Source organism: Corvus cornix, chromosome 3 (assembly GCF_000738735.6).
Source record: "Corvus cornix cornix isolate S_Up_H32 chromosome 3, ASM73873v5, whole genome shotgun sequence".
NCBI classification, from domain to species: domain Eukaryota; kingdom Metazoa; phylum Chordata; class Aves; order Passeriformes; family Corvidae; genus Corvus; species Corvus cornix.
Genome location: NC_047056.1, coordinates 6326258 through 6470436, shown reverse-complemented (window position 1 = coordinate 6470436; position 144179 = coordinate 6326258). Strand labels below are relative to the sequence as shown.

The 144179-nt window shown below is 44.4% G+C and overlaps 1 protein-coding gene and 2 long non-coding RNA genes across 7 annotated transcripts; all 3 read right to left on the bottom strand.

Moving 5' to 3' along the window:
* Window positions 1–47157: 47157 nt before the first annotated feature.
* On the bottom strand, window positions 47158–50191 carry LOC109145100. Its single transcript, XR_002046303.2, has 3 exons — window positions 50013–50191; window positions 48538–48748; window positions 47158–47666 (listed from the first exon to the last, which is right to left on the bottom strand). It is a non-coding gene; the product is annotated as an uncharacterized LOC109145100 (long non-coding RNA).
* Window positions 50192–89871: 39680 nt separating this feature from the next.
* On the bottom strand, window positions 89872–114320 carry LOC104691531. 4 transcript variants are annotated; one of them, XR_752206.4, is made up of 7 exons: window positions 108322–108461; window positions 105629–105708; window positions 105398–105473; window positions 102192–102284; window positions 101324–101487; window positions 96243–96365; window positions 89872–96076 (listed from the first exon to the last, which is right to left on the bottom strand). It is a non-coding gene; the product is annotated as an uncharacterized LOC104691531 (long non-coding RNA). The 4 variants fall into 4 exon arrangements; XR_752205.4 differs by lacking the exon at window positions 105398–105473 and having other exon boundaries at window positions 89872–94799; window positions 95924–96076; XR_752207.4 differs by lacking the exons at window positions 105398–105473; window positions 108322–108461 and adding an exon at window positions 114138–114320.
* Window positions 114321–120034: 5714 nt separating this feature from the next.
* On the bottom strand, window positions 120035–141410 carry BTBD3 (BTB domain containing 3). Of its 2 annotated transcripts, XM_039568944.1 has the most exons (5): window positions 141367–141410; window positions 129543–129807; window positions 128900–128990; window positions 128282–128400; window positions 120035–124389 (listed from the first exon to the last, which is right to left on the bottom strand). In XM_039568944.1, the coding sequence occupies exons 2-5, from the start codon at window positions 129683–129685 to the stop codon at window positions 123357–123359; spliced, it is 1386 nt and encodes a 461-aa protein (XP_039424878.1). In that variant the 5' UTR covers window positions 129686–129807; window positions 141367–141410; the 3' UTR covers window positions 120035–123356. The 2 variants fall into 2 exon arrangements, with proteins under 2 accessions (XP_039424878.1, XP_010401354.1); XM_010403052.4 differs by lacking the exon at window positions 141367–141410 and having other exon boundaries at window positions 129543–130244.
* Between the last annotated feature and the right edge of the window lie 2769 nt (window positions 141411–144179).

Genomic DNA, 144179 nt, shown 5'->3' with positions numbered 1-144179 from the left:
CAAGTTCCACGTAATGCTACATCTCACGGAGAAACTTCAGTTCTGACCCCACCACATCAGTTTGCTCATCTGATACATCCCTGCATCTCTGTGTTCTCTGCAGCAATTTTAAGGCCACGGCAGACTTGTTCATCGAATAAATACATTTGACTGCACAGGTCTCTCCAACTTCAGAGAGGATCAATGAAATTCTTTCCTTAGAGGAAGGAGTTTGATGAAATTCTTGGTTTAATCCCCCTAATATCATTTAGTCGAGTAAATTTGTGTGACTAAAAGGATTTGGTCAGTTGAAGGCATTTCATCAGGCGCATACACATAATTCTAGTGACAAAGTGATTTTTTTGTCAACAAAATACTTCCTGGCACACGTACAGAAGTTTGTTTAGCAGTGAGCGAGTACACAGTAAAGGCAGGAATCAGATCATGAAGATTATGCTGTTATAAAGAGACAAGAAGGAGAGAGAAATTATCTGTTTGGTGCCAGACTGTGGGAAGTAGTTTACATGAGAGGAGAAGGAGTTTACAAGGCAGCATCAGCTTCCTGTGGGCCTTTACTGTTGGCATAAATCAAATCACCGACACAAAGCCATGGTCACATTGCACAGGGGTTTCACTTCCTACTCTGCTTTTGATCCTGCAGTCAGTAGATCTGTTTAATGTCTTAATTGCAAACTCCTCTGGTCTTTATCCAATATTTCTTCTGGTTATTAGTGTCTGGCATCAGAAACACGCGAATAAGGCAATGGAATTCTTTCGCCTTTTGCGTAGCATCATGCTTTCATCTAGGCAGCTTTGAAAAAGCACCAGCAGTCGAACCTTAGCCTCAACACTGAAAACCTGAGGATATTGCAAGAAAAATCCCTCTGGGCAGAGTGTCTGGGGCCCAGGAGCCATAGAATCATAGAATGGTTTGGATTGGTAGGGACCTTTAAAGGTCCTCCAGTCCAACCCCCTTCCACTAGACCAGGCTGGTCAGAGCCTTGTGCAGCCTGGCATTGAATGTTTCCAGGGATGGGCCATCTTGCAGAAAACAGGCTGACGTCTATGGCCAGGACAGGTCAGGGCAGAGAGCTGGGTGCTGTATCAAGCAATTCAAAAGTACAGGGAAAAGAAGAAAAAGCAGGGAGGGAGAACACAGCTGCCCAGTTCCAAGGAAGTGGAGATGCAAGGGGCAATATGCAGGAGCAATGAAAGGAGTTTCCTACAGCGAAAATGGAGTGCACAAGAATAAAAACAAACAAAAGAAGCAGTGAAGTTAACAGCAGAGAATAGAGCTATTAAACATCACCTGTCCTCAGAGATGCTGGCAGGCAGAGGAAGGAGGAAATCTCAGAGCAGATTTATTTATTTATTTGGTGGAAGTGCTTTTGATTTCCCAGCCATGCAAGAGCACCAGCAGGAACCTCCAACCAGGGAGAGGCCAGGCAGCGCATGTCAGTGTTTGTCACATGCGTTAGGGTTGAGCAGCTTCTCCTGAGCCTTCAGGGTGCTACGGAAACTTTTTCCTTTCCTGATCCTGAAGTCAACAGAGAAGCAAGGGAGAGATCCAGAGTGCTGTGGTCAAGAAAGCGCCTTTCATAGATCAGAAACCTTATTTGTGACGTGAAAGGACATGAGGTTCCTACAGGACTTAGGAGCTGAGTTTTGCCTGCCTCCTGCTGAGGCCTGCTGTGTCCCCAGCACTTGCCATTTCCTCCTATACCTCACAGTGCCACACAGCAGCTGTCACTCACTGACCCATCTCTTCCAGCACACCCTCTCTTCAAGATACCGCATAAAGTTATGCGCCCCTACATTAATTCTGAAGCCTTTGAGCTGTACTTGGGAGTTTGCAAGGGGAGCTGAAGTCTTCTGATAGGAGGAGCTTAACCAAGAAACCCTGGTTTTCACATCTGGCAAGCAGGGTTTACATATCTGGGTAAGTATCGTCCAGGAGAGAAATTAAATTAGTCACATCCCTCTTCCTCCAGAGCAGCACTTCAGCTGAAGCTGTAATGAAGAAAAATCTCACAACCTAGCCACTGGCAACCAGAATCATTTGTCTGCTATCGATCCAGAGTGTGATTTAATGGGGTGGAAAAGCAGGCACAAGTCCCTCTCTAGGTTAGGGAAACTTCACCTTGTCCTTATGGGTTCCGCTGGCCCTATCCTGCTTCCATGCCACCCTGTGCATCCCCAGCTCAAGCCCTGCGTTTCACCTTCAGGTGCCCTGAGAGGGTGTCTATACCCCTAGAGCCAGCACTACTCACAAGAGAGGAAAGTCCTCAGGACTTGTGAGAAGGGGAGATTGTTCAGTTCTGCGCTCAGTTGCTGAACCCAAAAGCCCACAGGTTTAGTCTCAGTCTGCCACAAAATGCGAAGAGATTCAGAATTCATCAGGCAATTTTTGCCAACTCTCACACCCAAACATTTGCTTTGGAAAAGGGTTTGCCCTCACTCTGCTTGCTGACATTTGCATCTCTACACCAATAATTGAAAGCTGCAGCCTCACCACAAAACACCTTGAAATTTATGACTATTGTCATCAACAGGAACTGCAAAATTAAAACCCAAGACCCTTCCTCCCATCAGTTTTTCCATCCACAAGCCCAGCTCTGCCTAAATCATGCAAAAGCCATAAAAAAGAGCTGCATCTACCAACCCATAAATCCCAGCTGTCCTGTCTCCCCAGCCTAATGCCAAGTGATAAAGATGCCCCAGAGTTTATGTGGCTGCCACAGCCCCCCTCCTCCCCCCTTTGTTGATTGTATACATAAATAAAACCACAATGATCTCATTTGAGTCCCTTAACCAGCAAAAGCAGGAGCTGGGAGCCCCAGCCAGTCTAGCTGGAGCGACTCACAGTGATTTTTGATTGAGGCTGACTATTAGCGGATACAATTAAGATGCCGCTTCAGTTTAAAGATGAATTGGCCATGCAGCGACAAATTGTGAATGCTTATTGCTGCCATGCTGAGGCAGGTAATCAGGGAATGAAGTTGTAATTGTGGCACCTCTTGTTTTCCTCCTGCTGGAGCACAGAACGCGAGATTCAATTTAACAAACAATTTGCCACACGGCTCATCCCTGCTGGGTGGGAAAGCAAGGCTTGCTGGTGAGGCTTCCTTTGAGTTCTGCTCCTTTTTAAACCTGTTATAAGCAAAACTGGCACTTGCCTTAACCTTTGCACCAAAGCAGAAAGGAAGAGGAGAAGCCCAGGAGTATTGCTGATGGTGTATTTGAGAATGTATCTTGGGCTTCTTCCAGAGATGATAAAAAAAGAAACCCCAAAACCATACTGGAAACATACTGGAAAACCCCAGAAACATACTGGAAAGTATCATCGTTCTTTTGTTGCTTTTTAGGTTGCTTTTTCTGAGCTTCTCTGGAGAAACCAGAGGGCAGCTGGGCCAACATGTTGGAGCAGCAAATGCCAATGTGGGCAAGTGGGGAGGGATTTATAGATGCTGAGAGCTGTTCTGTTGCTGTAGAAGATTCAAGTTACAGCCCCTGGATGATCTTTAAGCCAATTATTCTCCTTTTTACCCCCAAGGGAGGGAAGGGCCAATTGAAGCAGCAGCTCCTCAGCAGCTGGCTTTCATCCTGCTGCAAGGGAAAGAGTGCAGACATGCTCTGCAGGGCTCAAGGGGTTGGCGTTCAAGGGACTCCAAAAAGACTTCCAATTAGAACAAGAGGTCTCCTGGACCAGACTCACAGAGCAGAGCTTTCTTAGCTTTGTTTACCTCTCTTTGGAATCTATTCTTGCATACAACCACTGTCTCCAAGATTCTAGTTCAAACCTGGCTTCTCCAATACGGCCAGTTCCATAGAGGAGTTACAGCCAGCCCTTACAAACTCTTCCTGCTTCACTGTTGTTAGTGATTCATAACCAAGCAACTTATTTAAACCCCCAAATCGCAGCAATTTTATTAGGTTTCTTTAAGGCTAAAGATGTATTTACATGTTTTGAAATCTCAGAGCCAACCAGGACCAGCTGCTCTTGTTACTTTAGGATGTACACATTAGCATCACCTTTTTCATCAAAGGGAAGACAAAGAAAATTGTCTTCCAATTGCTAGTCTGACCTAGGAAATGAGGGCATCAGCTGTCACAGAGAGGCCCCTCTTTTTATCAGTTTGTAAGTGGCTCAGGTTTTCGTCCTCACAAACCTACAGGAATCATAGAAATCAGAGAGCACACGGGAATGTTTAGTCATTGGTAACTGCAGAGGCTCTGATGGAAACCTTATCGAAAAGAAAAATAACAGAAAAGAGCATCTTCTATTTTCCTTATTTTTTTTTTCCCTCTAAGTACTGCTGGTCATGGTCTGCAGAGAAGATATTTTCTTGCCTACAAGCAAGAAACATGGATCCAGCATCAGCTGGATCCTGCTCTTCACCCCTTATCAGCCTTGGAAAAGCCCCAAGGCAGTCAACAGCACAATTTGATGGTACTTCAGGCAGGTGGAAATCAAAGGAGTGAAAAACTCATCTAATTAAAGTTTAGTGTTTGGACAGAGGCATGAGCTGTGTGCTCTAACAAAGCAGGAAGCAGAGAAGCACAAATGTTTTGCAATTTGTATGTGAGCAGTGCTGGGTACTTGGGGGAGGATGAGGGTGATTTTCTTTTAAGGGAATGATCTGCACTTCGGGAATGCTCCTCTCCAACATCTCCCAGGCAGCAGCCAGCCTGGCCTTATTGCAGAGCTTTCCCTTGCCCAAATGTCTTGCAAGAGACCAAGCACTGGCCCAGATGTGGTATCCATTACAGGGCAAGCATTCTGAGACAAGATGATGCCTCCTTATCAATTCTTATTAAATAGCCACCATTGCACTATGAGGTTTCGTTTGTTGCCCTGCTGTTACAAAAAACCAAGACTAAACTTACTCTTAAGCAGCTATCTCGCCTCTCCCAGCTGATAATTAACACATCTGACTCTTCTAGAAAAGTTATCCATAGGTTTCCATTTAAAGGAGCACAGAACAAAGAGCAAGACAGTGTTTGGACCCACCCCAGTGCATATATTGAATGTAAAGCTTTTGGGCTGTTCAAATGAGTGTTTCAGGTGTGCTGATTTTGGTGTGAAGGCTGCACCTTGAGGCGGCCCCACAGCTGAAGCCCCGAACAGAGAGGGTACTGCAGAAAAGGTTTCTGGAGTTATTTAGCAGCTGGATAAGGAAAGGAATAGCAGGTGCTTGGTTTGTAACCCCTGCCTGCCCCTTGACAGCAGGAGCTGCTCCCTGGGAAAAGCTTGAGAGCTGTAGGTTTAGATCAGCAGGAAGGGTACAGACACGGAATTCATAATGTCTCCTTCAGGCTGCCCCAGGCACCTAATTCAGGTGCAGATTACAAGAAAAAGAGGCCTCTGTGTCCCAGAAGGCACCCCTCTTTGATACCCCGAGTTAGCTAGAGAGAGACACGGCAAATATCCTTCCTTTCTGACACAGGCAGGTCATGTTCAGTGCTCTGCTGTACAGCTGGGCAGGGAAATCAGGCAGAGCAAGGTCGAATGGCTCACCTTGCAAATGCTGGCATGAATACTTAATCTCTCTCCTGTGAGCAGTCTCACCAGCTTCAATACAGCTGTAGATATTTAATCAAGAAGAGAAAAGATCTTTAACCCACTGCCTGCCTCCAAAGGGACTTGGGGGTGGGAGACAGAGAGCACAGTCCCTCACCTGAGCCACCCCCACCTGCAGCAGCCTCCTGCAGCACAACTCCAGCACCAACCTGAGCATCACCACCACAATGTTTTCAGTTACACAAAGCCCTGGCAGAGCCGAATCTTTCTGCTTTTAACACACAGAAGGTTGCAATCACATTTCCTGGCAAACCACTCCTATTATCCCAAGCCCCAGACACTGCAGTTAATGTTCTCCAATTCAATAAACCATCAATTCTACCACCACACAGGGAAAAATGCTAAAAAAACCCCTCAAAACAACCTCACACAATAAAAAGACAAAAAAACTCCCTTACCCCTTTGGGCTTGCTCCTTACAACATGGGTGAGTTTCCTAGCCCTGAAGAGATGCCACACTTCTCCCAGCCAAGGAAAAACTCACAGGCACCCCAACCTGAGGCCACAGTAGATTGGGCAGCCCTAAATCCATTCCCACCTCCAGTTCCCCCCAGCCTCAGCCAGCTGCTGAGTGATTTAGGAACCCCTCCTCTTCTCCCTCCTCCTCATTCTTCTCCTCCTCCTCATCATCAGTGAGTGGGAGCAGACACTCGTGCAGCCTTCAGAGGTACCACCCCAAACCAGCCCTTGTTTCTGAAAGCAGCAGCTGTCCTCTTTAAGGACACCCACCTGTGCTGCCCCTTCAAGACACGGAGAGGGCCCCAGGGCTGAGCTTCCAAAAGTCTGTTGAGAACCACTAAAAATGGTATTTGTGCCTTAGTTAGAGCTGAGGAAAAGCAATTCCTAAGTCAAGCTGCTCAAGTTTGTCATATCATAGAAACACAAGCCTTGCTGAATCATAATCCACTGGTTTTATCTTCTTGGGGCAGGAGACAAAGTTATACAGAAAATGTTGTCTACAGACATCTCTATTTGGAAACAAATGCATATGTTACTGCACTAAATTGTCTCAGCTAAAGGAGATGGAAATTAGATCATTTAAAAGCAGAGAGCTCTCCCATATTGTTTCAGCAGAATCATCTCTTTCACATAGCCAGGCAAGGGGCTCATTTTGGGGGAAAACAAACACATCTTTTATGATTATGGCCATTCAAAGCTGTTTCTTGCACTCTAAATTGTTGCACATGAAGGATCAATGGCGGTCCCAGAAGATGATTTAATTAAAAACTCCTCCTTTTTCAAGTTGAGATCTGCAAAACCTCTCGCAATGGCTGATGGATGATTTGCTATTACCTTGCCTGCTTTCTTTTTAATATTTTTTTTTCAGAATTTTAATTGCTGTCATTTGAGGATTATTGATTACCTGTAATTGCTCCTTTTCTCAGGCATCTCCCTAGTCATCTCCAGCTAAGTGATCTCTGCAAAAGACAAAAGCAGAGTGCTTCAGAACCTAATGGTTTTCCGTGGCTGTTAAGGAACACTGATAGCTTGATACCTGGACGCTGCATTGGCCTGAACTTTGAAAGCGGTTCAGCCTGAAAATTCCTTTTCCTCAAGAAAAGACACTAAAAGCACTGAAAAACCTTTTTATACACCAGTCACATTAAACAGAAACTAGACCAATGAAGTCTTTACAGCACAGGACACAGCAAAGAAAAATCCCCCCCTGCCTTCCAGAGCAGGCAATCACTTCACATTGATGCCATTCCCACAGCTCACAGGCATTGAGGGATCCAAGGCACAGCCCCAGATCCAGAGGAACTGGACCAAAGGGGATTTTATTTTTTAAGCTCCTAATTCTGTCTGCACCGAACAGCCCATTAAACAAAGAAGTTTGCTCAATTTACCAGTGCTCAGCTCACAAGCTGCTGAGAGCTTGGACTTGGTTCTGGATTCTGCAGGAGCTGGAGACACACAGCTGTTTCCCACCCCCTTGTCTTATTTACAATCCAAATTCCATGGAAATGTTTAAAACATGCAGCAGAATCATCCAGTGCAAAGCTCATTTTCCTCCTTAGGTCTTTTTATTTGCATTTCAGGTACATTTAAAAGCTCACATTTCAAAACACAGGGTCAAATGTGCTGTTACACAAGGGAGCATCAAGTGCAACAAGCATGAAGCTGGCCTTTGCTGCAGGTTTAAGGTAATGCTTTCAGTTTAGTCTGAGAATTACGATCTCAGATTACAGCAGAGGATCCTGTTAGAGTTGATCTGACAATTCTGGTGTACCTTGGTATAAAGATAGCCTGATTAAACAAAAAACCCACCCTGCATCGTTAATTTCACAGCAATTATTTTTAGAAACTGATCATCAGCTAAGTGGGAGTTCATTACCAGATTTTGTCTAGAAATAAGTTTCAGATAGTGAGTGCCTGCCCACAAGACTTAAATAACAAAAACTATGAAACGTGTTGGTAGAAATTTGAGAAATTATTTCCTTTAATTTTTTTCCCAGCACGCCCTGACACTGAGCTCCAGCCCAGCGGGAAGAAAACACCATGCTCAGCTCTGCCCTGGCCCCGCCACTGCAACCAGGTACCACTGTGCCATGGGACATCCCTCTTGCCTCTGCCCTGGGAAAATTGGAGACAAGAAGCTGGAGCAGTCAGGGGCTGCAGAAGCTTTGGCCCCAGCGCCCTGCAATGAGCTCACAGACCCAGCAAACCTTCCCGTGGCATAACCGTGGCAGACCACTTGTAAAGGATACTGCTGGAAATGTAAAGGAAAGTGTAGCAGGCAGCAGGGAGACATATGAAGGGAATCTTGGATATCTAATCTGGTTGGAAAAGACAGCTTGGGTAGGCAACTAATTGGGAGCCATGGGAAAAGCTTTCCCGGCTGCACACAGCAAGCAGCTCAGGGAGGAAGGAGCTACAGGTTTTCTGCAAGAAAAAGCTGACTGTTAAACTGAGTACAGTACTGATGGTAAATGCATTTCATCACCAAATTATATATCTATAAAAAAAAGTACAACAGAGAAAAAGAAAAAGAAAATATGTGTGAAGCTTTCTTGGCCTTTTTTCACTTTTCTAGGGAAAATTTTCTTCCAGTACACCAGCAGATACAGCACAGGTGGGAATGTTTTCACCTAAATAATTGCCAGTAGGCTGAAGCAATTCATTTTCTTATATTTTTTTCGATAAAAAAGAAATTAAGTACTGACACTTATTTAGTGAAAGTGATGGCCTGGACAATGGTTTTGTTTTGTAACAGTGTGTTGTTTTTTTTTCTTAATACACATGAAAACAATTCTTACAGTTCTACATCCTGAAAAAGAGTTGTTTATTCTGTATAAAAAGATAAAGATTAACCATTAAATTTCTGGGGTGACCTTCATTAATAAATCTCTGCTCTGCATTGAGCAGCAGACACTCTTAAGGCACGTGCTAGCAACTTCAGCTGCCTTTACTCTTGAGTGCTTTAGTCCCACAAAGGAAGACTGACATCAAAACCAGGGAAAAAAGATCATGAAAGAAATGAAGAGCTTCTTCTGGGTACAGAAGTCAACTTAAAAAGCTGGACCATCCAGTCAGTGCCAGTCATGCATTTAACAACTGCAGGGACTTAAAGAATTAAGTGGGGACAGATTCCACTTATTTTCACAATAAAGCAACATTTGGAAAGTTGTAACAGAGCAAAATGTGGCATAGAAATAGAGGGGCAAAGAGCAGGGTTGGAAGAAAGCAACAGAGGATTTCACGGTGGACTCCATCTCGAAGGCTTACTGTAAATATTATCCCTGTCCAGGTGGGGGAAGTTTCTTGCAGTGCTTTGACAAATCATCTTTTTTCCCTTGTTGTCATCAAAATATGTTTCAAAGGATTTTTTTTCACGTGATTCCAACTCAAAAGTCTGGCTTGAATTCTGATTCTTTGGAAGGCAATCAAATTTTTCTTTTGCCTTCAGTCAGACCACTGTTGGGCTGAAGGGGAAGTGGATGGACAGTGAGTAGGTGTATCGACAGCAGAGAAGATAAAAGTCACTCCTGTGACTGCCATTAGGGACTTAGGGAAGCTTCAGATGGTCCCACAAGCAGGGACAGGGAGGGCCTTCTTCACATTATCTCATGTGCCCATATTAAGAGGCAGACACAGAGTCGTTGGTGTCTTCTCCCAAGTAACAAGTGATAGGACAAAGGGAAATGGCTAGAAGTTGCACCAGGAGATCTTTAGATTGGATATTAGGAAAGATTTCTTCCCTGAAATGGTTAAGCATTGACACAGGCTGCCCAGAGAAGGGGTGGAGTCAACAGCCCTGGAGGTATTTAAAAGCCATGTAGATGCGGTGCCTGGCGTATGAGTTCATGGTGAGCCTGGCAGTGCTGGGTAATGGTTGGATTCAGTGAGCTTAGGTTTCCAACCTAAATGATTCTGTGACTGTGTAAGTAAGAAGAGTGATGCAGAGCACTCTCACTGGAAAGCTGGCTGTACTAGACAGGCATCTGCATTTGATGCATTAATTCAGATGATGTGAATGTGAAACCTGTCCCTGGTGTAACGCAGTTAAAGCAAGGGCACGTGTTGGACCACCTGACTAAGCAATGTGAAAGCACATTCACTGCTAACTGAAGTAATACATCAAACCTGGACTTATTTCACCAACATCCTGGAAAAAAAACACCTTGTGGGATGGGAGAGCAGCCACTAGGTGGGATAGCAGCCTAGCAGGCAATGTGCCTGGGCGATGCCTGCACCCAGCCTTGGGCCAACGTGGCTCACGGGGTCCCACAAATGAAGCCCTGCGCTCTGTGTCAAACCTGCCTTGGCCAGGGAGCAGGTTTAGGAGACCACGGCATGTCTTGAAATATTCATGTATGTCCTCTGTAATTGCTCAGTTCACATTCTAGCGTTTTTATAGCTGTACTATTGCATAGTTCCATAACTGAACTTGCCACATTTTCGAACATCCTAACAGGGCTGTTTCAGAGCTCGAGCAAAAACTGTAATACCACAGTAAAAGAAATGGACAAAACACTTGGAATCAAAGAATCTGGCTTAATTTGGATCAGAAGGAATTTGACCTGTAGATTTTTCTTCTATGCTTTATGGAGTAAGGGAAAAAAAAAGTGATAGTCCTGCTTTAATATTTACGACACATCTTTCATGCATCTTTAATGGCCTTGTTTATAAAAAATGCATTAACTGTTCTGTTTTGCTTCAGGCTGGGGGGATCCCTTACAGGATAGGCAGCTTAATTTGGATCTTAACAATGACAATGTTCCACGAATTAATGTATCTGGGAGACAAACTCCAGGGCAAAGATGTAAGAGCGGGAGCTTGGCCTTTGCTCATGAATATTCTTAAGGAGAAAGGAAAAGGTTTTTTCCCTCCTTACAGTTTAAAGTAGATCAGAAAGCTCCCCAAAAGAGCAAGAGGGAAGACAACTGCTAAGTAGGGCATGTAGTGACAGGACAAGGGGGAATGGCTTCAACTGTCAAAGGGCAGGGTCAGATTAAATATTAGGAAGAAGTTCTTCCCTCTGAGGGTGGTGGGGCCCTGGCACAGGTTGTCCAGAGAAGCTGTGGATGCCCCATCCCTGGAAGTGTCCAAGGCCAGGCTGGATGGGGCTTGGAGCACCCTGGACTAGTGAAAAGTTTCCCTGCTCATGGCAGGGGTTTGGAACTGGATGGCCCTTAAGGCCCATTCCAAAACAAACCATTCCATGATTCCATGGCATAGATAAAATAAGGCTTAATAAATAACACCACCTTACACAAACACACACACACAGAATTTTTGTACGTTTTGGGTTTTCCTTTCTCAGATTTTTATATATGGAATTGTTGAATTCCCCTTGTTTCTCTTTGCACAAGAAGGCTTTGTACTAGAGGGTAGGGATTGGGCTGTCCCAAACCCACCTGCAGGCCAAATGATCGATTACCCTCACATCTACTCCCTCCCAGGAGCCTCTGTGGCGCTGCAAACCTTGCTTCCATTGACAGGTTGCCATAAAAAAAATCCATATAGGCAATTAGAGTTCATATAAGAAAAGGCTTTACACCGAGGCTTCCACTTGACTGTGCCAGGTAACAGAAATTGATTTCTGCAGGTTAACACTTAGTGATAAGTTGGGCACATACATATGTAATAAATGGTAAGGTATCCATAGTACTTTGGTAACAGTGAAGATGCTCATTTGGCAGGAGAGGCTGAAAATGCCTCTTACATGAGTTAAGGATCAAGAATCTGTAATCCTAAAGAAAATGCAGGAGTGAAATATTATTAAATCCCAGGCAAATCCCCAACAAGCTGTACAATACCAAGGCAAGCACATTTCTTTCAACCATAATCCTATTCTGCAAAAGCAGTCTGAGGATATAGGGGTTGTTTAAGAAGTCAGGAGGGTGTGAATAGATCACTCTGACAACTAAATTAAGGATGAAAAATATTTTTGGGCATCATAGCATTGATTTCCCTTCCAATGAGAGCCTCACCTGCCTCTGAATCTCTAATAGTAAAGATTATGGATCAACATGGAAAGACTATTCCAGAGGATCCAATGTACCTTTCAGTGTGCAGAAGAATGAATTTGATTTCATAGCATTTTCAAAAGGATTTAGAATTACAAAACTAAATCAGAATTATTTTTGTGTATGAAGCGATAAAGATGAGAGATACCCTGCTGAGCCTGGATTGCCGAAGTCGTCACTAGAAAACAACCATATATTAACAATTTTCAAATACAGAGCCACAACAAGCTAAAGTGTAGCAGGAAGGAATCATCATAACATTTCAGAAACTGCTGCTGGCACTGGCTGCTGTAATTTCTCACTTGTAACAATCAGGCATTATAAGGGAACTTGTACTTTGGAAAGAACCAGCTCTGTCTCTTACACTGTGACAAGTCAGGCTCAGCTAAAAATAGCAACCATCAAGGAAAAGAAAATAAATGCATTCCATGCCACCCTTTAAAAAGTCCTTTGTCCCCCCACTAATTTTGGCTGAAAATCCCCACAGAGCCCTGCACACTGCAGGACACCACAAAGGGTCTCTGTGTCTCCAGACTCACATGGGCTTGTACTTAAAAGAAATGCTGCAGTTGTTGAGCAACGGGCACAAACTCAGCCTCTCTGTGCCCCCTCCTCAGCACCACTTCTGCTCCTCCTTCCCCCTTGCACCTCATTTTCTTACAAGATCAGTTTGGGATGTGCAGGTTAAGAGCTCAGGATTTCCTTGGGCTTAGGAGATGTAAGAGCAAAGCGTGGCAGTGAGAGCCTTTGACAGGCTGAGAAGTGATGTGTTGGTCTCACAGGAAATCTGACATGAGACCTGAGCCCCTGTGTGCTCATGCCATGGGTGCATCATTATTCTTTCTCAGCACCAAGAGAGATGTCAGTCACACGGCTAAAGGACACAGGAGAGCCATGGGAACGAGAACCCTCTACAGTGGCAAGGTTTCATGCTGTTTCTTTTATTTTTTGTCTGGCAAGTGTAATATATTTCACCAGAAGGTGGGAAAGGACTTGGAACAAAACTGATCTTGGCTGAGCAAACATTTGACAACGTTCTGTGGGAAACAACCATCTGTCTTGGGAGATATCAACTCCAGGAGATATTGATGGCACTAAAAATATCTGCCTTAGTCCACAGTCCCACGGCATTCAGTTTTCAAGCGTGGAAAGCTTCAATCCTTCAGCAGTAAACCTTTTTATTTATTTTTATTTTTGGAGTGTTGACTTACCAGGTGGGGACTGAAAGGCTCTGATTTGTTCAAGATGCAGCCACACAAGTTTTTGGTGCCTGAGCTGTGTGGAAACTACAGAGGAGCTGTAGAGAGATAATTAATATGGATTAAATAGAAAAAGGGCTTTATGCTCTGCTTCACAAGTACAGACCGTACACAGAGATGGATGTCTCTATCTCAGAAGAGCTTCCTAGAGCAGTTTGGCAGGCTGGTTTCTTCTAAGAAACATGAGAGGAGAGAAAAAAAAAAAGTACTCTTTGAAAGAAACTTTAAAAACATACCATGAATTCAAAACAGCTCTTCTCTCCTCACTGACAAAGAGGCTAATGGATTTATTGAAGCTGAGAAACAGTCCCCATCCCATGAATCATCAAGATTTAGACCATTTCACCTTCCATGTGTCACTAAAAATTAAGATAATCCAAAGTTTTACAAGGGAAAAGTGAAGATGGGGCAGGTTAACTCCACCAGTGGATGTTCTGCACAGAAGTTGGCACATCCATTTTTGTATCTGTGATTTGCCGGTCTCCTGCTGCCCAGGCAGGTGCTTTTCCATGGGCCTGTGAAGTAAATAATAGCTATTTTTACCACAAACTGGAGATCTTACTCCAGGACATATTCCTTTTTGGAAAAGGCAGTCTCTTGGCCATCAGGGGTCTCTGTGGGGAATATCAGAGATGAGAGGATTACAGGCAAAAGCCTTGAGTTGTTCCATATCTGCTCCAGTGTGTCCTGCTCACTGTACCTGTGGTTTGTGCAAACTGCCCACCACAGCCACACCAACATCCACATCTCCTCACAAAGAGTTCCAGCTGCAGCAAGAACAAGATACTCGGTCCATGGGAACAACCTGCATTTTGCTCCATAAAGCCCTACCCCATCATATATCCTGGGATAATTTTTAGGGCTGGTTATTTTGTTTTTTGTCGTTTTCTGGTGGTTTTCTCCTTTTGGGAAGGTTTTATTAGCAGTGTCTGAATTGGGTTGTTTTAGGTTACAATGTAAGATGTAACCAAAAGTATGTCTTCTATCACCATCTGTTAAAACCAGGTGGGGCAGTGTTCTTTGTCTCTTCCATGACACATCCCTGATGACTCCCACTGGAGATATATTTTTCTGTTAATGGGCCATCCAGCCTCACTGCATGACTCACAAAATTACATCATCCCATTGTGAGATGCTCCGCCCAGGGGGAGGAACCAAGCATTCCATCCTGGATATAATCTGAGGTTTGGAACACCACAGTCAGCCCTTACCTACTGGATTCCCAGAGGACAAGAGCTACATAACCACTGCTGGACCTTCAGAGGAAGACCAAACCCTTTACAGGATCACTGTTTCAACAGAACCACACCTGTCACTTCAGGATGACTGCAGCCACCATCTAATTGGACTGCTACCATCACCCTGACTGACAGGGTGTCAGGTTGTATTCTGTCTCTGTTAGATTAAGCCAGTGTTTTCTGCCTTTTTTTTAAATTTTCCTATTAAATTGTAGTTCTCACTTGGAGTCTCCCACTGGTTTGTTTTCAGACTAGTACATGGGCTTGTCGTTGTTGCCCAGGAGAGCCAATAACCAGTGCCATGCACTTGTACCAAGAGCAAGGACAAATGATTCTTCCTGCTGACAACCCCCTGCGTCCAGCAACTGCCCACCACGAACCCTGCAGCCAGATCCGCCTTCTCCATCTTTAGTGCCTGCCAAAGAGGACTGCTGTTCTGTGGCCATCCAACGGGATCCATGCAGAATGCCTTGCAGAAGGATGACTGTTCAGTACAGTCAAAGGAGCAAAAGGAATAATACTAAACTCAGTCAGATACTGCAGTAATGGAGGTGGAAAATGCAATGACTGCTTCATCCAGATACACTCAGGTGGATAAAGAAAAGGGGGTGTCCCAGAAGTACAGGGACAGATTTTACAGAAAAGGAGAATTTCCACTTCTGGAGTAGTTTAGGAAAAAAACCCACAATAAAACACTTCAGGAAACAGTAGCTTCATGGAATACTGAATACTACACGTCGGGTAAAGGGAGTCAGGGTTTGTTTCCTGGGCAACTGGGGAACCATAAAAATACTGGATCACAGATAGGAAAGAAGTGGAAACACCTGAAATAGGAAGGCAAGCAGGAGAAGGGATTTCTTCCTGCAGATATAGCAAGAGAAGGAGACAGGAGGCTGATAGGATGCATGCTTTTTAATGATTTTTTTTTTTTTTAAAGTTGGGTTTATTTGCATGACAGCTCTGAAATAGGACAAAGTACAGAGAAGGGCAATGCTGCATAATGTGAACGAGGAAAGGGAACTGTTTGTCTTTTTCATTTAAATGCATGAAAATTTCTGTGAGGTCTGTGTGTGTTGAGAGGAGGGGTATGAATTTAAAAAAATTATGCTGAAGTAAATGATGACTCCAGTGGGAGAACAAACTCAAGCTGAAGGCTCATAAGCACAGCTGAAATTCGGAACTGTGCTAATAGTCTCAAGCTGTGTTTCAGGTTGATGTTGAGTGGGGCACTGACTCAACAAACATATCAGCAAGACAGAATTTAACACCAGAAAACCCTCTGTAGCTCTTTAGAAATTAAATGTGAGGCTATGGTCATGGGGACCTGGCTGCAGGGATGGGATGGATGCAGTTGCTGTGGAATGGACCTGCCCATCCACAGGGATCTCCTGACTCCACTGAGGTGGGTGTCCAGGGGTGGTGAGATGCCAAACTGTCTCTAAGAGTCACATCCTGCTGATCCTCTCTGCCTCCCCCATCCCACTCTTTTTCCCGGGTACCAGCACTGCCCTGCAAGGGAAGGATGCAAACTGGCAAAGTGACTTACTGGGAAAAGAGCAGAGGAATGGAAAACTGTTGGTGACTGAGGCACGGACCCAGACTGGCAGGGAATCGGAATCGTTTATTCAAAGAAATGAGCTGTTTTTATACACTTTTCCAAGGCACAGTATTTCCTTATATGGCAATTCTCACTACGTGACCTATCCCGCATTGCCACATCAGCAGCACACTTCCTTCTATGGGGTGATCACACACTGTTCACCCATCTGTCAGCTCCCAGCAGGTTCCTCTCCATAGGGGTCTGCCGTGTGACACCTCTTTCCCCCCAGGGTCTGCTGGAGACAAGCCTCTCTGTGCTGCCATGTGCTCCTTTGTGCTGCCATGTGCCTCTGCAGGCAGGTCCCACAGCCCACAGCTCAATTCTGTGTTCTCTCCTCACAGAAAACCAGTAGATTCAGGCCTGGACATACCCATGTAGGGGACAGGCACCCCAGAGTGAAGGGACTTGGAGGTTTGGTGATGGGAGAGAAGAGCACATGCTTGGCTTCCTGCTGGTGGTGACACAGACCCCTCAATCTGTCCCCCACCACTAGGGCTGCCTGCCACCCAAGCTTGGCTGCCTTCCTCCATCCTTCATTGTGCTGGGGCCATCTGTGTGCTAAGGCAACCTTTGAGGGTGACACATAGAGAGAAAACATTTGAGAGACACTGGACTGCTGCTCAAGACCAGAAGATATCGGTGGTGCCTCACCAACAGGAATCTTGCTGGCTTTGTATCATCTTTCCCAGATGTCCAAACACAAACAGGTTTCCTTTTAGCATCTGAGGGAAGATCATCAACAAAGCACAGGCTGGTCTGAAAACAAAGGAAATTAAAATCACAGAATCACAGAATGGCCTGTGTTAGAAGGGATCTTAAAGATTATCTCGTTCCAGCCTTCTGCCATGGACAAGGACACCTTCCACTATCCCAGGTTGCTCAGAGCTCCATCCAACCTGGCCTTGAACACTTCCACAGATGAGGCATTCACAACTTCTCTGGACAACCTGTTTCAATGCCTCACCACCCTCACAGTGAATTTCTTCCTACTATCTAATCCTTAGATAACTCCTTATTCCCAAATCTCCAAAAGCCAAATCCAGATGAAGCCAATTAATGTAAGGAACCACATATGGTCACTAATAATACTTGGATTTCAGTTGTCCTGGTCAAACCAAAGCATTTTTTCCACAACATCAAATACATCCTATCTGTGCATTCTTTATTCGGTAATGATTTGTTTATACAGGGATGTGGTGCACCCTGAAACATGCAGCTTACTAATTAACTCATAGCCACCTGGGATGGCAATAAGCACAACAAAACCTGGAGCAAATCCATAAGGCTGATCATGGGATGTAGATGCTTGAATCACTGAAAACAGGGAGCCTCGCTGCATTTCAAGTTGAGCACGGGGAGGCTGTCCAGGGCTGACACATGTGAGAAACCGGGCTCTGGTTGTGCAGGGAGCTGCAGGCTCGAGGTGCCCTGCCTTCAGGTTGGTTCAGTGGCAGCACAAAGATCCGCCTTTCCATATCTCATTGAAGAGCTGGAACACTTTATCCCATGGAAGAATGGCTGCCCAGTGCTGTTCCTCAAAGTTATCCTGCCAACAGACCATGGGCTGGAGGTTTTGTGATGGAGAACTACAGATCTGCCTGGGACCATTGGACCAAAGCAAAGACAAGCTAAATTTGGGTGAAAGACTTCACACTCCATGCACATACAAAAGGGCTGCTAAATTGATACAAAGCTTTCTGATATTGTACCTGCTGGATTTGAGGCCCTTGGGGGTTTACTGCCTTCCCTCCTGTGCTTCTATGAAAAATTACAACGGCTGGGTACTGCTCGTGCAGCTCCACACTGTGCATTTGCTGCTGATGGGTGAATTTAATCCTGCTGGAAATGCAGAGGTGGGCTGCAAAGGATGAGCTGTTTCCTGTCAGCATTTAAGCTCCTTTGTGCCTGCTCAAGGGCTTTGCCTAAAATCAGTGACAAACTGCCCACTTCCATACCTAATTGTCATAAACATGTGAAAACAGACCACAGCATAGTTAGCAATTCTCCCTTCGTTATGCCAGCGTTCTTCTCATTGCATAATCACGATCAGCAGACATGTCATTGTCCTCTCACCATTTTCACTTTTCAAGTTTAGCTTCTCTTTCCACTAATAAGGATTAACAGAAGAAAAGAAAGAAACAACATAAACCACTGCCTTCCGAAGGCTGAGTCTGTCCATGCAGCACTGGTGACAAGCAGCCCCTGACCTGCAGAATCAGACTCTGCAGTAGCCAACAGCAGCAGAAACAAAAAGCACAGGGTTTGAAAGAAAACCTGGTGCCCATCACAGGCAGCTCCGAGTTTGCACTTCATCAAGGGCCAATTTTCACTAGGATTAGTTAACCAGCCATTTCCTTCCTCACTGGCTTTTAACCATTTATCGTTTATAGTGCAGCCTGGGAAGCTCTGCAATAGACACTAAAGCATTTAGGAGAAGCAGCAGGAGTCACTCTACAGGAGTTAAGTTAAAGCTCAGCATGTGCCTTTCAGCTGGAAATCATAAAGCATCCCTGAAAACATTTAGCTGAGCCCAGAGCTGGAAGACAGAAAAGAAGAGGGCACCTTTCCTGCTCCCCATGGAGAGGGCTGCCAACTGCCAACCATGACCTGTTCATTCTGGTGATGAAAGTGCAGATATTTTTTCTAATCTTATGCTAAGTTTGATTTCAAATTTTTCTTTTGCCTGCATAGCCTTTTTATTCACTCCTCTCTCTCCGCCCTGTCTTTGAGGATTGCCTGCCCTTGGGTGTCTCCTCCTCCTTTCTCTATCTGAAAACATTCACATTCTTCCTCAGAATGGTGCTGATTCAGTCTCCTGTCCCATCATCCCCAGCTTGCCAGTCATTGCATGCTTTTGAGAAACAGAAATAAATAAAATTCAAGAAAAAAAACTTAGGATCCAGAGAAAATATTTGCTTTGGATATTGTACAGAGGACTTACGAAGCTGGGATCTCCCAGCTTTAGAAACTAAAGAACTGTTTTACCTAGTACACTGCCTTTTTTGTAGAACTGATCTGAAAATTCTGTTCTGAAGTCTGGACTATTTATCCCAGGATTAGTGAGTACAGGCAGCTGTGCATGAGGTTTTGAAAAGGACAAAGGATGTTTGTAATTTGTGTCCAGTTTATTCTATAAAGCAGCTTAGGATTTAGGAATGAGTCCAGGTAAGTTTGTGCACTATGCCATTTTACAGGACAGCAAAGCCAATTTTACAGGACTGACACCTTTGGGCGCCGGAGCAGTGACTCCTGTGCCACAGAGCAGTGATGTTGCTGGTGGAGGTGAGAATAGCCAGGCTTCCAGGTCTTCCCACTGCCAATGGTTGAAGGCCTGGCCACCTCTCATGGAGAGCAAAGATGAATACCCACAGTGGTTTAACATTGACTACTAAAACTCCTCTGTCCTCTGGCAAGTTGAGTCGATTTTCAGGACAATTTAACTATTTGTGCCTCTGTCAGGTCTGTTTGATGCTGTTAAATTCCAGCTCAAAATGAGCCTGTTTTGGAACAGCAGCACTGGTAATAGCATGGCTCCTGTAATGAGATTCTCTCATGTGTGAGTTAACAGTGAGCCATCCCCACAGTTAGCAATGCAGATAAAGTTCAGCTCCTGAGACCTGAGCCAGCAGAAGGGCTGCACGTCAGAGTGGATTTCCAGGCTCCCTCAAAGCTGAAGTCCTTCCCACCTGAGGACCAGCAGTCCCAAAATAGTGTCATGTTTGCCACCTCTCAGCCGGAAAAATCTCACTTTGGACAACCTGTGAATAAGTGTGACTCCAAGACCAAAGCTCTGACACAGCAGTTTCCAGAAGTGACTCTTCTGCTCATCCCCTTCCCAGCCTGTGTTCCAAGGGGAAGGCCCTGACTCGTTGCTGGACTCCAGCCAGATGCCACTCCACTTCCTGCCATCTAGCAGTGAGCACACCTGCCCCTTGCTCTCAGGAAAGTCCAGCTCTGCCTCTCTCCCACACCAAAAAATCCCAGCATGACCAGCAATTCCTCCAGCTTAGTCTGAGGAAGGTGAGCACCACCCACCCACACTTCACAAACATTTCTGCCTGCCAATCCAAGTGCTCCGTGCCTTTCTTCCACCTTGCCTTTCCTCACTGAAATTCAGAAGAATGCATCTTGCTTAAAAAACTCAAACAAATCTCACACAGAGAAGCCTGACCAAAGTTGGCCATGTCACTGCACTTGCCTTTTCCCCAGAGGGGAAGATGCAAAAGCAAATGAAACAGGGCAGATGTTTGTCATGGTGTTTAGTGTGCTGCTGGACGGGGTTCAGATCCTGTTGTGCTGAGAGCTCAGAAAGCTACAGTGCAGAAGCCAAACACTTCAAGATGGGCTTTTTGTGCTGCTCTGTTTTGAAATACTCCCAGATGATTCGTCACAGAACTAATTTAGGCAAGAATAGATTTCCCTAAGCAAGACAATGATAGAACGTTACACTCAGCGATTACGCTGAAATTGCACTACCTGAAAAGGCAATTCCTCATCCGAAACAGAGTACCAAAATAATTTGATCTTTTTTCATCGAAGTGCAGAGAAGATGAAGAACATTACAGCAAAATGCCTTCAGATGGAGATACAGGCTGTCCAGCATATACACATCTTTGGAAATTACAAGTGGTCTTAATATTTTCCAGTAATTTTGAGTTAACTACCTACCTACCTCCCTCAGCTTGTTTCTAAACTGCAGTGATACACATAGTTAAATTCTCAGCTGTAGTAAAAATACCCTGAGTGAATGGAAAGGAAAAAAGCCAGCTCACCGTTTGTACATGTATTATATCATCATTTGACTTTAGGATGTTGGAATTTGTTTCATCAGGATTTGACACTATCTACTTGACTCAAACACAAAAAATGTAGTAAAACCACCAAAAACGTCATGCCTGTGAGCTTCAAAGCTGCACAAAGCTTGACTATTTTAATACCTTTTTTAATCTTAAAGGTACTGCTTACCCATTGATTCAGCCTGTTCACCCAGGATCATTCTGTCATTGTTGCTCAGAGTTTTAATGCATCTCTGTGAAGTAACTGAAAAAAAAATAGATATAACACAAAATTTCATGGCCTCTGGTTAAGGCTTCCTTGTGCTCCTTGTAGAGCAGCTAATTAGCAGTGCATCATGCTAATGAGGAAGCAGTAGCCTGCTGGCCAGAACAGGTCTGCAAAGGTATGGGGCAGTTCAATGAGGGAAAAATTCTCTCCTAAGGAAAGCAGGGACAGAAACTGCTTCATGCTTCTGGACTCAAGGTTTTGATCCAAGCCTGATGTCACAACCAATGCACATCCAACTGCTCCTCACAGTTGGGGCTGTTATGGCCCCAGGGAGGGAATTCTCACCCTGGGAGATGGGCAGTGGTTGTCTTGGACAGTGCCCCACTAGAAAAAACACAACACAAGAAACTTCTTGGCAAACGTGGAGCCATATCCAACCTGTGACGGGAATATCCTGAAACGGTGCCCGGGACAGCAGGGACGTGACCGGAGTGGGCACCCCCAGGGCTCGCCTCCCTGCAATAATGACAGGAGCTGTGGGAAAATTTTCCCAAAGGAGAGGGCCTCCATCATGCTGGAATCCCATTCCTGTTGTAGCAACACTCTCCATGGCAAAGTGCAATTCCAGAATAGAAACCATTCCATGTCAAAAAAATAAAATTCAACATGCTGTGAAACAAGCCCAGGATGTTACTTAGATACAGTAAGATTTTTAAAAATCTGCTCAGTATGTAACTTCTCTTACTGATGCCTTTAGGTTTTGAATGTTCCAGCTTTTCTCTGGGAGCAGGGAGGCAGGGAAACTTGCCATTTCTTCCTTTTTCTTTCACGGAAGCAGATGTGCCTTCTCTCCAGGTCACATATTGCATAAGGTGTTTTGGAAATTTTGGAAGATATCTTGGAAACCAGCAAGCAGATCTGCAGTAGCATTCAGGTTCCTTCTTCATGTTGAATTTAGAATTACAGGGATCCAGGTAGAATTTCATAAAAAAAAATTAAAGGGAGCAAAGATAAGCAGTCAAAATTAGCATTCTACTATGCAAAGTAGAAGCTGTACCTTTTTCATGGGCAAATATTAATTTTACAGAAAAGAAGCAGAAGCAATACTCTTAATAAAACAGTCTTTCCTTTTAACCAAAGACTATTAAAACAAAAGATTCTTTGAAAAAAAATCCTAACCAAATGTATCTGCCAAAATATCCAAGTCTTTCTTCTTTCCTTGCTTCTCCCCCTTCCCCTCTCCTTTTCTCCCCTTTAAGGGAATTGTTTTATTTTCTGTTCTTTTGTTGTCACATCTGGGAGGCCATTCGTGTTGTTTCCTTCAATGTATTTCAGGTAACCTGGCAGCAGATGTACTATAAAGTAAATTAAGATCCAGGCAGGCAACATGAAGGGCTAAAACAAGTTACTGCAAATCCAGGAAAATCTGGGACAGAAGCTGGAGTCGGAGCTGGTGCTTGGGGGCAGCTGTGTGGGTGCAGGGTCAGGCCTTTTCTGACCCCCTACCTTACAGGGGGGCGGGTTCATCACCCCCTATGTCATGAGGGGCTCTGCCTGCCCACCCTGTCACCCACCCAGGGCCTCCAGGCTCTGTCTGGAGCAAGAAGCAGCACATATCCCTATGCCCACTCAGCAGGAGCAGCTCCTTAATGTGAGAGTTGTTAAAATAAGCACTTCTGTTCCTTCCTTTTGACACCAAATATAGGAATACGCAGGGAGGACAGGGTATCTGCAGGTGGGTAGAGGTGTCTGCATCAGCTTCTTGGTCAGCAATGCCCAAAGGTGGCCGACAGCCTGAGCTGCTCAGCAGGCTGGAGAGGATTAACAGATCCAGGGCAAAATGTAGCAAAAATGCTTTTTTTTTCCCTCCTGTCCACGCTGCCTTCCTAAGTACCAGGAGAGTGGGAACATGTTAAAGGGACTGTATTGTACCAAGTGTCACATGGCGTCATTAAATTGCAGAGGTGCCAGCAGATAATTTAGATGAGGACTGAGAGACACGTAAGAGTTATCAGCCCTGACTCCAAGGACGACAGGTTGTTACCACAATTTCTCAAGAGGCTGCATCTGTGAACTCCAAACACCTGTTTTATTTTTTGCCCTCCCACTCAGCAACCTTCAGAAACTGGAGTTTAAGTCTCTTTTAAGTTGATGTGCTACAAAGGAACCAAAAGAAAGCCTCAAGGGGAAGATATTGGCTTTAGCTATTTGATCCAGGTTTTTACATTGCTATTCTATGCCCAATTCAGAGAAAAATAAATCCCTTTATCCTCCGATTCCCTACCTAATCAAAATGAGGCCTTTTTACCCAAATAGCCAAGCCACGTTGCTTAACACCCGCACTGATGTCAGCCCCTTGGGAGTCAGATTTGAGAGATTTTCCTTTGAAGGACTAGTCAGAAAGGAGAGTAATTTGGCTGCTGCTGCTGTTATGAAGCTTGGTTTTAGTCACGAAATGTTACTCTTCCCATAAGGAAAATGAGTGGTGCAGCAGCGTGAGGAGGGACAGGGGCAGTGAGAGGTGCAGGCAGCAGCCCTGCTCTGTCCCAACCTGTGCCACAGCACCTCCCAGCACAGCACAGCACAGCACAGCACAGCACAGCACAGCACAGCACCTCCCAGTACAGCATGGCACCACAAACGGGTGCTGGAACCCCAGCTTGGCTTCTATCGGGGCTGTGAACTCTCCCTGAGGGTCTGGACTCCTGTCCTGGGGAAGCAGAAGCTGCAGCTGCCTCTGGGGAGCCAGGGGACCTGGCTCTGACCCCATCCCTCACCTTAACCTGCCCTGACCTCATGGATGGAGGTACTGGGCAGAGGACAAGCAGAGTTTTCCATGGCTCACATGAAGAGAAAAATCTTAAAAACGTTTCAGGGTTCTACTACCTCTGCAGGGTAGATATTGACAAAGGCAGGGAGAAGGGAGGGAGGGTGGGTTATCAGCAGGAAATACAATATTAAAGAGGCCTCTCTTGAGGAAACCAGGGTTTACAAAATGCTGCAGGAAACTCCAGAACAACTATTTAGCATCTCAGTTTTCCTAGAGGTTTGCAGTAGGACCATGAACATGTGGGAACCTCTCACTTCTTACAATTTTCCTTTAAAATATAACCCATCAGACAGGCAGGAAGGTCCAAGCATCCCTTCCAGGAATCGCCACTGCACAGAGAAAACAGTTATTAAATTAATGGATAAAGCAAAAGCTCCAACTTGGTTTTGTTTTACAAGTGTCAACTCCAGAGCGGATCACAGCTGGGGAAGCTGGTTCTGGAATACAAATAAAGGGCGCTTTCTGTAGGCTTCCTACCAGTAATAAGCCATGGACAAAACAATCCCTTTGACTCCCAAAATCATGCAGATGAAACCCAGCCATCATTACCCAGCTGGGTCCCTTGCAGCAGCAGAGAGGAAAAGGGTGGATTTCAGGAGAGTTTCCAACTACAAGATGAAGTTCACAGAGCAACCGATTCAGAGAATTCACAGTGCAAATGAAAGATTGTGTCTGGGTTTTGTTTCTTTGCTTTCTAATACCTTTTAAATAAAATATATTTCTAACATTTCCTCGCATGTTGCTCTGTCTTGCCCTTTACTAAAAGGACAGCATGTTGCAGAAGCTCAACCCAACACAAATTCCAAGACTGTTCTTAACCTCATCCTCACAAACTCAGAAACTCTTAACATCTAGTGCAGCTCAATCTCTTCTACCAACACAGCTCCTGCTGCAGCCAATAAGCACTGCCAAGAGAGGCCTTGTCATGGGTTAGCAAGCATAGTCCCAGAAGTGATGTCCTTGCAAAGGGGTGCTTACAGCTTCCTCTGTGACCTGACAGGACCTATCAGATGGCCAGCTTGAATATGGACAATTCTTTAAGCCATTTAAAGTTCTAACCGTCTCCGTGATGCACGCTTAAGAATAGGAAACTCTGAGGCAGAGTCTCTCTCTCTCGTTTCCGGTGCTGGGACAGGTGGCTGCGGGCCCTGTGTAGGGGCCAGCGGGCCCGGCCCAGGCCCTGCTCAGGCCAGGCCAGGCCGGGCCACGACCATCCTGGAGCCGATGGACCTGTTCCACCCGCAGAACCCCCCACAGCTCTGCTGTGGGCAGCCGGAGCAGCTTGGCTCTCCCCCTCTCCACTGCGATAAGCCACATTCCAGCTGCAAGGCCTAGGTGAGATTAACCCTTTTATTGCTGTGAAGAGCTGAAAACCTGAGGGAAGAGAAAGAGGAGATGCTTAAAGCTGAAATTCTGTTGTGAAGCTATGATATATCCGAGTACCCATTGTAATCTCATGAAGATACAGGGGGTTGGAGTGTTCAGTTCAACTCGTAAGCAAAAGCACCTGTGCTGAGATAGGCAGATGCTGACGCAGCTGTAATTTCATGAGAAGTTTGAACAGGGAGAGATGGGCCAGATGAGGACTTTTGCTCCAAATGGAAAAGGAGAAAACCTCAGTTCCTAGGGATGCTCCCAGAGATAGTCCTAAAGATGAAGATGAGGAGGACCCTTTGCTCCCAGGGAAGGAGAAGGGCCTCTGTCCTTCGAGATGAAAATGCTCCCAGAGATGGGTGAAGAGAACTTTTGTTTCTGAACGGCTCAACCTTAAAATTATACCCCAAAAACCTTCAAGAGTGGACCCTCGAAAGCAGTTGTGGGAAAAGCTGCAAGCCGGGGGAAGGGACTCACATGCGAGCAGAGAGACTCCTCTTCCTAAATGGACTGAACAAAGTTATTTGGAAGTGGGCGGCTGTCTCGTTGTGATAATGTTTTCATAGCATGAACAAGAGAGACTCCTCTTCCTAAATGGACTGAACAAGGTTATTATGGAAGTGGTAAACAGACTGAACATCTTCAGGGTTGTCTTTTTACATTGTCAGTGGGAGAAGGGAGAAAGGTGGGGGGAGGAGAAGAGTTCTGAAGGTGTGGTATGATTTTTTTCCCCTCTTTTAGGTCTGTTAATAAACTTCTTTATATTCTTTCAAGGTTGGTGCCTGCTTTGCGTTTCTCCTAATTCTTATCTCACAGAAGATAAACAGTAATGAGTATTTTGGACCAAACCACTACACTAAATTGGTGTTTCTGCCCGGTTAAAAACCCAACCCGCTACAGGCCTTAACCCAGACCACTGGTCTCCATGACTTCCAGATTAAAGTCAGGCTGATTCCTTATCCTGAGCTCTTCCCTTTTACCCGATACCTGGAAAATGAAATGTATCACTGCCAATCCAGGGAAGAAGACTCTCCACTAAGCAGGGTTCACCTGCTGCTGCTGCCTTCTCCTCAGTCTCCATTTAATCTTCCCTGATCTTTGCTTCACTATATCAGTTAACTGCGATGTGCTCCTCCTGGGAAGCCAACTCCTGCCCAACATTTCTGTTCTTCTGGGTGCATTTAGTCTGGGTTTTTGTTATTTGTTTATTAAAAGGCCATACAGTCCTGACTCCTGTTTTCTTACCTGAAATTTCATTTAAAGGAAGTATCTCCTTTTTGCCCTTAGTTAACTCCAAAGGAGTGAGAAGACTCTAATAATATAAAACCTTGTCCAGTTTAAACACTGACTATTGGTCAAATTTTAAGCAAAACTGCATCAGGCCTGTTTGGACAGTCATTTTTATAAGCTGGGTTTTCTCAGTTTCAGCTGGCTATCCATACTTCTAGGTCTCAATCCAGAGCTCTGAGTCTCTTGGCAGTTGTTACCAAGACCTGGAGCTTTTGGATCTGGCATGCTTTGCTCCAAAAGACTGTTGCAAATCCATTCCCACAGCTGCTAACCTGCCCCAGGTGCTGCACCTGCCTACAGCCTTGGCTCAGAAACCTGCCAGGAAAAGAGATAAGCACATTTTGGGGTACCCGCATAAAAGGCATCTGATGGATGTGCCTGTTTAAAGGCTGCATCCAACCATTACCGCCGAATTGGTGGAGCAACCTCAGCTGATCTCAAAGGGAGCATGATCAGACCTGAGGATGGCTGCAGGAAGTGATCTGCAATTTCCTGCTTTCCTGCATCTTCTTTATTTCTACAGCAGCCCTCTCTACTTCATCAGTTCCAAGCCGGATATTAAATTGTAAGGCTGGAAAATTACTCAGCGTTCTCCACTTCCCTCCCTGCACTTGCACAGAGGGCTCAGCCCCCACTCCAGCCACAAGAGCTGGACACCTGCAGGAGGAAGGTCTGTTTTCTCAGGGTGAGTAAACCATTCCAGTACGTGGATCAGCAGCCAGGCCAACTCCAAGCCAGGACAATGAGTTTGGGATCTGCTAGGGAAGCAAAGGTTGCTCTCTGCCCATCCCTGTGCCCTGACACATCACAAAGCAGTGACCTGCTGTGCCTTTTGCAATAGCAGCAATGTTTCTGTGAAAGACCAAAAAGAGGTCAGCCAAAAGAACCCGCTACAGGGACTCCTGCCTGCCTCCAAACACACTCAGCTTCAGAAGGAAACTAAGTCACTGGCTGCAAACGCTGCAGCCAGCTCAGACAAGCATCCAGGAGCCTTCAGGTCTGGAGCAGGCTCCCTTAAAGGAAACACGGATCCACTCTCACCTTTGGGTTGTTTTTGGCAGCATTAGCAATGTCTCTGTCAAACACTAGGCTAAAAATATCTTTCAGCACCTGCAACTGTATTCTTCTATTTCTCAAGGACTTTTTTTTCCCCCTAAGTGCATGCATAGACACAGGAAAGCAAAACCAACAGCTGAAACAAGGGCATTACTAAAGATGATTACAAAGGAATCTTGGTTAATGAGCTTGTAGCATACCTTACTTTCTGGGCTTAGCATCTCATTAACACATCAGATCCCTTTTGCTTTGAAACGCCAATAATTTCCAAAGTTCACATGAACATCTCCTGTGCCCGAGCAGCAGAGTCACCACTGCTGTTGCTGTGGCAAACAAGGTATCCTATCAGCAGGAAAGGAAAGTGCTGGAGAAACACCAAACCTCAGAGGACTAACAATGCTAGAGTGAGGTGAAAACCTGAAGTAGCCTTCCCAGTGTAATGCAGCCAAACCCCCTTTCCACAGTTAATGGAGATCTGTGACTGCAGCACATTCGGATTTATTACTTTTTCCAGGAGCTACTCTTATAGGTTAAAATGCAAATTGTACTTTCACTTGCCCTGGAGTGTAGGTCAAGAGAGGGGATTCTGCCCCTCTACCCCCACTCTGGTGAGACCCCACCTGCTGTGTCCAGATCTGGGGCTCAGCACAGGAAGGACATGGAGCTGTTGGAGCGAGGCCAGAGGAGTCCACCAAGATGATCAGAGGGATGGAGCAGCTCTCCTTGAGGAAACGCTGAGAGAATTGGGGTTGTTCAGTCTGGAGAAGAGAAGGCCCAGGGGTGACCTAACTGCGGCCTCCCAGTACCTGAAGGGAGCCTACAAGAAAGAGGCAGAGGGACTGTTTACAAGGGCCTTGAGTGACAGGACAAGGTGGAATGGCTTCCAACTGACAGAGAGTAGGTTTAGATTAGATATTAGAAATGAGTTCTTCTTTATGGGAGTGGTGAGACACTGGCATAGGTTGCCCAGAGAAGCTGGACGCCCCTGGATCCTTGGAAGTGTCCAAGGCCAGGCTGGATGGGGCTCTGAGTGACCTGATCTGGTGGGAAGTGACCCTGCCCTCAGCAGGGGGATTGGAACTGGAGGAGCTCTAATGTCCCTTCCAAGCCAGGCCATTCTATGACTCTATGAAATACAAACCAACAGGAGTGACTTTAGTGACGTTATCCTGACTGCCTTAACCTGGACCTTAATCATTCTCTCCACTTCACCCACCCCACAGCTGCATCTCACACAGCCTCACTGGACGTTACCACACCCACACATGCACCTTACACTTTTTAAAAGGGCTTTGACCAAATAATCTTTTTACCTCACTGCAATAAAGCCACTTGAGAATTTTCAGGACACTCAACTTTCCAGCCAATCTCTTAGATGCCCTTTCTGAAACTTTTATTGGAATAGGTGACTCCTAACAGTATGGAATGTATGAGAATATTGGGCAGAATCAGTTTCCTGCTCATTATTTGGGAGAGTGTTTCTTCATCACACCTTTCCTCACCTGAGTAATTGTATGTCATGCAAATGCTCTGCCTGTGGGTCCACAGGGCAGAATCAAACCAGTGTGCTACATTTCACAGCCAAGATAACTAAGTGGTGACTGGTGAAATCCTCATCTAAGAGACTATTTCTGATAGGTCCCCAAGGGCTGCATATTGAGTCTGTGCTGCTCAGCATCACTGTCCATGATTTAGGGAGGAAAAAGAACAGATCCCAGTAACCACTAGCAGCGTGTCACGCATGATACATGCAGTGACACAGGAATTAGCAGGACAATAAATGACAACAACGCCCAGCCAAGTACAAGCGGAGGAAGGCAGCTGCTAGTGGAGACACCTTTTAAGTTGCTATATTGAATTCAAGGTTAAAGGGAGCTACTGAGGAGTTCCAGCCAGGTGGCCAAGAAGAGACCCTGCTGCTTCTTCTTATCAAAGAAGGGCTCAGCTGTCCGCTGCTGTGCTGTGCTTAACTCCTACCCCATGGCCTGGAGGCCCCAAAACCAAGAGAGAACTTTAGAGAAGCCAGCCAGGCAAAGGAGATCAAGTGAGGAGACTGGTGGGTGGTAGATAAAAGAGGAGAATTCCCAGGAAGAGAGGAGAGACTTTTCATAGCTCCATCAGAAGGTCAGAGGGGTGTCTAAGGACACTGAAGCAAATGGTGTTACCAGATCAGGGTTTTTCTAAATTAGTATTCATAAACAAAACAAAGCAGAATTTCCCCCATCATTAAATTAAAAATATGATTACTTTAAAATCTTTCTGTTGCTGAGAAAATGTTTGTAATTCATTTCATTAGCCCATTCCTGGCTGTCAGAAGTTCCTTCTGACAGCTGTGCCTGTTTAAAGGCTGCATCCAACCATTATAATACGTAGTTTATTCCTTGAAATCTTCCATATAAACCTCCCAGTCTGCTGTGGACTATTGAACATGCAAAAACAAACTCAGCCTTCATTAACTGACAGGCACATCCTCACTATGGTTACACAAAAAGTTAATTTTTGTCTTCCTAGTGGCCTTCATTTCTCACTGCAGAATAAATGATGCCTCAGCTTCTTAAAAACCCAGATGTGTTTCTGATACTGTTCCCATAAACTTTAACCATTAACACTGGAGAGAATTTAATAAACCAAAGTTTCACAGTCTTGTTACCTCATTACAGTAGTTCCTCAGCAGCACAGAGCCACTAAGGCATTTCTCATCACTACATAATTTTCAGGCTACTTCTCCCAATTTCATAGATGACAAAGCAGAAAGCTGCACCGCTCGTGTAAATCACTGTACAGCTAATGCCCCACCAAAACTCTGCTGCTGAATCACAAATCAAATATCAGCTCTGCCAAGCCTCACTTTCTCCCAGCCTAATGTATGGTGAGAGAACACAGAATCACAGAATCATTGGGAAGGACCTCTGGAGATCATCCAGTCCAGCCTCCTGCCAAGTCAGGGTCACCTGGAGCAGGTGACACAAGAACACATCCAGGTAGGTTTGGAATGTCTCCAGAGAGGGAGACTCCATGACCTGTCTGGGCAACTGTTCCAGTGCCCTGCCACCCTCAACTCCCTCACGTTGAGTGAAACTTCTCGTGGCTCAGTTTATGGCCATCAACTAATCATAACATGAAGGTACATCCATCTGTCTGATCACAGATATTTATCCTCTTTCCCTTTTCTGAGTGCACCAAACAGCTGCAAATCAGAGGTCTTTTATGACCCATTTCTGGGGTCAGAAATGCAAAGTTCAGACCTGTCATAATTCAGAGAGAGAGAGAGAGAGAGAGAGAGAGCACACCCATGTACAGCCAGCATGTACGTATGTCCAGAGAGGATCTGCAGTAATGCACAGACTCCCAGAACCAGACTGTAACCTGCAGCATCTGCTGGATACAACTTCCAATTCTGTTCATCCTACTGCTTCCAACTTCCAATTCTGTTCATCCTACTCCTTCTGATGTTTGTTCAGGGAAACAGAAGCTGTTTTATGGAAGAGAGAATACAGCTGAAAACCTCCAGGATGCCCTGAATGCTCTTTCCTCAGCCGGCAGGAGGTGGGCAGAGGATCAGAGTTGTGGAAACTCTTAAGGTATGGCTTAGAGATGACACTTGTGTGGCATAAGCAGGGGCTGAGCCTAAACTCCCGAAGTGGCCTTGGGTTCACCTCCTTGCCCCAGCTGTTCCAGGAAGCACCGTTCCCTGGAGTCCTCTGCCCTGCTCAGCACGAGGCCCTTTCTGGCCTTACCAAAGGCCAATGCCAACCAAATTCAGTCTGGCCAAATTAAAATTTCTTTGTTTTCTCATTGTACAAACACACTTTGAGCTTTCCACCCCATTTTCCCTGTACTCTTCTCTCCAGCTCTTTAAGCTTTGTAGCTACAAGAACAAAACTTCCCAACCACTTCCTTGCATGTCTTTCCACTGGCCTTAAATGCTAATGTATTGTATAACTCTGCCATGTGCCCAGGGACCCTTTACATTATTTAAAGGCTGTCAGTCAGGTGTGAACCTTTCCATTGATTTACCATTCACTTCTCATCCTCTCCTGGATGCATTAGGCAGCTGCAGCCCGCCACTGGTATTGAGGAATAACAATTCCATTTGTTTGAACCTGACTTAGAGCCGCTCACTTTTGCAGCCCATATAATTCTCCTTACTGTGGTTTGTGTGACATTAATGACAAAATAAATAATTCAGCATAGTTTTCACCCAAATGCAGCCTTGTCAGAGACTAATATACAATTGTTGCTAGCTTATTTAACAAAACAAGCCCCTGAATGGTGCTTTTAAAAGCTGAAAATCTCATTTTAATGGAATTTGGTGGCAAAACTCCCCCGAGACCCAACGGTAACTAACAGGCACAATCTTCCCACTCCTGTTCCTGCCAACCCACCTTCTCATGTAGCCCTGGTATTTATGCTCTACACCCACCCAGCAGGTCCGTGCCTTCTCACCCTGCACATCTTAGGCTGGCTTTTTATGGAGCTGCACTTAACTTGAAGGGGCCATAAACTGAAGCTGAACAGCAGCAGGGATGTCTGCACAGGGTAATCAGGAGAAAAGAGAACACTTAGTTCACTAATGAGACCTGACAGTGAGGCTCCAGGAATGAAACCACTCCTGTTCTTGCTCCCAGCATGGTGGATTTAGTGACACACCAAGCCACTCCAAGCATTTCACAAGGGCTGCTTGGCTACAGAAGGTCTGTAACAGGATCAATATTTAAAAAAAAAAAAAAAAAAAAAATCACTGATTTTTTGGACATTCATAACAAAGTTTCCAGTACCTTCACTGAGGCCAGGATATGCCTCTTAATACCCACTCCCCCAGTCCCTCTACAGCATGCTTTTTCTCCATTTGTCAGACACTCATTCCTACTTGTCCTGTGTTCATTAAAGCTGTCCCTGAGCTTCTGTGCTAAAACTGGTGTCAATAGCTGTAGAATTTATTCAAAAAGGAACACTCCTACCAAAAAACCTTGCATCTTTCCCTTAAAGCAGTGCTGCTTTCCCTTAGAAGTAGATTGGCTCTAAAATGATCTCAGGGTTGCCCTGGGATTAAGACCCTTATTTCCTTATGACTTTATGTTCACCTCCTTTTCTTCTTTTCCTTTAGTTTGTCTGTAAGCAACACATGCAGAGACAGCATATACATCATGCCAAATTATTCTCCCCCAGAGCAAGGTCAATTTGATATTCAGATTGGCTTTTCATTCATCTTGGGGATGCAAAGTGATTTTGTTTTCTTTCTGCTTCAATTTACCTAAATGGTCAGTATCTGATTTTTGATTTTGCAGACTAGACTGCTATCCAGTTTTTTTCCTTATGTCCATGGAGTTTGTTTTTCCTGTTATGCAACTGCAGCTGCTGTTTGCAAAGACCACAGTGTGCATTATGCATTGATGAAATAAAGCCTAATGAATTCTCACGGAGAGAGAAATCATTAAAGTTTGTGATTTCAAAATCATGTATTGCCCATTTCCTTCAGAATAGCATAATAATGAACAGATGATACATTTCAAAGTATATTCTAAGGAAAATGGCTAATGGTTTCCTTGGAGCTGGACATTATGCTCTAGGAAAAGGATGTATCTGGCCCCAAAAGCAACTGTGATTGAGAGGGAGTGAGAGACAAGCAATGTATCCTTTTGGGTTTTCTTCCCCAGCTGCAACCCACTGACCACAAAGTTTCTGACAACTCAGGTCCCATGGCAGCCCACACTTCCTGTGGGAATCCCCTCAAGCCCCACTCCACCATGCTTTAGTGCCTTCCTTGTTCTCCCAGCATGAATTCTAACCTTAAAGAAAACCATAACTCACCCATAACCATACAGTAAGTGCTGTATCATCTTGCAAAGAGGCATGTCCAAAAAACTCTGGCTCCTTCATAGAAATAGCCTGGTTTAAAATCCCAATTGGCTAAACAATGGGGTTAGTTCAGAGGCTATTGATCTATTAAGCCAAAAGCTAGAGTTTAACATGAAGACTCTCAGTTCTGAATGACATTAAGGTTACCTGCTCAGTATTGATTTTATTCACATCAGCGACATCAGCTCTACCGGGAATGGGCAGACAGAGGGGCCCAGAAAATTTCCTTAAAATGAAGAAAACTGAAAAAGAAAAATGGGGACATCAGCACTGGTCTCATAATGTGTCTGATATGGAAACAAAAATCAAAGTGGCCTTTTTGTATAAATGATCCAAGAAAAACACTGCATCCAGCAGAGAACACCTGATGGCACAGTGGAGCTCTTGCAAAGGGTTCTATCCCTGCCCATACACACAGTTTGCAGCGTGATTTGCTCAGTACCAGCTTTAGTTTAACTGTGCATTTAGTCTGAATTGCACGCAGTACTTATGGAAGCACACGTGGGATTGACACAAATACCAATGAATTACTCAGATCTGGAGTTATGACAATGACACCAGGAAACGAACTCTCAGGAGCTTTAAGAGAAAGAAATAGAAATCTAAAAAAATAATTAAAAAAAATCACTGTTGCCTTTTACTTGCGTTCCTGATATTTTCAGCTTCTAAAAACATTACCTCAGTTAACTCTGCACTAAACTTTTTTATGATAGGAATAAAGTTCTTTTTTTAACAAATACGAAAGCATTCTCCCCGGCATAGCAGCCCCGCTATCATATTAAAGGCACCTCCCAGGGTAGAGCTATTCCAGGTTAGAGAGAATTTTCATTGGAACCAGAGGTTGGATTGCACTTTTCCTTTCCCTACACTACGGCAGACATGAGCAGCTGGCTGGGATCCTTCAGGAGCAGTGCTGTGCTGGTAAGTGGATTGACTGCACTCAGCAATGCAGCAATTCCCAGTGACCCCATAAATTGCAGCCCAGCAAACATTTACCAGTGCCTGATCTCGTTTAGCGCTTACTGTGGGCACTGGTGACTTCCCCTCACACCTTGGTCCCCCCAGGAAAGGGCCATGACAAAGGGAGGGAGAGCTGGAGCTCGCTGCAGGAGCTGGCTCCTCACAGCAATGACTGTTTTGCTCCTCTAAAACAATTGCTGGGGGATTTTGAAGGCTGAACTCTGCTGTGCCTTAAGCCTGACAATGAGCAGTGTTTTGTAGCTTTGCTCCCAGCTCTTCCACCCAGCTGGGACATCAGCACCCCACATTTCCTCTTCATGCCTCACTGTCCCTTGCCCATCAGCTTTGGGGCTGGGGAGGATGGTGATGACTCCTTCCAAGCCCTTGTGCCAGCTTGATCACAAAGATCAGGGTGACTCAGTGACAGCGTGGAAAGGTTTGGCTCCTTTGAGAAGATGCTCTTTAAACCCAGCATCCCTGGCACCAGCTGAGCAATGAAATGCTCACAATGAAGTGCTCGTGTCCCACAGCGCTGCCGAGGCAAGCGGGGCACAGCCCCCCCACTCTCCAGCAGAGCCAGGAGTCAGTCCTGCTGCCAAACCCACGCACAGCCTCCTCCCACACCTCAGAGACACTCGGGGTGGCTTTGTCAGCACAGCACAACAGTAGCGCGAATACCCACAGATACTGTCAAGGACAGCAACCAGCACAGCCAGCCCTGCTCTAAATGCTGCCAGAATATTTATAACCTGAGTGTTCTGCCTAGGGAGCTGCAGCCTAATTTAGGCTCCTTTTTCCTGCTTACTTTCCTCTCCTAAAATACATGATCGTTTTCTATCATTAATCTTCAGACTCTCATACTTCCAGTGTCTTGAGCTTGTATTTCTCCTTATAGGCACAATCTGTCCTCCTACTGCATGGAGCAGTTGACCTGTTCACCTTTCCTGACAACACTCACAGCTCCACAGGATCAGGCCCATGACAAAAAATAAATCATTCCCAGGTGTCTGTGCACACACTTGAACAAGGTTTGTAGAAGTGATTTCACACAAGAGGCTGCCCAGCCCCAGCTGTATGCTCCCATCTTGGTTTCAGAGGGATTTCCAGAATTATTCCTACTCTTTCAGTCATTTTCACCGGACCAGAAGTCGGTCCTGCTCTGCACAAGTGATTGTGCTGCTCTTTTCATCCTCCCCAAGCTCAGTCAGTGCAGTTCTGTGCCCTGCAACAGATATTAAACGCAAGGGAATTTCAGGAAATTAACTGGCAGCCGTGAGGCTATGGGAAAGGATTTTTCAGCAAAATCAGCACCGTATTTGAAGCAACATTAAAGTCCTGATGGAGGCAGGCACAGGCACGCAGAAATTCACAGCTCCTATGGGGTTGTTCCACTCAATGCAGCCTCTGCCCCATGTACCACAAGGTGAGGGAGGGAGGGAGGGAGGGATGCACAGCCTGACCACCTGCTCCTGCCTGTGGCACTCTGCTCAGCCTGGGTGAAGGATGTCCTGGAAATGGCCCCCATCCCTCTGCCACAGCCTCTGACCTTCTGCCTGTGTGGCCTCTGTGCCTTTTGAGGCTCATGCTCCCCTCAGAGTTTCTCTTCATGCTCTGTCTTTGCCACGGCCTCTAGAAACGTTGTGCCTGCCTGACCCTAAAAGCTGAGATTGCTGGGCTTCTCTTAGCTTGCCCTTTGAGAGGAGCACAGCTGATTTCCTTGACACAGAAGGGAATGTTTTCCTTACCTTCAGCTAGCAATGCACATCATACACAGGAACAGCAGACTTAGGACTTCACCAGTAATTGATATTCCCTATTATGTAGGAAACATATCTGTTTCAAAGATGCTCTTTTAAATAGATTTAGTGCATTAAGCAGAGGTAAGTGGAATGCTGCAGCATGGCATTTTGTTAATTAAAAAAAAGAAAAGGCAGAGTTTACTGGCTGAAACCACTGACCCTCACTGACACTGGAATGGGAAAAATTATCAAAATGTTTTCATTTTGTATTTCAAATTATAACTCAAGCCTAAGTTAAGGCATTAATAAACCAGGTATTGAAAATCTCTCAACACTACCAAGAAAAATCAAGGGCTTTTAGTTTTGCTAGCTAACACATAATTCAATTAGTCACCCAGCACTAACGTGAGGGCAGAGAGCCGGAGCGTTCCCTGCCATCGGCACGGGGGAGATTTAGGTGGGTAATTCCATTAGCACTCTGGAAGTCCCTTCACATAAATCTTTGTGGCATTAATGAGGAAATGAGGCATCAATAATACAAGAAATTTGGTTCCTTAGCTCCACTTGAGGATCTCAAGCAAGGACATACTCAGGTTTCCCACCTCTGCCAGGTGTGGCTTGTTCATCCCTAAATCTTCACACAGGCTCAGTGCCTGGGCTGCACTGCAGTGGTTTATGGGTCTCACAGTGGCCCTGGAAGAAGGGAAAAGTAAATAAACCCTGGCAAGTAACAAGAAACCCAAGTGCCATTTCCTCAGCATTCACGAATTTGGATGCTCTTAGAAGCTGTGCATGAAATTGCACAGTGAAAAGGAAGAGAAGGAGTTAAGCATTCAGGAGTGAGCAGATCTGCTCCGTGCAGCAAAGGCACAAAGCTCTTGACTCCGTAACATCCTCACCACGTAATTGTGTGAAGGCTCTCGGTGTCGCAGCCATTGTTTCATCTCCTTATCGGCACCACACACTGCCGCCGGCTCTGCGGCGCTTCCCCGAGAGGGCTCCCCCCGGGATGCTCGGGATGTTCACGCACGAAGCCCCGGCAGGATGAAAGCGCTCCCAGCCTCTGCCCATCTTCCTGCATGCTCTCTATGCAGGCTTGCACACGGAGGAGCAAAGGAACAGGTTTTGCTTTTAAGTTAGAAAAGTAGCACGGCTGCTGGGGAAAAAAAAAAAAAAGAAGGAAAAAGGAAAAAAGGATAAAAGCTGGCTGCTGTTCCAGTGGTGGGTCTTCCCAGGAAAGCTCCATCTCTTGGCCTGCTAGACCTAGAGAGAGATAGGACCTGCCAGATAAAATACTTCATGTTTCCCAACATCTGCTGCCACATAATCACGCCAAGCTTATTTACAATTGAAATCATAAATTATTCCAAATATTTGTCTTATTTAAAAAGACAACCTCTCTCCAGTGCCTCAAAGGGTGACTAAAATAGCAGCTACCCGAATGACAGACAGCTACTTTCCTGAAATTTCTGTGTGCAAGGCCACAAAGACCACCTCCCATGGGAAGACAGGACTGCAGCTGAAGGAAAGGACAACAGGACAGCCAGGGCTAACAGAAGGGGACCACAGAACCCTGCACAAATTCTCTTCTTCAGTACCTGGAAGGATTTTTTTTTCCTAACTGTGAAGGGAAAGGAATTTTGTGGTGGCTAGATGAGTTTTTGGTTCTACAGTGCACTCTCTCTCTTTTTTTCCTAAAGTACTGGGGGAAAAAACAGACCAAAAAAGCAAGTTTGGTTCTTGATGTCTCTTCCTTCTGACCTACCAATGCTCCTCACTTACAACTTTCACAGTTTCAAAGGAACTTCTGATTGTGCTTCAAGCCTTCAGGAGCACCTTAAGGGAAGGTACACCTGGGCACATGGATCACAGATCCAGCACTGTTCTGCTGGGCTGCTCATTTTAAGCTTTGATCCCCTTCTCAGTGCGAGATGCAGAAGCAACTAACAAAGGAGAATCTCTCTCCCCTCCCAACCAAATCCTCAGCTCTTTCCTGCTGGTTGGATATGAGTCCACGTCCCAACCTGGCAGGCACAACTTCCCCCATGTGCTACCATCACTGCACTAAGCCAAGCAACTGGAAGAAAAGTTGGCATGATGCACTCCTTCTCCCCTCAGCTGAGTTTGGAAGGTGGAGACATATTATGAGTGTTTGTTTTTGCCTTTCCAATGCTACTTCTACTTGGGAAGAAAAGCAATAAGCTCAACCTTTGCAAGAGTCCCAGAAGGTGCATCTGAAGCTTTCGTGGTCCATGCTTCTTCCATCTCCTAGCCAGGCCTTTACACACATGGATTAACACAGGTCCAGCAGCAGTTACCGGGCCTTGCCTTCACACAGGAGACGTGCAAGTGCTGTGGCTGCAGCTGTCCTGGCCTCATCTTGGCTAAAGGCTTGGCTAGATCTGATTTGAGCGGTGCTGTGCCTCTCACCAAACATCTGGAGCTCTGCTAGAGCAGGAGTTGGAGCAGCTCACACCACCCCAGAGCCTCCTCTCCCAATATATTTATCCCCCCCACGGCTTTACAAACCATTTTTGCAACTATGTTGGCAGCTCAAGAATTTAATTGCATGTCTCATGATATTGGGTGGTGGTTTTAATGAAACCTGCAGCTCCTGGGGAATGAAGGAATCCCACGGTCTGTATAAAACCAATTAAGTCTTCTAATTGCACACGCAACCTGAGAACACCCAGCAAGAAAATCCTCAAGGATGGAAATCTGAAGGTAAATAAAAGGACCCTCTTCCTTCCCTGTGCAATTTTTGTGTAAGAAAATGCTCTCAGGGTTTTCAAACTAATGACATGGGAGGCCTGAGTCACACGTACAAAGCTTCAGCTTAGAAATACTAATATTAATATAGAACAGGCTGGAAGGGAGAGAAGATAACAGTGGCTTTAAGCATTAATAATGGCTTATTTTTATACTACTAATAAGATTAAAGCACTTGGAACAGGTAAAACACATACCTTGACAGCAGCCATTGGAAACAGGGTGACACGAGGCAGTTTACCAGCCAGGCAGAATTACCAGTTGCATCCCTTTGACATTGATATATCACCAGGGTGTGAATTCAGTAGGATTCAGGGATTACAGGGCAGCTCTGGAGTATCTGGAATAGAAGAAAAACACACCTGAAGTTTAAATGAAAACTAGAGCACTGTGACTTATGTGAAGTTTAGCTCTGGAAATTAATATCCTGCCCTTTCCTAAATCTTGGAGCCTAGGAGTCAGTAAGGAATAAAACCTGCAGTATTTATGATTTAATGGGAAAGGGTTTGTCTGTTTTCACAAATCCAGCTGGCTTGCAGAGGAAGGGAGTAAGGATGGCCAGAGTCTCATATTCTAACTGTAAATGATGATTCCTTCCCCCATTGTTTTCTGGTTATTAAATTCAAGTTGAAAAGGCAGTTTTCCTTATGTGTACACACCCACACAGTTAATTGGAAGTAAAAATATGTCTGTTTACGGCCAGGAGTGCTACCCCTGTTTGGGAGAAACAGGTTATTGTGCAAAATTCATGTAATTGGTTTCCACAGCCCAAAGCAAATCAGGAATAATTTCTCATAGTAGAGGAGCAGATTTATAGTGAAGTGTCCCTTGAAATTTCTCATTCAAAGGCTGATGGCTCTAATGACTGCCTTCAAATTGTTATCAGTAAAAGTCTGCAAAAATGAAATTCAGCGTGCAATTTGGCAAACAGCTGCATGCTCCCAGCCTTCAGACCCTAATCTAATCTGGGCCCTAATTTCTCTTTGTGTAGATTTGTAATGTACACAGGCTTGATCTTAATAAGGCCATTAGCACAAGGAGATTTGCACAGGCCCACAAGCGCCTGCAGAAGGAGATCCTGGGTGCAGTCGGCTGGCACCGGGCCAGCCCCATCCCTCACCAGTGTCATTCAGGCATAAAGGGATACTTGGATATTCCCCCTTCCCTGCAGGTCTCTGGCTGAGTCCAGCACAGCCCCGTGCACAGACCCAAACCTCAGTCCCAGCTCAGCCCGGCCCATGCCTGGACGGGTGCACTGAGCCGGAATGGGGAGCTGCTCCCAGAGCCTGGGAGAGCCCCCTTCTCACCAAGCAATCAGCATTTCTTCTGATGCATTCCCTGCTGACCCAGGGCCACCAGGACGGCGGAGCAGGAGTAAGTGAATTCCCTGCTCTTCCATTCCCCCTTCCTCGCGGACGAGCTGCCCGCATTCCGCGCAAGGAGCCGCCTCTGATTAAATTGAATCAAATGTCTGTGTTTACGAGACGTTTTGACCGACAAATCATTTTCCCTGTCAGACTGAGATACGACAATGATGATAACTCAAATGTCTCCAGTCAAATGGCTTTGGAAAGCTTTGCTGCCATTACAGTCCGTGAATGTCAACGGGTTTAGCTAAGTGCAGGCGAAGACTGATGGCAGCACTTTCTGCATCTCCTTTTCCCACCAGAGAGCTCTCTGTAATGCTGGCTGGCAGGCCTGCCCCAAGAAAGGAAGAAGGAAGACACTGGACATTATTCTTATGATTTGCACTATATTGAATTTACCTTTGCTTTGCCCATTAAAAACAGGTTGCAGAAGATACCCCTATGAGTTAAGCACTGAATTAATTTCCTTCTGAAAAGAGAGATCTCTCTGGAATGCTGAGGTGTCTAGACAACTGAAATATACTTCCTGAGTAAGTAATGACACTACTATTAAAAGAAAATTCCAACCAACATCATTAAAAAACATAAAACCCTGTAACAGAATTACAAGTCATCGAAGTAAATAAGTGAATGCAAATCCTGACTTTGAGTCTTGTTTATCAGCCAGCTGTTTCTGGGACAGGAGCCCCAAAATTCCTCTGGTACCCTTGTGGGAAAGCCCAGGAGCTTGCCACTGCTGCCACATTTAGCCTGCACCACCCAGAGACAGCTTTGAGCTACATTTTGAAGCCTTGCTTTGCAAACATAAAAGATAGAACTGGCTGGTTTTGCTTTTTGAACCCTTTCATCCATCTTTAAAATCGAGAGAGTGAGGCAGTTCTGCTTAGCATAAAGCAACAAAACAGGTGAGGACAGCTCAGACGCTCTGTTGAGCTACCATCCATCACTCCGTATCTTTGCCTTCCTGTTTCTGTAAGTGTGGCTATCCTGCCCCCTTCCTTTGCACCCTCTCTGCTTATTTTCTTTCCAGGGAGATATCATGAGGAAACAAGGAAAGCAGAAAGGGAGAAGGAAAAAAAGCACAGCACAAACACTCCTCTGCATGGAAGGAGGAGGAAGGAGGAGAAAGAGGAAGAAAACCTGGGAAATAGCACGAGGCTGAATAATGCACTGGGAAAAAAAATACAGCAGCTGGATTTGCTGGGCGAGAAAGGACTATAAGAGCAAGCTGAAAACTAGCCCCAAAAGAGCAGGCCCTGGTGGAATTTAATGGAAATGTGAACAAACTAAATATTGGTAAGAAAACAATGTAAGTAAAGCAACAGGGTAAACAGGCAGAGCTACAGTGAAAGAACACAGATAATTCTCCATATTAAAAAAGACAACATTTTTGCTGAAGGAAAGTAGCAGAGACTATTGACAAAAGCAATTTCAACTGGAAGTCACTGCAACCACTGGAACCTTTTGCAGTGTCTTAGACAGACTCTGTACCAGACCCTCAGCCCTTCTTGAGCAAGTAATTGTGGGATGAACCAGGTGTGCAAACAGCCATGGGCTGGTCTTATGTTGTCTTGAACAATGCAAAAATAATCCACAAAGTAGAATTTAAGATGCCTCATTCATACCTAGTAATCACCTTGTTTATTCATATGAAGAAAAGTGGCCCAAACCTATGTTGTATCCAGGAATCTGCGAGCTGGACTCAATGCCTACCCAAGCAACAAGACTTGTTGCAAAGATGGAAAACCTTAGAGAAGTCCAGGTATCTGGATCTCTCCAGCACTGCGGGGACAGGGAAGGCACTTTGCTTTCGTTCCTTGTCCAGCACACATCTGTACAGAACAGGCACCCGAGAGAGGAGATCCTTGGCAGGAGCTGACAGGAGGGTCAGGGACAGCTGATCAAATTCTAGGCTTTGGGCTGCTGAAGGACCCGTACTGAGCTGTGTTGGTGAAGGCTGGAAACATGTTACTCTTTGGTAGGCACCAGTTAGCAAAACACCCCTGCTTTGGTCGAAGTGTGTGCAAGCAAACCCTTCAGATGAGTCCCCTTCCTCAGGTATGTGCTATCTATAGCCAGCAGGAGTTTTCTCTCACCCCATCACAGCACCCGCCCTTATCTGCTGCAAGAAAGGCCTGACACAAGGAGACTTGCTGAACAGGAAGTTTGTGCCGAGGGAGAAGCTCAGTCATTCCTATTGCAGACTAAAGAGGGTGAAAGGATTTTCTACATCTGAGGAATTCACCTCTGTATCCTGCTGTTTTCCCTCTTCTAATAATAATCTGTTATCCCAGAGGCACTACCTCCACTGCTGTAGTCTTACTTTTTAAAAGGAATTTTTAAAAATCTTCTCTGCTGTACTATTTCACAAACAACAAATGCACTCATGATGATACAGTAAGAACCCCACCAAGTGCTTCCAGAGCCAGGGAGATTGATAGACTTTTCTATGGTCTGTGGGACCTTAGCCCTCATTAGGGTCAAGCTGTACCCACAGCTCCTTGATTCTGAACTGATGGATTATGCAGCCATTAATCAGCTCCAGGTCTGGCCTTTGCTTTTGACATTCAGAAGGTAAACTTACTCCATGCTGGTCCTCTTATTGAGTTTCTCAGGTACATTCATACTCATGAAAAAAAAAGTAAAAAAGAAAAAATTTCATTCCCTACTAAGCGCTGATGATTCCTCATGCTTCATGAAAGATTGAACACACCTTTTAATAAATTTGTTTGTAATGCACCAATTTCATTTTGCCTCCTCCCAAGGAAGCAAATTTCAATTTGATGGGCTGGAAGACATGAGAGATTATTTATGGCTGTACGTCTGGGTCTGTAGTCAGCTGCAGAGCCATAAATTTGGAAGACAGCACAGTAACTGATCTTCAGTTAATTTCCTGGAAAGTCTGAAAACTTTGTTCTGGGTGATCGCTGACAAAGATATAATAACAATAAAATGACCCAAGATGGTCAAACCCAATTTAATAGTTTCCATAAAGATCATTTTTATCAGAGCTCTGTAGGACTTCATTCACCGATGCAATACCTCTCCCTACATATAACCAGTGGAAATCCGCTTTCATACTCTGATCAGATTTGTTTGGCCTGGACTCCTGTAGCTGTGTTTAGCTCTAAGATGCATGTCTTTAATAAGAAATACTTTCGTATCCAAGGGCTGAATTTCACCCAGAGAGGTAGTTCAGTGAGGTTTAATTTTGAGAGATGATCAAAGGCCATGGCCTTATCGCTCAGTTGTGCTCCAGCTCCCCACAGATGGTGGGTATACACTTGAAATAAAGTTCTGACTTTCCATTACCGTCATAAAGCGAGCTGTAGAACCACCCTTTCTTCATTTGTCTTAATTAAAAATATATCTTCTGGATATGGAGAAAAAAAATAAAAAGAAAACTCCTATCCATAGGTGATTAATGAACCTGCAGATGTAGTCAATAGCCTTCCAGGGGTCTTTCTACCCAAAGCCCTGCTTCATTTGCTGCCCTTCATATTAACAAATGTTGTGATTTCTACATTAAGCCTGAAGTATCTGGCACAGATACAGAAAGAGAATTCAGGTATTTTCTAAAGGATCAGCTTTCTGCAGGACACATGGAAAAACATTTTATGGATATTTCCCGTAATGAATTAAAGAGTTTTGCATGGAAAACTCAAAAAATAGTATTTCCATTTCTCATTTCTTAGCAAATATTTCTTGTTCTGTTTGACTTCAAAAAAATCAAAATGCAAGTGAGACAATATTAATTCCAGCTGTTTCCTCTTCCTGTTCATGGATAATTTTCATAATAATAAGTGAAACATTGTCATTTGGTTCTTGCCCTACTCCAATTAGTCTTTTCCTTATTAGAACCAGCTCTAGCCTCATGAGATCCTTATTGTTTTCTAAAAATACATCTCACCCAATTCACAGTGGGGAAAACTTCAAATTTCTGAAGCTAAAACCAGAAGACAAAGGACAACACCAAAACCAGGAGCGAGACGGAAAACGCTTGCTGTTCTGCTGTTTCTGTTTGTTTGGGTTTGATGTGGGGTTTTTTGTTCATTTTTAAATGCCACCCCTGTCATTCCTGGGGAGAACTAGGGGACAGTGCTTGTTTTATGGCTGGGGACTGTTGTACAGCACTGACTACTTTCATTCCGTCTTACATCACTCGAGTGCTCAGCAGCTCAAACACAGCTCAAGCAGCCCTAGAGCTATGGGTGTGCATTACAGGTCTGTGTCTCTCTACCTGCACATATCTCCAAGTGTCTCGTACCTGTGTGCGAGGCAGAAGGAGATTTTCAAGACCTTAGCAGGCAGCGTGAGGGACCTCCAGAGGACTTCCACTCTGGTTGGAGCAGCTCCATAACCAATAGATTTTTTTAATTTTGTTTTTAACACTCAGCAGCGCTTTCTGGGATGTCTCTGGCCAGACTGTCAAAGCTGTTTAGCACCCAAAAGAGTCAGCTGGCCCAGAAGCTCCACCGCTAATTTTCGTGGCTAAATGAGAGCCGACCTCAATCATGCGAGCGAGCTCTTTGGGAAAGCCTGGCCACAAAGCTTTCATCTCAACTGCCTGCTCCTCAAGCAAGCGGTAAATGCCTTCTGACACTGTCCTCCTACTTCTGTGCCCTAACATATGCACTCTGCTTATTTCTAGAATGTGTGAGCTTCGCATACATCAGGCCCAGTCCCTCGGGCCCAGTCGCGCTTGGTTTTGCGCAGTGCGGCCAATGATTCTCCCGGGTTCTGAGAGAGCTCTGCCCTCCTGCTGCACAGGAGAGGGGAACAGCTCCCAGTTAACCTGGATTCAGGAATATTTCTGGAAACTAACAATTAACAGGAGTAGAAGGGAAGAAGCTGATGAGCTGGTGAGCTCCAGGTGCACCATGCAGGAAGGGGAGCAGAGAAAAGATCCCACTGTGTCTGCAGCAGAAACCATTCTCCAGCCACCTGCAAGGATTGCCTAATTTGGAAAGGTCTGCAATGCATTCCTGCCTTGCTCGAGGGCTGGGAGATACCAGGGCAGAACAGCAGAGCCTATTTCCAAATTACAGGATATTTAGTGTTTTAAACACAGCCTAAAGTCTTATGTCAAATAAAATTCTACCTGTGCTCAAATAGTAAAAAGGCAACAACCACCAAACGAAAACCACAGCCACATCACAAAACAATTTTGCCCAGTTGGTTTAGTGGAACTAACCAATAATTGAGCAGAAATTTGAGTTTACTATTTACCCATAAAGCTGTATTTACAACATTTATTATAAACCTAAGTTTACTGTTAGAGATTAGTGAAAAAAGTTTCTTCTTTTAGAGCTACTTGTAATTTCTTTTTGTATTCTATGTGCAGTAACATAAATCATTATAGACAAAACCCATGTGACAATGCACCAGCCTCCATGGAAGGATTGTCACACTACTTTTTGCAGATACAAATAATTGAGCTGAGGTGTTCCAACTACAGAGAAGAAAAGCCATCATCATGCAATTATCCCTCTTCATCAGATGTAGGCAGGCAAGAAAATTCCCTCTGTCTAAGGCCACAGTGCATTCCAGTGGGCACCGAGCTCTCAGGCAGCTCAATCATCACATAAATAAGCCCTAATTGGCATTCCCAAATGTTTTGAAATTGTATTGCCTGCTGCTGGCACTCCAAAAGGTACACCTCTAGAGATATCAGGGAAAAAAATCATCAAAGATCATTTGCAATTAGATGCAACAAACCCATGCCCAACTGGTGTGTGTCAGGGGTAAAAATAGCATCAGCCCGAATGGCAAATGCCTTTTGGTTTGTCAGCAATTGAATGTGTAGCACCAAGCGAGCAGTTATTACAGGCTCTGATCAGCAAAGCAATCATTTGCCTTGTTATTGTGCTGCCTGCCCATGTGAACAGCATCAAACAACCATTAAAAGACACCCCGCTTGCCCCCGAAGGGAACACGGGTGGTGAGTATCTGAAAACCTCCCTGTTAACAAGCTAACCTTTTGAGTCTGGTGAGAAGGCAAGGAAGCATTTACCAGCCACTCTATCAATAATTATGGAAAGGAAAATCGTAGTTCATTGTCTATCGCAGTGTGGGGAGACAAACAAGGCAGGCCTGGGGTGAGCAGCCCTTCCACAGCAGCTCCTAGCCACAAGCTACAGCTGCCAAGAAGGCAATTATCCATGGAGCTGCTCCCCTGGGGCTGTTCAATACAGGGATGATGTATGTTTGGAAACTACCCCAAAGCCCTTCTGCTGGAAATAGGAATTCCTGTGGCACCCAGCCCCTCAGGGGCCCTGAAATACCCTGGTAAACAGCAACCTGAAAGGCCCCACACAAGGGTGGGCAGTGGTATCATGTGCCAGGGCTGAAGTCTCAAACACCATTGGTTTTGTTCCCTGGAGCTGTGATGTGTCCCCAAGGGCCTTTGAACACGTAGGGATGGGGACCTAGGTTTAAGCAGAAGATAGTAACTCAGTTCCCTGGTTTTCATGTTTCTCTCTCCTGTGTCACCCAAGAGGACTTAAAAAACTAGTAATGCTTCAGCATGCAGCCACCCACCTTTCTTACAAGCCTAAATCCTGTTCCCATTTATAGCCTGACTCCATTTTGTCTCCAGCCTCTTTGCAAGGAAGGAGGGAGGGCACACCTGAGCCTGCACCAGACTCCCTGGGGGTTGCTACCCTACTTCAGCTCAGCCTTTGCATCAAGCTACCAGTTATCTTTTCAATTAATTGTGGGTATCATAGTGGTTGACAGGACAACCTTACTACCAAGGGATAATTTAATATGACTAGACCATAATCAAAGTGTTAATAGCCTCAAAATTTAATCTGTGAAGAAACAGGATTTATAAAAGGGAAGGGATAACCAGGGCTCAGATGAATAATGTTAGTTGTAACATTACAGCCAGTTATAATAGAATAATTAGTTGTGATATCCAGAAATAAAAATTACACTGCTTTGAGTTCCAGGACGTGTGCCAAAAAGGGGCCGTTAGTCACAGCGATGAGGAACAGTTACACAGTCCATTATCTCATGAACCGCAAGGCCCAGAAATGAATCCTGCATGTCACAGGAAAGCTGAGACTCTGCATTTTCAGCAATACACAGCTTTTCATTTTAGCCCTTCAACCAGATCCTTTCTGACTGTTGGAATGACGTGCCTTCCCATTCGGAGAATGGTACCCTCAGAAGCCCTCCTGGTTGAGCTTCACCTTTCCTTTGGGCATGGTCCCAACTTCTCCCTCCTGTGGCAGATGAAGCTCACCCCTGGCATCCCCACCTGCTCCCTTCTTCCATCCTCACCAATCCTGTGGAGAAAGGAACAAAAGCTCAAACTACATGAAAGGTCTGTTTTTCCCTTGTAGGGCAAGGATGCTGGGTGATGGTTTGGCTGCCTCCATCAACAAGTGCTGCTTCCTTGTGGGGTTAGGCAGCCCCTGCTGCTCCCTGGCTCAGTGTTCAGGGCCAAATGCTTTAATCATAGAATGACTGAACTTGTTTGGTTGGAAGGGAGCGTCAAGCCCATCTTGTTCCAACCCCCCCGCCAGGGGCAGGGACACCTTCCACCAGACCAGGTTGCTCAGAGCACCAGCCAATCTAATCCCCGCTAATCCAGCAACACACCTTTGAACCCAAAGTGCAGGAGGCAGCAATAAAGCTGGTGCTCAGCATCATAGTGAGGAAGCAAGAAGCTGTACAAAAGCAAAAAGTGATGTGACTGAAATTATTATTATTATTTTTAATTATGACAGCATCCAGTTTTTACCATCTCATTGTTACTCATTCACTTGCACAACAGACACAGAAGCAATTGCTTGACCTGGTAGGCATATTTAAAAAAAATTTCTTTGAATGACTTCTGTATTATAAAAGTTACTTTAAAACCATTTTCTGCTTTTTAGGTAGTGATAAAGGAATTAAAATCTTTTTCAGGTTGTGCTTATTAATTTCTCCTTCATTTCCTCTGGGATACTTTCTTTTCTTCCTCTTCTTGCAGTACCGAAAAGAAACAAAAGTGGACCTGTGAAGGAGGAAAACTGGTAAAGAAAAGATAACTCTGTCTAGGGGAAACAAGCAGGAAAGAGAGAATAGAAGTTGGGATTTTTTTTAAAGGGAAATCACCTGGGATTGAAACAACTGAAACTTTTGTCTCCTTCTCACACACACACATCCCCTCACCCGTTTTTCTTCCGAGTCCTGGCTGGCTTGCACCTCCTGGCAGGCACGTAGGTGCTTGTTTTGCTGTTGCTCCGCAGGATGGAGTCACCAGAAACGATGGTCCCAGGAGGTGTTTTGTGTAGGGATAAAATGAGAAGCAAAGCTGTGCTCCGCTGGCCCTTCCCTTGCACACACAATCACGTGCTGCAGTCCTGCTCCCGCTTCGTCCTCCCTGTGTCACACATCGGGAAACACACCACTTAACACATCTGGGGAAGCGCTTCCCCACAAGGGTGCGGGAGCCCTGGCTCGGAGGCAATTAAACACTCCAGGCTGCCCATGCTCACACACCTACCTTTTGTGGCTGGCACTAAAAAATGCTGTTCTGAGACAACAAATCTTACAGTGGCCTCATTTTTCTAGTACTGATGCCTCAGGCAAGGCCTGCGTGGCCCAGAAAGGAGAAAGGTTAACTTTTTCTGGAATTCCCTGAACCCACTTATCTGCTCCTTCTCCCTAAACATCTGCCAGTTTCAGACACCTGTTATAATATATCAGTTTGTCTCACGGTGGTTCCTGGAGTCTATCAGCAACCTGAGCAATTAGTATTGTCAGCAAATCATTCATTAACTGAACTATTCAGTTTCAGCTAACTTAAGACTAATTGTGTATTTAATTCCTATCTAGCAAGATCAAATCAATCAAAAAAAAAAAAAAAAAAAAAGACCGTGGGTAAATATCAAAGACCAATAGGTAATAAATGAAAACCTTAATTAAAGTCTTATCTGAATGCTAACAAAGAAAATCCCAAGTAAAGCAGAGGAGATTATTTCATATTAGGTCACTGTGGTTGTCCTCCTGCTGTCTCCCTAGTTCAACCCTGGTGTTACTCAAATACTTGGTGTAAAGGCTAGAGTACATTTTTGGCATCACGAAAGAGCCTCTCTCTCCCCACCTGGCAGAGACCCCATGCAGGCAGTTCAATGCCACTTCGAGGGTGAAGAGTGACCTCACAGAAATGGTATTTTCCTGCACGTTCTCCCGTGTGAACTGGGAGCTGCAGCTACTGACCTTACTGGCAAGGAGACAATTTCACTGCTGGTTGCTGTTGTTTGTGTAGAAGCATTGAGCTATTAAAGAGGGAGAAGATTGTTCCCTCCTGTGTGTCATCAGCAGAGGTAAATAACATCTCTGCAGTGCAAGCCAGAGAGTAATTAGATCTGCACAGGCCTTTACCTTGATGAGCTGATTATCTGTTCCTGCCCTTGAAGGTTCAGGCCCTGTGTTGTCCCCAATCCCTGTGTGGCTTTGGCACTGTCAGGCCAACAAGAACGTGAAACAAGGAAAGAAAAAGCACTATGGCTGATTTTAAGCTGTGCTCAGGTACGCAACCTTCGATAAAATCAAGGCCGAACAGATACATCAATAAGCTCTATTGAGGTCAAGAAAGAAGAAAAAACCCAAACCAATAAATCAGTCCTATTAGATCGATATACCTGGTCTTGGTGAGATCCATAGGCACATTTGGTTGGCAGGGAAGATCAGGAGCTCAGCTTGGAGAAGGTCTGCAAACACCACCAACTTCAGAATGCTGCCAAGAAAGCTGAAACAGCAGAACTACCTCCCCAAGGTATGTCAGCCAGGGACTGCTGCCCTGCCCACAGGCACTGAGATAACAAACCTGTAACAAGGAGGAGACCATGGTGAGGAGTGTAGGCAGGAATAGGACTGGCATCAGAAATTCCTGTTTACTTTCCCACCCTCCTGCTCCCTTGCTCTACACCCTATTTATGCCATCACCTGCCAGTCACTTCCTCTGGCCATTCCTCTCACCCAAGGGCTCCTTTCCCCACCTGAATTGTGTTTTCTGCATTAGCTCCTTCCTACATTAGTCACCACGAAAGTGGCTTGGCTAGTGCTGAGTCTGCTACCCTAAATGTAAGTATCTCTAAAATGAAAAAGCATCTTTACATCCAAATACTGAGCTGGACCCCTCAGCGCACACATCCATTGATGGAATCTGCTGCCCTGTGCTCTTCAACCAGTGCGAGTAAGTATCAGCTTGGTTACAGCAACTGGGCTTCTCCAAAAAATAAACCCACCCAAGACAATTTACTGTATAGCTTCTGATTTAGTATAAATCTCTAAGTCAGAAGCTTATTTTTGGAAAAAATAAAAATTAGTTACCTACCTACAAGTACAGTACAATGAGAGCTTTCACCATGTTGAAGTGTGCGCTGGCCCCAGCTTTCCTTTAATGCCATTTTTTCTCAGAGCTAGGGAGGACACACAGGAATCTCTCTGATCAGAGCTGGCTGTGAGGCCAGGAGACCTCACAGGAGGTTGAGGAGCCTCTGAACCTTCATCACCAAGGTGTACATCCATGGTGTAAGAGTACCATGGCTTGACTTGGACCGAGACTGTCAGACAGCACCTTTGGCTCCAGGCACCCCCCTGTTTCTCTGCTTCTGCTGCACGTGCAGTGGTGATTGCTACACAACTGCCTTTTACATGGAGCTGTGCAGGACGTGGGAGCTGCTGGAGGAGCTGCAGACTGCTGCAGCCTCTGGGTTGGAGAGTGTCATATGGGTTACAGTGCTGCCTCTGTCCTGACCCCGTCCTTGCTTTTGGGACTAAGACAAGCAATTTTATTTCATGCACATGCATGAGATATCCCAGCTCTTTGAGCATCCCCTGCACTTTCCCCCTCCAGATCCTGGATCTGACGCTTCTCACTGAGCCAGCCTGCAGTCAGACAGGAGGCAGCCCCTTGCAGGCCTCCCTTTTTTTATGCTGCTTCTCACTGCACTGGCCTGGAAACTGCCAGCAGAGCCAAGTAAGAAGGGCAGAGGCATCAGCATCTTCTACTCATCTGTCCCACTGCCCAGCTCTCAGCTGCAGGTGAGGCTGAAGCCAAAAGACCTAATGAAGCAGAGAGCAGCTACACTAGTGACATAAAAGGCATGCCAAGCTTTCATCTTCTGAGAGGTTAAAAATAAACAGTTTAGCTTTCAGCAAAGTGGTCTGATTAGAGGCAAAGAAAACTACACTGATTTCCATGGAAATGGAATATTTTGTTGCTACTACTTGATCTTGTTGAAACGTATTAAGAACACAAAAGAGTGCAACTTCAATATCTGGAGAGTGGTAGTATACTTTAAAAATTTAAATTAAATTGATTTCTTTTAAAAGAAAGCTGGCTGATTTTAGTTGTCTAATTACTTCATTACCACTGCAAATGGAGCATGTTCTTATAAGCTTACAGAAAGATATTACAGAAATACAGAAACAGCTGCAACCCACAACAGAAGAGATACAGACATAGGCGATATCTGTACATAAAAATCAGAGACTTAAAGATCCTTAAGGTCCTCTATCTCCTCTCTAAAACCAGCAAAGAATTGTTCTTTAACTCGTAAGTCTTTCTAAATTTAAACCCATTACAAAACAGATCCTAGTTTCTATGGAAGAAGGATCAATCCCTAAATTTTGTTTGCTTTTTTTTAACGTGTAGGAATACTTCCTAAGAATGAGATCTGCCTACACATGCTCTGGAAGGAAAATAACACAATTAGTTGGAGTTCTCATCTCGTTAGTGTGGTAGGTATCTCCATGGGGAGGTTTCCTTGGAATGAGCTGCGTCCTATTTCAGTTTAACCCAGATAGTAACAAAATAATCACACAAAATGGGGCAGCGCTGCCATGACCTTCCCTGTGATAAATACTAAATACAGGTGTGAAGGAAAGGCTGCTTCACTGACACAGTTGTTCTCTTTGTAGATGTGCCCCAGGGTAGGACCACCTCCAACATTTCCACACGCACCACTGGGACGTTGCCACAGCACGGCCCAGCTGAAATCTTCTATCAAACAAATGTTAAAAATATCCAAAATCTTTGTTCTTAGCTAAAATAACACATTGTGATGGTAACAAGAAAAAAAAAAAATTCCTTTTCTTCTTCCATTTCCTCAAAGTGAAATTTCAACAGAAACAATAAACCCTTTAGGTTTTCACTTTGACAGTGTGACATTTTTTTGACATAAATTTTATATTATTGTAATTTTACGTGACAGAGCAACTTGGGCTTCTAACCAAAAGGCTGCTGTATTTTTATCTGTGTATTATGTTTTCCCACATGCTTGCAACTGGCATGTGCTCTCCTTCCAGTAGTGATGACCCAGGAGAGAAAGCAGAGCCAGGAAAGATTTGCCCACAAACCACCACAGTGCTGACTGAGGACAGATTTCCACTGCTGACAAGTCACATTAGGTATTGGTCAGTACAAATATCATTGATACTGTTGCTCAAGGGGACTTTGCCTTGCCTTGCCTTTTCTTTTTTCTTTTCCTCATGAAATCAGTCCTGCAGTTTCCATTGTGTTATGCTGAAGACCTTGTTTGGTTAAGGCTTCCTGTACATTCAGTACGAAAGATTGTCCATAGATACGTTTAGGAGTGGATCCACAAGAGAGGCAGCTGCTGAAATACCTAATTTCCAGTGCCTGCTAATTTTCATAGCCCTGATGAAGGTGTTGGAGCTGTATTTTGAAGGTACAGGGAAAACCACAGAAGGCAGCAGCAGTGGCAGCTACTAAGTAAGAAACACTGCTGAGAAGAGTGGGACATGAGTCCCATTCCTGGATGTAATTAGTGGCTGTGGCTCATGGGAAAGCAGAGCCTATTAACAGAGGAGCCTGGTGAGTACGGGCGATGGGGGAATTGTTGGCAAGTAATGATCTGGGTAAGGGTGTAGTTACCCCATTATGGCCATTACACAGTTCTTCCTTTTTTGCTATTTCTCTTCTGCTTACAGACACCTTCTTTTTTTGCCATTTCCTCATTCTCTCTTCTCAAATAGGTGGATACTACAGTTTGAGAGGCTGGGTCAGCTAAAAGCTCCTCAGTGTTTGGTACTTGCAGCCACACAGATCTGCTGTGCAGACTTAATTGTAGTAAGGACTGGTTTAAGACCAGCGGATCAATGCCCTGGAGAGTTGTTAGGGTGAAATACAGAGATCTCATCCACACATAAAAGGAAAAACACCACCAATAATGACAGAAAAGGCACTCATCAGCTATATTTTCACTCATTGTGCTGCACCAAGCAAAAAAAAAAAAAAAGTGGTGTACTCAGTTCACCACTTTAGTAATTTTGCTTTTAACAATATCTGACTTTGTACTCAATCAGCAAACCCTATTACATGAAGCATTTTTTCGGACACCCGGTGGTTTTGCCTGCATACACAGCCTTCTGTTCCTGGCCAAATACATTTCTGCTTCACTGCCTGCAGGCAGATCACCCGAGGAGAGCAGAGCAGAGCCTGCCAGCCCCACACTTCCCCAAACAAAGCATTAGCTATGCATCAGCAACTTTTATATACCGACCTTCTTCAGAGATCACTTTCCCTCCCTGTATCACCTGTACAGATGTGCTGCATTTTACCTCCCTGGTCTGGCACTGCCCACTTCGTGCAGCTCAGTGTGTTGGTGGTTCCTGGGCAGCTTTTACATTTCACAGTTCCTATCCAGCTGAAGGGCACTGCCATTTGGATGGTGCTAAACAGGATCCTCCTTGCAAATTTCAACAGATACTGAGGGAAAATGTGATGAGGCTCTTAGGCATAACCTCCAGCACACACAGACAGATTAACCAGCAAACCTCTGCTTTGCTATGTTGGGTGTTTTAAAGAGCGAAAGCCCTTTTGAAATAAGACTGTGCTTATTTCTTCTAAAGTATTGATAATTGATTCAGACCTTCCTGAAATGAATTCGAGCTCAATAAAGGTCGTGGCCTAGGGAAGAGCTGCACCTTCGCTGTGCAGAGGAATCCAGCTTGCTAGGAGCCTGTGAAAGCCATGGCTCTGCAGGTGGGAGGGTAATTTCCAGCAGCCTGATTCAGCAATAAAGCAATAAACACAAAATCCTCCTCAGACCTTTCAGACACCAGCACTTGAGAAGCACTGAGAACAGATAAGCATCCTTCTTTTTAACAGTTATCTCAAATCCCTCTTGTTTGCCCAAATCAGACTCAGGATGTGACTAGGGATATGTGTAACACAGAGCTATTTATCTACTTACTTAATGTACCTGGGGGCCAGCAGGCTGTGGTAGAAAGTGGGGCACAGGTGTTGGGGGTGTTCCTTCATGGTCAGTCACTGTCAGGGTCCCACGGGGAGGGGCAGTTTGCAGCTGCCCCACTCCTTCCTACCCCTGACGCAGGAAGGGGCTGAGCAATGGGTGATTCTCCTGGGATGGGGGCTTTCCCTGCCTTTTCTCCAAGCATCAGGGAGGCAGGAGGAAAAAGGCTTCTCTTAACTAGAGAACAACGTGTGTCCCTTTTAGCTGACTCTCTCAAAAGCAGGACCAAACTTGGCTTCCTATTTCTAACCATTCTCATAGAAGGCAAGCTACAAATAAGTAGTATTTAGGTCAGCAGAATCACATTTATAAGCCATAAATCAAATCCAGCAGACCTTGAACACTTATTTGTAGTTCATAGACCACGACTTTGAATGTCCCGTGAATCCTGATGCTGAACTGCTGGATTTTGTTTCCACGGCATTTAGGAGGCAAATCAACAAACTCCAGCAGCTCCAGAGGGGTCTGCTGTCTGCCATGGTGACATGCAGTGTGCTGACATATTCAACAGCAAAGAGCACATGCAGCATTTTGTTCTCAAAATCCCAGCTTTTTTTTTGTCAAATAAAACTGCATTAAGCAGATGATAGCACCAAGCTGCTGCTGTACTCCATGTGTGCAGGATTCCTGGTCTTCTGCATGTAAGACTGGCTTTGTGTCTTACATCCCTAAGTTCTGTCCTCATTACACACAGGCATTTTACTGTCTCTATTGCCCTTCCCTTTGAATCCCTCAGTTCTCTCATGTGATGCTTTGTGCAACTCATGGAGTCTGACGAGTATCTTTTGAGTTAGGACAAAGAATTCCCCTTCCTGCACCTCGTCAAGTTCTCAAAATAGCAAGAAAATTAGTTTCTACATGACTACAAAGTAGTCCCCATGCGTGGGAAATAGCAATACCCATAAAAAAAAAAAGAGAAACTGGTCCTGTTCCCTTAAAAGGGGGTGAAATGTTTGTCCTTTGGTTGACAGAGGAGGAGATGTATTTGAAACACTTTGCTGGTGTATCCATTAAAATACACTTTCCAAAGGAGTCCACCAATATATGAATGCTTACTCTCAGGAACAAATATTACTCAAAAATGGCACTGTGCTCACATCCATCACATTTGGCACAGTCAACAGGCACTAGAGCTGCTCCCATTTGAAGGCAAGCATGACCTGTAGATCTTTCCCTTTCACGTTGTTTCCCCTTCTGCACAGCACTGTTGATGTCTGGGTTCCCTTCAGTGCAGGCTCTTGGCAGTTTAAAGAGAACAGTAATTGCTACTTCAGTGATAGAGGGGGAAATAAAGGGGTACCCTGCCTCTTGTTTGCACAATTCTCTCCCTTTAAATGGAATGAAGAGATTGGATGAATTTCTGCCTTTGAAGGACAGGAGCTGTGAGCCTCTTCTGACGCAGTGAAGCTGTGCTGACATGCCTGTGTGAGCCACCTCCAGCCCTCCTTCACTGCTGGTTTCACATGGATCATGTCACTGCTGGCTGCTCCATGTGGGGAAGCAACACAGCTCTGGGTGCAGGCAGGTAGGGCCGGGATTCCCTCTGTCACTACAGCAGCAGTTCCTTGCTTTTCCAGCTGTTTGTTTACTGCTACAGGGAAGGACAGGGCTGACTCTCACAATATCTCACAGGAGAGCTTTCCTATGTCTGCCTGACGATCAAAAGAGGGATTTGTAGCTGCCTGGGGTTCATGAGGATCCTGGGCTGTGGTGACAAGCAGCCTGGCTGAGATAAAGATAAGAGAAATGTGCTGGTTTAGCCACCTGTGATTTGAAAGCTCTCAGGCTGTTGAGAAAGGACAAGTGCACATCCAGAACTCCTCCAGGTAGGGGCAAAATCCACTTCAGAAGCACATGGGAAAGAGGAAAGTTTTGTTCTTGGGAGGCACCTGGAAATTTTACAAAGCTTCCCTGCTCTATACTGCCTAAAATATTCATGAGACACGTGGAGATCAAGTAACAGAGACACCATATGATGGGGAGACACAGAGATCACAGGTGATACCCCCAATGTCAGGGCAGGCAGAGGAAAAACCACTGAGAAATCCACATCCCCTCCAAATGAAAACGCGGAAAATGGGCAGTCCTTGCAGCCATTTCTATGCTGAAATGCACCAGCGGGGTCAGAAAGTAGAAGCCTGTCCAGGGAGCCTTCCCCCCACACCCATCTCACCAGCACCTTTAAAAGAATGGAGAAAAAGAAAACAAACAAACAAAAATAAAAGCCCTGCCATGCTCTGTGAGGTAACGTCCAGGATAACAGTAAAATGGCCCAACTGCAGATGGTAATTAGAAGAAAGGACAATATCCCCCCTTTTTCCTGTAAGCCTGCTCGTAGCTCACCAGCTGGGGAGCTGCAGAGGTTTGGGAGGGCAGAAAGTGCTCCCCCATGAAGTCACTGCACCTGCCTTCTCGGAAGGGAAGAGTGGATTTTTTTATCACATAGAGAGAATTGGTAATTTTCTCTTCCCTTCATGCGGAATGTAGGCTCTTGCCTTAATAAATTACTGCCCTTCCTGATAACACATCCAATAGAAGTTGCACGGGATCTTTCACTGACAGTTTCAGGTCAAAGTTGTCTCACTAAGTTTCTGCTCTGGAAAATCTTTTATCAGCAAAGAAGGCACCAACCTCTCAAAGGAAGTTCCTTGGGAATCCTGCATCCCTCACAGGGCAGCTGGAAAATTGGGCTTGGCAAAGCTATGTTTTTAGGCATTGCAGATAATCCTGCTGAGCTGTGGTTGAGGCTGCAGTTAAGGGGGGCTGGTGGAATGTGAGAGCAGACTGTGGGGCACATGCTGAAATACCAACCCTGCTGTCTGTCATTGCATAAGCAGCTTCTCAAAAGGAGACATATCCCACGAAATTGGCTATATGAGGTTATGGAGATAGTAGGTATTTTCAGAAATTAGCAGCACTGCCATAAAGTAGGGTGGAAAAACTCCCTCATGGAAACTAGAGAAGGCAAAGTCAGGAATGCTGGGACAGTGAGAAAATAGTGATGAGAAAGCTGGATAAATGGTAGGGGAAGACTCCTTTCATAAAACAATCTGTTGTGGGGAACATAAAAATTAAGTTGGCTCTTAGAAATGAGGAATCCCACCCAAAGCTGCTTTTCTGGGGAAGGGGATTATCTGGGCTTTGGTTCCCACCGTTTTTAAGCACACACGGAGTTTAATTAAGCATTGCTACTTTCCCAATTGTTGAGGCTATTCTCAGAGGCTCCCAAGACTTTCCAGGCTCTGCAGTGTTGGTCTGGAGTAGGGATTGCTCAATTAGCAGCAAGATACGGCAAGCAGTGAGATCTGGGACCTGGTCAAATAGGAATTCTGTCAGTTTATGAAACACTGACGTAATTCTGCCGAGATGGAGCCAGACGAGGGATTTATTTTGCCGGTTCTGTTCCTGCAGATTCACCTGGATTTTTCCAGAGGATATGAACAGGCTTTGCTTGCTCTGTACCACAAGCCCTCCTGCAGCGCTGTTTTGTGCTCTGCTCTGCAGGGACCACATTTCACACGCTATGTGAAATTACATCTCAACCTAGAACTGGGAGAGTACACTCAGCCAGCTCACAGGTTAACAACTTTCAGCTCCTCTGATGGAAGAAACCCCTGTACCAATAACTAAAACCAGCCTGGCCCTATCTATAGGTTTACAGTCTGTTCAGAATCCCCAAAACTTGTGTTTGGGGCACCACTAGTCTCTTCCTGGGACTTACATCTCAATACATAAAAGGCATCTGATTTTTCACAGGTGTGACTTCAAATTGTAAAAAAAAAGCTGAGAGTAAGTGCTCAGCACTTCCAGGGCTTGTTAAAACAGTCCAGCCTTGAAATTACATAGAGAAGGGGAAACAAAAAACAATTAAACCCCCTTTAGCTTCATTGTAAGCTTTTGCATTTTCCTACTCGGAAGTTCAGTCAAGCGAGCAGTGTAAAACAACCACAGATCTGAGAAGTGCAAATACAATATTCCTGTGGCCAGATGCAAACCTTACCCTCCCTCCCCTTCTCCCCAGCTTTGGCTGCCCTTCTGACTCCCAGACATTTAATTTTTCAACAGAATACTCAACTTCTGGACTCCAGATAGGAAAAAAATATTCATGTCAGGGATTTCATCTCATCTGGTGCCTCCTGCCACAGCACTGACTCTCCTTGGGCAGTGCATTGTCTGGGGACAAGGCTAAGCAGGGAGATATCCTGCCACATGACCAAGGGGGGTAAACAGGCTGTTCCTGCCCAGGCACCCAGTGGCACCCTGCCTGGAGGGGGGCTGGTACCCAAACCACGGCAGAGAGGTGGGTGTACAGTGCCTGCACCCAAAAGCAAGCTCAGAGCAGAGGGGAGGTGCCCGGGATTTGTCTGCCAGCTGATGCTCACGTCTAACATCTGTCTCAGAGGTGTGTGCCTCAGCCAGGTGGGGCTGGGGGATGGCACAGCACTGTCTCTGGATCCTCACCCTGCACCCCTGGCACTGCAGAAACACCGACACTGCCCACCACGACCAGTGCCAGGTCTCTGACTTTGATACACCCTCACTAGTGGGGATCTTTATTTTTGTGAGCCACCAGACTATCCTTGCTGAGCCCTTCTCTACCTCTTTCTCCTCCAAAACGACCCAACAACCCGAAGCAACCATTTGGAATTGAAATTTCTTCTGGAACAGTAGCCTTGTTACAAGATGAACACTAAGGGATGGAGAGTGTTAGACAGCTACAGGCATCACTGCAAACCCTTCTGATAACAACAGATTCAGACCAGTGTATCGTGCCTTGCACACGTGTCTATATTAATAGCTTGGATCTCTTCTGGGATTTGGCAGAGATCTAAAGTTGTATTAATGTCTTTTTCTTGCCTCCTCGATAAAAAAAAACCCCATACCTTTAAAGTGAGGTCCTAAGCTGTCATGAGTTCTTACTAGACATGCTGTAATTGCTATTCCAAAAAGAGCAAAGTGCAGAGACAACAACTGCAGAAATAGAAAAATGAAGCTGTTCTGGAGATTTAAAGCAACCAATACCTGTGCTATGTTCTCTCCCTTCCAGATGGCTCATGTCTGAATGGCTTTCTGCTACCATTTTTTTAAAAATTTTTTTTTAATCCTCCCAACGTAATGATTTTTTTATGGCAAGATGTGATGAAATCTGAACTGACGTTACATTTCACTAATGTACAGCTCCCTTGAGCCAATATCAATTTTGTCTATGATGGCTTTGCAAGGGCAGAGGCCAGCTGAGGGGCTCTCCCCTTAGCTCTGTCACAACCTCTTGAGTTTCCAGGACACTTTTAAATAAATCAGACATTCACATTTCAAGCAGGGAGTTGGGTTCTGAAGAGTATCTCCTGACCCATGAAAAGCAATTTTTACTTTAATGATACTTCAATCAAAACTGATCAAGGATGACTTGACCTGGTCCTTGAATATGAGTAGATATAAAATCTGTTGAGAATGCAGGGGCTGTTTCTCAGAGTCTGAACACCCTGCAGTCTGTACATGTGGCTCCTTCAGCCATTGCTCCTGCCATCAGATTCCTTGGGGATTGTGTGCCCACAGGCCAGGGGGACACCTCTTCCAGCACAGTGACCACTCTTTAGGGGACACCAAATCCCACAGGGCTCGTCTCGGCTGCTGACCCTCTCTCTCTGCTCCCTGGGCTGACACTGGCTAACCTGCAGAACTAGGGTCTTCCTTCCCTGCTGGACTCCTTCTCCCATTTTGGGACTACAACTTGGGACCTCCTGGGAGAGACTTTGCTGCTGTGATGAACCCTCCCGGGCCCCAAGAGGGAGGATGTGCTTCCCAGAGCCCACCCAGGCTCAGAGCCCTCCCACTTTTAGCACTTTTAGCACAATTAGTGTTACCACAGGACCAGGCTACAGCTCCTTGGCAACTGAAAGCAGCTTCCCTGCCAGGATGTCAGCCTAGGACCAAAACCCACAAATAAATTTCTGTAAATTGTTTGGATGAATACAACTGATTGGTGTCTTCAGCAATGTGAATTAGAAATTGTTTGGCTGTTGTACTAGGTAGAAAACCCTCCTGTTTTACAAATACAGAACAGACTAATCTATGACAATCTCTAATGACTATTATTATTATTATTATTATTATTGAGTTTTTCTGAGTCTGTTTGGGCTTCCACACTTTCCCATGCCCTTAGTTGAACACACCCAAATTCTATTATCTGAGGTGGTTTTCCCACAGAGCATCTTCTAGTTCATCCCTAATAATGCACAAGTTTGACAGTTATTTTCATTTTCTTCTGGCTGAAGCCTCCTTGCTTGATGAGACAAAAATCGTCCTCTGGAGGCAGGGTTCAGAAAGGGTTGTATGTTAGGGCAGGGGAAAATGCAGATTTGCTCTTTAGCTTGGCTGTCACCATTGCCACCAACCCCCCAAACCTCCCCCTTCCTTTGCAGCTGACAGCTCCTTCCCACATCGCTCTGTACCTGTGTTGGGTTAAATCAGTGTGTACACGAAGCACATCAAGGACTTGCAAGCAGTTACAGATGCAAAATACTGCCTTCCACACCCAGAGCGGCCCAGGGTGGCCCCAGCAGGGCTGGCCTGGGGTTACATTTGCAGTGGAGCAGGCGGGGGAGCCATCCCATCCTGCTTCCTGCCCCAAAACAACGAGGCTGGAACCTTCTGCTAATCAACACATTGTTCACTGGAACCACGAGGTCCAGAAAGGGCTGTTGGCCCAGCAAGATACTCCAGGACAGTGGAAGGGCACATCAGGCCAGCAGCCAGCCTTTACTGGGCCAGTACTCTGTCTCCTTGCATCGCTGTCCCCCAGGTGAGCCATAGAAGGTGGAGTGCAGCACACACCACCTCGAAGTGCCACGGCCTTCCCAGAGAAATGCTCAGAAACACTCCTGTGAGGACAGCTGGGGTGAAAACCTTTCTCCTTCCCTTCACCTCCAAGTCTGAGAAATTTAAAATAACAAAATTAGGTCCTTAAGAGTAGGGAGAAAAACATACCAGTAGAGTCTGCATTTTCTTGGTTTCTTCCCTTCTCCTCTATAATTACACAGCTCTAAAATGTCATGGAAACAACTTTTTTACCCCTTTTTTCCCTTTTTCCGCAGCCCTTTTTTCCCCCCTTTTTTTTACTAGGCAATACTTCAGCTTCAAGTGTCTTATCTTACAAAGAAGAATGGAGCAGCGGGACTGACCTTGACCTTAAGCTTAAACGATCCTGAATTTAAATGCCAGATCTCTAAGAGGCCCAAACCACATCACTCAGGCTCTGGGAAGTTAAAAGAAAAAAACCAGTAACTTTCTACTTCTCTTGCAAACTGTGAGGATTAAGATACTACGGATTATGAGTTTCTCAGTTCTTCAGTAATGTCTTCCTTCATCAGCAAGATCTGGCAAGATTAGGTGATTAATTTAGTTGCTGATGTGGGAAATGTTCAAGTTCAGAGGATTTTTCCTGTCCTTACCTGAACTCTCCCTGAAGAGGAGTTTTCCAACTGAGTAACGATTCACTCAATACCAAGTTATAGGTCTCAAGGGAAGGATATTTAGAGTTTTAATTCTCAACAGTCACATCTAATTCCTCAGTGAAAGATGCTATGACACCGAAAGAATGAAATTGGTTACTTAGATGGAAAACAAGCTTAAAATCTGTCATAAAGAACAGCTACAAGAAGGTGGTTAAAGGGGCGACATGAAAGAAAAATAAAGTAGATACATGAAGTAGAAACAAACCCAGCAGCTGAGAAAAGGGAAGGAAAAAACCCCATAAAGTCACAGATCTGTGGGATTCATTTCTCTGATAGATTTTCCATTTAATTTTGGGTCAGATGGCTTGCATCAGGCTTGTTTCTCTTGATCCCCGTGAGTTTTGAGTTATAGGGCTGGGTAACGACCTCCAGCCCCCGAGAGGCTTCAGCACTGCCATGAGAGCCCTCCTTGGGGAAGGACTGTGGTTTCCACCACCAGCTTGACCAGTTCCAATCTGCAGAGCTCACTCAAAACCAGAGACATGGAACCTCTCAGGGGGTTCTTGACAGCCTCTTCCAAACCCCAGCATTGTTCAGCTTGAGGACCCTTTCTTTGTGGGATTTTTTAAATGAAATTTCCCATGGAAAGTCTAATTGCAGGTAACATCCTGAAAGCCATGGAGGAAATTTGAAACCACAAAATATCTTTCTCCCATGCCATGATTAAGCATCTGCACTGAGCAGGAACCTAATGGTCCTTCTTGAGTAATAGCTTCTCTGGAGGGGAAGTAATTAGTCATACTCTCTAATATTGCAAATGTAATAACTTTGATAAGAAATTGAATATAAAAATACTGCTCCAGAGCAGTTCCTTGTAATATCCCAAGACACTGAAATGGCTCTGGGTGTTTCTTAGCTTTTTAGCCCCTGTGGAAAGGATGAGCTACCTGCAAATACCACCAAGCAGGCAGCAGCTACTTCCACATGCACCCACATCCCTGCTGCTGCTCCCTTCTCCAGCATCGTTCACAACATCTTTTCCAAGCACATTCCTGGAAAGCACCTCCAAATTAATTTTACCCGATGCAGGTGGAGTTTCTGCAAGTACCTCTGTGATGTTGGGAGGCCGGCACTAATTTTCAGAACAGATTTGGGCTGGCATCTGAGGGCATGTTTGGGTGCCAAACACCCATTTGGTGGAAGGAGCTCAGTGCCTGAAGCTGTGAGCTCAGTGCCTGAAGCTGTGAGCACAGTGATGGCCCCAGGTGCTCCCAGGGCTCCAGGATCCCAAGATCCTCAGTGGGCCCACTGTCACTGTGGAGTTCTCAGCAAGCACAGTGGCAGAGCTGGGTGGGTGAGCTGCTCTCAGAAGAAACCCTGGGCCCTCTTGCATTATTCCTCTCTGAATAAGACTTCCACCCGATCCCAAATGCTCGCTCTGCAAGATAAATCATGCTCCCATTCCTTCTCTACTGTTGCAGAGCTCATTTTCCCTATTGTTCTTCTGTAGATTAGGGTAATTCATTCAGAAATGAAATTCAGCCCTATACAATGGCCTTGGCAAACGTAAATGCTGTTGAAGAGAGCATGGGGGATGACAATCCTTCTAAAAAGAGGGAATTTCACTGTAACTCCTTTTGGCCGAGTTTCATAATTCATTTTCAAGGGAGCTCTTTAGAAACAAAGTCTCTGTACATTACTCCACCTTAATTATAAAAAAATATGCAAACCTTTTTATTTATTGCCTCCTTTTCCTTGCTTATTTTTCTCCAATTGTTAATAATTTTAATTAACACCAGAATTTCTGAGCAGCCCGCCATCTCCTTTTTCATTACAAGTGTTAATTGCAGACTCAAATAAGAGGTGAACAAGAAATTGAGGTAAACATCAAAAGAAGCTCAACACTGTTGGATGTGCAGAAGAACAATTACTTGCACAGTTGTTTTATTAGGGCTTTGGTTGATTAATAGGAAAGCTTTAAACCCACTTTTGTATATCCAACTACCCCTATGTATTTTTTTTGAACAATATATACACATCAAGCTCTTTTCTTCTTTTCCAAATAAATGCTTTTTCCTCAGATGCATCTTGTTTGGAACAGCTCACAGATCTGAAGCACACTCAGAACCTAAGATCTAATCTACATTTTTATTTCCAGTACTGATTTTGAAAGATTTTATCAGTAAGTGGTACCATTCATACCAAATATTGAGGGCTTCTAAAGTCTTGACCTATCGAAGGTTGTTTATCTTCATGTGAAGGTACATATCCATTGTACGTTCATATGGGCACAGCAACACTTTCCACCAAAACAAAGGGCACCTTGGATAACAAAACGAGTCAGCTGGTGCCTCTAAGTCCGGTTTCCCAACGATTTGGAGTCAAAGGATGGTTTGTGTAGGGAGAGACCTCAAAGATAACAGGTCCAACACCTGAGCCATGGGCAGGACACCTTCCACTAGATCAGGTTACTCAGAGCCCTGTCCAGCCTGGCCTTTCATACCACTTAGTCAGAGGTCAACAGAAGCAGGTAAACAGCTTGGCAAAACAGAAATCCCTGGGGCTTCCCAGGACACAGGGAGGTTGTAGGTAGGTGTTTCACAACAAAGAGCAGGCATCTGAGCACTCGGTGCAGGGGTGAGATGGTCCCCAGGGCTGAGGAGAAAGGGCAAGGGCTGCACTAGTGCTGTGTTCTGCCCAGGGACTGAACAGCTGCACTCCCTGAAAACTTCAACCAGCAAGAGGGAGGAGGAGGTTGCCCCTCGTTGCCGGCAGGAGCTACAACTTCTGCAGCTGCAGCTGAATCCTCAGGTGGGGGGAGAGGCATGTGTGAGCCCTCAGGGCTCAGTCCTGCACGTGGGCACAGAGAAGTCAATGTGACAGGAAAGGAAGCTGACAGCTTGAGATGGAGATCTCTGATTTTCCCAGCTTCACCTGCCAGAGCTTGTGAGTGGGAACATCCCATCCTTGTCCTCAAGCCATGCCAGAAACACCACCACGGAAGAGCCTGGCTGCTGGTCTGATGTGCCTTCAAGGTGCAGACCATTCCTGATGTCACCCTTCCCTACTCTCCCCCAAAGCTCAAGGCTCTCTAGCTACATTCCAGGCAAGGGAGGCACTCCTGGACAAGCACCTCTCTACCCCTAGTGCTGCTCAGGATCCATTTAACATGTATTGCCTGAGCCTTTGGTGCCCTGTTGGATTCAGATGGGATTTGTCCAGCCCTGGGGATACCCATCCTTTAGCACCTGGAATTTTCCTGCATTGCAGATTCAGACTTAGGCTACAGAGAAAGGACATGTCACTCTAGGTACCTTTTTATCACTGAATCTCCCCCAAAAAATTCATCCCTTCCCATTTTCCAGGTTAAGTTTCTTAATAATTTGTATATATTTTCTGTTCCTTCCGTGGTTTTTAATACATCCTGATTTGTGTTATTCAACATCAATATCAACTTGGTTTTTATTAAATTTTTTGCCCCATTAATGAAGGTTTTTCATTAAAAAAAAAATAAAAGTGGACTAAAGGCTACTGTTATCCTGCCCCACTTCCCAGTCCAGCACAACTCTCCATCCCAAAGAGAAACAGTGCAATCCTTTGCTGGGGAATCCCTCAGGAAAGGTTCACTTGATTTAACCACAGTATTTCCCAAGCCTTTCCAATTTAAGCCCTCAGAAGGAGCCTCAGGAGGGACACCGCAGCCTCAATGCTTCATTTTTCAGAAGTCCTCCCTGCCCATTAGAGTTCACTTCGTGCTGCCTTGGTCCCCGATGACCCCTTCACGATCACAGCTGCTCCTTTCCCTGCACACTCCATGTACATCAGCAGATGGATCATAACCCCCAGCCCCTTTCCCATCGCCTTCAACCAGTAAAAAGTCAGAACAAAATCAGATTCTTGGGATTATTTTTTGTATGGGCACAGAGAGTCTGTAGGGGATTGGGTATCTGAGGCAGAGCCTGGCAGCTCTGACGGCCACTCAGAGCATGATGAGGAAATTCCCTGTTTTGCTCACCCTCGTTTCACTCTGCACTTTGACTTCTCAAGTTTTCTATTTTATTGCTTCCCCTCTTTCCCTGCCAACCTTCCTCAACTCCCTGCTTCTGCTTTCTTTCAACTCTTGTGTTCTCCCCTGTGAAATGCCACTCTCCTCTCTTGTGCATTTTCTTCTTCTTCAGGGTTTCTCTTCTTTTTTTTCTCTTTCTAATTTCCATTTTTCCAGAAGGAAACAGGACATGTTCTGCTTTAATTACTGCTCCAGTTATCATCCTCCAGCCTTCTACTAACCCCTTTCATTTTCACTGCTTCCTCCCAGTGGACCTGGCCCACTCAATTTCATAATTCCCTAAAATTTACTTTCCTAAATGTAGTTCTATGTGCATAATTCATCCATAAATTGGATTTGTTTCCTACTGGGATAATGAAACAATCTCCCCTAGCATTTTTTTTTTTCCACACCTGTTATTCTTTCCTTCCAGGTAGTTACACACAAAAAGTTACATATTTGGGGCAGGAAAGCAGGAGAAAGCAGATCATTCTTCAAAATCCACATTTCCCTCTCCTTACTGAGACTTCTCCCTCTTCCCATAACCAAATACATTCATTTAATTCAACAGGGCTGACATTTCCAAGCAAAATGAAGTGGACGTTGCTTCATGGCAAAATGTGAGTTATGCAGAGACAGATCTTGAGCTGATGTAAATCGGAACAGACCTATTGTCTTCAGAGAAAGTGCATCATTTTCTAGGGAAAACACAAATTTTCAAAGGACCACTGGAGCTGTGCAGACATAGCACAGCTGAGAATCAGGACTACCTTTAAATCTGTTGGGTTTTTTCCTTGTTTTTCTTTCTCTTAAAATTGTGAGCTGACTGACTTAGCACATTATTTTTTGAGCCATTAATAGCGTGGAGTCTGATTTGGAAGCAAAGCTAACGCCCAGGAAAACCAAGCAGCACAGATGACAAAATTATCACACCTTCCCTGGTACTGGCAAGAAGAATGAGGGCTGAAGGCTTGCACATGTGGCTTACTTGCATTAGTGTGAAAACTAGCGTGCTTTGGGGGGAAAAAACGTATTTTATTATTCAAATCGGATTCTTTTTTCATATCAATTTGTGACATGACATCCATTTTTGTGAGTCTTTCCTGTCAGGAGGGAAACATCCTCACATGTATCTTCAATATGGGTTTATTTGTCAAATTATCACGGGACAAACAGTGATGAATAACATCCATACAAATGTGTTGCCTTTATATGTGCTTACTTCACAGTAAGTGAGAAGAGAGAGAAAGACAACCCAAACAGACAGAAAACACACAGAGCATGACTATTTGTAACATATATGCAGAGTTTCACGCAGCAGAGACATATCCCCAGGCTCCTTGCTGCTCCTATAATACAAATAAGAAATACATAAAATACCTCATAAACCAGCTTGTTGGATTTTATTGCAAGAAATCCATCAGCCATCATATTACCATACAAATCCTCTTACTGCATTGTCTGACAACAGCAATTCAAATAAGAAAAAAAAATTAAAAAAAATATAAAAAACCTTAACAGCCTGGGAATAAATTCTCTCTTTCATGTGTGCCAGCAGCTCCCATTAACAGTAGTAGGAGTTTCTCTGCAGGAGCTTGTCAAGGTGAGAATAGACTGCCCGCCCTTCTCCCCTGTTCAGAGACTGAGTGCTGAATTGCTGCATATATGTATTTTTTTTTCATGGAGAGATCAAAGAAGAAAGCCAGGAATAAAAGATATTAAAAAAGCCCCAAACCCCAAACAACCCAAGAGTCAAGACAGTTCCAAAGAGGAAAGGTACAGTGTTACATCTCCTCTTGCCCTTTGACATGCTCCAGGATTAGTGAGACATACCCACCCCCCCTACAATTTCTATGCCCTGCAGCTCTCAGAAAGTGCCCGTCTGCCCACATCTGGGCAGCAGGGCAGAGCTGCAGCTTGTGAGATGAATATGCTAGAAAATATTACAAAACTGTATTCATTCTTCTTCACAGAAAATGTAATTTCCTCAAAAATGTAACTTCTGGACGAAAAATTGCAAATCCTTTCCTCCAGTACAAACTTCCATGAAACAGATTTCTTCCAAATTCTGTACTTAAATCAGAATCAGTCGACACCAAATAGCTTCAGAGGTGAAGGTTGGTTATTGTCTTTCCTCCCTCTTTTAGCCAGAAGTCTTCACAGGAGCAAAGAATGCCTGTCACCTTTAAACCCTTAAACACCTTTAATCACTTAAATACTAGATGAAACACTAACTCTAGAGGTCCTCTGACTTTTAAAAAAAGGTTGTATTCTTTTTAATGTTTTAGAGTTTTCCTCTGCTCTGCCACTACTTGAGAGACCTGAAAGGATATGGATGGATTTCAGCCTAAAGAAAGCAGCTTTTAATTTCACTTAATCTCATTTTCCAAGGTGATGGAAAGAGTCAATCCGATACTACTTTCCCCATTCCACACCATAAAAGCAGCTAAAAAGTGGGGTTGGTTTCCAGAAGTACAGCTTCTGGTGCTAAGTGCCAGCATCAATTATAATTGGTGATCAAGATTTTGTGAACCCACAAACACTGTGGGAAATACTCACTAGCTGCACCAACACGCTGTTTTTAAAGAGGTTTGCCCCAAAAAGGATTTTGTGTAGATGTCCCTGCTATTAAAATATCTAAGAGCTTGCAGTACCTCTACTCTGTGTATCTTCACTGCAGTGCTCCAGGTCAGGGGAGGAACCTTCTCCCCTTTTCCAAGGATGAAAGAGAGGTGTGCCAACAATTACCTGCTCCACGCTTTTGGCAAATCCTACAACGAATTTAACCACCAAAGGAAGAGATTCCCCTGTTTCTCAAAACTCTGGCCCCCACCATCTAAGAGAAATCACAGTTTGGAGACTGAGCTTGGCTGGGGAGTGTCACACAATCCCTCACCTCCTCCTCCTCCTGCCACCAGCCCTGGCCACAGATCCAGGGAACAGATGTGTGTCACATTCCTTGGGGGCTCAGCCATCAGCATCAGTCTTTCTACAGAGACCATCTCCAGCTGAGCACGACTGGGTGGAGAACCAACCCTAGCCCAGGCTGATGGCCTTCCTCTGATCCAATCCCTGCAGGACCCAACCCCACCAGGCTGATGGCCTCCCTCTGATCCACCCCTGCAGGACCCAACCCCACCAGGCTGATGGCCTCTCTCTGATCCAATCCCTGCAGGACCCAACCCTAGCCCAGGCTGATGGCCTCCCTCTGATCCAATCCCTGCAGGACCCAACCCCACCAGGCTGATGGCCTCTCTCTGATCCAATCCCTGCAGGACCCAACCCTAGCCCAGGCTGATGGCCTCCCTCTGATCCAATCCCTGCAGGACCCAACCCCACCAGGCTGATGGCCTCCCTCTGATCCACCCCTGCAGGACCCAAGCCCACCCAGCTGCCACCTCATCAACCCCCCTTGGCAGCTTCCCTTCCCTTGTGTGACCAAAACCAGCAGCCCTCCCCTGCCCCACCCCATCCCATCCCCTGTGTGTGAGACTCTGTTAGTAGTTCATATTTGGCGATTCCTGCAATCTAAACCAGAAGGAGCTTTTCAATCAGGGGTGCTGACCAAAGGAAAACAGTGGAGGAAAAACACCTTGCTGCCCCTCTTGAGTGCTCATGGAGCCAGAGACAGTGCAGGGAGGCTTGGCTGTCAGGTGCACTGCAGGATAGAGCTGTATTTGGAATTTATCCTTTCAGCAGTGGCGAGAAGATAAAAGACAAAGTGTCACAGAAGAGATAAGAAAGTTAAATGGTGCATAAACAAATCTGGTGCTGTGTTTGACCTATGGGGGAAGGGAAGAACTGGCTACACTGCATGCTGTACATCTTCTAGGAGACAAATGGATGGATGATTGGAAACTTGTTCATGTACTTCATAGGCTTCTGCCATTCACTAAATGGGAGGTAATAAACCTTATTGGATTTCATATTTTGTGGGAAACGACTCTTTCATAGCTTTGTCCCCTTAATGGGTACTCACTTAGGAAAGTATTATATAGGTTTTATTACATCAAAAGGAATAAAGGGTTTTAAATGAATCCTAATGCTCTCTCAAAGTGCTGGAGTTGGGAACTTCAAGCTAAATTCACAGTTAGAAGCAGAATCTTTGATAAGCTTTTTAATGTACAGAGGGAAAACTTTGGGGATCGAAGCATTTTATTTAACAAGCCTTAAGTCTCATTTCTTTTTTGATTTTTACAGGTAGCCTCTTTCATCATTTCTTGTCTCAGTTTTCCTCACCTTCAAATATCTCCTTAACCTCCTTGCTCTTCTTTTCCCCCACTCCTCTATTGTGGTGGTCAGCAGCAGGCCTGAAGGCCTCACAATAATAAGTAATCCCATTTTATAACTCCCTGTTTTATAACTGAAATAATTAAGACTTAACTGAAATTATATAAATACCGTGACCGGTGGGTTATGTAATCTGACCAATGTGGACTGTTGGAGAGCAGGCCCAGGCCACTGGGGACACAAGCAGCTATTGGCTGGTTGGCCAGGTGGCCACCGCTTCAGCCCATAGGGATCGACCGCACGCACCTTTAACTCTAGATAAGCAAAGGAGGACTCAATAAGTGGGTTGTTGTGCATGAACCCAGTGTGTCTTGTCACTTGTCTGTCTCCGAAACTGCGACACTCCTCTTCCCTTCTGGACAATACACCTGCTCCCACAGCAAACATACAGTTTTCTTCTTTACCTGGTTCAGAGTTGCCTCCTGGAGCTTTCTGCTTCTGTATTTTTAATGCACTGTTTTCCCCCCACAGGCCTTTTATTGACACATCTGGGAATCATAAAATAAGATGGTCTCATTTTCTGGCATTATTGTTCCTGAACAGTGGAAATGCCATAAAGGCTAGGAAAACCTTCTTGCTCCCCTGCTTTCTGAGGCTCATGACTAGCTACTACCCTGGAGCAAGTCAATCTCACAGGGACTTCCCACAGGACTGAAGACATGAGCTGCTGTAATACTGCTGACTGCAAAGGCACTCCTGGCACCCAGCATTTGTTTTCTTGTTTGTAACAACCTCACTTTTCGTGTCTATTTTACACAGAGAGCTACTTTCTGCACATCCATCCCCACCATACCCGGAACCTAGGGAAAAACTAGGTATCAATGTGGATGCACCTGCTCCAGATGGTCCATACTCCTCTTGACTGTCTTCTTTCCTGTTTCTAACCTGATGCTATTTGGAATTCATTCCCCATTTCTTCTACAAGTTTTCCTGCAGAAAATTCAGTCATGATGATAGCAGCCCCAGCTCCCTCATATGCACACCTCTAACCTCTGGGAGCAGACCATGGAAGATGAATCTGCCGGTACTTCTGAGATGCAGTATCTAGGATGATGCACAGTTGTGGAAAGAACAATCTTTCCATTAATTCCAATTTCTCAGGCCTGGAGTATAATAATATGAAATGAATTAATCAGATGTGAGCATGCCCAGATCCTTGTAGGACTGGGACTGGCTGTAGAAAAATGTTTGAATATGCACAACATCTCTGGGATTTAATCACACAAAATGGCAATTTCCTGTTTTGAGACAGGGGAAAAGCACCCAGCACAGCTGAGCTGGTAAGGTGTGGCCAGTCAGCTGGTAAGGCATGTTAGATGAACCCCATCTGCCAACTGAGCTGCTCTTTGAGTTCACTCCGTGGTGGAACAAAACAACTTGGCTTAAAGCACTTTAAAACACAAGTTCATAGAACACACCTCTCCCTGCATATACAAACTTCACAGCTGAGCTGGTTTAAGTGACTCACATAGGCAGCGAGCAATCAGCCTCCAACTCACGATGGAACCACCGATTTCTGTTCTTATTCAAATCTTTTAATTCCAATTCTCTAACAAACTTCCCTTTCAATGACTCAAGGAATGATTTGCTTTGTCTCACATATCTCAGCATCTAAAGAAGCTTTGACAGGAGCATACCTAGAGCTTCTGAGATAAATATATAATAAATCTAATGTTGTCAAGCATGGTGGCATTTTTATTTTATTTTCAAAGAGAATTTAATCTAACTTCCCAAGGGATTCTTCTCTTGTGTCATAACAAAATCTGGCTTGTAATGGATTTCCCATTTTTCTTTCTATCTTGTATAATGACAAAATTGCTGCACAGAGAAGCAGCGTTCTATAATATGTCACAAAACACAAGCGTGAAGTGACAGTTGTCTTCGAAAGGTTGGGCTCAGCCCAAGCCCCAGTTTCTGGAGTCATAGGCACTAAATTATTTAATATGGTCCCACAATCAGTTTCCAGCCAGGCTTGAAGTACAAGGAAAGTCCATATGTAAAGTGAACACCCCCCCCCCCACCCAAACAAAACAGACAATGAAGGGGGAATGATAAAAAAAAGAACAAATCAGTAAATAGCACTTAAAGGCCAAAATTTTAACTGAAGCAATATTGATAAAAAACAATATAAACATAAATAATATTAATATAACATAAATACAGTATAAACCTGTCAAGAATCTGATTCATACATATCCATCTCTACATGTCATCCTAAATAAAGAACTTTTAATATTAAATTTATGGCAAGTAATGGGAGGTAATGGGATTCACATATCCCTTGGGGAAAAATGCCTCTATTACATTGCATTATAAATCCTTCTGTATCAAAGGACTAAAAGCCACTACTCTCTTCAAGGCCATAATTTTCTTCAACAAATTCTAGAATCCTTTCATTGTTATTGAGCATTCTCATAAAAGACTAATATTTTCAACTGTGCTTTGGATGATTCTATTTTGCTTGCTTGAAAATTGCGTTGGTGGAAGAAAGCAGAGCTGGTGCTCAGTCTACACAGTCACATTTGCCACTTAAAAAAAGAATTAAAGGCATTTTTTCTGGGATGTTTTACATTGCAGACCTTGGGCAAGAAGTTCAGAGCACAGTCATTAGTGGGTGAGCAACCTTGAGCTTACAGGTACGTTGTGTCCTGTAACATTTATTGTAGGGCAAAGTCATCATGGGAACCTGGGGGGAATTCTGCTGCTCACATTTCACTGTGCCATTACACATAAAACACTAATTTGCTGTGTGGGCCGGACCCTTCAACAGCACAGACGTTTTATTTAGGGGAGGTCATTCCCTATGAAGCCTGGTCAAGACCTGAAGTCCCTCAAATGTCACACCCCAAGGCTGCTGTCCTTTCTCCCCTCTTCACATTGATGATACCTGCTGGTCTTTCCGCAGCCGATCCCAAAGCACTCTCCCAAAGCAGGAGGCTAGGATCATTATTTCCTTTCAGCACGTGAAGAGGCTGAGCCAGAAGCAGTTGACTGCCCAAACTCTGCCACATGCTGATGACTAAGGGACAGGCAGAACTCAAGCCCCTCAAAGACTCAGACATCTGCCCCAATAGTGACAGAGGCTTTCTCCAAAGGCTTTGGCGACCATGCCTCAAACATCTTGCTTTAAAAATGTCTAGCCCGTGGATCCCATTAATGACATCTTATTTTTTCCTTAACTTGGCTGTGGCTTCCACGGCACAGCTTCCCTCCCCTCTGCAAGTTTCAGTCCTTCCAACCTGGCACAGAAGCTCAGGGACACCACGGGGTGCCCCAGCTTTGCAGGCTGCCAGGACAGAGGCTCTCACCAGACGTCCACCGTGAGGTGGATGGTGCTGAGGCTCATCAGCTTCACAGCTGAGCTGCTTTTGAGCTATTGCAGGGAGAGCAGGAGAGGGAGTTGTGTAATTGTTGTGAAAGCCTGCCAAGCAGCTCGTTTACAGAATTAAACAGTCTGTAGTATAATTAACACAGGGAAAACTGTATGGCCTTTTATTACTTGCCACACAAAGTAGCTCATTTCCTCATCCTAACATGACAGGAGATATGGGATCATGTGTATGGGTCAATGACCGAATGTGCCTGGACCTCTGCCCTGCTGCATGGCTCCTGCTATTCAGGAGTATTTGTGTTGCTTGCAGAGGTGCCCAAAGTCCAGGCAGGTAACTCACGGGGCTCTGAAATGAAAAGGAGGATCTAGGATTGCAAAGCCAACCACTGAGAGACCCAGCTTCAACAGAACTTGGTGCCATCATCCTGATTTAAGAGCCTAGCCTCCCTTTTACTGTACATTCCAAGATCTTCCCCCTTCAAGCACCACTTGAGCCATGAATAACAACTCTGGGCCAGGTTCAGAAGCTTTTGGTTTTCAGTGTCTCCTTCTGGGATGTTTGTGGCAGATTTTTGTTCTGTCCCAAGGAGCACTGAGTCCTGTTGAAAATCCAACCATCCCAATGGTTTCTCATTCCCAGCTGTTAACAAAATCTGATATAAAAGGTAAGAGGGAAGTTTCCAAGGAAGCCCTTGGTGAGTGCTGGGCCACCCCCTGAGCTCATCCACACCCACCACTCCTCTTCAGAGAAGAGCTGTTGGAAGGAGGAGGAGGGGAAGCTGGTGTTACGGAAAAGGCCTCCCACCAACGTATTTGTGCTCCGCAACAGTGCTGTAAACAGAACTGTTTCTCTCTATACAACCTCACATTCACCATGGCACGGTAAATTCTTTACCTTTTCCTACTCCTACTCTTGTATGTCCTTGCTAGTTGCTAATCTCCTTTTGCCACCCCTTGGCTGGGAAGCCAGCGGAGAAGAAGCTCCTCTTGCCAGGGGCTGCTGGAAGATGCTGCATGAGGGGTTTCAAGCCCCCTCCTCCCATCTCTCCCCACCCCCACACACCACTTTCTCTTTTTATTTTTGAGAGGCTGGAATATCACAGGATAAAGAGACTGCAGCTGTGTTGGGGAAAAAACCACAATCACGCCTCAGCAATTTATGAACAATTTCCCATTAATAAGAGATAATGGAGTGCAGTTCAATAGATTTGCGATTGTACACTCTTTGAGAATACGGAGGGGAATCTGACAGCAGTTTGTTCCTCTCAGCAATGGCATTACCATGATTTTGTATATCCCACTGTATGCAGGGAGATTTGGACGATTTAACAGCCTATCAGGAAAAGCATGTGTGTATGAAGTTATTGAAATGACCTCTAATACTGTCACTGCAAGGGAAGCTTCTGATACAAATTAACCATGGGCTGCCACCTGCCTGTGCTCAGTGGGCAGGGGCGGGTCTGTGGGGTTGTGAGAATATGAGACCCAGTTCAATTCCCCTTGCACAAGAGACTGGGAAAACCCATGTTGTGACACTGCAGAACACATCTGCACTCAAGTTTTATAGCAGATCAGCTTTCTTGACTTCCATACATCCCACACAAGCTATGGAAATCACAGGCTCTCACTGCACTATCACAGTGATGGTCTGAAGTTGTACTGCTACTGCGCACTGCAAACCAACGCAGGAACAATGACACAGCTGCTGTGGGGACACAGAGTCCTTAGGGGTGAGAAACAGGGGTCTGCAGAGCCCCCAACGAATCAGTTTGTACAGGAGTTCTCTCCTGTGCCTTTTCACTGAGTGCCTGATTCACTGTTCGCAGTCCTGTACAACCTGGGTGTATTGGTTTTGCATGGCCTGGTTTTTGGTAGTGGGGGGCCACAGAGGTGGCTTCTGTGAGAAGCTGCTGGAAACTTCCACGATGTCTCTGAAAGATGGACATGGTGCTGGCCAAGGTGGGGCCAGTTAGAGATGAGGGTAACAGCTCTCTGATAACATATTTAAGAAGAAAATCAAAACACAGTTTTTTTTCTAGCCAGAGGAGAGGAGGAGGTGAGAACATGTGAGGGAAAACAACATGGAGACACCAAGATCCGTGGAGAAGGAGGGGGAGGAGGTGCTCTGGGCACTGGAGCCAAGATTCCTCTGCAGGCTGTGGTGGTGACCATGGTGAAGCAGCTGTGCCCCTGCAGCCCGTGGGGATCCATGGGGGATGCAGAGATCCATCCACAGCCCGTGGGGATCCACAGGGGATGCAGAGATCCACCCGCAGCCCACGGGGATCCATGGGGGATGCAGAGATCCACCCGCAGCCCATGGGGATCCATGGGGGATGCAGAGATCCATCCACAGCCCATGGGGATCCACAGGGGATGCAGAGATCCATCCACAGCCAACGGGGATCCATGGGGGATGCAGAGATCCACCTGGAGCCTGTGGGGATCCACAGGGGATGCAGAGATCCACCTGCAGCCCATGGGGATCCATGGGGGATGCAGAGATCCACCCACAGCCCCTGGGGATCCATGGAGGATGCAGAGATCCACCTGCAGCCCATGGGGATCCTTGGGGGATGCAGAGATCCATCCACAGCCCCTGGGGATCCACAGGGGATGCAGAGATCCATCCACAGCCCATGGGGATCCATGGGGGATGCAGAGATCCACCCGCAGCCCGTGGGGGAGGTGCTCACACTGGAGTGGATGGATGCCTGGAGGAGGCTGTGTTCCAGTGGAAGACCTGGTGGAGAAAGAGGGCCCTTGCTCCCAGGCTGGAGCAGCCTGTCCTTGGAGGACTGCACCCTGTGGAAGAGTGACCCACGGCACAGCAGTTTTGGGAGGGCTGTGTGCCCCTGGGAGGGACTCACGTTGCAGCAGGTGCAGTGTGAGTGCTGCTCGTGAGAGTGGGCCCACGCCGGGGAAGTTCACAGAGAACTGTCTCCTGTGGGAGGGACCCCAGGTCTCACAGGGGAAGGACTCCTCTCCCTGAGCGGCAGAAGAAAACCTCGGGTGATGAACTGACCAAACCCCCACATGCTGTCTCCCTGCACTGTTGGGGGGAAGAAGGGAGGGGCTGGAGGGAAAAAGGTGTTTCTTAAGGGCTTATTTTACTTCTCATTATTCTTCTCTGTCTCTGTTAGTAATACATTTACTTTGTACCTTTAAGTTGAGCCCGTTTCACCCTTGGAGTGTGTTCTCCCGGTACTTATCTCAACACATGAACCCTTCATTATATTTTTTTTCTCTCCTCTGCCCAGCTGTGGCAGGGGAGGGTGAGGGAGTGACTCTCATGGGTGCCTGGCATTGGGCCAGTGTCAAACTGTGACACAGGGACCAAAGCTTCTAGATAAATCTGCTCACCTAGGGAAGAGGTTATTCCTCTTCAGAGTTTCTCAGCACTTGCATATGCAGTCCTGGAGAGTCACACTGGTTAATGGTGCAGACAGTTCCTCTCAATTTCAATTTGTTGTCCTCCAGTATAATTGACTCCCTCTTAATACCTTATGAGCAAGGGCAGCCAGAAGTGCACCTTCTCCGTTACTCATATTCCTACACACACCCTGACACAGCTCCAGCTTCAAAGTGACTTTTCCATCACTAAGGCTAAAGACAAACAGAAAATTTCCATTTAAAATTCACATCTCCAGATCTTCTCTCATTCTGTAGTACTGTGCTGTTTTGGAGATAATAGAGCTGGAGTTCCCAATGAAGACGTATCATCAGTTATTTTACAAAGGTGTGATTATACCTTGTGTTTTCTTCTAGTCTCTCACTGTACTAACACTTTGTTTTCTGCAGCTACATGATTGCTAAAGCATTTCAAGCATCATTCTGAAGTGACAGTACTGAAGTACAAAACCTACATACTGTTTTTTTCTACATACCGATGAAGCAGTTGCTTACAAAGACAAGGGTGCATCACAGAGAATGCTACTATCCAAAAGAAATGAGCTCCTGCTTTCGCCCCAGCCTGCACTAATTGCATTGACAGATTCCAGCTCACCCATTATATTTTTAACGAACTATAAGAAGTGAGTCTCAAGTCACAAGCTTCCATATTGAATCTACCTTTTGCCGAAGTTTCCAGGCTGGAGTTTTTGCCAAATTCTTTAGAGTCAATTACTAATTTCTAGCTTTATATATATGTATGTGTGTGTATGTGTGTATGAGAAAGAAAGGATGGGTACACCAGTACTGAGGAAATGCACCAACTCCCTACAGGATTTCCTTAAGAAGTAAATCACAGACAACCAAAGCAGCACCTTTCCAGATCCACGTATAAGCGGAGATCCATGAATTCAGCACACATTGACACAAACCTTTAATTTGAAATCTTTTCTCAAAGCTTAGGACAGATTCTCTTTACAACTTCCCAAGATGATCCAAGTTCACAGCAGAGGCTAAATTAGTCACACTCGACGTGGTTTCCAGTTTTAGTGCAGGGCTCTCACAGTGACAGGCTTTTCCAAAGGATGCAGATTCTGGGCTATACCACAAACACCCACGAGCACCTCCTGTGATGCCTTATCCTGAAAAATGAAAACCCAACACTTTCCTAGGCAGAAGCATTACTTTCCACTGCAAAACTTAATGGCCATCAGTATGTCCATTTTCTCCAAACAGACAAGTTCCTCTCCTTCTTACTCCTGCCTCCAGAGACCATGGCAGCACTGCTCAGCCAGAGTGGGAAACAGATTGACTCTTCCAAAATTTTCATTTTCGAAGGAGACAGACAAAGGACAACTGTATTGTCTATCATGGATTAAACAGAGCAGTTTGGTGATCCAGCCCAGGGCTCCTCCTTCACTTTGCAGAACTGACCCCTGCGCTAGACTTTCTTCCAGCCCATCCTTTCCTCATGGAGAAGGGATATTTAGGAGTAGACTGGGACACTAAGGCTCCCCAGTAATGCAGATGCAGCAGTGTTGCTTCCTTCCAATCTAAAATTACCTAGCATGCACCAGAGCACAAAATAAAACCCAGACAGGCTGAAGTTTACTGTGGGAAAAGATGTGTTTTGCATTCCATACCATATCCAATAACATCTCGTCTACCTTAAAAATCACCAGAATTTCAGGAGGCATCTTTTTGGATTTTTAAATAGCTCAGCTGAAAACCAATTCTCCTAATGAAAAACAATAGCAAATTACTTAGTTATTATTAATCTCATGCACAGATGCAATTATTTCCCTACTGAGACTTTTATCTAAAAAAATAGTCTTATAGATTATTTTGGAAAGATGACAAGTCTCCTTCTCGGCTGCTGTGTTTTAATTTGCATAAACATGACATTAAAATGTGAAAGAATCGCTTTAAAAAACAATTACTCCATCAGCAAAAACCTGACAGTGCAGAACTCAATGGCACCACAGAGATCATCTTGGTAAGAAAAGATAATCTTTTCCTTTTACTGACATTAAAACACCTCTTGCTTTAAACAGGACTGCAGTTCAGATTTAGGTTTTAGAACCTTTAATAATTGAACATGTGTAAATATCATTATTTTTAGATGCACTGCAGCAGAGAGCGAAGGAATAAAAATCCCACACCAAGCACCTTGACAGGGCTGTTCAACCCAAGGGAGGAAGGGTTATACAAGATCTTGCCATGTTGAGAAGACGAAAAGGAGACACCTTCCTATTATCATGCCGTGCCTGTCTCTGGGAGCTTTTGTTCCATTAAAAACTTGTTAATTGCTGCCTTAGTAACAAAGGAACAACATGCTGTGGTGGGACTATTAGGAGTCTACAGGGCTGGTTCACCCTTAGGAAGGCAGTGGGATTTAATTGGCTCCGTGTTCTTAGAAGATGCAATAAAGAGGGATAATCAATTGGTGTCAACATCTAATAATGGAGATTCTTTGCAAAATGGAAGGGAAAATCCAAACCCTACTTAATTGAAAGCTATGGCATCTGGGGCTGCAAAAAATGAGCTGGATGTAAAATTTATGAAGTATTTGTGCACAGCCAAGAAAAAAAATGCTGAGAATTTTAAGAGGCCATCATCACCTCTCTGAAGGAGCCATGACTTCAGTTCTGCAGAAAGCAGGTCTGCAAACTCCCATGCAAACCAGCAAATTGTAAGTCAGAACACCCAGTGAGCTATTGCATCAGCCGGCTAATAAATAATTCCCTTACTACAGCAGTACAAGGACTGAAACGCTTCTTCAGTCCTTCTTGGCAAACCAGAAGATTCCTGTAGAACTCTTTTACCCCATGCAATATATTCATGCAAACTCTCCAGAAGTGCTGCTTGGTTCTCCCTTTGATCTCCTTAAGGATACAACGTACTCCAGGAGCTTCAGACCCAAGAATTAGTTTTATAGCAAGGTTTTATGAAAAGAAATTAAATGAATGCCTGTTACGGCCAGTTTGCATAAGGACTGAAGCCTCCAGAGGTTTCCTCATTGCCATGGTTTAGTATAGTTTGGGTTTTTAGTAAAGAGGGCATCAGCCACGGAAGTGATTCTCTTGCAAAGAGGTGCTTACAGCTTCCTCTGTGACTTGACAGAACTAATCAACTGGCTGGTTTCAATATTGGCAACTTTTTAAGCCACTTAAGAAGCTTGACACGCCTGTGATCCACATTTAAGAACGAATAGAGCCCAGGAAAGCTCTCTGGTCTTCCGGCTTTCGGACAGGTAACGGGGGGGGGGGCCTGCAGGTGGCCCAGTGGGGCTGGGCCAGGCCTTGCTCAGCCCAGCCGGGTCGGCCGTGGCGCGGCCCTGTTCCATCCATGGCTCCCCCCTCCACATCCCTGCTCCATGCAGACGGCGCGGCCCGGCTCCCCACCATCCCCCCCTCCAGTGCGGCCAAAGATTCATCTGAGGCCACTGCCCGGCAAAGCTCAGGTGACCAACAACGGGAGGCGAACTCCAGCTGCAGGCCCAGGTGAGATTAACCCTATAGTGCTGTAAGATTCCTCCAGAACAGATGAAGCCTGCAGACATCAATCCTCTCCCAAGTCAGAGGAAGAGGAAAGGTGGTGAAGAAAACACCATAAAGACACCAAGGTCAGTAAAAAAGGAAGGGCTGAAACCCTGAGGGAGGAGAAAGAGGAGATACTTCAAACTTAGAAGCTGAAATTCTGTTGTAAAGCTATGGTGGTGATGGACTATGATACATCAGAGTACCCATTGTAATTTCATGAAAGCATGGGGGGTGGAGCGTTCAAACTGTACTTGTGAGCAAAAGTACTTGTGCTGAAATAAGCAAATGATAGTAGCTGTAATTTGATGAGGACCCTTGCTCCCAAGGAAGAAGACCTCTGTTCCTAGAGCTGAAAGTGATGAGGACCCTTGCTCCCAGGGAAGGGGGAGGGCCTCTATTCCTAGAGATGAAGATGCTCCCAGAGACAGGTGAAGAGAACCTTTGTTTCTGAACAGCTCAACCTTAAAATGGTACCCCATTAGCTCAAGATTGGACCCTCGAAAGCAGTTGTGGGGAAAACTGTAAGACGAGGGAACTCTCGCATGCAAGCAGAGAACCATCTCTGCTGTCTCGCTGTGACATTGAAGCCATGAGAGAATTTCTTGTGGAGATGTCTCCATAGCATGAGCAAGAGAGACCTCTCTCCCTAAGTGAACTGAAAAAGGTTATTATAGAGGTGGTAAACTGACTGAAAATCTCAAAGGTTGTCTTTTTACGTTGTCAGTGGGAGAAGGGAGAAAGGTGGGGGGAGGAGAAGTGTTCTGAAAGTTTAGTCTGATTTTTTTCCTTGCTTTTAGGTCTGTTAATAAACTTCTTTATATTCTTTTAGGTTTTGTGCCTGCTTTGCTTTCTCCTAATTCTTATCTCACAGAAGCAAAATAAGTAAGTAATGGATATTTTGAACTGAACCACTACACATGAAAATTCAACTCTGATATCCCAACGGTATTGTCGACGATTCAATCTCAGACCCAGACCGGCTGGGATTCTGAATCATTTATTCAGAGGAGTGAGTTGGTTTTATACACTTTTCTGAGGCACACTATTTCCTTATATGGCGTGACCTATCTCATGTTCCCACATCAGCAACACACTTTCCAAATGTCCTTTGATGGGGTGATCACTTGCTGTTCACTGGTCTGTGAGCTCCCAGCAGTCCCCTCTTGGTAGGGCTCTGCCGTGTGACACCTCCTGGCCCCAGGGCCCGGTGCAGAGCAGCCTCAGTGTGCCGCCATGTGCTCCTTTGTTCTGCCATGTGCCTCTGCAGGCAGGTTTTACTCTACCTTATAATTCCCCATAGGTATCAACTCCAACCAGTGCATATCGAGACTGGTTTCCTGTTTTCCGTGAAAATAGAGTGGGGCTATAATGGAAGGAATAAACTCATGTACATGAGAATAAGAATAATTAGTTGCAGTGTTTTTCTAAAAAATATTTTGCTTTAAAAGCAAGCAATAAGCTTTGCTCCAGGAGACTGCAGACAACAGGTCTCACGGCCTTTTCCTCACCCTCACAGTAAGTACTCTCAAACAGAGAGCTGTCAGAACTCAGAATTAATCCTCATCTTAAATAAATACCCTTTGTTTACTGACAAGTGGACTCTCTTTTGTCTGTGTGTACTCTCCAGTGTTTGGCATGAGGCAGAGAAGCAAAAAGGGATAAAGATGACCTCAAGGACCATTCTCTTCCCACAACACAGACTCTTTGTGCAGAGTAAATGCCAACTGTAGCAGCAGTCGTGATCACAGCTTGCCTGTGAAGCCCCTTCTTCCCCACCAGGCCCCTCGGGGTCCAAAGCCAGGCTGCAATAGAGGCAGCTTCAGCTGGTGTTATCCGGAGAGATTCTGGCAGGACCAGAGGTACTTGCTATGAAAAGGAGCCCATGTCTTTGGTTGGAAGGCAAGGGCAGGCTACAGATTCACCCTGCGGACCTCAGGCCTGGCACTTCCCATGCATTACTAAATGGAAGGGACATCTTCTGTTTGTGTCCTCATATTAATTCAAATCAGTAATGAAGTTGGGAGCATCAAAAGGTTTTAGTGGTATACGGGATTAGACCAGGCTTAGATAGCTGAATAAATGAACTGACTTAATTAGCTCTCCTGAAACAAATTATTATACAGTGCTCATTTCCAACTCTCATATGAACCCCAAAGACTTCTAGAAATGCATTAATTCCTTGAATAATAAATCTTACATTTTGGCATACCTACTGCAATTATGATGGATAATGAGATTTTAATTAATCAGACCCAGGTTTTTTTAATGCTTTTGAAGAATGTAGATACATTAGGGACCTATTTATTGAGTAAATCTTGGAGTGAAAATAAAAAGAGCAGAAGTCAACAGGAATAGCAACAAAAAAATTTCTGTGTTAAACAAACTCATATCTAACAGGCTTCTTAAGAACATCCATCCCACAAACACCCCTGTCTTGAGTATGAATTCTGCAAACTGTGAAATCCTGGTCAAAGTATTTACTTCAGTATCTCTCTAGAGGCAAAATACAGTTATTGGCTATTATGCCACATGGAATACATTCTTGGCTTCACTCAAATAAGGTTTTTTCTACTGTTATTTAAATGGTCAGTGTACAAAGATGATTTTCTTGCTCATCTATTCCATGCTTCCAGGTACTTCTGAGTGAGAGGCACTTACTACTAACATGGCAAAGCAGCTATTAAACCCTTCTCTCATATTTTTCGGTTTTTTTTTTTTTTTTTCCAACCCCTTCTGAGGAGGTAGCTAAAGATCTCTCTCATGGAAAGGTAGTGGCATTGCCATTGTCATTAATTATAAATCAGTTTCTAATATGACTGAGAGCACAAAGATTGTAGGGGGCCTTGTTAACATGAGATTAAAATTCCCTTGAAGTGTAATTATTTTGAAAGAGAGTCTTGGGCTGGATTTATGACAACCTATTGCATCTCTGCCCTTACTGCATTGACAGGAGAGATTTTGCTCATCACAGGGAGAGTATCAGTGCACACCACTTCCCTTGGAGAAACCCTAGCACTCGCAAGGAAAATCCTGAAGGAGAGGGGGCTTTAAATCCTAATTACAGATTTCTAGCAGGTCCCCATTCTTCTTAGCTCCTTTTTTGATGAAAGTGAAGCTGTCGCTGGAGAGCACCAAGAAACTCAAGAGCACAACACCCTGGCAGGGCAAGTTCAGCTCTTGCACGTGTTTGGAATGGGGAAAAAAGGCAGCGCTTCCAGTTTAAACAAAACTGAATTTAAGTCCTAATGTGAAACTTTCAAATTTTTTTGCCCTTCTTCAATGAACCTTGCTGGATTTGACATGGTAAACAGCTTTGGCTTTCCCTTCCTTTCCTTCCCCTTAAAAGAACTCAGCCATTTCCTCTGGAAAAGCCACTTTTCCTTGAAAAAATATGGGGAAAGAATTTTTTTTATTAAACCAAGCAATTGGGAGTAGCATATTCAGGCTTCTTTTCCCTCTGTTTGAATTGCTAATCTTTGCACTAAAAAAATGTAATCCTTACTGAGCCACAGAGCAGGGAAGGGGGGTAGCAGACCCCTGCACAGCTGCAGTAATCTGGTCTTAAAGTGAGAATTTACAGAAGCAGCTAGGTGCAGGAGTCCCTCTGGCTCAAGGAATTAGGAAACCAGGTACTTCAGCCTTGAGAGGATTTTCCAATCTGTGTATTTGGGCTCGTGCATAACTTTGCAGATCGGGGCCCTGCGAGTGCCTTGTAGAAGACAGCCAGATGTGTCCTCCTTGGCATTTCTCTGGGGAGAGCTTAGAGAACCAATTTTCTTCTGCTCCTCATTTGCACAGAACTGCTCACGAAGGAGCACCAGCTCCTCGCTGCACTGAGTGGGTCCCTGGTTTCAGGAGCAGCCCCCAGGCCCTGAGTTGCTGCCAGCTTGCCCAGGCTGACCCTCTGTGCCGCTCCTCTTTGGCAACTATTGCACCCCACACCACAAAGCCCGCTGTAACAGGGGGCCAAACTGACAGGGGTACAGAGGATGCCAAATTCCACTTGACCCAGAGAAACTGAGGCCACAGTGGTCAGATATTGCTAGGAAATTTTCATCTGCATTTGCAGAAATAGGACACTTAATATTAAAGAGACCTGGCCCAAGACAAAGCATGTGTTTGCTCTGGCCTCTGTGGGAAGGAACTCACCATTTATTGTCAGCATCAGTGCTGCTGCAATCCACCTTGGTAGTGCAAAGATTCATTTAGAAGCTGCTTTGATATGTTGCACTCAGCTCTTTGAGTACTGAAACGCTTTTTTGTGCAGTTTTCCCCACCCCCTGAGTTTGGTTGCCCTCCCCACCAGCAATCTAAATTCGCTTTTATGTGCTAGGAAAACAAAAAAAAAAGTGTGAATTTACCACTTCTGAACATCTTGTCCTCTTAATTTGTACAGAGCTGGTTTGTTCAGCACAGAAACAGTACCAGGAGCAGAATAAATTTAGCTGGGAGGCAGGGTGGGGGCAGGGAGGGGCTCTGCAAGGGCACTGCTCTTCTCGTGGTGTTCTGTGAGCAGGTCTCATCATGCCCCTGCCCTCCTGCAACCCTGTTTCTGCCAGCTGCAGTCAGGGTGGAAATGCCACATCCATGCAAAGCCTCTCCATCATTTCATCTTCCTCCTTTCCTCATAAATTTGTCTTTCTTCAAGTTAGCTGTTTTAGTTTCAGGATTTTATTTTTTTTTATTTTTCCTCTCCTCCTTCCAGCTCTCAATTCCCTGGATACCCCATGCCCTCTCAGGGTCTCTCACCCTCCTTTGGCACCCTATGTCCTCTTCCCAGCCCATCCTTTCCCTTCCCTTGCCCTGCTCCTCTTTGGGCACAACTCCTTTGCTCCCCCACTTTCTGTCACTTTCTCCCAGACTCTTCCCTTCCCAGTTCTATCAGCTCTATCCCAGTTGCCTGCCCAGAGTCCTCCACTTCTCCCTTGCTACAATACCTATGCAAGGACACAGCCAAGGATGTCACTGAGCCTTAAGGCCAGAATTATTGAGAGTATGCAATGAAAAGACATGCCGGAACCACTTAGGAAAAAAGCTGGGGGCCGAGGTGAAATGAAAAATTAACTGAAAGCAGAGAACAAATAATCTTTGTGTGTCTGGGCCTTAAAACTACATGGGGAAGCCTTGGCAAGCTGTGCCAAAGACAGCCAGCTTGGAGAAAATCCATAGCAGCAAATCCTCAAGTTAACCCAGGCGCTTCTTGAACCTCTCACCCATTCAATTTGGACCAATATTTTGGGTGGAATAAATAGCAGGTTTTCCTCTTTTGAAATAAAAAGGGCAAGTGGAAATCAGATTTTGTTATCTCAGAATATCAAGTCTTAACATTTTCTTCAGTAACGTAATGAGCTGATGACCTTTGCAAAGAAGAGAGGGAATGGCCAACTTCATATTTACAGCATTTATTTTATGTAACAGCTTCCTCAGCTGAGCTGGAGACAGAAATGGACAGATCATTATTAGCCCAAGACAGCTGAGTCTCCTTATATTTCTGGACTAGAAATGGGCATGTAAACCATGATAAGTGGTTATGTTCAGCCAGCAATTTAACACTAGCTACAAAGAGAAGACAGGCCAGAATCTGCACTGATAAAAGGCATCTTGCACTGTTTGGTGCCCAGCGCCATAATTTGGGGCATTTTAATCTTCTCTCTTGGAGTGAGAGCCTGTTTGTTCTTTGGGGTCTGAGGAAAGGTGAGGATTGTCACACTGGTGCAGCAATAAACATGTTAACCTGGCATCAGAGATTCCAGAGGGTAGATCGGCGCCCCAGCAACATGAGTCAATGTGTGCCTACCACGGCCAGATGATGATAAATTCCCCCCCCCAGTGCTCCCAGAGGGGCAATGAGTGAGCAGGTTTGGCAAACATTTGGAGTGGCCTGAGGGTTGCAGGAAGCCCCAAAACGGGGTAGGTCCTGCTGGGAGGCCCCAGAGCCAGCCCAGCAGGGGATGGGTGTGAGAGCTGTGGTGCCAGCAGAGCTGGGTGGCTCGGGCTCTCTCCAGAAGGTTTTTCCCTAAGCTTTACAGGACAGATGAGGGCTGTCAAAGGAAGAATGCATGCAAACAAAAGAAAAGCTGCTTACAATAGCATGGCTGATGGCTGTCCAGAACAACCTCAAAAAGGCCTGTCCAGAAACCCCGTATTTCCCTAGCACAATTATGGCCTATAAATCAAAGCAATTACCAGGCACACACTATTAAAAACATTTTTGAATCTGTCCAAAAATATACACATTTTCTCAGTTTGTGCCTGCAGAAACCAGAGCTGTGAGAGAGCAAATGTGTTTGTGCCATCAGGCTTCTCTCCTGGCAGTGAATGGGCTTGAGACAATTACATTTTCTTTTTATGCTTCCATCATGTGCAGCACCTCTGTGAATAGCAGAGCTCCTGGCTGTAATGTCACCACAACCATTCTTGCTGCAGCCATTTCTGCGAGAGCTGGAAGAAACAAGTCCTCCCTGAAACAAGTCCAGCCTGTGGGCAAGGGGGTTTGACTGCCAAGTACCACAAATATGTTCTATTCAGATACTGGCAAAATGCCTGTGCAGAGATCTCTGTCACAGCTTAGAGAGGACTTGGGCACGGCTGTTCACGTGGGGTCCACTTGGCTTGTAAAGCCACCTTTGGTCAGTCTCTCTTTCCTCGCTGAGAGATGCATCGATGTGTCCTGGCCCCGTCTGTCTCACGGAACCTGCGCCAGAAATTTCCATGGTCAGTCGTGGTCCCTGGCAAGCCATGTTCCCTCATATGCCTGCTGAGGATGGCACCTTCTCAACCACAAGGAAACAGTGGTGAAACACAACTGATACTGAATAAGCCCAGGTAGAGGACTTCTGGTCTACAGCAGATTGATGCAATGTTAGCATTTATTTAATTTTATCAATATAGAGAAATAAACATACGCACAGACCATGTTTATTTCACTCTATCAAATATAATTTTAACAAACATGACACAATTTTTACTGTGAAACAGAATGTCTCTTAAATATTATAAGTTTCAGTGCTTTGTAATTGTATTTCAGTAGGCACAAGAAGTATTTTACTGCACAGTGAATGCATTTCATTAAATAGTATAAATTTACACTCTGTTATAAATGAATGTTCATTTTACATTGTAATTTTTTTACTGCAGAATGTTGCCATTTTAGTATTCACTGTAATCACTCCACTGTGTTGCAAGCAAATGTCATTTATATGATATGTAAAAATCCAGAGAATTCAATTTAAGGGATCTCAGTCTGAAGTATAAATACATGCAAGCCACGTAACACAAATAAACTTACTCCAGATGGTTGCAGATAAAATCAAATCCCACCATCATAAGAAATAAAATTCCCAGTACAAGCACAGGCAATTCAGTACAGCTTCTGCTGACTGAAATGGCCAGAAAAATTAGCACCAATCCAAACATAATAAATTTAATGAAGTTTTTGTGACTAATGAGAGACCAAGCATTATGTTTTCTAGGTGGTTAAACAGCTTTTCCCTCTGAATGTTTTTGAGAATCTACATGGATTCCCCCAGCTAACTGGCCCAGGAAGTACCTCACAGGTAAATATCTAGAAACAGAAAACTATTGATACAATAAAACAGGCCATTCTAAAAGCAACAATGGTTTATTTGCCTCTCTACATTACAGCTGCCTGGAGTACTTACAGTACAGCCCAAGAGCATTAACAAACAGCCAAGCTATTTCTTCTCTCTTGATAGCCACCTTATTGCTTTCAGCAGCTAGCAAATTAAACCTTCAAAATAATTCTCATGTGCACTGACTGTAAAGTGAATTTAAATTAAACTAATATATTACAAGAAAAGTGAGTACCTAAGCCAGAGTTCTCAGCAGCCTTTCTTCTTCCCAAACCAGGCACAGAGCACACAAATATAGTTACACAGTTCACACCTGCCAGCGTGCATCTGCACATGCCATATGCTGCAGGACACACCTTATCCCAGCACTCACACACATATGTATTTGCAAACACCTCCTGCCACTGGGAGACAGGGGAGTCCAGCCAAGTGCTACTAAAACCAAACAACAAAAGCCTTGCTGCCCATTTCTCCTTTGCCAGGCCCCCTCACGTGCTCCCCGAGCTCTAAAACAGCAATAGTCACCACAGGCACGCTCAGTGGATGAAGGCCTCTGGCCCTTTACAGGTGGACATGAAGCCAAAGAAATGAAGTTACTGACTCAACACCACTACACCAGGACAAGGAAATCTTGCACAGCCCTGCTGGTATCCTTCTCCTTGTATTCATCTACATTCCCAAGCTTCAAGTTCAGACCTTGGAGCAGCCTGCAAGGCTGTCTCACACCTTGCACTTGCTGGCTCCAGTGCAGAGCTAAGCACTGCGCTGAGAAGGTTTTAATTGCTCTGTATTCCTGAGGTGGCATAAAAACAATGGAAGTGAACAGGTAGATTTGAAGTGCTCTAGAACAGGCTATGACCTCAAACACAGCTTCTTTGTGCTTAGGCTGCTAGATAGATCCAAGCCCTAAAAATCTGAAAATCCTGATGTGATTAATTACATTTCTGAGAGGTAGTTATTCTTGGTAGTCGATGAAAGTCAGCTTAGATGAATATTTGGGGACTCACTTTGTACTTGTTTATTAAATAATAATTTATTAATAAACTATTTAAAACCCTGTTCTTTTTGTTTCTGGGCACATATAGCTCAGTTTTGACTTCTGCACCTCTAGATTGAAGATTTTAGATCACACTCAAGAACAATCTTAAAAATCTCTGCTCTTACTCTAGGTCAAATTCAAGTTAGCCTCCTGCAAGTAACCCCCTGCAAGTGCCTCAACAGGATATCATAGCAGAAATGGCTCTTTAAGTCTGGCACTAGGCATAGTCAGGTTGGAAAACAGGTATAATCAGATCTGAAGGTAGAAAACCTGACTGCATCAGCGCTGTGAAACCCTGCAAGTATTCAGTATACATAGCACAGAGTAGGGGAGAAAGCAGAAAACTGAGAGCAGCCCTTTCATGGTGGGTATTGCTTTTCCACAGGAATCATGGATTGGTTTGGGTTGGAAGGGACCTTAAAGATCATCTCATTCCAACTCCCTGCCATGGGCAGGGACACCTTCCAGCAGATCAGGTTGCTCCAAGCCCTGTCCAGCCTGGCCTTGAACACTTCCAGCAATGGGGCATCCACAACTTCTCTGGGCAACCTGTCCCAGTGGTTCATCTCCCTCTGAGTGAAGAATTTCTTCCTAATAGACAATCTAAACATACCCTCTGTCAGCTTAAAGCCATTGTTCCTTGTCTGGATACCATCTGCCCTTGTAAGAAGTCTCTCTCCCTCCTTTTTAGAAGCTCCTTTTAGGTACTGGAAGACCACAGTGACCTTCTTTTCTCTGGGCTGAACAACCCCAACTCTCACAACCTGTCTTTGTAGGAGACGTGCTCCAGCCCTCTGATTATCTTCATGGCCTTCTCTGGAGGGTAGCTGGGTGCTCTGGGTGGCTTCCCAGCCCCTTGCAGAGCAGGGCAAACACCATCAAGTTCTGCAAGGACATACCACAGGGCACATCCCCTCAATATCAAATAAGGAATTCCTGCATCATGGCCAACACAAGTCCTGAGGACTCCTTTTCATACAAAGTTGTACATCACAACTCTCCTTGCCCCATGCACTCACACATAGGAAGCAGCCACTGATTTTATTACTCTGTGCAGTGCAGCTGTGATTGCCAAAATCTGTTCTACACATTCTTGAGACATGTCCAGTTACTGCTGGCATTAGCACATAGTTCCTCCTGGATTATTCCTCAGCATTTTAAAGCTGCCCGTGCTGCTGCTTGGTACAAGATTGGATTTACCAGCATTTCATTTCCTGATTCATCCTTCCTGGTTGGAAGTTTCCAGCTCCAGTCCCTTGGAAGCCTGTTAAGTTATGCATGGGTCTGGCACCAGAGCAGTTTAGGTGCCCTTTCAGAGCAAGGGACCAACATTGCCGGACAGGAACTGTGTTATCTGCACTGCAGGTCGCAGAGTACTCTGTGTTTCCTGATAATTAAATTCACTGTTGGAAGCTCCTTACATTTCCACGTGATGAGTAACTGCAGGGCTGGATGTTGCCCCTAATTGCTTTTTATAACAAGGTTATAAAAGTCATGCTGTTATGTCCAGCTATGTCAGGGCCCTGACAACTGTACATGACCAAAAGTGACATTAATACTACATTGTATTGTTCCAAAATTGGATATTAATGAGGAAATTTCAGTCCTCTTTCAGTAGGATCTTATTGTGATCAGTTAAGAGCTGTATTTACACAGGAGCGTTAAGGAGCATTAAAATAAAACTCAAAGTAAAAATCTGGATATTGATATAACCTAAATTATGTGTTAAGACACGAGGTAGTCTAATTGAGCAATACTGTTAACTGCCAGGTTACAAAACTTCTCTAGTAGCTTATTACAATTATTACAATTTGTTTTCTCAGCCCAACACTGAAGTAAACTGAGGGAGTGAGAACATGCCAGTGCAGATTTCTTGTGATGATCACGTTCCTTGGCAAGGAGGTAAGTGTGAAGACATCACTGGATGACCAGATGCTTTTCCTCTGCTAACAAAGAACTTCTGCATGGTTTGACATTTGAGCTAAATGGATAAGAGGGACAAAGCTGAAACTGCCCAAACCCATCCCAGATATCCCTGTTTCTAGACTCAGCAGCAAATGAACTAAGGGAAAAGCAAGTTAGCCCAGCCTGAAACAAGCCTCTTGGCACCAGCATCGTTGCTATTTCCACGTAAAGCCCACACTCCTTGGGAACATGAGGCCTGTGGAAGTCTTCTCTGGGCACAATCTGCTGTGCTACTGGGCAAAAGATTAATGCAATTAAAATTAAGTCTCAGATTATCCACCCAGACAAGCAGGAGAGAAGGGATCCTGATGTTTGTATTACCAGTGGGTACATTCTGCCCCGGCTTGTACTCCTGCACCCTCACCAGATGTCAGACCTCGTCCACACAGGCTTTGAAGTCTGGGACGGCATTATGGAGGCAGAGGTGCCACTAAATCATGGAGTATTTTCCTACAGTAATTGCCAATTAATAAGCAAGGGAAACTGTTCCTTAGAAGTGCTTATTGCCCAGCAGCTCCTGGTTCAGATGGAGATAGCTCCGTGCAGTGGGTAGAAGTGCCATGATAAACCACCCCTGCAAACCAAAGCCACGTGGCACAGGCTTGCCCAAAACCAATAGCAGTCGATTTTTAGCTAATGAATCAGTTAGTCACAGCCTGATAAATGCTTGGAAAATGCTCACTAGTCCTACATATGCAATGTGTTTGCATTAACATTTCAGAAAGCTTAGCGGCTTCCAAGTTCCTTTATGTTTGCACACAGCAGAGATCTCCAGGAAAATCTGATAAGGGAGCACAGTGTAAGTGAATTATTATAACAGACACCTGAATAAAAACAGTCTTAAGGCAAGGCAGCTCCAGTTGCTTTACACACAACTTGCTGCTTTCTCAATATATTCTTTATCTATTCCTGAGTCAAGAATAAAATCCAATTTTGTCAAACATTTTAAGCAAAATGTAAAGGCCAGGGAAGAGTTCTTTTTCAAATGACTTCCTATTTAGACATGCCCTTATCTGAAACCAGGGTAATAAAACATTTTAGCCCTTTCCAACAACCAGATGTCAACAGAATTGAAACCATCATCAGCACACCTCTAACTAAAAAGCACCACTGAACAAAGCTTGCCTTGCTCAGGAGCTCACACAATGTTCCATCACGTTTTTCAGCTTACAGACAGAAGAAAAAGCTTGAGTTATCCTGTCGCTTTGCAACTCTCCCAGTCCTCTACATTTCCATCAGGAATCCAGGTAAGATTTCAATGGCTTTGGTTTCTCTGGAGTGTATTTTCAAAGCAGGCATTTGGTCTCAATCTGATCATGAGAGCAAGGCAAAGGGGGGAATAGTCACACAACTCCCTGCAAGCCCCTGTTCCAAATGCATGGCAGGAACTTTTTAAACATCTTCTCAGATGGCAAAGAGAAAACCCTGTGGGATCAAGGCATTATTTGTTGTTCTGTGCCTGGAACACCCGAGAATTCCCTGTAATGGAAGAGAAGACCACGGGGAGCTGCAGATGTTCCCAGCAGCATCTCTCTGCAGCAGCAGAGGCAGTCCCTTCTGGCAGCTGTGTCACAGAGGCCTCGATGGCTCTAAAGCAGTGAGATCCCAGTGGAGTCGCACTGGTGTCTGCCGTAGATGGAGAAAATATTCACATTCTTACAAGGTAGTTGTAAAATCACCAGCCACTTGACTACATCAGCAGCTCGGCACACCATTTCTCAGATCATTACTCATTTCTTCACATACTATAAAAGATAATAACTGCTTGTACTCAGGTACCATAGAGGTGCTCCGTTAGGGTGCTGCTGTCAGTGGCCTGTCACCCTGGCTCCCACACTATGGGCTCTGTGCCGACAGGAAGGTAGAGTGGCTCTGTTTCAAGAGGCTCTACAAGCCTAAAAGCACCTTACTGGCAATATAAAAAGCCCCCAACAACTAAAACAGTGAGAAAGATTTCAGCGCGTACATTATGTAAAGAGTCATAGGAGAATGACACGAGGGGGTTGCAGAAAGCTCAGCAGACCAGCACAGAGGTTTGTGAGCTGGTTGCTGATTCTTATTTGCAATTCAAGAGGTCTGTGATTGATCAGAGCATTGTTTCTTCTCCTCTAACTACAGTCCTTTCCACCCTCAGGGAAATACCAAAGAACAAGGAGTGAATAATGCACTTAAGGTATAAACCTGTGGCATCTGGTGGATATTTTAACTAATGCTGGCATTTCATTTAATGATACCAGATAAAGAATTGTACAGCCTCATTCAGCCTGTTTTCCCTCACACTATTCCAATCAGCAGCAATTGCAACCTAAGTCTCAGGCTGAAGATTATATTTGCAAATTAGATTTTGGGGGGTGGGAGAGATAAATCTGTTAGTCCATGGTTTGATCAAAAGTTTGAAAGCTAGTCTTATAATGAAAGGGTGAAATCTTGGCTGCAAAGTCAATGTGAGCCTCATCCAAAATTTCTCACAGCCCTTTTAATAGCATAAATGTTTCAAGCTAGTACATCTGGGTCTCTGAAACAGTGGCAGCAGTATTTCAAATATTCTCAAAGCCAGATACTTGGATGGGCTTGAATTGGTGACAATAATTGTGAAGATCAGCTTCTCAGGCCAAATAGAAACATGCCAGGACCACGCAGGCAGGCTCAGTTCTCTCACAGGAAACACTTGAGTGAAGCAGGATGCCAGGGCTTCAAAGAGGAAAAGCTGGAGGGCATAGCAGCACATGTGCTGAGTGGCAGAAAATTAACAATTTTGATACTGCAGCTACTCCAAAACACATATCACCGAATACACCGAGGCAAAGAATAGAACAGTAGAATTCAGTGAAAAATTAGAGAATACTTGGTGTGTTTGGGGCACCAAGCAATCAATATTTGTCCCCCAAATTCTAACTGATGGACCAAAACTTCCTGTAGGGCACAGAAGGCACCATAAGGGATGCATCAAGCGGCCTTCAGCAAAGCAGCACATGCCAGAGCTTTCCCATCCACAGGATTCCCCACACAGAGCACTTAAGGCAGGTCACAAAACAGCAAGATACCAGCTGCTTGCATTTACTTTTTTTTTTTTTGTAACATTTCTAAACCACACTTTTCTTAAGACAAGTTATATGCAATACTTTCGCTCCGACCATTTAAATCAATTCGATAAGCAAGCCAGATTGCAAGCCAGTGCTTCCAACAATTAACTTGCAAGAAATCCTGTGATGAACCTTAGTCTCTTTTCACACTGACTTTATTATACTCACAAAACTTTACACTCGTTCGTATACAATCTGAAAATAAAACACTGCCAGGCTAGCAGACAAATCAGTGACCTAAATGTTCCAGAAAATGAAATGATATATGCCTTGGCTGTCCTGCAGAGCTTGCAGAAGCAGGAAGAAGTATCACCAAATAACTTGAATTCAATAATTCCCCAGAAGCACCAGTTCCCATAACCTTAGGAAATTCTGATGCAGTCGGTAGGAGAAAATACATCTCTCTGGCAGCTAACTGCAAAAAGAGAAAGTGGGATGCTCAGGAAAAAGAAAACACTGAAAAGAGATTAATACACTGGAAGATATATAGGAAGAGAAGGAGCAGAAGATTTCTTCTCTGTCAAGCAGAGGGTTACAGATCCATCCTGTGTTAACACTTCCTTTCCAATTAGACCACAACCACCTTTATTTTCTTTTATTTATTTTAAACCCTGGCTTTGAAGTGGTGGGTTATGGAATGAAATGAAAGGACGTATTACAAAACATCTCTTGATTAGCCATTTGGTCTGACCAGCTGAGCTTCTTTTAATGTTATGCAAAAGAAACGGAACAGACCCTCAGGCAGAGGATGCTCCTGGCCTTAACTGGAGCCTGATCAAATCATTGTCTCCCTATTGGAGGGTGCAGTCTTGCAGCCCTGCTGCTGAAATGGTGCTTTGGTCATATTTTGTGGAAAACTGGCAAGAGCAACCATTTAATGTCATATTTCTGCTTTAACTCTACAGCTCTTATTACTTTATATGCATAAAAAATGCATGGCTACTTATAAATCTTTAATTACATTCCGGACTAGACCTGTTACATTTTTCACCTCCCCTCCAGGATGAAGTCTGGAAGATGCACACGTGCCATAGAGGACATGGGATACTCTGCAAATTTAACACAGGCATTCATTCAGTGGAGAGCAGCAGCTCTTCCCAGGAATGGTACCAAAACCAGGAAAGCAGAATTTGTCCTTTTTAGCAAATAATTACATTGAAATTGTGAGATACAGCCTCAGTGTTACAGTGGTGGGAGGCTGAGATGCTGCTCTTATCATTGTCCCTCTTTTCATGTTCCTGCTGTGAGACAGAGCATGACCCCAAAAACTCTTATCAGGTAAGCTGGTAATAATCATGGTTTTACAGCTCCACACAAGAGAACCACCCTGGGAAAGGGACGTACCTGACAGGAGAGCCCAGATCCCTGAAAATGTGAAACAGTAGCCTACAAACCTACCAAGGAGTTGGAAGGACTCACTTATAAAAGATTCATAGTGGCTACTGAGTACATTCATTGATCCAAACTCTTAACAACAGCTACTCTTGACAAAGACACCTCTGCATTGCCCTGTTTGCAAGTATTCTCCACATCACTCACCCTTCAGCCCTACTCCTCCTGTCTCCTGCTGCCTCGGTTCCCAGAGGGCCAGGCAGCTCATATTAAACTTGCTGCAGTGACAAGAACATCCCTGGAGAAACCACTTCTACCTGGGAAATGGCCCATGAAGCTGTGTAGGCATCCTAAAATGCTCTGAAAAACCAAAAGAGCAAGGCAGTCACCAAGGGGAGTGCTAAGAAGATGAAGAAGAAAAATAAACACAAACATGCAGAGCAAAAATTTTGGACAAACACATCACACTGCCTGAAAAGGATCCCACAGCAATTCTTGCCATGCCACCTGTTGCCTTGACACTTACCATAATAAAGCAGTTGTGCAATCTTTCAGCTTAAAGCTGATTTTTGAAGAACAGGTATTTCTCTGCTCATTCTTATTTTATTTTTTTTTCTCCCACAGAGGTATTTCGACTGGATTTAGGACTCTGAAATCACAAGACAAAAAGCCACCATGAGTGAAGGAAGGGGTGGGGAAGGCTCCTTTAATCACACAGGTGGCGGTGAAGAGAGATTTGCACCTGGGCCAATTACCCATTAATCTGCAGCAGCTCGTGGTAGAAATGCCCTACTTTGCTCTTAATCCTTTTGTAGTACCAGCCCAGCTTGGTGCCACCTCTCCTCTCCTCGCTGACCACTTTCCCCCCCTAACATGCACAGGCTGCTGCATATTACATTTTGAAACAAACTCCTAGTGCTCAGGTATTGTGCAGATTACAGCCAGCAGGCTCTCCTGTTTTCCAGCCTCCTTTTATTTTCCAGCCAGTAACTGCCTGTTCTATGTATCAGGAGATTAGGAAGAAAATGTGTTATTTCCATGAAGGCTGACACAGCCTTTTTCTCCATTTATACCTACTGATTTTTTTTCCCCCTGATGCATTATATGAGCTCCTCTCTCTGTTTCATTTTTCTGACAGCAGGGTTTTAACATCCTTTAGAAAATGCATGTGCTGTTTAGCATACTATGGAGTGAGGATAGGCCAGGTGTGGATCATTTTATATTGCAGGGAAATGAGTCCTCTTTTCTCCATAATTATCGAATCTGCTTCCACAGGGAGCCTTTCTCTACTTCCAGGCTACAGCCTTCGGTTACCTTATGCCACTTGATAAATATTCAAAGGTCACTACACCGGGATTTCCTCTGGAAGGCAGAATTCTTAGAAACATGGGGTTAGGGCAAGGAAAACGGTCTTGCATGAAGCTTCGCTCCCTAAGAGAAGGTGAGAATTTCTCAATAGTTAGAGCTGAATATTGAGAAAAGGAAAAGCTTTGCTTCTAGTTCCAACCTTACCTGAGGAATATCAGTTATCAAAGAGGGAGAATACAAAATTTTACCAGGAGTGATAATATGTTTGAAAGTGCCATATACTTATTTTTTTCGACTTGGTGAAACATAGCAGATGTAAAAACCATTTGAAATGTAAAGGATGCTATGCAACGTTACCATGCAGGCACAGTGCCTGTGTCAAATTCACCTTAATGACATTTCTTTTTCATGAAGGCATTGAAGCTTTCACCTAAAAACCTTTTTTACATGTTTTCCTTTCATTTTCTCCCCAATTAGCTTTTTCAGTAGAGTTAAACTGGAGATTAATCCATTTAATTTTAGTATTGTCTACATGACGGTACTTGGGATACATCAGTTCTAACTAAAGGAGGGTTTAAATTCAGAGGAGTCAAACTGCATGAGCCCATCTTATGGATACCTGTTGAAGGCAGCCTGGCCACAATTAAGCAGAGTTTGTTTCCACAGTGGACAGCGTACAAGAGCATGTAGTGACAGGACAAGGGGGAAGGGCTTAAAACTGACCAAGAGCAGGTTTAGGTTAGATATTAGGAAAAAAAATAATTTACTGTGAAGGTGGTGAGGCACTGGCACAGATTGCCCAGGAAAGCTGTGGCTGCCCCATCCCTGGACCAGGTTCAATGGAGCTCTGAGCAACCTGGTCTAGTGGAAGATGTCTCTGCCCATGGCAGGGGGATTGGAATTAGATGGTCTTCAAGGTCCCTTCCAACCCAAACCTTCTATGATTCTATGTAGACCGTGTGTGCAGGGTGCATCCAATTCATCTGGGTGCATTAACTTGTCAAACCCTCACAAAACCTGCAATCCCATGTTTGCTCAGGACAACCTGCCCATCATAGCACAAAAAACCCCAAACACTGGTCTGGGGACTTGATGCAGGCACATACTTCAAATATATCTATACCTAAATCAAAGTGCCTTTTGTCCCCAGTGAACATGTATCTTCCTGGAGTACTAACATGGCTCACTGCAGGGTAAGACAAAGCCTCCCTGAGCAGCCAGGCTCTGGGCTCAGGTGCCACCCCTTCATATGACCAGGAGCAGCCAGGTTGCAAACTGCTGCTTTTCCTTCTGCAAACCGCCCTGAAGCCCACTGTCCTCTCGGACTGACAGGGCCCACAAGGGAAGTTTTTACCTCTGCGCACAGCACTGCTTCCCTGCCAGTGCTGAGCAATGCAGACAGGATGATCCAGGCGGGCTGTGCAGGGGCCCTGTGCTTCCCAGGTGAGTTATAAAGTCACACCAGCTTGTGCCCTGTTTTTAACCCGGTGTATCTGGTTTTTCTCCACAGGAACTGGGCTTCCACAAGAGGAGGAGAGAGACAGAGCTTGGGCACAGCCTGGCCACCCGAGTCACAGACACATAAGGGACTGAATTTCTTCAGGACAGAAAGGGGAGCTGGAACACTTTTCAGTGTTCTTGGAGAGAACACTGACCACTAGGATATTTCTAATTGGAAAGCACTACCTCCTCCTTCTCCTTCAGTGAATAATAACACAGCTACATGGAATAATTTATTGTTGTAATAGGAAATAATAAAAATGCCAGCAACTGTTCACACATGACCTCCTAAAAGGAACCTTTGTGCTTTTAAAAATCAACAGTCCAAAAATGAAATGGGAGGTTAATGTGATCCCCTTGGTGCAGCTGAGCCTGCTACATATGGAAGTGCTTTGTGTCAGGTTTTTGTGCTGGCACGAGCATATGGGATCAGACACAGAGGAGGAGTTCTGAACTTTCCTGCAGACAGATGAATGAATTCAAGCTGAAGTAGCAGCACAGATCTTGCACTAGCCAGTCCAAAAATAGTAAAGAAATCCCTTTTCTACATTTAGCACTGTGTGGATGGGTTTCTGTGTTCATTGATAAGCTCCTAGGCCAGCTCAAGTTTTACAAGAGCTATAGCTCTTTATTTCTACAGTCAAAAGAGTGCAGGAGTTTTGAATATTAGCACAATATTATCTCCCTTTTTGCTTTCACTGCATTCAGCACGGCTGGCTCCACTAAATAACACATAAATCTTAACAGTCTGTTATACAAAGATTATTTTGAAAAAGGGTTTCTTGCCAGACTATCATCAATTTTGTACCACTTTTTCTTCCTTTGTTCTGTCTTTTTTATTCTTCTATGAGAAAGATTTTTCCTCTCCTTTTTCTTTCTTTTTGTCCTGATCTAATTCTTGTGGCTGATATATAAGAGCACTGATACAATGTAGTTTTTCATTTTGGCAGCTTTTTTTAAACAGATTCCATAGCATGATCCAACCAGTGACAAATGACCCAGCACTTCCACTTGGAATACTAACGCTGAATTTTCTGGCTTCCTGGGGTCTGATGGAGATGCAGCGAGAATTAAAAAAAAATTACTGCACAGGAGCAGTGGTGACTGATGTAGGGCCTGCACGCTGAGCTTCTGACCTCCACCGTTTCTACAGTAAATGTGCAATGCATTGTGCTTTCTATTCTCAGGCTCTCCTTGGAAGCCAATTAAATTAAAAGGCTATTCATTTCATTCTATTTGTCTCCAGGACGCTCACATAGAAATGCAAACGATTCCTGTTCAGAGTTCCCCGCATCAGAGAAACTGATATTGTACTGCTAATTTGTGATAGCACTGTAAACCAATATGCAATCTGCCCTGCTTTAAAAGATGTGCATAGGATGTACACTGAACTTACAAAACACTGATTAGGGAGATCACGAAATTAAATCTCCTGAAGGGCACGTCTTTCAAACCCTCAAGGCAGCTCTTTTTCTTGGTTTAATCAGATAGTTAATCATTGCAACTCCCGCTTTCCAAGAGCCAGATTCATCAATACTAGGAAGCATGGATTTGTAATATTGAACATTTGCAGTCTCAGGAAAGCTTGGTGAAAAGCAAACCTGTAAAAGGTGGTTGGTAAGCACTTTGCTGCTTTAAAAAAAGCAATGGAGGAAATGAAATAATATTTCCTAGTAAAACCAAAGAATCATTTGAGGACTGATCCACCAATTTGAGCAAGAGACAAACATAGTCCCAAATACGCTGTTCTCTTAAGGCCTAGTCTTGTCTCCGGCTCCATGACAAATTAACATTTTTGTTAAACTGTCGAAAACAAATTGATACAAAACATTATTTTCCTGTGTTTTTATTCTAAATTAAGCTTGTGGTATAGTTCCCCATGCCACTTTGAGCAAGTGTAATTTCACATCTGGAGGAATGACCTTCACATTGAAGTGAAACAAGAAGACTTCAACACCATCCTGCAGGATACGAAATTACATCCTGCAACCTGCCATTTGTAGATCATTTTTGCAGGCTAGCAGCCACAAATTGGAACGTGCCTATCATCAATGGCAGATCAAATGTTGGGGCTTGTCTAATGGTCATGGTACTGAAGGTTTGTTGATAAAGAAGATGTGAGTTTGTAACAGAGGCAGCAGCCTCTGTTGCACTTTATCTGGATGTGGCTGGCAGGGTGTAATAAGCTAAACAAGGCTGAAATGACAAAAATGTCTCCAGGCTTATGAAAACCTGGAAAACTATTTCTGGGAAAACCTGGCAGTTTAGAAAAAAATGTCAAACACTTAACTACCTTTGTCAGAGAGATGAAATCATTCTGGCCCAGAATCATTCACCTGCAGTGCTAAAACCCACGGACCTTCCACCAGGGGTGAGCTTGAAGACACTTCCCTGGCTTGAGAAAATGAGCTTGCTTCCCCCTGCTATGGTTAAATTAGTTTTGTTTTCTTCCCTCCCTGACTCTCAATAAAATTTCAATCAGCAATCAGTTATTGAAGTATTAGAAGACAGAAAATTTTGAAGCAAAAAACTGATAAGTGAGAATAGGCTTCTTAATATGGCTTGGAAAAAGAAGCAAATATGAAAATTCCAAGAAGATCACTTCAGCCTGTCTAGTCATCCTGTACTGTGTTGACTGGAAGGAAGTCAGTAAAATGAAGGGTGAATGATTTCGAGATGACTGAAGGAGAAGCCCTTTTCAGCCCCAGGATTTTATGCCACAAAGTATCAAACAGGTCAGCTGTTCAGCTGGCTTCCAAAAACCCTGTCATAAACGTAGCGTGTTGCAAAGCAAAGCACCTGGAAGGGTTTGTGCAGATCTGTATTCAGCAGCACAGGGGGAACAGCAGAAAGCAGGACCTGCACAACAAGGACCAGGAACTCCGGGCTGGCACCTTTGTCTGTAAATTGCCCTGCTGTGAAGTTTCTCGATCCATCTCCCGGCCTGGCTGGAATGGGCCCTGCTGAAAGAGAAGATGCTATATTATAAAATCCATAGGTCTATGGGATATGGAGCTTCAGGTGCTTCTGTGTCCTTTGCTGCCTAATTTCCTTGCTTTGAGATAGTTTTCCTTATTATTGTAATTCCTCTGCAGAACATTAACCTTGAATTTGATGCAACAATGACGGGGCAAAACTTCTTCTACCCACCTCAGTTTTGCAGCTTAGATGATGAGGTGTCCAACAAGAAAGCTCTGTCTTTGATAATTTATTTTTGTTTGGTTTTCTAAGTGTAACAACCAGTTTCTAACAAAAACTCCCACAGCTTCTCAAAGCTTTTGTTTTTTTCTATGACAATTTCCAAACTAAGGCTTTTCCTGAATGGGATTTTATTTGAAAAAAGAGGACAGAAAGTGTCCAACGTGTATTTTCAATTCATTTTTCCCAAATGAAAAGAGCTCTTTTAATAGACTAATTTTTCTTTTTAAAAAGAAAAGTAATTTTGGTGTTCAGAAAAACCCATAGGGAGAAATTCTAAGTGGAACTCATTGCTGTAATGTAATTGTGACCAAAGCTAGTTTTGAAAGAGAACTTGATTTTATGGAAGAAACGATATTTAATTACAATAACTAATGATAAAAGGAAGTATAATGGAAGGGAAAGAAAACTTGTTTCATGTAAGGACTTAACAATGCATTCGGGGCAAGACCTGATGAGGACAGATTACCTTGTTTCTTTGTTTGTATGAGGTGTTCTTCACAATCACTTCAGGCCCGGTGTCCTGTCCAGAGGTACGAGAAGACCTGAGAGCTGGAAGTTTCTTCCAGTGAAAGTAACAGAGAAAATACACTTTTGAACATGAAAAAGTATTTCCCCATCCTGATGACTGTGAATAGTGGCAATGTTAGCAGATACTGCACCACGCACATACTCTGTTATTCTGCTTTTGTGTTTTTGTTAGGACAGAAAATTGAGTACTTCTTTGCATGACAGTGCTGAAAAAAAGAAAAACAGAAAAAACACCCTAAAGATAGCTTTGGTTTTCTGTGTAAACTTGAGTGTTTTTAAAATGTACCTCTTTCCAGAAATAAAATTAGCAAGGAAGAAAAATGTTTGGTGAAGAATAAATCAGTGGAAGTTTTTAATGGTACTCCTCTTATTCACTGAAACACAGCAGCTCATTTTGGGTACATGCAACATGCAGGAGGTGATGCTTGTAGGGAACACCTATGTCTCACTAAGAGTAAATTCAGGCAGACTGTGCTGTCCAAAGTGACATAGAAGGAGGACATCTCTAAAAATAAGCCTTTCTTAAGGAAGGTGAAAAAAAAATCTGAGTCACATCATCAATAAAGGATTACTAAAGAAAAAAACCCCTGAGACCTAAAAAACAAGCTTATAACTAGACCCCTCTTAGTTAAAGTTACATTGTTTCCCAAGGAAAGATATTGAGGTAAAAGGTGTATCACTACAGAAGAGATAATTTTTTTAGTTCATTTGTCTAATTAGAGGTTTAAGCTGTAAGGACCAGCCATATTCTGGCTTGAAAGGTCAAATGTGAAGCTCTGGAGTAATTAGATTTTAGAAATTAGGCCAAAAGAAGTTCCAAAATTAGAGAGTGTTTTGATCAAAACTTTATCTCTCAAGTAAACCAAAGTTAATTAAATAAAATGTTTCATGACTGATTAGAGTGTACATTTGACCATCAGTTGCATCTCACATTCTGCTACCCACCAGCTGGAAAGCTGAGGAGACTTTTTATAACTTCATTAGAGCTACCTTGTGGAACAATTTAATCATATAAAATCTTATAATGCAGATGCACCAGTACAACAATACCAGCTGCTGGCTTCTGCTTCTGTCATGCTGCTCTCTCCCTGTGCCATACACACTCCTCCATCGCCTGGGGACTGCCTTTGAAGGAGGCTTAGCTGCAAGAGCAAGTGGATTTTTCCTGCCTAATATCCAAAATGCAGAGTTCCTAAAGGAGCAGGAGAAACACAGGGCTTCCTAGGCCCAGATCCTACCGAGGCAAAACTGAGGCAACCTCCTGAGTGAAGTGCTTGTCTGATAATGTAGAGAATATTTGGGGAGGCGGAGAGGGTGGGGAAGAGGTAAGTTAATATTGAGAGGGCAATACCCACCCATCTAAACGCTTGAAAAGATTCTTTTGACTCTCTTTCTCAAAGAACTGCAAGGCTCTGGCACAGCACTTCCCTCTCTAGCCAAAGAGAGGAAAAACCTTGGCTAAATCAAGCATTTGGATTGTCAGGATGAAATGGCTTAGTGTCATCTTTGTCACTGGCTCCACAGCAAAGCAATGGAAGAAGAATGGGAAGCATTGCAGAAAATGAGGTGACACAGCCCCTCAACATGCAGCACTTCATGCCATGCAGCACCCTTGCATCACACTGGAATGGTACCATTTATCTTTATAACCTTTTGTTTTGCTAGACTGTAATTCATTTCTTTCTTTGTCTGACCTCCAACTCCTCTGTCAGAGGTGGTACAGAGAATATGCAGCAAGAGCAGAGGCAGAGAGAAGTATCAGTTTATGTCTCAGTCTTCATGACTAATCACTGGGTAGCATCTCTTCAGAACTAGCAATGTCAGAAAAGTTCCCGTGTTTTCAAGGCTAACTCTGTGCACGTTTGCTCGTCATCTTCAAATTATAATCAGGATGTTAGAACACAACTTTGCAAAGCAAGTGGCAGGGAAGATCAGCAAATACTCCCCAGTGAGGAGAAAACAGAGCTTTGGAAGGGAGGATGTGACTCCCACCAGCTTCTGGCTGATCGGTCACACAGCCTGGGAAGGGACAGAGCCCTTGCAGAGGGACCATGCTGATGGAATCTTTCCCTCACCACTGAGAACAGGAGCAGCCAGGCTGTGTCTCTCCCGTTTCCCTCCAAAAATAACCCTAAAATAATCACCTGCAATGCAGAATGGATGTTGTCCAGATAAAGTCCCCTTGCCATGACTGGAGAAAGGATTATTTTTTCCTTCTGTGAGTAGTCTCACGGAGCAGCGGGGTGCTGAGTGATTCAGCTTTTCTGCACAGCAACAGCAGGACAATGTGCTTCAGTCCTGCCAGGCAGGCATCAAGCTGCCTTCTCCTCCTGTAGGCCCAAGGACTTCTCTGCCACGAGACTCCCCCAGCAATGCCAGAAGTGCAGCCCGTGGTGCCATGGGCAGGCCGTGGCACAGATGGGGTGCAGGCGCTGCAGGCTCTGTGTGCAGCAGCCTCTCCCACGCGTGCGTTCCTAACAGAGTTGATGCTGATGCTTTAAACCTCTCATTTCCTCTTGCTCCCAACTTGGTGCCCTGGTTTTGGTACATCATGGAGGCCTCTGCACAGGGAAAAGCAGGTGTGGGAGTAGCTAACAAGATACTCATTAAGACCAGATTTTGATAGAGATGACAAGCCAAATCACTCCCAGACTTCTGCTTCTCAGTGTTCAGCTTTAAGGATCATTTGATTTACAGCCAGAAAAGTCACCTGCAGTGATACTGCTGGGGAACTAGAGCCTCCAGTCATATTTAGTTTCCATTTCAGCTACTCTGCATTGAATATTCCCCTTGGAAATTCAGAGAGCAACTATACTGTCTGTTACATGTGTTATATAAAGACAATCAGAATGAGGTATTTGGGCACTGACCTGCTTGATTTTATTTTCAGCATTTTCTCCTTCCCACCCCCCCAACATACATTTGTGAAGCATGAAATAAATTCACCCCTCCTGACTCAGTTCTATTCTTTTTCAATGACAAAACACTTGAGGTTGGTAAGTGAACTGTGCTAGGCTGGGTCATGTTTTCAAATGAAGAAAGGAACGCCCCACAACCCTGAAGCAGATTGATATAATTTTGGTTTCATAGCTGACAATCATTTTTCATCATTGTTTCAAGCATGAAGGATTTAGTGGCACAAACCTTTGATGTTCTGTCAAGCAGCTTTGCTTTTCTCCCTGTCAGACAGACTGCAGTCACAAATTACTCCCTGGCAATCCTAGGTGAGGATTATCAAGATTATTAGAAAAAGATGAGGTTTAAAGGTTTATTAGAAGTACCTTTGGATTTCAGCAACACGCGAACATGCAATTGTGTCCTTCACAAAAAGCCTGATTTTCTTATTTTAATATGCTGGGTTTTTTTCTCTCTCACCTGATCTCTTTGGTTGGGCATTTTCACCTCAGATTCCATGTAATCAAACTGTCAGGAGCATCACCTCCTAAGAGAAAGCACTGAAACAAACAAAAAGACCACATTAGCAATCTGCTTGTGAGCTGCAAACACATGCACAGAAGCGGAGCACAGCACATGTCTCTCTGAAAGGACAGTTGTGCTGCTCCGAGTGTGCCTCTGCAGGATAAAACTACGTGGCAATACAGAATTAGAATAGAGAGCTCTATTTTTTTTGAAACTCCTGCCTTCACAAAGGAATTCAGGACAATTTTTTTGCCCTGGCTTGAGTTCCATTGGGCTGTCCTGAGTTTTCTTGTGGATACCCATTAAATTAAACAGGTCAAAATGTAACTGTTCTGTCACCACAAGAGTTGGTGCTTAAAAATTCACCTCTTACCCAGTAAAGTCTTTCACCTAAACAATGTGTACTCTTAGCTGGTTTTTTTTGGTTTTTCTGACTTGCAGTTTTACTTCATCAATAGCATCTACAGTTCACTGTATTCTGTATTTTGCTATGACACTGGATTCTGTAGACCCTTGGAGCATTCCCCTAACTGCTACTGCAGTTTTGGGGATGCAGCTCTCAGATCTTTGCTTCATGACTGCAAGAGATTTTTATCATCCAAATGGGCTTTAGCTGTAAGATGGGGATAACAAAACTTCTCCAAGTAATTGATCTGCCCAAGGTTATACAAGGAGTGGAGGTTAAAGAATATCAGCATCTTCCTCAGAGCCTTGGAAATTAATACTACAGATCATTACTAAGGTATTTGAATTTTAGAATGATGCTTAGGCTCTATTGCAAGTATTTGACAGAAAACTGCCCTATTTCAATAATCTCTAACACAGTGTGGGAAGAGCACAGAAGTTTAATGAAGGGATGAGAGAGAAGTAAGAGTAACTAGTAATAAGTCAAAGAAATAGGCTTAGTTGTCTGTGCGAGATTTGCAGATGAGTGTTTCCTGAGTACAGTCATATACAGACAGATAAGTATTGAGATCCTCAAAACTGGGTAATTCACTCCAAATGCCTCAGATTTCATTGCTTACAAGATTTTAAGTGACCTCTTCAAAGATTAGGCAGTGATGAAAGTTCAAATCAAACAAACTTCCCTTTATACCTTAAGAATTCAATGAGACTGTACAAGCACCATTTAAGTGATTAGTTTTTGGTCTGCTAGTACTCTCACTTATTTCTCAGTATTTAATTATCAAATACCTCAATGAACTCCTCAGGATACAGCTACAACTCAAAAATTATTCACTGAAAAGAGCTGTTGAATAACATTTGACACACACAGGAATCCATTTGTAGATAATCCTCTATCAGCAAAATTCATTGACTAAATTATACGTGGTTAATTATTCAGCCATCTCTCACCACACAACTTTCCCCCCTCCCCTCTGACAAATTCCTAAAATGATCAAAATGCTGATCACAGCCCAACAGTTTATGCAGCCTCTCGCCTCTGTCTCCCTTCCAGTTTCTTCCCTCCAGTCCTTTAGTAAGCAAACCTTTCTGGTTCAGCAATTTGGTAAACCAGGGAAATTTTGACTTGCAATTATATAACTGCTGCAAGGCACTCCAGTCAGCAGGAATGCCATCCAGGGGATTCACAGCTGTAAAAATGCAGAAACAGCTGTCCTTCCCGACCATAGGACTTCTACTGGAACTGCAGTCCTCAGTTCTGAATGCTTTGATTTATTGGAGGGAGAAGCAATGTGAAAACACTGCCAGGCTTCTGCAGCCACTGAGATATGAGACTGATCCATTCCTGTACATCACGCTCAGGAAAAGTGCAGGAATCTGGAAGGCTATAAATTAGAAGATCTTGGAGGTGTGGGGTGGGAGGAGGAACCAGAAGGGTAAACTTAGCTTGTGATTAGCTTTAAATCCTGAGAAACATTAAACAAATTCTGGCTGCTTCATGAATTACACCTTGCCTTTCCCAATTGTTCCTTTATTTGTAATTCTCCAGCTCAAGTGCAGACCCACACCCCCCCTTGCTCCTGGCTTGCAGCCACTTGGGCCAGCAGGATCTGCCTGCTCTGTTGTGCTCCATTTCCCACATACCTTCTTTAGAAACCACTTATTAAGATCTTAGACCTGATGTATTTTTAATTCTGCTGTGAAATCCTTACTTAGGGAAGATGCTGCTTTGGCTGACAAGGCCTTCCACCCATCTGTGATTCCCTTCCCTCTCCCCTTCCCTTCCCTTCCCTTCCCTTCCCCCCACTTTTTAAGGGATCTCTTTTAGACTACAGAAATAAACTCTCTTTTCCCACCCCGTCTGCACAGTGCCTCGTTATACTATTTATATAACAGCTCTCTAGCTATTAAAGGGTAAAACTGCAGCTACAAAATTCATGCTGCACATATTTCTAAACCTGAATTAGCCTTCCCTCGCTTGTGACAGTTTGTATTAAATTCCATGGTCCAAGGCTTTGCTGACCATTCTCAGCCCTGAACCAGACCCATAGCTTACTTCACATCTGATTTCTGGAGTATAAGGTTCTGTATGATATTATGTATCCTATCCTAATCCTGTTTGCAGGTGATCCTCCTCTGCATTGACTGATCACAATTAGCCTGAAAAGGCCTTGCTTTAGCTCCTGTCCTGCACATGAGCATGGGTTCTCTGAAATTCCCTGCACAAATATCACCATTCCTACCTTTGGCTCCCCAGACAAAAGGGACCTTTCCAGCAGAGTACATCAGATAAGCTCTTCTTACTGCAGAGCTGTCCTTTCAAGGCATTTCCTAGGGCTTTTTCCTGGGGCATTTCCTGGGTTGCTGTGGGAGATGACAGGAGAGCCTGCAATTTTGGGAGGGGCGATTGGCTGCAGTCCTTTACTAGTCATCTTGCAGCTCACCCTCTGTAAGGCAGCTCTGTTCCACGTGGTAAACAGGCTTATTTATTCTTCTCACATCTCATTACTAATGCTTTCAATGTACCCTAAGTAGACAAGCAACCAGCTTCTGTCCTTGGATACCAGCCCAGTTCTCCTTGACTTCACCAGCATGCACGGACTATCTGAGGAAAGAATTCAGCTCAGTGTAGCATTTACACTGCATCCTGGTTATTAAAACAGCCACCAGCTCCTGTTTCATAAGCAGAGGTACAAATTCCAGGCCATTACATAAAACGACTTTACAGAGCATTTACTTAGCTACACCTACAACTTGCAGACCTCTGCTCACCCTTCGGACGAGGAACAGGGACAGCCCTGCTCCCCTCTCCTGCAGAGGTGCTGCCACAAACCAGGAGAAACACTGCCCATCCCACTCACTGCCTGGGCCCCAGTGGGAACTCGAGCTGAATTCTGTGAGGGATGGGGATTCTGCCCCTCTGCCTCTGCTCTGGTGAGACCCCCACCTGCAGTGCTGTGTCCAGATCTGGGATTCTCACCATAGGAAGGGAATGGAGCTGTTGGAGTGAGTCCAAAGGAGGCCACCAAGTTGATCAGAGGGATGGAGCAGCTCTCCTTGAGGAAAGGCTGAGAGAACTGGGATTGTTCAGCCTCAAGAAGAGGAGGCTCAGGGGTCACCTAATTGTGGACTTCCAGTACCTGAAGGGAGCCTACAAGAAAGATGGAGAGGGATTATTCACTAGAGCATGGAGTAACAGAACAAGAGGGAATGGCTTCCAACTGACAGAGAGTAGATTTAGATTAGATGTTAGGAATAAATTCTTCCCTATGAGGGTGATGAGGCACTGGGGCAGGTTGCCCAGAGAAGCTGTGTCTGCCTCATCCCTGGAAGCATTTGAGGCCAGGCTGGATGGGGCTCTGAGCAACCTGGTCTAGGGGAAGTGTCCCTGTCCACCTTTGGGGGATTGGAACTGGATGATCTTTGAGGTCCCTTTCAACCCAAACCATTCTGTGGTTCTGTGATTCTGTGGCATAGCAGGAAAACCAATCTGAGATCTTGCAGCTGATCCAACTAACATGAAAAGGTGAGATGGGGTCTTCTTGTAAGACTGTGCTACAGAGCAGAGCAATTTCCAAGCCTTTCTCAGGTGTCCTGTGCCTCATTTCTTCATCTGTAAAAGAGGGCTGATACTTCCCTCACCCACAGGTGATAGGGAGATGAAAGATGCTCAAAGATTAAGTATAGTCCATAAAAACATGACAAGCTTGATTCAGTATAAGCTGGCAACCACTGTAAGTTTCAAAGGCAATTCCATTCACGGATTTTAGTGCTGTTTCGGAACGTTAATGTCTACTCTGCTACTGCAGTTTGCTCTGCAAACCCACAGCTGTTGAATAGAAGTCATTAGGGGAAGCAGGGAGAAGCCAGAGTTTTTGTAAGGATTGATCAGGAGCAAATTAATTCATATTGGCTATGAATTTTGCATCAGTAGATTTCAGTGCCAATCCAGTTGTAGTAAACAGTTTATATTCCCCCTCTGGCTATTGTTTTGAGCTGTCTTCAGATGCATACTGACCTCCCTAAATTGCTTTATATGCTGTTAACATCTCAGAGCTTTTCTTTGCAGCTGATAACCCAAGGCTGGAACCTTCAGGCTAAAAGCTGACACGGGAGCTCATGTGTACCAGTTCACTGGAGCTGTGCTGATGGATAGCTGAGGGTCTGATTTGTAATTAAAGAGTAAAAAAATTGACTTCCGATAAACAATTCTGGGAAGAAGGTGGAGTCTGCTGTGAATTCAATGGCTCTGGAGTTTCAGACAGCTTTTAAATGTTTTCTGTGCAGGGAAGCAGCCTGTCAGAAGGTGTATGCTTCTGTCCCCTAACCAGTCACAACCCATTGCCCACACAGTTGTGTTAACAGAGCACAATATTCTAGGCTGAATTTAAAAGAAATTAATTCTAGCTAATTTACCTAATCCAGTTACAGCACAGCTCCAGAGAAAATTTCATGAGCAAAGCCAAAGGAGCAGGAGTGTGTGAACATCCCTAAAACTGAGGATTTTCTGGGGAAATGAAGCTACTTCTAGTGGCTTTCCCAGCAACTAGCCCTCGCAGAAATCATCCTCATCTGATACCACCTAAAAGCAAATGATGAGAGCCCATAGCCTAGAAGTCAGTTCTAAAGAAAAAAAAGATAAGGCCTAATGGAGCCCTCCTGACACTCACTGTACACGGCTCCGTGTCTGTTGTTAATAGCCAATAAAAAATTTCTTCCAGGAATTCTTTGTGCCACTTCCACTGCCCCTCATACTGCTCATTGGTGGTATGCTGCAGACCTCTTCCTGCCAGAGCTTTAAACAATGCACACGACTGACTCCAACTTAGCTCTGACACTTTTCCTCAAGATTAAATGGGCTACTTGCAGAGACAGACAACTCGGGAACTTCAAAGTTCCCTGCCTCAGTGAACAAGAAACAAATTGCTTCCCCAGTGACTCCTCCCGAGGGAGTAATGCAGGATAAACCTGTGATATTTGCATTAATTCATCTTTAAACATAAAGCAGAATAGATCCTGTGTCTTTAATAAATTTTCACATTATTTAAATGGACCTGTTTTAAAAGCCAATAACATGTTTGCTTTGGGAATATTTTGCATTTATATTTACCTTTTTGCTGGTGGCTCATTATATGGGAAGATCTGTTGAATCTAAGGCAGCTGAAGTTTATAAAGATTTTAGAAAGGATTTACATCTGAGGCCCCTTTGATTGTGATTTTCAGCAATGTTACCTTTCCCAGTTCAGTGACATTTACAGGTACTGGGAATCTTTCAGTGACAGCACACCAGAAACCTTGGCTCCTGAGGAGAGCAGGGCTTTGCTGCACCTGTCCTGATTCCTGCTGCGTATAGAGCAGGTTTGATCAGCAGGTACCAAAGCACTGCTGAGGGGCGGGATTTCATCCTCCCCTTTTTGCAGAGAGGGAAGTAGAGGGATATGGAAGAGTGAAGGGAACAGTATTGCCTGAAGGCCAGCAGAAGAAGGGTTAATTTTTTTCTTGTTTGCTCACAACGAACACCACAGATTACAAGGTGCTTACTCATTTTGTCCTCTCCAGTTATGCCAAAGTGCTTTGAGACCATTACTGGGGTATTCCTGCGATACCAAGTCTTGTTTTAGAATTCATTATCCAGCTCCCTACGCTTCCCTCTGCTGCCAGGGGAGCTCTGCAAAGGGAAGGTCCTTCTGTAGAAGGGACCACGTATCACCCCAGAGCACTGTCAGCATCTGAGTTTAACCTGACAGTAAAAGTGGGCTTCAGTAAAATGCTGTCACTGGAAGGACCTGAGGCATGACTCAGTTCTGGATAGGAGGGTGGATGTACGTGCCAATCTGTGAGGCCGTGTAAGCTCAGATATCCATCAAAGTGAAGGAAAACCTTTCTGGGGCTCAGCTCCTCTTGAGCCCAAAGAGCTCCCAGGCACTCAGAGCATCGCTGTCCTGAGAAAGCAGAGCTGCTGTGCTGTGTTCATTGCTGGCCAGCCCACAGCAGCAGTGCAGTGTCACACGGCGTCAGCGGTGACACCCCACCGCCTGAGCAGCTGCATCACTCCCAGCCTTTGTTTTAGCGTCTGATTAGCTGCAAGGAATTAGCTGTCACACAGAAATCACACTGACTCACAATCCACGGCTTGGGAACAGTGTTTGTGCAAAGATTCTCTTAAGGCAGACATGAGGTTCTGTATTTTTTAATGAAGTTCACAACTGAATATTACGAAGTGGCGAGGGAAATCAGTACTTTGGTCACTGGTTAAATACTTTTGAGTTCTTTACTGGCTTTAAGATTTACTGTTTAGCCACTCCAATTCCTATCATGTGCAAATGTTTCCTACATTAACAGGAGAAGAGTGATTTGTGGGCAGTAAATGGGAAACAGGACATCAATTTAACGGGGCCATTTGGGGTTAACACAAAATGACAGAACAGCAGGGAGCAGTTAAAAGCTTCCCTCCCAGCAATCAAAGCCCTGCAATTTTGAGTCTTTTCCTCCAATCAAGTAGCGTATTGATGAGAAACCAGTTCTGATAATGACCTTTGAAAGACCTCATTCTGGCCTTCTGGTGTAAGCCATTTCTCTAACTATGGAGTCTTAACAGGAGCTCAGCAAATGGTTGTCCTCTACACAATCACTCAAGATGCATGACAAATAGTAAGAAACCAAGGGTAAGAGACTTCCCTTAACTTGGCTGAAGTTTTTTCCTTTGAAGGCTCCTGATCTCAGCCTGAGTTGCTGGTATTAGAGTGCTGCTTCCTCTCCTGTCTGTCCCAGCTCATCGAAATTATGGATAGACCATCCTTACTAATTCATCAGTCCTCCTGTGACTCAATGCATGAGTTCCTTCCTGTGCTGCATATTTTTAAATCTCATTCTGTAAGGCTGCTCCTGGATCAAGTCACCCTCACATTTCATTCCAAGCTTTATTTTAATTAGTATCGCTTTTTTGCCAGTGCTGAAAAGAAACTCTCATTTTTCTTTCAAAGGCAGACATGGAGTGTGGAATGCTAGATTTCCTAGATGGGAAATGGTAGGTGTTGGGTCCCAGTGCTGCTAACGTCAGGAGATGTATTTCATTACACAAAAATACACCTTCACCCAGTGACAACAAACCTGCCAGCACAGACTATGCTACTGGAAAATCGGAACAATACAGTAGCTTCCAGCTGGTTTTCCTGACCATTCCACAACCTGCTTTTAGAGCTCCAGTTTTCAGTTGTAAGCCTCTGCCTTTTCCCAGGGCCCCAGAGCCGGTGATACCCATGCTCACTGTGACAGCTCTGCTGGGGAGTTCTGCCTGTAAAATGGGATGAAAAATGACTGCCATGAGCTGGTAGGAACCCCAACTTCTAAGTATCTCACGTTGCACTTCAGTGATTTTCAAAGCTCCTAATACCCGCTCAGAAACGCCGTGAAATGCTGACCTGGTATGAACTCCCTCTGTCAGTTCACATTTGTCCAAACCCTCGGCAGGCGTTATGCCAGATCTGGGATCATCCATCCCCCCGCAGCTGGCAGAAGGGTGACACAGAAATCACAGTGCCTGCAGAGGCCATCCTGTGTGCCCCAGCTAATTCACCACAAAAGCAGCACGGTGAGCCTGTGCCCGACTCACACCAGGGCAGTACCAGTGTTTGATAAGGGAACACAGCACCCTGCTACTGCCATCCTGGAAACACAGTGGGGTGCAGGGAAAGCTTCCTCTCCCAGCCGTGTCTCGGGGCTCCTGCCCTTTGCCATCTTATTATAAGCCAACAAAGATCCTAGGTAGAGGGGTGAAGGGGAGTGCTCAATAGGACAATTACAGGCTATACTTTGAGATTATTTTCCTAAACAGGGTCAACCAACATGTTCATCCCCAGGCACTGAGGAGGAAAAACATCTTATGTAGCACATATGGTAAAGAAACTACCAAATGAAGCATGGAGGACAAAGGCAAAAACATGCATGGACTGTATTCTAAGGCAGCAAAACAAATTCTCCCTTTGTAGGGTCTAGGGAAGTCTTGAGCATAATCAACTTTTGCAAATCATTTAAATAGTTGTCATGACTCTATTTTTACCTTCTGTCTGTTGATTTGGCTCCCATGATGCCTGAATAGTGCTCCTGAAGCCACTTTACTGTCTATTGTCTGTGCCTGATGAGAGCTGTTATTTCTGATTAGATACTTTCCCTCTGTATTCCAGATCTCTGCCCTTCATATTCTCCCTCAGCACTGGTGGTGTCTGATGTGAGTACCACTTGTAGCAAGCCCTGGTGGGTAAGAACAAAAGCAAGAACATGTCACACCTTAGCCTAAGGCTGCAACCAAGGGATGGTAATCTCACATCTGGAAATGCCTTTATGTTGTGCTACCCCCTGTTACAGTGCGGATACTGTAACACGCATCTATCAAACCAGGAGTCCCGTGGAAAGGAAATATATATATGGACTGATTCTTGCTAGCTGTTTCAGAGATGTTTATTTCTCCAGCCACATGGCCAGGGCTCTGCCGAGGAACTGTTCCAGTCACGGGACCCGAGGGTCCTTGGCCACACCAGGGAACACAAACCAACCAATGGGGAATGAAGCTGACCAGGGGCAGGGAAACCCCGTGTCTCCCCCCCAGGGCCCATCTCCCAGGGCTCCATGGCAGGGGGGAGACCCCAACATCTCACCCGTTTTTATTTTAATAAAAGGAGAATGAAAACAACTGGATAAACATAACAAGAACAGTTTCAAGACAAAACAAGCCACCCTCCTGAGTCTTTAAATGTCCAAACAGATTCTGTGGAACATCTTAAGGCTGACAGAAGTGAGACAGGACTCTCTGAGCATGCTTTGTGGGGAAACTGAGGCAGGAGAGGGTTTAATTTCTTCCCTCCCCCTCTTCATCCCCCACTCGGCATTGGAAAGGGATTTTTGGGGAAACAATTGGCAAAGGTATGGTTTTGTGAGGGAAACCATGGATGAAAAAACGGATTGGGAATACACTGGGGGTAATAGGACATAGGGTAAAAGGGAAAGGTGGGATTAGGAAAGGGAGACTGTAGGAGGGGCTTACAATGGAGATATTGTCTAACATGACTACGATTTTTTGCATATATACTGCCTTTTACAGGAACACCATCAGGCCCAGTGACCTGCGATGCTTGTAACCCTTTTCTACCTTGTATAATTTTGAATTCCACCACCTCTCCATCTCCCAAGCTTGGGATGCTTTTTCAGGGTTATTCTTTTTAATAGCAGTTCTATGAACGAATATGTCTTGCTGGTTGTCACCCCTTGTTATAAAACCATAATTTTGCTTAACATTATACCATTTTACTATCCCTAAGATCTTAGCTACTATGATCTTTTCCTTTTTCCGAGTGGCTGCTGTTTTCTGTCTCGCTGCGTCTTTGCTCTCTCTTTCGGTCGCTCCTATGTTGGAATTGTCGGGGCTGGCTCGTGCCTGCGCGCTCTTCCCGGGGTCGCGTTCGGGGCTGCGCGGGCCGGGCCGGGCCGCGCCGCTCAGTTCTCCGTGCGGTCGCCTCCTCTGGTCGCAGCTTCGCTGCCGCTGCCAGGCGCTGCATCTCGGCCAGGCTTGCTGCTTCGCAGAGCACTCGGTGCACGTGGCCGTGGCCGCACAGTCCCTGAGGCAGGCTTCCCTTTGCCAGGACACAGCTGACATTGCTCAACAGTCTCGGTAATTAAATAATATTCACGAAAATATTCTTCCATCGGTATATATTTTGACTCAGAAATTAACTGTGTCCAAACGGCCTTCCAAAACTCCTTGGTAAGAATTAAATCCCAAGAAACATAGAAAAAGTTCTTAAACAACCATGCCAGGAAGTGTTTCAGTTCTTTTTGAGCTTGAATCAAGCTAAAATTTACAAATCGTTGTTCAAGAATCATTTTAAGTTTAAGATAAATGTCCATATGCGGCTCTGAGAGCCAAGAGTCTTCCCACCGTTCCTCCATAGTTTAGATATGGAATAGCAAAGCAAAACCAAGAAGAGGAATCCAAAGTTTCCAGGGTTTACTCACACAAATCAGTCACTTAGGGATCGGGGATCGTTCTGCCCGCATTCCCACCATTTGTTACAGCGGGGATACTGTAACACGCATATATCAAACCAGGAGTCCCGTGGAAAGGAAATATATATGTGGACAGATTCTTGGTATGGTGTTTCAGAGAGATGTTTATTTCTCCAGCCGCATGGCCGGAGCTCTGCCCAGGAACTGTTCCAGTCACGGGACCAAGGGTCCTTCTGCCCGCGCAGGGAACACAAACCAACCAATGGGAACGAGGCTGAGCAGGGGCAGGGAAACCCCGTGCCTCCCCCCCAGGGCCCCTCTCCCAGGACTACATGGCAGGGGGAGGAGACCCCAACAACCCCCATGCTCTGGAAGTTCTGCAGGATTTAGTATTTCTAAGCTAAATACATTTCCATCATTCTTTCATTCATAACAAGTCCCACTACAAAAACAAGCTAGACAAGCCAGGTCTCTGTGAATTTATTTTATTGCCTCACAACTTCCTACAAGCAGGGCATTAAAGAAAGAGATGTTTTCATGTATGTTTTCAAGGTAGATGCGAGCCCTGTCTCCCAACACCTCCCCTGAGCCCACTGGGACTACTGACTCTGGAAAGACAGAAGCATAAATTCGTCTTATACTCACAACTCTTATACCCTACCAAAGAAGTGAATTAATGCTCATTGTCCCTTTTAAGCACAACCAGCATTTCACTGGAGAAAACTGAAATACATCTGTACCCACAAAAGAATTATCCTGCCTCTCCTGCCATGCTAGGCCAGTGTTCAGCACATCCAGGGCAGCTTGCAAGCAGTGCACTGAAACATTGGGATGTCCCACCCTCCCTCAGCCAGTCTTTCTCCACCAGGTGTTTCCAGTGCCCCCAGTCTCAGCAAAAAGGGAATCTCTGGGCTTTGAGCACATGGAAGCCTCTGGCACAGAGCAAGAACAGGCAGCTCAGGGGAGAGGAGAGCTGGAGAATCTCCCAGAGTAACAAGAAAACAAAATGGGATTCTCGGCTGTGAAAAATCACAATCACATGCCATTCAGCAGCCCAGCCATAACCCTCCATCACCAAGGGTGTTGACATACAGGATCCCAATTCTTTGGCTCAAAAAACCACCTTGCTCAGCACAGCCCTGTGTCTGGGAGCCTCCACCGCTGCCTTCATGCAGGGCATCCCCAGGGCACTTCATGCCTCCAATTCCTCGCAGCTGCTGAACTGTTTGACACGATGCTCAGCATGTTGTTGCTGCCAGCATGAGGCTACACAAGGTGTTTTGCCCTCAGGGAAGTGGAAACTCTTCCTCTCTACACAACCACAGCAGCCCCACTCAGATTCCTCCCCATGCAAGCCCCTGGTTGATGTCAGGCTAAAACCAGCCACGGCTGTTTTTGAAAGGCTGGTGCTCCCCAGGCAGCACTTAACATCCCTGTGAAGCTTTAAAATGAGATCTAGAAAATTGCACTTGCTACTACCTGTTCAAGTGTAAACCCCATTGGACCAGGGTGGAGGGTCCCTCAAGGCCAGCTATGTTATCTTTGTCTATAGAAAACAATTAGACAGCTGATTTTAAAATGCTACAATTAAAGGCTTAATATAAATGCATTTCTGATGCTATCAACAAGCACACAGACTTCAAAAGCTCTTTCAAAATACCAATACCTTCAAGCGAAAAAGCTGGTTTTGTTTTTTCTTCATGGTGAAGGGATTATGGGCAATTTACAGACACTTTCTAATCTTAAAAATACTTTATCTTTGCTATGCATCTTATGTGCTATGAATTCTATACACAGATTGTAAAAATATACATAAAGCCTTGTACAAATTTACTGTTCTGTCTATAGATTCATGGCTGAAGATAAAGCATTCTAGTAGAAAAGCCTGGGGGCAGGCATACAAAATCTGATGAGCAGTTCTGTAAAATTTAACAGAAATATTACTACCTACATTTTAGATAATCAGATTACAGTGAGATTTGAAAATTAATTTCCCTTTGTTTGGTGGTTTTATGTTGTGTTTTGGGAATAATCATACAAAATGAACACTACAAATGAAAATCCTGGGTTTATTGAGGTCACTAGGGCAACTCCTACTGATTTCAATTGGGCCAGGGCCTCATTTTATGAGGAAGTCTTGGGGAGAAAATAAATTCAGACTTCTAGAAACGGAGCAGCATGCCAAAAAGCCTTTTCTTAATTTTATTTTGAACATGGTCACACTGCCATCTGAGAAAGCAGCTCCTTTCATTGCCTTCAGGAAATCAGCAGGTACTCCTGCTGCCACTGATTCCCCGCAAGCATGGAAGGACAGGCTGGCTCTCAAAGCAGCTGCTTTTTACCGTAGCCAAATACTGCTCATGGGCTCAACTCCCCATCGTGTCTCACTCTGGGCCAGGATCTCAGCTGCCACCGAGTGCTGGGCTTGGGAGGCCCCAAAGGCTCTCTGAGCTTCCTTGAGCTTGTCCTGGGCTGTAGGATAACTACTCTTGCTGACCAGAGGCCAGGAATTCCTGGGCTCCTACACTTGAGAGCTGAGTATTCAGAGCCTGTTCTAGACAGGATCTTGCCCTCATGAGAAGCAGCAGCCATGTGCTCCTGAGGAGTTTCCAGCTACATGGGAGCAGGGAGCCCCTTTTCCACCAAGCAAGATATTACCTGCAGGATAAACAACTGAGTGCACCTCTTGGAGTCTAATTCCTCCCAAGCCCAGAAACATCCCAGCACTTTTTCCTTCCACTTCAAACTCCTTTTTTTTCTGGCACAAATACACATGTGATTCTCTGCCTCACCAAACACAGTGCATGAGACTGACACTGCTCTCCCTAAAATCAATTTCCAAAGCAAGTGTTCTATCACTTCTGTCATATTTCAGGCAGAAGCAAAAGAGAATGAATGGCCCTTTGGATGAGACAGGCCATCCTTTATTCGTCTTGTCCACTTAGTTCTGGCCTGTTTACCAAAGCATCCAAGGCTGCCAGCAGCAGCAGCAATCTCTTCTGCTACACCAAGCTAGGCTGCTGCTGCCAGTGTGGTCCTTGCTGCACCAAATCACACCGGTATCTACCATGCATTTAAGAGCTGGTGGCATTAGTACAGGACAAGGCATAGGACAGTTCCTGCTTTAAGCCAGTTCCACATGAGAAGCGTTGGGCACGTAAGAGAACTTGGATCAAGAATGGAGCAGTGTGGTGCCAAGTAGTGAAGTAACAATTCTAGAAAAACAACTTACCAAAAGTGGCAAGTTTGATGCCTGTAAACATCCTTCAATCAGAATTTTGGATGAACTATGAAGGTATTGATTTTTTCTGGGGTAACTTCCTCAAATTTCCATATCTCTCTATCAGACTACAGAGTATTTTTTATCATTAGCCAGTAATATATGAAAGGCCTTGGACACGGACATCATGGAAGTGGGGCTTCAGCTTCACTGACCTTAAAAGTATTTAAAATGAAGTCTCAAATCTCCTGGAAGAAAATTGTTAATACTCAGAATTCTGAATACTATTATATAATTAACTTTTCAGCAGAGAACAGCCTCTTGGCACTAACCATGTCCTTTCTGATCCATCAGAGACTGAAAAGCATGGCCTTTCCCGTGCCAACTGTCTTTTAGAATAAACAAGAGACCCTCCCCCTTCATCTCCACATGCTTAATAATATTAATAGAACATGAAAATATTAATGCTAGTAGACAAGGTCTTTCATAAAGCACATAAATGAATTCATTCACTCTAGCTCATTAGCTTAATCGTCAGCCTTTTTACAATGTAACTGATTAACATTTTCATTGTTCTTCCTTGTTTTTTCTTCAGACTTTTGCTTCTTTGGGGATCAAAAGATCTCTGAATACATAAGCTCAACAAATATCCCTGCACAACTGTACAACAATAGGAACTATTAAAAGAGATAACTAAGGGCTTTCACAGCTCATGCTTCAAAGATACTGCAGGAAACAACCATTTAAGAATCATTTTTATTTTTATGTTTAACGCGATTATACACATTCATGAGTCCAACAAGATCTGCACTGTGACATTAAAGATACAGTACAATAACATTCAACATGAGGTACTTCATATATTTATATATATCTGTCCTTTATAAATAATGCTGTAAGCCTGCTAAGGTCAAACACTGCTTCAGCACAAATGGGTGCTGGGACCTGAAGTGAGCCGAGTTTATCACAACAAAAAAACAAAACCCAAACCAGTTCAGTGCAATAAGTGTGTAGAAATTAAAATGTTTACTTAAATACTATTTTAGATATGCAGAAAGTATATTACATTATACTCTCTTATCACAGATTCCTCTCACCAGCAGATCAAAGATACAAGTAGCAAACACAGCCAGGAACAGTTTAGACAGAATCTGCGAGGTGATCTCTATCGACATGACGTTTACATTTCAGGCTGATATGGCTGATGCTTGCGAAATGTCAATCAATGTATTCAAGCTTGGATGCTTCTGCTAAACCGACCAAATCCACATTCAGACACCTACTCAAGTGCTCTGATGTCCTAAGGTGAGTGGCACCGCTCACCTTCTTACATCCCAGTACTTGTTAGCATCACGAAGTGCTCAGAAGCAAGTCACACTGTGACCATCAAAAGGTGTTTTGGGTGCCTTTGTTTGATGACCCACACTGGAAACCTTTCCCTGCACCAGCTCCTAAAACCTGGAATGGACTCAGAGGAATTAAGCTAGAGGCTGTTTTCATCCTACTTCATCAAAAAGACTTTGTAAAAGAATCAAATAAGAACAATAATTAAGTAACAGCTCATTTTCTACGTATTACAGCTACAGAGTATTCTGATCTCTGAACTTCTCTTCCAGCCAGTGAACATAGCAGATACGTCACCTTTGTTTGCAGGTAAGTCAAAACAAAGAATAAATTAAAACTGAGAACCCGAGACTAGTTACACCAACGCAGCACTCTCTGACTTGTCCCACCAGCTGTGGCACATGGGTTTTTTACCAACCAAATTGGAATGCAGCTTGCTACCACAACTTGTCAATCTGATCATCACTCAGTGTAATTACATCTGCATCAGCCACTTGCTGTAAGAAAACTTAATCAGCTGATTAGCATCTTTCTCTGCTTTGAAATTTATCTAAATAAATGGAACTGCCGCTCAGATGTTGTCTAAAAGTAAATGACCATTACCTCATCACAATCTCAGATTCTTTTTTACGATCTCTTCAGCAACTCTTTCTCCACTCCATACCATTTATACTCTTGCCTATTTTCAGCTGCAGATCTAAATATAAATAACTAGAGGTTTTTTTAAATCTCTCTCTGGGAGTTTTCCATGGAGCATTCTGTTTAGATTTCACGAGCAGTCTGGATTATGTACATCTGTTACAAAAAACAAAACCTTTTTCTATGTATTTTGAGGGTGTTTACATTTCAGAAAGAGCACTGCTTACACACACATGTATGTGTGTATATAAAACATTAAACGCTAAGATGGGTGAAAGGCATAAATCCTGCAGGGTACTTTTTTACCTGGCTCTCTTTTCATTACCTAGAAAGAAGATCTGGGCTTTGGCCATAAAGTGTTTGATGACTACACTCCAGTTTTCCTTACTTCAGATGGTATTTTGGACACTGCAAAGATGTATTGGCACTTTCCGATGGCCACGGGCCAGTATTCCAACCGTCAAGCAACACTTAGAGTAATAGTATTAAACTGGTAAGAAATCATATGAGAAAAACATTTTTATTACAGAACTGACAAGTGAATTTAGGGTTATGCTACGTTAATGTGCTGATATACTGTAACATTAATCTTCAGCCAGTCTAAAGAATCATTTGGTCCTCTCATTTTGTTAAAACGTACGCAACAAACAGAACCCACTTCGGAGGTGAAGCAAGAATGAGATGCTTTACAATGGGCAGCGTAGCCTTTGAGGAACAACTGTCCCAGTGCAGTGATGAAGGATTTTCTTATGTTTAAGTAGTACCTGTAGTTCTTATTTATACTGGTTTCCTTCCCTCATACAAGGAGTATCCCTCATACTTTTGCAAAAATGGTACAGACATGTAACAGGAAGTTTGGGGGGAAAAAAACTCAGGCAAGGAAAAGGTTCCATACCACATAATCCTCTGATTGATGTGTAACCATAAGCAGTTGCAAGAGCTCCAACAATAACACATTAGAGGAGACTTCTTCCCCCTCACTGCTATCTGATAACATACACTAAGTGTAGTATGACCACAGCTGAGAATCTTCTGTCTTTGTCTAAATTTCAACTGGTAATAAAAAGAAAAAAACCCCCTCATATTACAGAAAAAAATCGAAGTCAAGATTGATACATTCTTTTGTTCGTCTAAAATCTGCCTCTACCATGTTTTTTAGGAAGAAAAACAAGCCACCCAAAACAAACAAAAAATTATCCTGCATCAGATGATTGATATTAATTCCCATTTATTTAGCAAGGGTTCAGAGAAGTGCCATTTAAAGAGATCAAGTCTGACATAGCCAAAGCTGGGTCATGGGAGTAGAGTTTCAAGAGCTGCATATACAATTTGAACACGTGCAAGTACTTCCTCACCTTCATGGTGGGATTCCTAGAAAATGAACTCCAAGGGTAACTAGCCAAGCCTACATCCCTTCCTCACTGTGAGCATGTCCATGCACTGGGGACATGGTCAGCATGCCCTGGAGCTTCCTCAAAGATGCTTCCTTCTCCCCATATTCCCCTGGAGCCATCCCAAACAAATGGCTGCAGGAGAATCTCACAGGATAAAGGTTTAAACTTGCGCTTTTTCTGCTTATAACTGAAGGACTTCTTTCAGCCCCTGTTGTCAAAAGCAGCTTGGTTTACTGGAATCTCCAAAGTCTGCAGAGCAGACAGCGGAGAGAGCTATAAAACAAAGCTCTTCATTTTCTATCCCTACCTCCCCAATACAAGCAGAAAGCAGAAAATGGAGAAAGAGAAAACAGATCAATGAAGACAATGTTTAGTGAGATACAAGAGGGGGACATCCTCTGGTGATTCACAGGTGCATCAAAGAAAGGGTCAGCATCACCAGCAAACAGGCACCCCTCTTAAAAAGCCTTTAAAACTCGCTTGTTTCTAAGAGCTTCCAGTTTAAATACTACACTTAATCACCAACGATGCTACAAGTACAGCAAGCCAGGAACTTGCCCACAGCATTTAGTTACATATTCCCTGTACTGATCACATATCTGCAGATAAAAAGCTAAGTGTCAGTAGGCCTGAACCAGACAGGTTCTTCATAGCAAAATGCTTTGCAGCCACACACTCCCATTCAAGCATAAAATATGAGTTCGGGAATTTGCCCTCCCTGTACCCCCGTGCCATTTGTACTGTCCGAGGAACACTGAAACTGAACAGTCACCTTCCCACACTGAACTTCTGTCATTCCTTCTTGTCCAAAATAGCTGAGTTCATTACCATCCAGAATCACGCTTGCTGTGTAAAAGGTGTCAGGCTCAATCTGCACTGGATATTCAAACCACACAGGAAAAGTGTTACTAGAACCATCCGAGAAGTATTTACTCAAGTTCTGGCCCAGGATAACCCCTTGTCGCTTCAGTTCAATCTTGGCACTGTACTCTGCCGACCCACAGCTGGAGCCGTAGAGCCCAAAGCCAGCAATAAACACTCTCTTATCAACAGCAAACTGGATGCTATCACAGCGGCCCCGGTAGCGCCACTGGTTGCTGCGGTAAGCGCAGGACTGGAAGCGGTGGCAGCGCTGAGGGACAAGGCCTTTCCGGGGCTTGCTGACAAACTGCAGCTCCGGCTTTTTGGCAGCCGTGTACCACAGGAAGATGTCATTGGTTTCGTTGAGAGTCAGGATCCCGGACTGAGCAGCACCGTTGGCAAAGTCGTCGAGGGCCATGGTAGGGATGCGGATCAGGTAGAGAGCCTTGCCCAGCACCTTGCGCTTGTTCTCTATGGTGGCCGTCAGCTCTTGGCGCTGGCACTCCACTTCAGCCCAGTTCAGAGCTGCCTCAAAAACAACAATTTCTTTGGCATTCAGAGTCTCCCTTCGGAGAATGCTTTCAAGTGTCTGAAAATCAATGTCACAGAACCCCTCAGACTTCAAAGCGAGCTCAGCTTGGGCATCAATCACTTCCCAGCAGCGCTGGGTCAGGTCAGGTTCCTCGAATAAGCAGCTCTGGGAGAGCAGCACACAGGCATTCTTTGCACTCAGACTCGTCTCGAGGAAGTTGACGCAGGCGCGGGCCAGGTGAGGAACAATGTACTTCTTGGCAGCATAAAGAGTGGCCAGGACAGTGTCTGCAGCCAAATCGATCTCATCACAATAGATGTACCTGAAATAAAGCACACGGGTGTAATCCTGCTGCTTAATGCAAAACCAGAGTTTGTCAACAACAAACTCACAAAAAATCATAAACAAAGAATATTTAAATGGCTCCACATTAAAACGAAGCAATGCTTTTGGTGAGTATTGATTAAATCCAGAAAGAAAGTACAAAAAACATTCCGCACTTAAGACCATGGAAGAGAACGGGCTTAAATCTAAGGTGAATCCAACTCCCCATTTGGGGTACATGCTATGAGACAATTGTTTAAAAACTGTGGCCCCTGCAGCTCTGTGCTCCTTCCACAGAGGCCTTGGCTGATGAGAGGCCCCAGGCAGGAACTCCTGCCTCACTCAGCTACCACAGGAGTCTGGAGCATGTGTTACCGAGAGTCCCCGGACTGCATGTCCCCTGACCGTGAACCGTGGTTTACTGAGGCGTATGCACAAAATCAGGAATGGTAACAAGTTTGTAGAAGGTAACTAGGTAATCTAAGAAGAGAAATGCTACTCAAGTATATGAGGTGCTATCCATTTCTGTAACTACTGGATTGGGTTTTTTTAGGAGGTGGCTTTTTTGTTTGGGCTCATGTTTTTGCTTGTTTTTTTTAAAGGGTGATGAAGCATATAGGAAATGGAACATTTCAGGTTTTTAATGCTCACAACATCCTACCTCAACCAGCACAGCATTTTCACTCAGTCTCACTGCATAAGGATGAAAAAAGCTTTACTGCTATGGTAGCGTGGTGGAAGAGATGAAGGTGAAATTCTATTTATGTGACTAAACTGCTGGGATTCATTGCTCAGAGAAATGAAGCATTGTACAGTTTGTTCTTTTCAATATCTCATGCTTCAGGGCCCCATTTGCAGCTGGTGAATGCAATGTGCTAAAACCATGCCAAATGCAATTTCACTCTTCACAGGGATAAGCAAGTCTTGATGGTTATGGCTGATAAAAGAGTCTTCCTCCAGAAAAGCTAAAGTTGTATGGAACCCTGTACTAATTAAAATTTTCTAGTTAGCAGGTTTCCCTACACAGTGAGTTTTCTGCAGAACAGATGTGCCTATAAAGAGAAATTAGTACCTACACTGGTCTGATTATAGATGTAAATAACTATTTGTATTTTTGCAGCTGTAAGATAGTATCCTCCATGCCACACTTGGAAAACACACACAGAGGGGATACTGCTCCAGCAATATAAAATCTAAGAGGTTACAGAGAAAAAGAAAACTTACACAGAGCCAAGCCTATTTTTAGTCTTTACTACTTGGTTTCAGCTTATTTGTAAAACCAAAGAGCACATCTCTATATCAATGGTTACAGGCGTAGCCCCTTTACCGCCCAAAAAATTCCATTCAATTAATTTGTTTTTATGATTGTCCTCATTGCTCTCCAACTCTTTCCTCCCTTCCATTACTTCTCTTTGCCTGCTAGTACAGCAGAGAGTGATGACATCTGTTTTAAATCGAAACAGTACAAAAGTTGCTATTTTAATATTCCTGAAAATCAAGAACTAATATCACTGATGTACAGCAGACACAGCACAGATCGGCTGTCAGCAATACTCCACACCTGTCCCTCTGCCAATGCACCTTGACTCTGGTCTGCGGTTACTGATATTCCAGTTTCACCCTGTTCTCAAACAGAGGATTCTGTCAGAGCACGGGGTTTGATGGTTTAGTAACACATTCAGCCTGGGATGAGATCACAGTTCTAACTTGAACAGTCAAGACTGAGATAAGATATAATACATTAAAGCACCAGTTCAGTTTGACAACTAGACTGTAAGTTTAACCCTGTTTTTAAAACTGTAGAGAACAGTCAAAGCAGTTTTACTGGGAGAATAATTAGTATCTACCAGTCATGGTGTTTCCCGTATTACACCTGGCAATACCTTGTTTGTTGTCAGAGTGCCCACTGTGTAATAAAACACACCAAAAAAATTATGCTATTTATGCTATTCATTGGCCCAAGAAAAAAGAAAAAAAACAAAACAAAACAAAACCCAGCAAGATGTCAAAACCAAAAAACCCAAACTCAATGTATTTTCTGATAAAGTTTATGATGTGGAAAGAAGCATATGAAGGAGAGGCTGCTTTGGGATAGAGTCTTTCCCTCTGTAGCAACAGTATCATGAGCCTTCTGCCATCCACAGCTCACAGCAGTTGCAAGCGACACTCACAGGGATGATTTCCCAGAGGGAGAGGAGTGAAGGGGGATGGTGGCTGCCCCTAAGCTCCATGTGCAGTGGATCCTGTAGCGAGGGGACGCTGCACTGCTGAGCACCATCCCTGTGCCTTCCCTGCACCACCACGGCTGCACTGGAGCACTCTGCAGCCTCAGGCACGCTGCATCACTGGCAAGGTTACCTCAACAGCCACACAGCCCACAGACTTTTTCTGGTCTTTTGGGTTTTTTCAACAAAAGCTGGGACGGTGATGAATCCCATGGTTCTGGTCATGCTCCCATAGATAGTTTCCTAAATTGCCATGGGCTAAATAACATGCCAAGACCTAGATGTCAGTATTGATACACTCTTTTCTAGGCTTGCTTTCTGCACGCATTTCTTAATGATAAATTCAGAAAGCATTGTTTTTATATGGCACATCATGTTTAGTCACAGTGAAATAGAATTGCTGTTCAAAAAGAAAGGGAGGGGCTTGGAAGAATCCAAGTATCTTGTATTTGTGATTTGCAAAATTCAGCATGAAAGTAAAGCATAAGTCTGAGCTCTGCCACAAAACCAAAAGGGCCCAAAGTAAAGATCCATAACACACCTCCCTACATAATGTCATATCTTAACTTTATTTTTCAAGTCTATAGAACATCTGTTGAGCTCTTCCTAGCAGTTACTGATATTTGCACAGGACATTCCTGATGTTGATGATAACCTAAAAAACTCTATATGCAAGTTTGAATGTTCATCTATGGTGCCACTGAAATGCAAAAAAAGAAAAAGAAACTGTTCTGTAATCACAAGCTAATCAAAACAATCTATGAAATACAATAAATTGCTAGCTAGTGATTATATCATTACATGCAAGAAAACCTGCAGCATATTAAAAGGATCACGATCAGATACTGATGTATTTTCTGTAAAAGAAAGCAATGGCATTTATTTAAACTGAAGGAAAAAAAAATCCTCAAAGCCATAGCATTTCTGTGATAGGGCATTTCTCTTTGACAATCAGTTTATAGATACATTCAAGGACAATTCGGCAGGGAAGCTGCTTCATTATGCCCATTTAGGAAAAGACAGCATTTCTTACGCAGTTTGCAAGAAGGAAAATAATGATCATGTAAACTGACTAGTTTTCCTTGTTAGATAAAATCCCCTATTCATGTAAACAGGCTTTTTATCACTTTCCAAATGCATCAATATGATACATGAGGAGAAATTTATTTTTCAGGGGCTATATTGAATAACTTAGGGTCATTTTTCTAAGACAAGACCTGCATACTGCAGGTTTCTAAAAGAACTGGAACAATGTCAATCTACAAACCCAGAAATTTACTGGGTTTGAGGGGGCTTTGTGCATGTATTTTTAACTTTACACTATGCTTGCAAAGTAGAACAGTTGGTTTGGGTTTTTTTTGTTACAGCTGACAAATCTTTTTAGTAACTCCATTCCTTTGTGTAACGTGTAGTGACAAATCAGATCGATAGGCATTACAGTACACAATGTGCCCAAAGATCCCCTGTCAAAGTCATTATTTACAGCTGCCTACATTAGTCTAGGGGAGAGCAAAATGAGGGGAAAGTTTAAAACACAAAAAGAGGAACATTTTAAGCGACTGCTTTCTTTCTGTTTATATGCAAGTCTAATACTTCAGCTATGACATTGGCAGCGTATGTATACATCAGACAGGGAAACATATCCAGCAGATGAATGATGCTTACTTCAGCATTGCAAGAAAAGCAGCAGGCTCAACATCTGGTATACGGATTTCATCTTTGTCCTCAGCAAGCTCTCCGTAAAACATCGCGTGGAATACAGAGCTCCCAACAGCCAGGACGTACTGTTGAGAAAGGGAAACCTTATTTCATGCTTTGAACTGAAAACACTGCCAACACAAACAATGTGGGAGAGCCACTCTGAGCATACTGGGCTGCACTGACAGGCTCTACAGGCACACTTCAGTAAGAAATGTAGTCCAAGTTAGGAACAAATTACACATTTTCCTTGTGTTTTACTCTCCTGGGCATACATGCATTAGCTACTGGAAAACGCTCATCTCCACTGCAGAAGTGAACTATTTCTAGAAAATCTCAAGAGCAATATTAATCAACAGCACAAAGCAGTATTCCTAACTTTACTGCCCTAGCCCAACAAATGTACTGTTTAACTGAAAACACAAAGAAAAGCCAGGGATGGATTATCCCACTGCATGTGGCCTTTTCAGATACAGACTGCTGCCTGTCCCAGAAGAGCCGAGCCTCCCACGCTCTGTCCCGGCATAGCCGTGGGAGCTCTCTCTGGCTCTCCCTGCCCGAGCAGATCGTGCAGCTGTTGCTTACTTTGTGTCCCGGCAGCCGCTGGGTCCCACCTGGTGGCCCGACCACAAAATGAACATCTGCCATCAAGTCATTGTTGAACATCACTGCATTTCTACAAACAGAGGTAGCATGTTAATTTGTGGCACCCAGGAACTCTCTGCATGCCCCAGACCCATGAAATTTAATTTCTTAGCAACTTCAAGTTGCTTGTTAGCAAAGAGAAGCCAGTCACACTTTGCTTCAAGCTACTTTACACATCATCGCATAAATATACCAGAGAAAATACTAAGGAGGAAAAAGCATGTGTGGGGGGTGTGTGTGCAATAAAACCAACCCCCAAACTTCCGAGAACTTTCCAAGAAGCGGAAATCAAAGTCCAGCGCATGTATCACTGAAAATCCCCACTGAGGTCTAAAAGCAAATCTTTACGGGTATGCTGCAGCTTTCAGCAACATTTTTATTTACTGAAATAAATGCACTGTCTGGAAAAGAGATATTAAAATATTTTTCCATTACCAAAACTCTTATTTCATGCACACATACAGGGAGACAAAAAGCCCAAATAAAATATAACAGTGTTTTCCTCAGCAAATAAATGCATTCTGGACATTTTGCTACTTTTCACCTCTCCATTCAAACACCAAAAAAACTGCCCTGAACTTACCTCTCTCTGATGGTTGGATAAAGTCCTTGCCAATTAGGTGCAGGAATAGTGTTGTTGTTATTGAGATTTTGCTGATGGTACTGCTGGACAGCAGTTGTATTAGTGTTAGCTGGTTTCTTTCGGGGAAAAATATCAGCAGCCATCTTCTTCTTCTTTTTGGTCTTCAAGGTAATGATTTCATAGCAAACTGGAGGCAATTTGCTGTTGCTACTGCCGCTGCTATTTCCTTTCTTAGAGCTCTTCTTAGACCTGTTCTTGACCGTCTCTGGAAGCATCAAGAAGAAGGTGAGACATTTCATGTTCTTTCCTTTCTCATCTACCATGAGTATACTCGTGTGTAAAGCCTGACAGCCTAACTAGTTAGGAACATTTAGGAATGCACGTGGAAGCTGTTACACCAAAAGCAGCAGAGCTGAGAGTTTTCTTCTTTTCCAGCAAGACAAGGTGACCTTTCCAGCGCACCGAGCAAGAAACTGACTTTAAGTTTGATCCAGAACTCGAATCGTTAAATACATCCCCATCATTCCAGCCAGCTTTCCTTCTTTCCAGCTTTCCCGATCAGGAGCCGCCTGGCAGCGCTACGCGCCGGGCAGAGGGCAGGAGGAGCGCACGGCGGCAGCGCCAGGCTGCCGGCGAGCCGAAGTTGCGCGGGCAGGGCTGGCGGCGGAGCGGGGCCGGCGGCGGAGCGGGGCTGGTAGCCGAGCGGGGCTGGCAGCCGTGTGGGGCTGGCAGCCGTGTGGGGCTGGCAGCCGTGTGGGGCTGGCCGCGGAGCGGGGCTGGCCGCGGAGCGGGGCTGGCGGCCGTGCGGGGCTGGCGGCCGTGCGGGGCTGGCGGCCGTGCGGGGCTGGCGGCCGTGTGGGGCTGGCGGCCGTGCGGGGCTGGCGGCCGTGCGGCCGGAGCGGCAGCGCGGAGCCAATGGCTGCAGCCGCCGAGAGCGGCTCGCGCACAGTGACACCTCTGGCAGCCCGCGCCGCTCCCGCGCTCGAGCCGCAGCGGCGCTCCCGCAGCTCCCACGCAGCCGAGGCAATTAAGGAATAAATGGCACACGCCGTTGCGTAAGCGCGCGGCTGGCCAGGAGAGTGTGCGTGCGTGTGTGCGCGTGTCTGTGAGCTCTCCTCCGTGCCGCTTCAATTTTCACAGGGGAAGCAACAAGAAGTTGAAATCAGGTAGAAAGATCTATCTGAGTCTATTGCCGTGGGAACTATTTCCACGGGCGTTCGATATTAGCACAGCTTCCTTTGCCTCTAGCGTTCCCACAAATCCCTCCTGTGAGAGTTGTTCAGCAAGTGTGTGACAGATATCAGAACCGAATTAAAGCAATCGAGCAGCAGCAGCACAGACAGCGATGCAGCCAAACAATCCCTTTCAGCGCAGCTTCTACTCCAGTGTAACATGAACAGGGATGAGGTCACAGCTTCAGCTTTAACTCCTTATGTTTCCAGATAACATAACAGCCTTTGACAGGGGTCCCAAATCAATAAGCAGTGCTAATTAAGCCAGCTTACACCAGACACGGCTGCACCACATCAGAAGAAAACTTCTAGATGTGCAATCAGATTAAAGCAAACCAGAGTGAATATATTTAATCAATATTTCAAAGCATTAAATGAAAAAGTCTGAATGATTTAGAGAGTCTTGGGCAAAAAACACTCCTTGAGATGCAAACACAGTCCAATTTTACACAAATACTTTCTGAAATAAACAGGATATAAGCTATGCCAACCAAACCACTTAAATAAAAAAGAAGTCTAATTTTCAGTCATTAGTTTACTCAGAACTTAAACTTAGATCAGATTTCTTTAACAGCAGGTCAAGTGTATAGAAAAACCACCAAGCAAGCATATCCACTTAAAAACAAAAGCAGGGAAATAAAATATACTTGATATGAGGAGTCAACATATCACACCTTAAAATACCGGGAAGCAGATAATTAAAATATTATTTCAGACTTACTTTCAGTTTTAAAGAAAAAACTCCTCTGCTTTCAAAACTAATTTAGCCACATTTTGCCATAATTAGTTTTGCTGGACAACAATACAGCAGGGAAATTAAAGTGAGAAAAGGTTGATGAAGAATGTTGTTGAAGCCCCTGACAAATCTGCCACTGATTACTCAGGCCATTTATTCAATCTCCATCCCAACTGCTTGAATCACAGCTGTGGCTTCGTGACACACACTCAGGATGTCTTTAACCTGAGAGTGTGCAGGTATTTCAAAGATTACCAGGCCTCCTTGGGACATGCTCCACAAGAAGCACTAACTGTGTGCCCCAGCCATCTGGAGGCTTTGCTGCAGTGGTTGGAGATGATGCCATTCCCAGACACATCTGCCCTCTCTGTCTGAAGGCACTACTCATGGAAGGGGGAAACAGAAGAAGACATGTCCGTGCCTCAGCTGCTACATTTCACAATCTTAGTGCAAGATCTCCTTGACTGCTGCTTTAAAGGAAGATGGTGGGTTATGCCTGGTGTAGCTGAAAGGCAGAGACACGTTGCTAAATACATTGAGGAGAGGTTATGTAACTTCCAAAGAAATTATTTCTAGCAACCTTTTCTGTCTCCTCCCCGCTTTTTCTTTTTATCTGCAACAGTCTGATTAGAAAGGGAAACTAACAACCTAAACCATATTGAACCGTAGAGAGGGAAAAGGAGGAGTAAAGGAGCAGAAACTCATCCCACAGATGGGATCTTATAACTGCTCACAGCTGAGTTTATACCATGAACACAGCAGGTATTCCCTTCACAGAATTTGAGTTTGTTGAGTTTGCCTAAGTTTTTTTACTCTCCTTATGTAAATTTCCAGCCCTTCTAGTTACAAAAATAACCCTTGTGCCACTGCACAGGACAAACATCTCAAAAGAAAGAAATCTTAAAGAACCTCTTAAAGATATAGATAACCACAGACTCCAGAAAATCTGGTTCTCAGTGTTGCAGTTGGCAGAAGGTGAAAGCAGGGGTTGGAAGATTTGATTGTCGTTCCACAAATCCATTTTATAGACTTCCAAAGTATATAAAAATCAAGGTCTCTGCACATTTCTTCAAACCAATGACCAGGAAGAATCCAAAGATTTTACACACACACCAGATAAGGTCACTGGGAGGCTACAGGTGATAATGAGGGACAGACTGACCAGTTAAATCCATGTGGGAAAAACAGTAAATGAGAATCCACAGGAATCCCCACCAACCTTTGAGTTCTGTAACACACCACACATGTACAGCACGTTGTACTTTCTGGGAAAAGAAAGGAAAGGAGGGAAAAACTGCAGCTGAAGCATGTTCTGCCTGAACTCAGAAGTCAGACAGACCCCAGCAGACAAGAAGGATCTGCATGACAGGATAAAAGCCCACCCCAGTAAATAAGAAGCCAAACTGCCATCTTTGCCTGCTCTTAAGCCACCCAACAAAATCTGGTCTGCTCTAACTGGAAAATAGCACTGATTCCAGAACAGAATCTAAATAGATTTAGATTTTAATAGAATTCCTATGAAAAACTATAAACATCTCACAGGTTCATACCACCTTCTACTGCACTTCATCATCTCAGCAACTAAATCTCATAAACTAATCATCAGATGGATGTGAAATGGGAAAAACAACCCCCAAAGCATTAGTGCTATTCTCACTCACTATTCTTTCTGTTTTGGCAGCAGCTTCCACTTATTTTTGTACAACGGTGTTTTCTCCCTTTACTATATACATACTGTCAATGAATTTAGAAATCAATATGCTGGCAGTCAGTAAAAACAACCTAGGAACTGCTGCCTGTTGAAAGACCAGTCAAAATCCCCAGTTTAGATCAGTTTGCCTCTAATAAGAGGATCAAGGAAATTGACCTTCTCTGACCCAAAGATCTAGCCATTTCTGAAATCTTATTACAATGTACTCCTAATCTTCCTCAGCAAGTCTCAGTTTTCTTCATTAATTATATATTAACAGAACTAAACTTGATATATACAACTGAGAAAAAGGGAAATACAGTTTTTCAAAGGCACATTAATTTTTATTTTACAAGCAAAGTAGTCAGACCAGGAATATTTCATGTTAAAGCGTGTAGGAAATTCCATGTTTAAATCTTAACACTGGCCTAATGGGTATTCAAAATGCCAGAAGAGAAGAATTAAGCAAAGGACTATATTCCCAGTCTGAGATACTACACACCAAGTTACATGTCCCTTTCAAATTATTAGGAGCAGGTTATGAGCCCTTGGAAATCAGTTCCTGACTAAACATTGTGAACTGAAGCAGCAATTTTGCTGTTCAAACCCAAGTGTGTGCAACACACGTGCCATCCCAGTTTCATTTATCCCTTAAGAACATAATATACCTTGATACCATTGTGTGGCACAGGCGTCACAGCAAAGCCCAGCTCCTGGTACAACTTTTAATAGTATGTTACTACTGTAATTATGCCTTTCTATAGGTAACTTCCAATAGGGAAATCAATTTCAGGGCTGATGGGAGTATTCTTCCTCATACTTCATCAGTTTCTCCTGCTGCAATAGCAGGGATACCAAAGTGTTTCTATCTTTTTTCTCCTTCTAACAAATTGAGTTTTTCTACATCTCTCATTTACAGGCCTGTTCCTCATATCGTAACATGAGCTAGACAATTCTATAAAACACAAGCTTTCATCAAAATTCCCAATTGTTTGTTACAACCACATCATGAATAAAGGAAAGCATTCTTAGTAAGCAATGAGGAAATGCATACATTTCTTTTTCTGTAAAGTTGCCAAGCGTCTTCTTTGGCAGTTACTATGTCCATGCATTATTAACATTGTTTAAATTCTGAATTTCTCCTTACAAGGAAACAAATTTCAGATGACACATCTTGATTAACCAAAATAAATACACAATGTTACTGTTTAACAAATCTACCTGTCTGCCCACTGCTAGTTCTCACTGAATTGAACTTTAAGCACTCATTTAAAAACTGAATATACATGTTCAAAAACCAAATAAACAAACAGAAAACCTCATTAAACCCAACCCACACAGCTGTGGTGTCTTGTTCTGTTTACCTCTCTATGAATTATTTAGTCACTTGGAAGAGTCCTTCCCAAGCACCATTCCAACCGTTCTGTTTGTAAAAACCAATTTGGAAAGGGGACTGATAGCTCTACCCTTCATTTCCTCAAGTAAAAAAAAAAAAAAAAAAAAAAAAAAAATCATTACAGTGGACAAAACCATCCAATCTCCTCTCTCCTAAGTTTCTCAATGGCAGAAGAAGAAAGATGGAAGAAGCCAAGATGGCATCTACTTCTGTCTGCTGGACGGAAAATCTGGCAACGAAGTCTTACTCAGTAAGGTCTTCTATGGAAAAATAATAAAATAAAAAGACTACTAGAAGCAGGAAGAAAGATGGGCAAAATTGTAAAGACTCTCAAAGAAACCAAATTAGATGCTAAAAAAATAGCATTTACTTCCCAGAATAGCCAAGAGCCGTGAAAGAGTAGAATAGTATCAGAGTAGAATTGCATCTTGAACCAAGACTAGAAGCTTCAAACCAAAGTCCAAAATAGCTAAATTGTATTTTTCCATAGAACTCATGCTACACCAGCAGCATACTTGTTACCAAATATTCCTGACTGCTTAGTGTTTATGAGGATTTAGATACTTTGCGTAACATAATCCACTAAGATAGCTTTTCCATTTTTTTTACTAAATGCCCTTAATGCTTTGAAGAAAACAAAAGTAGAAAGCCCTGAGCAGCCCAGTCAAAAGGTAAACACAAACTTACACAAGATAGAAACCTAAAGAATGAGTATTCACAGTTATTTTTTACTCTTGTAGTCTTTGCTAGCATACAGGCTACACATGGCATTTGTTTTTACTCTCTCTACCAAAGGAGCCTTAATCTTTTTAACATGTCCTTTTTGTACCTGCAAAATAATTTTGTTTTGTTTTTTTAAGCAATATCTATTTTGAGAAAAAGCAATCAAAACAAAATGTATTTAAGAATACTATCTAGTCCTATGTTTACTTGCAAATAAACTTCCCTTGTATGGATTTCAAGTCACTTTCCATAAACCTGTTCCTATGTCAACTGCAACATCTCCTATTCTCATTTTTTCCTGTTACTTTTCTTGCTTAGCTGCTTAAAGCCTGCAATTTAACCTCAGTGAGAGGTCGAATAACTTTGTATTTATGCCCCAAACACCAAAGACTTTGCTATGCTGGGTTTTTTTCTTTTAAAGTTAAAGGTTTTGTTCCCTGATGGACCAAAATAAATACAGCTAATGTATCAGAGTGAGAAAAAAAATGTTCAAAATTTTCTTGTATTTTCATTCTGATTTCAAGACCATGCCTGCTGCATGAATGACAGTCCATATAAACCACAACTGTGAGAAGGAAGGTTAAGGCTTAAACAACCCGCAGCGAAAAATATACTTGATCCCGTTACAGTGAATTACCCCACAGATATTCTCTTCTGGGCATATGGAAAGAAATAATGTCAAATGCTTCGTTACAACCTAAAATATATGATTTTACAAGCCTGCTAAGACATATTCCTCAATATCATAGTTTTGGAGCTGCAGGTAGAAAATATCCCAGTGCAGAATTTGCAATGCATTCTATGAGCATTAATTTGTTTCTTGATAGTTCAAAGTAAAACCAAGAATTATAAATGAACTCTGAGAACAGAAAACCTGCAACCACAAAATGAGAATTCAGTTCAAGGTTACAGGAGATAAACTGTTTTGCTACTAATTTAAAAGAGACAAATTATGCATTTGTTCCCTATCACGGCTACTTGAGCTTGTCCACTTCATTTCACGTAGAGCTTTGCTCTTGACAGTCTGTGGGGTCAAAAAATAAGCTCTTTCTTAGTGGCTGCCATTTATTTATTTATTTATTTATTTATAAACACGATATTGCAAACCTGAAAGCACTCAACCCTTTTTCTAAGGCAAAGGTCAACTTTAATTCTACTCTGCCTCTTACCAAAACTGACTTACAAAGGAAAGATCAGATAGCTCAGGAAATTGGTAATGAGATACAGTGGTTTTCCTCTCTAGGTCACTAATTCTAAATTGACCAAGGTCAACAGTAATCAAAAGTCATTAGCATTTAATGATCCTTCAGTGCCCTGTGAGAAAGAAGCTAGTGATCTTCCTGCACTTCAGAAAAACCATCACTACAATCAGCACTCACATGCTGCCTGCTTCAAGGGAGAGGTCAGATCAGATGACTACAGACAGAACTTCCAATCTTGCAGACAGATCTCGCCTCTGCAGACAAACCTTTATACGAATTTTAACTTGGCTCAGAAACCATCATTTTCAAACTGAACAGTTAAATTAATACAGGCTCTCTGAGGGGCAGGCTGTGAGCTGCCTGGTCCTGCTCCTTCACATCAGCAGTTCCCAAATGTCTTTGTTCCCCTACACACAGAAAGTCTGCAAAATGCAGATGGAAACAGACCCTTCCTCAGAGAGGAAGGTTCTCACTTGTGAGAACCAATGGCAACAGAAGTAACTACTCCATGAGTATCCACAGGGGAACTGCATCACAGTAGATTATGTTGGTGTATAACTCAAGGACTACATTTTCCATGTGCAGGTAACCTACATTCACCATGTCAGATCGCTGTGTTGAAGTTCCCAGTGGGACAGAAGAGGGGGAGAGGATATTGCTACAGTGCACAACCACACCTGCTCTGTGGCCTGCACACTTCAGTCCCCTGGGACTGTCATAGTAACAGCACCTTCAGCAAGGGTAAGGGAAACAGAGGGTGTTGGGGTCCCTCCCCTGCCATGTAGCCCTGGGAGATGGGCCCTGGGGGGGAGACACAGGGTTTCCCTGCCCCTGGTCAGCTTCATTCCCCATTGGTTGGTTTGTGTTCCCCGGTGTGGCCGAGGACCCTCGGGTCCTGTGACTGCGGGGCTCCTGAGAGAGCCCCGGCCATGCGGCTGGAGAAATAAACATCTCTGAAACATCTACCACGAATCTGCCCATATATACTTCACTTTCCACGGGACTCCTGGTTTGATATATACTTGTTGCAGTAATCCCCGCTGCAACAAGAGGGGACTTTTGGAAAGCTTGGTTAGGTACTGTCATGGAAAACTACATCATGCCAATCCGTTTTACATCTAGGCAAGCTTAGGGAACATGCAGCTTACAACTCCACAGCAGATCAGCAACCTGTGTGTTTACAGCAGAGCATCACGGCCAGCAGCATTCGTATGTTAAACAGGAAAAGTCTGCTACAGCTTCTTGTTCCCACTGCGTTTTAAATTACAGAAGAGGAAAATCATGCCAGTGAAAGAGGAACAGGTCAGTACATCGGCAAACCAAGCACTTGATAAGAAAGACATTCTCAGCCACAGTGGCTCTCACTTCCCAAAAGTGAGAATTAAAACAAATGAGTAACAACTCTTGCAGTGCTTTTACAATTGTTTACTAACCCGAATTTTTAGATATGAGAGACCGATTGCTGCTAACCTGAGCCTATTCCAAATAGTTCAAGGAATGGAACCAGACACAACATCCATTAAACTGCATTGTCCTCAATGATTCTCCCTCTGCCACGCATTAGAAGCAGTGGATCTTATTACTTGCCCTTAACTTTGTTTCCAGACTCTCCCAGCACACAGCCTCTATTTGAATCCACATGGACATAAAGATGTTCCCAAATTTTTATCTTATCCACCACTTTAGAAAATCAGATTTATTTTCCTTTGCTGCAAATACTTCAGTCACACTTGCCTTTCTTAGCAGTCAGTTATGCTTCAGTATTTCCATCAGTTTCTCCTCCTCTTTAGAAGTGAATGGCAGCTACTGCATCATGAATTTTCAAGACAAACACATACATACTCCTCAAATTCTGGTTTCAGAATATATTTTTGGGCCTTAAGATGTATTTGTCTATCAGTGTTAGGATATCTTAAATGTTCTTCTTCACAGTAACTCTGTGACACGTCAGAACTGCAGTAGAGAAAGACACTAAGGAAGCAGCAAGTAAGCAAACAGAAGAGCGTAATTAAGGCACTGTACAAGACAAACACAAATACTCATTAGTTTTATGTATTATGAACTTTTATATAGTAGGAAAACCTTTACTTTTTCTTGATATACATGGGGTAGTATCACTTTGGTCTCACAGAAGTGTAAAGGTAAAAGGCAAAGAGCTCTAAGGAATCCTCACACCTCTCAGACAAGCAAACATGCCTGAAGAGCTGCTTTCATTTCATACTCCCAGAAAACCCTTGCAACCAAGTAAGGAGACAACACAGCTCTAATTCCAGAGAATGTAGTTTTTTGAAGAAAATGATTCCTTTAAATTGCCTTTAAATTGTGAAGAGGAGAAAATGTAGCTAGGGTGGTTATGGAGTAACCTGGTACATAAATATCCTGTCACAGAAGGATGTTATCAACAAGTCATTCAGCCTGGTATTTATGTAGTACATGATCCTCTAGTGAAATATTTATTCAGGATATCAGGTAATCTTGGGGTACAGGTGACAGGGCTGGACAAGGTGATGTCTCAAGATACCTTCCAAATCTGTTTGCTGCCGTTCTTCACCCCACACAGCCAGGGCAGACAGCAGATACTCACAGGCTGCCAACCAGCTCCCCAGTGTTTTAAACTGCAAACACTTTCCAGACGCTGGACTTGCTTGGTTTTCACGGCAGCTTGGTGAGGTATCAAACTCATAGAGGGCAGCAGAATCAGAAAACAGAACAGCCAGGCCCCAAAAATGGGAAGTTTGCAAATTTGAATGAAGTGATGTCTTACTTAAGCTTCCCCGCTCAGTTTTCTGACACATACATAAAGTGCTTTTGTAACCAAGGCGGGTGATTGGAATTCAACTTAATGGCAGAAAACACAACCAATGACAACTTCCACCACAAAAAGCTTTTAATCTTTTCCTTCCGAGATTCCCATCTCTTACTTCCCTCTTTTGCCTCGTCTATCAGCCCTTTAAGATAGAAGCTGCTGCTTTATCACTTATTTACAGAGTGCCTCAGAAAACAGAGCTTCCACACCAGCTCAGGTATCTGAACATTTGTAAAACAGAACAACAGCCAGCGAAGCCTGAGGAGTTACCAGAGACAGTATCGGGGCAGAATCTTCTTGAATTACCAGAGAAAGCTAATGCTGGGCATAAACAATATTCTGCTGCAAAACTCATTTGCACAAGTTTCTACAACAGGCGATCTAAATTTCTTCTGACAGCATAACACATGGCCTACCATCATCAGACCTCTGTTTTAATGGAGCCTACCCTAGCACTGCTGCTTTCATCCTAACTGTTTGGTAAATTAGGAAAAAAAAATTTGCTCACAAGCTCTAACAAGCAAGTGGTCAAAACATAAAAATACTGTTGCAACTTGCATTTTTTCCCCCAGCCTTAAAGGGCAAGCTGAATGAATCCCATGCTGCTTCTGGAAGGTGTTTCCTCTGAGGCAGAGCTGAGGATCACTGGCAGGGAAACACAAGGAAAGTTATTGTGCAGTTAGCTCCAGTGTACTTACTGTGGGGGATTTAAGAGGGGAAAAAAAAAAAAAGAAAGTACTGCAGTCCACGTTCAACTTTAGCAATCCTGCAGAACTTATTTCAAATGAAGGCCCTAAGAGATTTGATTTGCAAAGCTAAATTACCCAGTAAACCCCAGATACTGGGCACTGTGACATCCTGCACATACACTCTTTAGTAAACAGTGAGAACAGTTCTCTCTCACTAAAATAAAAGCTATTTTGAGCCTAACACTGGCATAAAAGTTAACTAATGCCAAATAGAGTATTGTACACCTATAACCAAGCACTACCTCTCTCCAAAAAGCAATCAAAAAACCCAGGGCACAGATTAAAATTTAACACACAGATCACATGCTGAAAACAAAGTATGACGAGGACTAAAAACACGGCAAAAAAACCTGCATTAGCACTTCTCAGATGAGACAGTCTGTGGAATTAGACATGTTAGTAACCACAGTTCAGGAACACGCAGGTATCTTAACTTCAATTCAAACTTTAACTCACAACAACCCGCTACTCCCTCCTGTTTCAAAATGCTTCGGCACTCAGGAAACACCACAATGAATTGGATTTATAAAGCTCGAAGTTCACAGGTGGCTTTCTCAAAACAAACAGGAAAAAAGGTGAACTGTAAAGGTGTGGGCCCTTTACGTGAAACCACTGAACCTTCAGACGCAGGAACATCAGGAGGTTCGGCCAACAGTGTGGGGAAAGGAGGTGGTATTTATGCCAAACCGGGTACAACTATTTATTGTGCCTCTGGAAAGTTTACTGAATTAATGCTTAAAATACTTCTTTTATAAAAGAAGCTTTACTTTAAGCAGGAAAAAAGCCCCAAAGCCCAACTTTTGGGCTGAGAGAACGGAACGCGTCCCGGTGAAGGCTCCAGCCTGGCCACAGCCGGGTCCCGGGGCTCCTCCCGAGCCCACTCCATCAGGTCACCAGCGGCACCGCCGCGAACCCACCCCGCTGCTGCACAAAAGGCGACCGAGGGGGCACCAACACCCCCCGCGGACCCGCACCGCGACTCCGACCAAGCAAAGGCCGTGCCCGGGGGGCTCTTTGTGCGGGAGAGCCGGCGGCTCCACTCCCCTCACCGACCGCCCCCGCTCCGCGAGTTCCGCGGCGCTGCCGGCGCTCAGGTGCGGCCGCCCCGCCCCACCCCTCCCCTCCCCTCACGGCGGCGCCTCCACGGGGCGCGGGGAGCCCATTCCCCGCCGGCACCGCCGCAGCCCGGCAGGCGAGCGGGATCCGCGGCCACATCCCGGAGGGGCGCGGCCGTGCCCTCGCGGCCGTGCCCTCGCGGGCGGCCCCGCGCGCCCCCCGCCCCGCACTGACCTGAGGGCGCTCCCGGGGCGGCGCGCGCGGCCCCTCCTCGCGCCGGCGCGCGCGCGCGGCCCCGCCCCTCAGGCGCGCGCGCGCGGCCCCGCCCCCGGCCCGCCCCCCGCGTGCCCGGCCCCCGCGAGCGGCGCCTGTGGGAGGGTTTCGCGCCCCAAAAATGCCGCCCCGCTCTGGAGTGGACCCCCGCACCCCGCCATGGGATCCCGGCAGCGGCGGAGAGTTGGCATTTCACCTGCGGATTGATTTGGGAAACGGACCAACAACATCCCTCACCCCCCCCTCCCCAATTAGAAATCATGTTAGTGCCCGAAGTTGTAGCATCTTCGTACAGCCCAGACTTATGATTTCACCTCCGGAATAAGATGGGAGACAACCTACCTACACCTTAAAAAAAAAGACAAAAAGCGCTTTTAAAAAAAAATTTAAAATTCTGCTAGTGCCTGAAGTCGAAACATATTCACACTGCGCATACGAGGTGAAATAAGTTGGGACACAACCTAACAATATCTTTTTTAAAAAACAAAATAAATTAGAAATATATTTTTTTTTAAAATTAGGAATCTCATTAGAGTTCAAGCATTTCACGGCTTATTGCAACCAACCTGTTTGAGGATTTGCCCTCTAAGAAAAAAAGTGATGGTTTTTGGTGCACGTACCAGTATCTCTGAAAAAGAGAGCTCACCCTTCCCTTTAGACAGCAGTTTTGGTAGATTAAAAGTTATAAGGAAAACTATTTGGTAGGTGAAACCTTTGCACTCTTTCATCCACTCTTATTCACAACCTCCAAGCAAAAAAAACCAAAACAAAAACACCAAAACCCCCCCAGACAAACAAACAAACAAAACAAACCCCAAACAAGTACAATCAAACAAACAACCCCCAAACCCAACAGCTTACAAGAGAAATTCCCCAGGCTGCAGCAGCCACGTTTCATCTCAGGGCCAGCAACAGGCAGCCAGAGGGAAGAAACACCCTTCCCCCTCACATTTATTTGTTTTTCCCAAATAAACTCAATCACACAAGAGGAGATCAGTGCCATACAGCCTTCCTTGCTCCTGCTGCTCATAGGGTGTCCAGGTGAAAAAAACCCAAAACACGAAAACCAACCAAAAAACCCAACCCCAAACACCAAAACTTTTTCTTTCTTAGCTGCTGAAGAAATAACCAAGAGGGATGGACCATTTTCAGGACCAGCACCCAGGATTATCCAGGAGCTTCATAAATAAGGGATTTCTCATAATGCCAGCGTATGTAGCCACGTGGGAAATTAAAATGCATTGCTAGCATTTATTTTTAAAAGCATAGCAAAAGGCTTTGCTTGAAGCTCTAGGGCAAGTTTGGGTTTGTTTTTTTTTTATTATTTTCCCTCTGAAGAAACAATTATTTCTGGAATTGCTGCTGTGTTCCAGCTTTAGTCTCCCGTGAACACTCATTACCTATATTATATACACATTATTCTAGCAGATACCTTCACAATGTGAAATTAGGCATATCTGTGGATAATCAGTGCTTTGCTTTTCCCATTTTAATATTTTTGCTATTAAAATAGAGAAGAAACCAAACAGCAACAATAATGACTGTACACACACACACACACACTTCATAGCTGTTACGGGTTTTACCAGCAAATCACACGCTTTAAATTACAGTGTGTAAATGATCATTTAACTGGGGCTTGGGAAGCCAACAAAATAATCGTTGTCTGAAGTGAACTTAAACATGCTGTAGAAAAACACTGCAATTTTCCATCCTTTTTGCAGACTGAAGGTAAAAGGCCCTTTTGCAAGGTGGGCAAGTTGTGGGGAGAAACCTTTTCCTGCAGGTTAGAGGAGGTTATTCTGCAGCCTGAATTCAAAATGCCATGGTAGGAAAACAAATTCTGGCTTTAATCTCAGCACGCACAGGGGCTAAAAGGTGAAGTTTTAGAACAAGATAATCTTTAAGGTCTCTTCCAACCCAAGCCTTTCTATGGCTCTATGATTTTTCTGCATATACACTTCTAATTGAGAGGCAGTCAGGGGCTGCCCAGATTGGGGCCTCCACTCAATAACATTGGTTTTGCTTTTTTTTGGGCTCTTCCTGCATTTCCAGCCCAGTTGTTTTGGCTGTGCAGAGGGGTTTGGACCATGACTACCTAGCTTCCCCCGGAGAGCTCCAGGCCCTGGTTTAATACCAGTATCCACATGGAATTAAACTCAAGCAGCCACCACCACCCTGGAGCAGACTTGGCACACTGGGCTGAAGGTGCAGGACACTGTACACAGCACTGGAGCACCGGTTCCAGCCCATTCTCGGCCCTTTTCCCTGGCAGGGACTTACGGACACGGGATGACAGGTGACGTTGCTCCTTGTCTGCGTGGTCTGGCTCAAACACACCCTCACAGCGCTGGCACCAAAGCGCTGATGTTTGGAGCTGCGGTCTCTCCTCTTCCTCCTGCACTTGCGCACCCAGTAGTCATTCCCTGCTTCTGAGCACACAGACCTGTCTGGGTTAAACACATCTCACTGCGTTTCTCGGGGATGTCTTTAGCTCCAAGCACTGCAGTTTGCTGACAAGTTTCAGCTCAGCTCCAGAGCAAATGAGCCACCAAATAAGCCAGACCTGGCCAGAGCTGCAGCACTGGGCCACCAAAACCATCTTCCACTAGAGGAGTTAAAGTGCCAAGCTCATGGTGCTGCTGAGTGTTTGATCTCTCCTTGTGCTGTCACCCCCCAGGGTGACTATATATATAAAATATGTATGAAACAGCTTAGGAGGAAGAGGAGCCATAGCCCAAGAGAAGCTGCAGAGAAGGTCTTTGGGGCACTCC

Excerpts from the sequence above, each read along its gene's own strand:
- BTBD3 (XM_010403052.4), bottom strand. The coding sequence starts at position 129,865 with ATGGTAGATGAGAAAGGAAAGAACATGAAATGTCTCACCTTCTTCTTG. Across the intron at positions 128,991-129,542 it reads TATCCAACCATCAGAGAGAG|AAATGCAGTGATGTTCAACA; the intron begins GTAAGTTCAGGG and ends CTCTGTTTGTAG. Across the intron at positions 124,390-128,281 it reads GCTTTTCTTGCAATGCTGAA|GTACATCTATTGTGATGAGA; the intron begins GTAAGCATCATT and ends GCTTTATTTCAG.